At 36.5% G+C, this 116,770-nt stretch overlaps 2 protein-coding genes and 3 long non-coding RNA genes across 9 annotated transcripts; 3 read left to right on the forward strand and 2 right to left on the reverse strand.

Annotated features, from left to right (window-relative positions):
* Positions 1-1,748: 1,748 nt before the first annotated feature.
* LOC136237983 (uncharacterized) lies at positions 1,749-40,930 on the reverse strand. Its single transcript, XM_066028275.1, has 24 exons — positions 40,802-40,930; positions 37,618-37,789; positions 33,969-34,113; positions 29,982-30,067; positions 25,658-25,707; positions 20,177-20,331; positions 19,593-19,638; positions 19,449-19,499; positions 13,365-13,536; positions 13,066-13,231; positions 12,910-13,017; positions 12,625-12,661; positions 9,782-12,498; positions 8,769-8,899; positions 8,400-8,505; positions 8,186-8,290; positions 7,251-7,373; positions 7,079-7,195; positions 6,978-7,030; positions 6,834-6,923; positions 2,551-2,680; positions 2,465-2,495; positions 2,316-2,407; positions 1,749-1,963 (listed from the first exon to the last, which is right to left on the reverse strand). Exons 2-24 carry the CDS (start codon positions 37,710-37,712, stop codon positions 1,898-1,900), a joined length of 4,872 nt encoding a protein of 1,623 aa, XP_065884347.1. The 5' UTR covers positions 37,713-37,789; positions 40,802-40,930; the 3' UTR covers positions 1,749-1,897.
* A 105-nt stretch (positions 40,931-41,035) lies between these two features.
* Positions 41,036-48,794, forward strand: LOC136238368 (helix-loop-helix protein hlh-2-like). Of its 2 annotated transcripts, XM_066028806.1 has the most exons (15): positions 41,036-41,310; positions 41,675-41,711; positions 42,884-42,975; positions 43,403-43,535; positions 45,411-45,487; positions 45,663-45,837; positions 46,273-46,439; positions 46,591-46,711; positions 46,772-46,815; positions 46,959-47,030; positions 47,095-47,229; positions 47,286-47,367; positions 47,494-47,737; positions 47,795-47,882; positions 47,944-48,794. In XM_066028806.1, the coding sequence occupies exons 1-15, from the start codon at positions 41,266-41,268 to the stop codon at positions 48,496-48,498; spliced, it is 2,067 nt and encodes a 688-aa protein (XP_065884878.1). In that variant the 5' UTR covers positions 41,036-41,265; the 3' UTR covers positions 48,499-48,794. The 2 variants fall into 2 exon arrangements, with proteins under 2 accessions (XP_065884878.1, XP_065884879.1); XM_066028807.1 differs by lacking the exons at positions 41,036-41,310; positions 41,675-41,711; positions 42,884-42,975; positions 43,403-43,535 and adding an exon at positions 43,580-45,082.
* Positions 48,795-52,924: 4,130 nt separating this feature from the next.
* LOC136238708 (uncharacterized) lies at positions 52,925-69,944 on the forward strand. Of its 4 annotated transcripts, none has more exons than XR_010693178.1 (8): positions 52,925-53,022; positions 61,278-61,428; positions 64,362-64,652; positions 64,736-64,786; positions 68,054-68,107; positions 69,074-69,511; positions 69,574-69,676; positions 69,798-69,944. It is a non-coding gene; the product is annotated as an uncharacterized lncRNA (long non-coding RNA). The 4 variants fall into 4 exon arrangements; XR_010693177.1 differs by having other exon boundaries at positions 69,078-69,511; XR_010693175.1 differs by having other exon boundaries at positions 64,736-68,107.
* Positions 69,945-75,045: 5,101 nt separating this feature from the next.
* Positions 75,046-76,069, forward strand: LOC136239622 (uncharacterized). Its single transcript, XR_010693537.1, has 4 exons — positions 75,046-75,649; positions 75,706-75,736; positions 75,793-75,884; positions 76,040-76,069. It is a non-coding gene; the product is annotated as an uncharacterized lncRNA (long non-coding RNA).
* A 5,943-nt stretch (positions 76,070-82,012) lies between these two features.
* Positions 82,013-85,999, reverse strand: LOC136238976 (uncharacterized). Its single transcript, XR_010693304.1, has 3 exons — positions 85,898-85,999; positions 85,011-85,094; positions 82,013-82,129 (listed from the first exon to the last, which is right to left on the reverse strand). It is a non-coding gene; the product is annotated as an uncharacterized lncRNA (long non-coding RNA).
* Positions 86,000-116,770: the final 30,771 nt, after the last annotated feature.

Genomic DNA, 116,770 nt, shown 5'->3' on the forward strand with positions numbered 1-116,770 from the left:
TTTCTTAAGTATTTAGCCACAGGGAACATATAACATGTACATGTCACATGCAAACGTGAATCCAAAGACATAGAAAGAGACATGAGGTGATATTTTCCTGATGCAAGCATCACTTATCAGTGAAACACTGAGTTTCATCTCAGCATTTTGCTCTAGTAATATACCGTTCAAAATTTGTGACCGGTCCTGCAAAAATAGTGCATGTGGGCACAAACTATACCCCATCACATATACCAGGTCATATCCCAATACTGGAATAAAATTTTTGCATTCTGTAATTGTATTAATTAAATGCTTAAAAAGAGCTGAAATTTACATTTCTATAGCATGATGCCATAAAAGTTTTGTATGAGTCATGTAAGTTTGAAAAAGTAGCCAAATTATGTGTCCACATGACCTATTTTCGAAGGCCGAGTCACATTTGTTGAGCTACACTTTAAAACTTGATCAGTGCAAAAACAAAACCCACACTACGATCCACCCAGGAAGTAATAGTACTACGTCATTTAAGGATTAAAGACCAACCAAAGTTATGGTAAACTCACACCACATGTATGTAACTTCAAAATGCTTAATAATGAACAGGCTTAATATTAACGCTATACCATGTAGACAATTAATTACTGATGCTATATACTTTAACCTGTGTTTTAATACCACATTGCAAATTTCTCATAACTATCTTGTCATGTTTCAGTAGTAATAGTAGTAGTTTAATACCGACTTTTATGAAAGCCTACAAGAACCAGCTGGCTATATAATTATGCTTCTTTCTGTGATAATTAAAATGCCACCTTACATTGAAGGGGTGGGGACCATGTGGTGGGCATTATACAGAATTTTATTATTATAGAAAAGGAATAATATAATAGGTACTAGGCCTGTAATAGTCCTGATCCTAAGATTCTATACAACAGAAAAATAAAACTTAGGTATCATATTTAATGTTTCGGTAAAGTGTCGCATCTTGTCTTAAATAATGATAAAGTTGGTGCCGTAACAATTTTGGACATACTTGACTTGTTGCAATTTTACTAAAAATATAATTTGAGACTGCCATGTACTTTTAAATTCCGTTATTTACTTACCGACATTATTATTCACATGACTGAAAATGGTGCACATGTATTGTCTCCACCTACCATTCATAAACTAATGCCACATGCTCCACTGTCCAAATTTGTCGATAATTCTATTGACCTTAGCCTTAACCATGCAATGACTTTGGAACATTATTCATTATTAAGGGTTTCCAACTGCAGGAGATATTCTTGTGATGCAAAATGCTCCAGATTTAGAAAGATGTCTGTCAACATGCACACCAATTATGAATAATATGAAACCACATCAATGTCAAAGATTGGTACAACAATGTAATCCATTACATGGAAAATTGTAACTAAACTTGCTGGGTTGGACTTACTAGATGTAGATCATTTTTCCCATCTACTGGAGGCCCTATATACTGCAGTCAGGAATATGGTGATGGTTGAAAGGTAAGTGCTGGCAAGTGACATCTCCAACTCTACCATAACCACAACACCATCATGTAATTGTGGTCACCTGATTTCTCTAATCAAATGTTCATAATCCATTTTGTGTACAAAGGAAATAGTTCACAAGTGCACAGACACCATGTGATGCTTGTGGGAAAAAGAATATGGAAAAAGAGAAATGCTGATACAGTAGGTTCCACTCTGCAGCCATCTCACTACTAAACTATCACATGACAGAAATAACACAAACAATAAAGTATCACACAATTTAATCATCAGACGTTAACAAAGCAATTCATACATTAACACTACTTGCAAATAAGCAAAAAGAAATTGCAGAAATTATAATAAACAGTCACTTGTGATTTACAATAACATTTAATTGTAGTTGTTACATTTCATCATGTCCCAAGTTTTGGTGGGACAAAGTCAACTGATGTGTAGAACAACACGTAGCCAGCTGCAGTCTGTGTGAGAATATAAGATGATACCATAAAAATGATGTACACCTTCCGTGGGAAACAACATTATCATAAACAGGGAAAGTTCCGTATTTTTTTGCATTTTCAAAGCAAACCATGAAACTTTCCCCACTAAATTGAAATATTACCTGTTATTTACAATTTAAAGCTTAACCACGAAAGTTTTACTGCAAATAATCTTGGTAAGCTTTAACCACGAAATTTTTGTCCAGTGAAACTTTTCCCCGTTTACAATATAACACATCTATATACCTATCCATTTACAGTATAAAGATGCTATTAAATTGTAACTGAACTTGCTGGGTTGCACTACAAGGGGTTTAGTTAAAGTTCTTACTTGTAATTTGCTGTTGCCAATTTCATACACCTCTTGGTCATCAAACTTGTAAAACTTGTTTCTGTTGTATGGATGTCGACAGCAAGCAGTGTCTATACATAGAAAAACAAGGCTGTAACTTATTTACTGTTGTTAACCCAGTATCTTACAATGGCCTCCATGTAATGTCCCAGTGTGGTTCTAGAAAGAGAATGGGTTGATGTTAGTAACATTATATGTTTGTATCAGCACTTACAGTGATGGCATAGAGGTGATATTTCCTTGGCTGCTGGTCCCCTACTACATATGGTGACATGTTCAATTCATTGACCGGATAATGGACATATTTGGAGATCTTATCTCTCCACTGACCGTGATAGTAGAACCTTATAGAACAAGACAGTACATGACAAATGTGTGCATATCAATCCATAAAAAATGGAATTGTAACTATACTTGATATTGTATACTTGATATTGTATGTTTTACTGTGAGGTATCTAAATATGTATTGACAAAATGGTTTTCTATGTACAAACATTGCTGACAGATATGACAACTTGACACATTCATACTATTGTGGCTTGCTATATTAATACTAGTACTAGGGCTGAGCGATACTGCCATTTTAGTATCACGATCGATACTAAAGCCACTATTCACGATACTGAATAGTTCACGATACTTACAAATAAGTCAATCATAGCTGGTGCTACATAGCATATTGCTCGGGTAGTTGGAAAAGGCGGGTACGGTCGGACACTGACGCGGACACAGAAATTTTCAAAAAAGGACTTTTACATTTATGTAACAGTTATTTTTCATACCTAATGCTGTTTTTACAGCAGTCTTTGCTTCGAGACCCAGGCGTCGATCCTTTCATAGCGCTTATCCATTTATAAGCGCACTTGCGAAGGACTAGACCAGCACTCCACAGCATGCCAAAGACCATAATGGTGTTGTACACATGTTCTAAAGTCTAATACAGAGTTTTATAGTTGTAGAGATTAGCTTGTATGCCCCATGCAACTTAGCTTAGCAGGCCAAATCCACAATCTTACGCCTTTTAGTATAAGGCGCAGGCGCTTATACCGAGTGTTGAGGATTTCAAGGACCTGGCCTACGAGATTAAGTTGGGACATGCTAGATTAATCTCTGTGACTCTGAATTAGATTTCTAGAGCATGTATACAACACTATAATGGTCTTTAGAGTGCTAGTCTATCCTTCGCACGTGCGCTTATAAATGGATAAGCGCTATGAAAAGATCGACGTCTGGGTCTGGAGGCAAAGACTGCTGTAAAAACAGCGTTAGGTATGAAAAATAACTGTTACATAAATGTAAAAGTCCTTTTTGAAAATGTCTGTGTCCGTGTCCGCATCCAACCGTACCCGCCTTTTCCAACTACCCATATTGCTCAGCATTCCTGCAGGAAGTCCTTATAGGTGATAACAAACTAGCCACTATCATCCTTGTTTACAGTAACAGTTATTGTAACACATGCTTTGAGGTTGTTATGGTGTTCACACCTCTCTGCAGGGGAAACCAGATGGGTGGACTTTATCATTTACAAGGATTCTTAGCCTAGTACTGCATAGCAAATGGATTTTTAATGACAATAATGTACAGGCATGGTATCACGATAGTTAATAACAAAATATTGCGATATCGATACTTTCAAAATATCGCGATATATCGCTAAAACGGTAGTATCGCTCAGCCCTAACTAGTACAATTAATTTAAAAGTGAAGTAGGTTACAGCAATAAAAAGCAGTAAAACAAGAGATGATGGTAGCTATGTGGGAAAATCCCTACTTTGGCATTGGAACCACTTCATTCTTAAGTTAATAATTTTTTTTTTGTTAAACTTTTTGTTAAAGCGTAGCTATGAAATACATGTGTGGCTGTGACTGCTGTATTAGAGTATCTTGATCTCGCCACTCAGCTATGCAGTAGATCAAGCTAATGGGCATGTCACAATGTCTTGGTCTCCTACAGAGCTAGATCATTGTCGTGGTGCGTTCTGATCATTGAAGGGGAGTGGCAATTGTTTTAAAACCGCAGCTTAGCTACTACAGTCCATTAAGCACATCAAATAGTTTCATGGCATCTAAATATGCTCTTTCAAGGAAAGTGTCGATAGTGAAAATTAATGCCTTGGTATGGTTTCCATGAAGCAGAAGACAACCATTTAATTAAAGACAAAAGGAATGGCAAAGCACAGAAGCCAGACATTTGTCGAAACTACAAAAGGCACATCCCACCAGTGAGTTTGTTGCTGTGGCGTAAAATGGTGGCTGTGCACTGCTTCGTTTGGCCTCTAGCCTTGCGACTGTGGTCAGGCAGGCAGGCAGGCAGGCAGGCAGGCAGGCAGGCAGGCAGGCAGGCAGGCAGGCAGGCAGGCAGGCAGGCAGGCAGGCAGGCAGGCAGGCAGGCAGGCAGGCAGGCAGGCAGGCAGGCAGGCAGGCAGGCAGGCAGGCAGGCAGGCAGGCAGGCAGGCAGGCAGGCAGGCAGGCAGGCAGGCAGGCAGGCAGGCAGGCAGGCAGGCAGGCAGGCGAGTTATGGCAATTTCTTTAAAATTCAATATTCGGATGCCTGTGTTTTCTTGTTTTAATGCTGTAAATGATGCTGAATGGAATAAGACTATTCCGTAAGGTGATTTTCACTGCATATGATATTTCCATGATGGTTTTTAAACGCTGCTTTTTAGCGGCGCACGGCACTTTAGGAGGGAACCTACTAAACAGTACAACCACACTGTTTGATACCTATCACAATTGTGTAGAACAGATTGTTAGTGAACATGTTTTCATCTGATTATTCTGACTGACTGATTTAGAACACTGATGTGAAACAGTAAGATAAGAGAAGTTATACCACTATTGGTTCTTTGCAATTCGCCATGAAACAGCCACACATTGAGGTAGTTTAGTACGAGCATGTAGCAATTTTAAAGCTACGTGGAACTTTATAGTATGTAGCAACTTCAGCAAACTGCACTTCATGGTTTTCCCAATGATGTTAGTCAATGCTTATGTTCAGGTTTATCTGACATCACTGATTGTGTAGCCACACCATGCCCCAAAACAAATGAAACATGAATTTTGTAAACTTTATGATGACTTGTGTTCTCCATGTGATCGTAATTTTGCATCCATTGCAATGCAATGTATTCTGTATATTAAATAAAGAAAACTTTGCAGGCTTTAATAAGGTCAAAACCTTACTAAATCAGTGGTGATCTCTTCTAATGCTGACCTAAAGAAACCTTAATCTGTTTTAAAGTGGCTCATTTAATGTGATGTCAATAGATCAAGTAACAACTTTAATTGGCACATGTGACCAGCTGAGTGAAAACTGGCCATTTCTGCAAAATTCAACATTGCCATGGGTACAAACACACCTACCACATAAAAATATTATGCATGTTTTAATTGGTTCGGACAAAGCTCAAACCTAGTATACACCATTGGATTCACCTGTTCATGGAGAGTAAGTCTTTGTTTTGTGTTTGTACAGCAAAAGACACGTGAATTATGGGTGCTTATTTACAACACGGTTTACCATTGTCATTCCTAAAATGGTCTTCTTTGCACACATGGTGTAGTACAGGGAAAGCCCTATACCTTGCCAGTTCATGGCAAACAGATTGAGCTCGTCTCAGTCATGAGTTATGATCGATTTATTAAGCGCCTGTAATTTATACTGTTGCTGTACAAATCAAAATTCTTGCTGCTCAAAATGTCTAGTGCTATAACTCCAAGACCATTCATCATAAAAGGCTGAAACTTTGGCAGTCCACTGCTTTGTTACTATAAATAACAGAGATGCAATAAAATAGAATTTGTGAAAAATAGATTGGTTTTTGCTCAGCCGGTCACACATAGGGAATGTTATTACTACTAAATTGCTAAAACAGCCATACGTACCATGCTAAATAAGTAAGCATTGGTACTAGGGCTTGTCTAAAACTTCTTAAAGACTACCACTTCTTATTCCCTTATGTGACACTGCTATCGGATATGTAAGAAGCACTAAACTTCACATGTACTAGCTACCTCATGAAGACACTTAGAAATATCTACTGTTGTGGTAGTTTGTGACTAATCACATTAGAATTGAGAACAGCTAACAAAGATCACTTCCTGGTAACTAATATCAACCTTGTGAACAATTAATTAGATAAATTCTAATACTGACAGTTAAACATGATATGAGGTATATAGCAATAGATTATCCTCAGATTCTTGTGATGAAATCATATAACATGTGATATATGGAAACAGGATGTGTAGCAGCAGCTGCTATTCAGGCTTCCATGTAGGAGACACGTGCTAGAGTATCTGCAAGAAACACAACTCAGCCTAACCTAACCTTTAGTGTGTGTGTTTTGCTATTACCAAAACAAAATTGCAAATAGTTTGTGCTGCATGCATGCAAAGTTATGGTTTATTAAAGCAATAGTCTCTGTTGAATGTTCTGGTGAGGTTTATAAAAATAGCTACGTATACGAAATTATGAATTATACAGATATCCAACCTCTTCAGTACAATCACTAGTACTTGTGGTAGCTTCCACATTTCTATCTTCTTGACTGCATCACGTTTACACTTACAGTTAGGACACAACCTGTTGGTGAGTACTTCTCAAATGGAACAATGACAGTTATACAAATCCACTCACCACTTATCTGATCCTTCCATCCTTTCTGGTTTTGCAAACAGTTTAATACAATCCTAATTGTGATAGGGTAAAGGACAGATGCGAAACATAAATAGTTTTACCTCTACAGTGGGCCTGTTTCCACCTGCTGGAATGGGTACAGTGAGATACATGAACACTTCAAAAGTAACTGATTGTTTCTTGCATGTTAAGCAAGTGACAATACTGCGGAATTGTCCCTGATAAAACACATTAACAGATAAATAGAGAGAGAAGGTGAAGGAGAGTCACTACCTGAAACAGGTCAACAATGATGGAGTCATTTCTCTTCTGGTGATGGTCCCAAGCCCTCGCAGCAGCCACATGATGTGGTACACCAGTGTTGTCTTGATTCTGTGTGTAATTGTGAACCTTTACCTGTAATAGTAGCACATCAGTGAAACATCTGTACATATGCACTATAGCTATGTTAGGACCCACTTGACGTGGTTACTACAATGAGCTACATAGTCTTATTACTGAGGCCATACGAAATTTATATGTTAAAGAGTAACATAAAATATAATGATAAGCTGTTAATCTATATTAACACAAAAATTAAGAGTTTAAAGTTCGATTCATGATCCCTAATATACAGTACTATTGTACTGTATGGTAACACACACACACTCTAATAAGATCAAAAGTTTTGGTAGCAGCAGATCTCTTTTCATACGCTTTTACAAATCATCTACATAATATATAGCAGAAAACATACCTCAAAATTTCTTGGCTTTTAACCATTAGTTATATAGAGGTTCTACCGTAGGTCCTCGCATAATAATACATTCACCCCTTCAAATTTACTTACTTAACTGCACCACAATTGACACCCTGGCTACGTAATAATTTGCAAGTGGTCTATTTGGTTATCAAGGCAGCTAAAACACCCGATGGCTTGGATAACTGAATGAAGAATAAGAATGTGCTTAGGACGTGTGAAATCCATATCATTAAATATAAAACTAAAACAACACAAATGGTTTGCATGCGTGACTTGAAACACACAAGGGAAGTAACACACTAACAAGATTAGATAACAAGTTATGGTTTTACTTTCAGGTAGTTAGTAAGATGTATACTTTAACACATGTGGTTCAAGCAGTGTGAACAACAACACACAATATATCTTAGCATATTTTGTATCAATTATTAAGGAATAATCCTTATATGGTTAGTGATAAACTGACTCTGTTCAAGTCTTCATGTATCCCATCTGTCACAAAGGCAAGGAATTCTTGGGAATCTTGTTGCTCACTGGTGACGAATCGCGGAGCATACTTTGCTACCGTGTTCTGAAAGAGCACACACATGCAAACACATTAAACATACACACCTCACACATGTGCAAATATATACTTCTACTACAGATACACAATACATACAGCAAATTTTAGTTTGTACCTTAAAATCTCTAGGAGTAATAGATCGATACTGACCATACCAGGTAGCCCTGACTATCACATTAAACTCTTCTGCGATCTGGCCTCCTGTACCAATAGGGTTGCTCCTATAGCAAACAATAGAGAGCTAAATCCTTTCTACCTTCAGTTAGACAATATGGAAAATTAAATAATGGCTTTCACAACAATTTCTCTATGTACATAAAATAAATTTATCACATGAATACATGCATCTGTCATTAGGCCCAACAGATCACACAATGATCCCTTCACTTTTTATATAGCACAAGTCACTCACTACCAGGAATGGATCCCAGTATATTTAAAGTATACATTAACGGTACTCATGCACTTGGCCTCAGATACTTACTTGTTCAAATCATATCGATAATTGCCAGTCAAAAAGTGAACTGATAGAGGAACTGTACTACAGAGACACTGGATGATTGCATTCATGAAACAAGTGTTGCCAAAGTTCTTCATTCCAGTAAGACAACGACCCTAGAAAGAAGCCCACTTGATGTAATCACACAAAAGTGTCAATTATGTACATGACAATACATTAATCACAATGGTGCAATCAGCTTCTTGAAAAGTAATGAAAACCTAACTATGTACAGAAAAAAAGTGTAGAATGACAGTTAGTGCACCTTAAAGTCTCTTTTTCATTGTACCATGAAGATATCACATGCTCAATAAAATTTAAGAAACGATTCAGCACTAAGAATTTTAGGATTTCTTAGAAACAAAAAGGAAGCACTTAGCTTGCCTGGAGTTCATGCAAGATATCATCTCACCAGTATAGTTTGTTAATGTTATACAGGAAGAGTTAGACTGTTAAGAGTAACTCGATAGCTTATTGTGATCTGTATGTTAACATACGCAAATAATTACTAGCTGGAAATGTGATATCTAACAGTGTAATAATAGCTGTAACCATTGCTGGTATAAACACAAAGAAAAATGAGTCTGTTTATAGTTGCATAACTTAGCATACGTATATGTTAGTGTAACTGGATATTGCTATAGAATATAATTCAAACACTAGCTATATAAGTATACAATTACTAGAAGGTACATTATCACCAGTAGAGCAATGAAGATCCTAAAAGTAGATGTTGTAAAGCTATCTAGAAAGAAAACAAATTACTGAACTTGATGAGCCAAAACTATGAAAATATTTTTAGCACAATTTAGTGTATTGATAGTAAAAGGCATAAAAGCCAGTGTGCATCTAATGCAATGCAACGCAATCCTCTATTCAGTAATACTGATCGGCAGCTAAACATTATATGGCAAGGACAAATAGTGTAAGGAAGGTTACAGAGATTTGGCTGTAGTAATAGAGATATTAAAACTTCATTTCTGAAAAAATGAACCTACCATTGAGCCGCCATGAACAGGTTGCAAGTTCTCCATCTTTCTTTTCCACACATGAGGTGGGATTTGATTAACAGGAAGAGTATTACTGCCACCACGATTAGTTTGACTTGGTTGTGATTGTGGCTTTGTGCTTCGGTCAGGCACAACAACTGTACCACTGTTAGCTACAGGTTTAGCTGATGGACCAACAACTGGATTATGATCAGTAGTAGCCTGAGTAGGTGGAAGTTTTGTCTTAGACACACTAGCCAGTGGTTGTAAATGCCCACTAGTTGGTTTAGGTACATTTCCTGTAGCTAAAGAAGAAGGCTGTGGCACAGCATTTGCAGTTACTTGCTGTGGTGATTGATTTGATACTCCTTGTTTTGAAGTAGGTTGTGCAGGATTACCATGTGTCAACCAACTGCTGGGAGGATTCCAGTGAGTGGTCTTTGTGTTGTGGTCCTGATAATAAAAACGGCCTGTTGTCTGGTCAAACTTCTTCTCCCATCCAACAGGTAAGCCAGTCTCCACCTGCACTTGTCTGCTACTATTCTGGTTCCTCGTCTGCAACCATTGTGCCATCTGTTCGCTCATGTTTTGTTGTTGCTCTCTCAATTGTTTTTGCTGTAAAAATATTCTTTCTCTTTCCTTCTCAACTTCTTTCAAAGCAGCCAATTTATGTTGTTCTATGTTTTCTCTTTCTCTGATTAAATCACTCTGTTGTTGTTCTTGTTGTTGCTGAAGAGCCACTTTTTCTGCTATCAACTGTTGTTCTATGTCAGTAATTTCTTTTTCTTTCTGTTCCTGTAGTCTCTGTCTCTGTTGCATCATCGCCTGTTGCTCAAACTCTTTAGCAGCCAAGCTCTTCTCTCTTGCCTGCAGTAGATCCCTCAACTCCATTACCTGCTGTTCAGTGGCAGAATTTCTCGATATTATCATTTCCAGTTCTTCATGTCTTCTCCGTATTTCTTCCTTTTCTTTCTCTAGCAATATCCTCTCCTGTCTCTCCCTTTCTAGTGCAGCTTGTCTCTCTCTTTCTAGTGCAGCATGTCTCTCCCTTTCTAGTGCAGTTTGTCTCTCCCTTTCTAGTGCAGCTTGTCTCTCCCTTTCTAGTGCAGCTTGTCTTTCCCTTGCTAATGCAGCCTGCTGTTCTCTCTCCAATGCAGCATCTCTTTCTGCTTGTTGTTGTCTATGTCTCTTGTCATCACGTTGTACCACTACAGTCTGAAGAGAAGGGTGGTGTGATGATTGATGGCTCTTACTAATCTGAGAAGCATAGTGTGACTGTGTTTGATTAACTGGCTGTACTATTTGAGGATGGGCATTTACAGGTCCATGGGTCACTTGGGAAACAAGGACTGGCTCGGTACCTTGTAAGCTTTGTCCCGCATTACTAAAATGTGGAACATTTTGTTGTTGGTGGTGAACAGGATGACCAGGAATCTTAGAAACCATGTTGTTAGGATCAGACACAGGAACATGACCAGTGTTAGGAGGTGGTATATGAGCAACAGAGCCAGTACTGTGGAGTCCATTCTCAGGAAGGGGTACACTTATTGGTGGTGGAAGTGGTGGTTGTACTGGGGGATGGGCTGGCATCAAATTAGCATCCTCATAGGTAGGAGGTGTTGGAAGTGGACCATGAGCAACACGTGGATTATGACCCCAAGTAGATGCTTGATCCTGACGGACAACAGGTGTTGCACTTGGGGGAATAACCTGTGTACCTGGGAGAATAAACTGTACCTGTTGAGGAACATGCATAGGAACACCATTTTGTGATGGGTGTGTAGCTGGTGGAGGCTGTGACCCCAGTGAAGTCATGTCTTGCTGAGCGTATGGTAGTGGTGTAGTTGTGTCTTGCTGAGGGTGCATCTCTGGTGTGCTCAAGTGTTGTTGAGGATTTAACACTGGTACAGTGATGTGTTGAGGGTAGGATCCCATGTCCTGCTGAGAGTATGGCACTGCTATAGCCATGTTCTGTTGAGGGTATGACCCTGGTGTGGTCATGTCCTGCTGAGGGTCTGACATTGGTATGGTCATGTCCTGCTGAGGGTATGACAGTGGTGTGGCCATGTACTGCTGAGGGTCTGACATTGGTATGGTCATGTCCTGCTGAGGGTATGACAGTGGTGTGGCCATGTACTGCTGAGGGTATGACATTGGTGCAGCCATGTCCTGCTGATGGTATACTCCTGAAGGTGTCATGCTCTCCTGAGGAACAGCTGACATGTCTTGATTATGATACAACATTGGTGTAGTCATATTGGGATATTGTAATGGAGCAGTCATTGAAGCATCATTCATGGGATGCATTATAGCAGAATTCGCTGGTAGAATTCCATTAGGTACAACATTGTGATTCACTGAGGGAACTGAGCTAAAATTAGCATTAGGAACAACCTGGATATCAGACAACATGTTTGTCACAGAACTTTGAGAAGGCAATACACCAACTTGCGGAACCATCCTGTCAGTAAATGAAGCAGCACCATTATGGCTACTATTGCCAGGTAACACACTGGGTACAGTCGGACTTGACAGGTTGTGATTAGACTGTGATGAAGGCTCCACAGAGGTGAGGTTACCAGGCTGACTAAAGGTGCTAGTTGTACTATTAGCCTCAACATTGTCAGTCAACTGTAAAGGGTGTCCACTAGGAGTGGTCAGAAAATTACTAGCTTCATTAGTTGTTGATGAGTCAGCTTTTGGAAGTTCAGGGTAGTCTAGTGACACTGCAAAGATAAAACAGCATTCAATGGAATGAATCAAGTAAGCTACCAAGAAGGGTTAAAACAAGGCATGACAATAGAGGAATGTAGGAAAATTGTAAGCTTGAAAAGAATGGCAACACAGTTTACCTGGTTGTGTTGAATTATCCTGCTGTTGCTGAGAAACCTGTAATAGCAAGGAAACAAACAATATTTGTTAATGACAATGCTTAACAACACACTCACAAAGCAAACATACATAACGACAGCAGTTATACATTCTTAGCAGTTATGCATTTCTTAGAAATGTACAACAAATACATCACTAAACATCAAAAATTGAATTAGGCATCAAATTTAAACAAAACACATCATGACCGTGTGAATACATACATGTTAAATAACAAGCCTACATGGTATCATGTACACACTTACCTTCTTAGCAACTTTCCCTATACAGTAAGGAGAATAGGTTTGGTACCATCGTAGAAATCCACCATCCAATAATAGTGGCTCATGTGACAGTCCATTGGTAAGATCAAACTGGGAACATAACATAAAGTACAGAGAGTGATTTGTGAGAGAGCATACTTTATATATGGCATCCTTTAGTATCATAACTGGTAGTGATATTTGAGTAGCACAGTTGGCTGGTTTAGAATCAGCATCTACCAACACTATCTGTTTATCAACTCTGTCCTTCCATAATTGTTGCTGTTTGCTGTTCATCATCTTCAACAAGTTATCTGCACTTACACTGTAAAGAAAGAATTAACTGTCAAATAAATATCACGATAATGTGCATATATGATATAAGCATGAATTGGTGAAAAAATTTCCAGTGAGTTTGCAGCTTTGTATGTAATAAAAACACCTCTATTCCAGCTTACCCAGCAGTGATGGTTTCTTCAGGAATTTCAATCCATTGGGGAAACCGTTTGTAGTCAACGTAACAATTCTTTTGTTGAGAGTGAGGCCGGCAATCCAGCACAATCACACTATCAGGTTTTTGCTGTAGTTGTCCATACAAAATCACCACACTGATGGTAGATATTGTGACTCCTGACAGGTTAAGTATTTGTAGCAATAACACACAAGAAATTTATCAACCATACTGCACAATACAAAGTTACATAGCAACAAGCAAACATCACACAAATATTTGTATCAGTAGGTAAATGATACATACAAGATAGTTACATATTGAATGTATCATAATTACTACTACCCCATATGATGTTATTAATTGTTATCTGATATACCATGGTACAAGAAAAAACTAATTTGTTACTGAATGGAAGCTACAAATGTACATAGTAACCTAAAACAACATAGTTATTCTAGTAGTTACCTTACATATTTCACACACACACACACACACACTACACACACACACACTACACACACACACACCTCTATATTTCTTTAATATAGCAGACAGATATACTCCTCAGAAATCAGTAATGTGCAAACTTTTCATATTACTAACTGTTATATGCGTTCAGAGCTGTGCATTCAACGTATATCCAAGCCTACATGCATGAACGCTGTGGCAACCATATATATATATAGCCATTTCATTGGTGAGCTGTGCAATATATCACCCCCAATGCTCCTACTACGTTATATGCATCTGAAATAGATTGAAGGTGATGATACCCAAACCATGAGCATTAGTAAGCAAACAGGTATGTAAAGAATGTAGACATCTGTATATAACATGCCATCTCTGTTATTGCTACTGACACAGCAAGGGTGAAGCCTAATAATGATTGTGAAAGGATTCTAATGTCCCCCTGTACACTGAATGGCCACACACTTGAAGAAAATCTACTGTACTTTTTACTAGTACACTTGCATAGTTGCTTTTTCTTAGCATACATTACATTTGATCATAAATACACTACAAATATTTACAAATACACAACAGACATTACTTTCCAAGAAAATTGTTCTCCAACCAACAAGACATTACATAATAGACCACAACCAGGAAGCTTTTAAAATATAAATTTTATGGTTATGTATGTACACGTCTAATCAAACATTTCATTATTCATCATCATCATCATCATGATATAATACAGAGTGTACCACCAATTTAATTGGTTTCATTTGCTGTCACATAACAAACACAGGTGTACACCTGGAGTACCCCTACTTTGCTTATGTAATGTACTCTTGTTTCCAAGAATTTAAGTGTGTGTATTCTACCTAAAAACAATTACAGGTACAACAAAAGAAAACATCTAAATTAGAACACAACTTTTTCCGGTCTTGCACACGCTACATGAATTCATCCTTTATATTATAGAATACGTATAGATATTGAAACTGAAGATAATGCTGGAAGGACACACAAAGGATGATATCAGCTATCTTTAATAATGGCCTACGCATGTACTTGTACATGCATCTAATGCACAAATTCTTTCTCACATACTATTGTGTAGAAGTTATATTCCTCCTTGAGAAACTATAAAATTCACATAAGATATTTATGGAATTACGTGTCAGTCACCAAAGATTTCACATTGGTATGATGTGCAACATACAAGTGAGGTTTTCCTCAAGGAGACAGACCATTAACATGTGAACACTGCCTAGCAATGGTGAAACCATAAGTAAAAACATTACACTGAATTACCCATTTCCCAGACTTGATCACACAGTGCTATGTATGTATGTACGTACGTACGCATAGTTAGCTAGACTGGCTGTGATGATACATTATACCTCCTAATAATTATTGGTTGGTCTTCATGATAAAACCATCAATGCATTACAATAAGAATATTTAAATGACATTAGCTTCTCTAAGGATTAAAAGGAAGTGGAGGGGTGGGATTATCACTTATGGTATCAAACTATATGTAGGAGCTTAGGACTAAATATAGCTGATATTTCATGCCCATCCCATTTATAATGTTAACAATGGTGACACAATGCAAACTAGAATTCTAATTCTTTGTATATGTACATTGAAACTATATTTTAAAAATGAATATATTATATCTTCTGCATGATACTAAAGATAAACACTTTATTGTGATTTTGCATAATCTGCATGTCTATTGTTTATATTTTGGTGACAGATATAATCCCTCCAATGTTAATAAAATAACTGTGATATGCAATGAATTCTTTACAGCAAGTATTTCCTCATTTCTGATTATACTTATTTGGTATCTGTTTGTTAATTATCTATACTAAGATGTACACAATTTCATACCAGTCAGCATCCACTTTTTTCTAAAATTCCCAATGATAGTCAATCACCCAAACTGAATACCTTAAGCTATTTTACCATATTTGGGCCTGGATTTAAGAATTCAAAATTTGTGACAAGGTCTGACAAACCAGTCTAATGGCCTATCCGAGGAATATCGTACTCTCCAAGTAATGGTTGAAGCTAACTGTAAGTTTACCAGTTTTCATAACGCTTCACTTACTTGTCAGGACCATACCGGGGTAATCCATTGTACAAATAATTTTCCTTCTGAGGTTAAACATATCAGGAGAGCTCTGGCTAGGGTGGGGAAGGGTGGGACAGACAAAGAGTTACTTTCAAAACGGAAGAGGAAATGCATAGAGCAATGGTGGATACACGATGGGGAATTTGGGGCAAATGCCCCCTCCTTCCTCTGTGGAAGAGCCATACTTACTCAGTTCTTTTGATAAAAATACTATACACCCTGTCAAACCAAAATCAATTTATATAACTCATGAAAACTGCATATTACCACCATTTATTGTAAGTCACCTGAAACCAAAGTGTCATCCAACACCTTCGTACGTACTAAGCTTCTCTAAAATAATTATCGTATTACCTGTATTTAAGATTTTATAGCCTTTTCAACCGCCCTAATGACAAAAATCAACCTGCAAAGGAGTAATATTCCTGCTTAAAAAATACAGCGATTAACAAGAGAATCTGCTCTCCCCAACCACTTACAACTTAGCCTGTTTGTGCCCCTCCCCTTGCCAGCGGCTGGGTCCTCCCCTGTAGAGAAGGATTAGCCCAAACTTTGGGGTTTTTAAGGGCTCAAAACGAACTAATATAAGAAGAAATTTACAGTACAGGTCTTATTCAATGACATGAAGTTGTACAGCCAGATTCAGCCATCTCTTGGCTTGCCAGAGTTTCAAGACCAATTGTATGGCTCAGCACAGGGCTTGGAAAAGGCAGGCAACAAAAGCAGACCACTTAACTGCGGTTGATTTTGACAGTGAAGTTTAATACTGCATTCATGTAGCTATACGTCTGCGGTAAAAAAATAACAATTCCGTTGTATTGGGCAATAAGACCAATTCCAACAGACTTGGTCACACTGGTAACTATACCAGTACATGACATGTAAGTTTTCTTGTAATGTGCCTCCCTAGGTTGGCACAACTCTGTGAACTAATATATTAAGCTGAGAAGACCGTCAGGTACATTCTGCCAACAGTTTATGAACTCTTGATTATACCAAGTGCATATTAAAATGTTCAACTGTATGGACAGAACCAAGAGTGGCATTAGTTCTGTGGATCACATGCAACAACACTTCGTACTAAGATCATAAAGCTAAGCATAATATTTGTGTTATCAATAACAAATGGAGTTTTGGTTCTATATACTGCAATGACCCAATTAAGGTGCTAATTCTGTTGTACTTTAGAATTATGTGTATGCCTGTTTCAGGCCAAGAATATTGTACAGGAGGAGAGTTTGGCAGTAAGAAAGGTAAACAAATTTAATAAATTAATTGGTAGTGTTTAAGCATTCAATCTTTCCAATGTAAACCAATATACATATTCTGTATGATAACAAATCCACTAAAATTTTTCTTAAATAAATTCATTTAATGAATTTGTCAAAGCCTTCTATCTACTAAAGTTTCTCACCATAAACGTACAGAATATATGTGTAAGTAAGTGGTATTTAAATCTCTACATGGTGTGACTAATGAACTATTAGAACGCTTACAAACATCCAATAAATGGGTACACAGACGGGTTTAATTAGAGGGCACAGGTCATCTTTTAATGATCCTTACACCATAACTGACAAACAGATGTCAATAAAAGCTTCCTATGAGCTGAACATTGTATTTTAGAAAATGATTTAATGTTGCTGTTAATATTCAGTATTTGAGAAGAACACTAACAAATGTGACAAACAACCTCACCCAATCTTGTTTATGAGCAGACCAAAATAACAGATGTGTTGCTTAGTGTCGCGGAGGCTCCATGGTATTACAATGGAGTATTCACACCCATCAATTAATGTGAATAAATAATATGAACCTGATGCCAAGGTGTCAATAACAAAGACTTTCTTCTAATGGTGAGGCTTATTATTATTATTTACCAATAATTGCTCGGCAATACATGGCGGCCGTTTATCTGACTTCTGTCCTGAAACTTACGAACTGCCCAGACCATGTAAATCAATGTGTTTACTGGAGTTTAATTTAGTTGTACCATGACACAGGCACACTTTGCATTACTTCTATCCCCACACTGGCGTAACATAATAATTCCCTTCCACAATACCAGTAAGAGCTAATGAAATCACTTCACAGTCTACTAAACTGTGTACATGTGTACATTGGTAGGGTAGTCATGTTCCCATAGTCTTTTACAAATATGCATTGCAGATATTTTAAAACTTTGACAAGTTGAATAGAGAAAATGTGGTTGAAAATGAGGTCTCTAGACCCCACATAGCCTCGTGAAGCTCTGACTTATCCTGATGCAGTACAAAACAGCAAACTTTGCATTTGTAACACGTATCCTTTGAATGGTTTATGGGTACGCTTTATAATACACATGTACATTATTTTGTATTTATTGTTGCAAATTGAGCAGAAGTGCTAACTAGATAGTAATGGTTGAGGTCTATACAATCTTCAGGTTTATAGTTAGTGCCTACAGTTTGAGCTAATGCCCCAATACAGAAATTTAAGGTTAAACTTCAGATTCCTTACTAGCAGTTTTTCCTTGCAAAACCTTGCTTATCCTTATAAAAGTGATTTCACAAGTAGTTCAGTAAGGTTAATAGTGGGATGATTACATATTAGAGAAGCAACAATATATCGATATATAGCGTATCGTATTGCTTTAAGACAATATCGCTGTATCGATACAAAGTCAAACCGTATTGATATATCGTGTATCATGATATATCGACATATTGTGGCTACAATTCTTACAAGTACGTGTATAGTATGTTCACGTTGAGCTGAATCCTGAAAAACAGATAAAATTAAAAGTGGATTTTTTCTCAACAGAGTTAACATTTCAGCCAACCAGATGATTATTGGTAACAGCAAAGGTGTCAACAACAGAAACGTACGGTTTGGCACTATTACAAGTTCGGGAAAGGACTGCAATGGACACTGTACTTATATGGCTTCCCCATAGGAAATGTATTGTGAAAATTTTGATTGTCCGTAAATATTATGTCAAACATTTGAACAAAAAGATTTTGAAATCTTTGGTCAAGCAGTACTACAAATGAGCCAAATTTCAAGATCGTGTGTAATTGCATCCATGAGTAATTAAATGTTTTGAGGATTCAGCTCAACGTGAACATACTATAGTTTGTGCACAATCTACACAGACAGTTTCTGAAGTGGTTATAGTGTACATAAAATAGCAGTCATATAGGTACACTGTGTAGTACTAGCTCTGTTGGGAAGAAGAGTTTAAAGTATTCTTGATTAACTCTAAAATATCAGATACCATTATATTACAGTAATCTGACACCTTCTTTCCTTTTTAATAACAACACAGGACACAATTATTATATAACTGTGCATACATACATACATACATACATACATACACACATACATACATACATACATACATACATACATACATACATACATACATACATACATACATACATACATACATACACACACACACACATACATACAAACACACAACAGCATTGCTGCAGAAATGCTATTAAAAATTACCTGTTTTGGATTTTGAAAAGTCAAGTAGAGTTTGGTTGCCAAACCACCCAGCTAGTCAAATAGAGAAAGCAGGAAGACATCAAATAAATGTTAACCCACATGTGCACATACAGCACAACATTTAATTGGTAACATCACACATACCATTGTTAACTTTATTGTTGCCGGTAGATGGCACAAGTTTTTGATCCTATAAACACAGTGTGAATTATGAGTGAATGTCTCATTATCATTAACAGTATATTCAACACAGGACAGTGCATAACAAAACTGCAGAATTTGAGTAAGACCACATAAACTTAATTATTAGTTTCTCATCCCCGCCCACATGACCGTCTTCATGACTGTCTTCCTCACCACACCAATGACTTTTATACCATTAGAAGTTGAAACAGCTATAAACAACATTTAAAGTTAGTTACTAACTAGCAGAAAGCTGAGTCACGTGAGCTATCTAATTCAGCTATCTATCTAATTTTAAAAATTAAGTCCACCTGCCAGAATTGCTATTTTCAGTATTGGAGGATGAGAAGCTAATAATTGTGCCCTCAGTAGCAAATAAAATTATAAAAATGTACTGGAATAGCTAATGAAAGTTAGTCAAAAGACTTGTACATGAAGTCACAAATTTAGTTTATCCATGGTCCCCAAATTTAGATCTGCTAATGATAGGATACCATACGAATGTTGCCTTTTGTATTATTGTATTATTGTTCTATTATTCTCACCGAATTATTTTGGAAGATTTGCTCTGCTGCAAACTTTCTCTGCTCCACTGGGGTTGAAGGAGCATCAGGTATCTCAGGCAGTGAACTGTCACTGCACTCATCATCTTCACCATTCTTTGTGCTACTGGATGGATCCATGCGCTGCTTCTTACTCTCTAAAAATAAAGAATGTGTGCTGTTTGTGTCTAACACGTTAACAAGTGTTGTTATGATGCGATTCTTGCCTACTTAAAACGACACAGTACTTTTGTCCTATAAAAGCATGTTTGTAGTGTGCTCTTTAAGCACAACCCTTAAAGGCTAAATTACTACTACAGGGGTACTACTACAACACCATCATTCATTACCTCATTTGCACACTAGCAAATTTATATATGAGATAATAATAATAATAATATGATGTCATTGTTGATTCAATGGTGGAAGACAAACATGACACTGAATATGAAATTGAACAGCTTCTAATCCAGCTAACATTTGACGCCTGACACTCCTAACAAACTACATACCAGTAAACAAAGTTGGGTGAGGTCCCAAACTTCTGAATACCTCATATATTGTTATGTTACTTACAACAACAGAAATGGTGTGTAGGTACTGCAAAGTACTACTTGGTATTACTTGTCCTTGGTTGTGTCACGCCGAGCACATCAACGAATTCATATTTACAGTTTCAACTACAGACACATCCACAATATCTTTTTAGCATTGCATGTGAAACTGAAGAACTGATATTGTAACAGATACTTCTCAGAATTAAGGAAGTAAGCTGTACATAAGTAATTTTCAAGCAGCGTCAGTTTGCTTGGCCGATTAAAATGAAAACACAAAGTGCTTCCTACGTACAGTAATTGTATATTAATGGGTGACTTCCCGCAATGCCTACTACAATGTCAGACAATTTGACAGTGTGAACTAGTACACCTAATTGTCACTATAGAGATACTGCACACGCAAGCTGTAATATATTGAATTACTGTTTGAACATGTTATACTCCCTTGAAAAGATTTAAAAGTTATTAATCTTTCTTTGTGGCCTTTTGCTTTAAACTGACCGATAAGAGACCAATCTACAAAATTCTGTTACTCCTTGTGAAAGGATCACCAAGAAAGGAAGAAGGCATTAAGGCTTCAATACTTGTAACAAGAGCTTTGTACTGCAACACAAGCTGTCCCAACACATAATTCAGTGTAATACTATATTTGCATTATCGTTTGAACACACTCCGTTTTCTTGAAAGAGAGCAGGATTTCCCTTATATATATATAATATATATGTTTTCCCACACGACCCTACCTGTGAGACCTGTTGTAGCAACTGTTCTGACAAAACACAAAACATACATATCACTGGCTTAATATTTAAGAAAAGTGATGTCCTTCTGTAGTAATAATCTTGGACCTATTAACCTACTGAATATAGCCTACACTATGGAATTGAAATATAGATAAATAGTATATGTTGATGTATATGGCCACAATAATGAGGACCAACAAGGAGCTTCTATCATATCATTGTCTCTAGTAGGACCATAAAAACTGGAACTTTTCTGTAGAGGACAAAATTACTTCGCCACCTTGAATATGTATACATTTAAGACAGTCACCTTTGGCAAATACCTACAAAAACGACTTGTATTTATTCTATAAACACCAAGTAGTTTTCAAGTTACTTGCTCCACCAGGCATGCCAATTGTTACTGTTATGTAGTGTACATATGCAATACAACTAAACAAAAATTGTGTGAGTCATGTACGGCATGCATTGCTGAGCAGTACTGTATCATACACATTATATACACTAAATGATGATTTTATAATCTGAGGAATGCTTATCACACTGTATTTCTTCAATTATATCTATATGTACGTATGTAGTACTGCTGTATTTTCTTAAATCTTAGAAAGATACTTGCACGTGTAATGAAATTAACAGTTGGTGTTGTGTAGTTAAATAATTGGTTTTTTTGGAAATCAGTTTATTGGCCAAAATTTAGAAACATCGGTGATTTGGTATAGATGATTTTACTGCAGGGTAGCAACAGATTAATTTTACAAACCAAAAGAACATGTATAACATACTAGTGTCCATGTTTGTAACCCCATTTAGCTCGCCAACTGTAGTACTAATTGATGCAGCATATTATTATTTGTACGCTTTTAACATACGCACATGCATTTGTAAACAAATTGCAAGTGTACATATGGAGTGCATCCATATGATTAATCAGTTGAATACACAGTGAAGTTGAATTAAAATTGTCAGCTGATCATGACTGTGATTCAGGGCATTAAAGCTAGACTAAGAGCGGGCCTACAAATATCTGTTGTTTTCCACTGTTATTCATCTGATGCATCCATGTGCAAACTATTGATTTTGTAGAGTTTAAGTTCTAGCATATATGTAGTCAGTTCCAGTTCTCCTAGCTTGTACCTAGCCTCTATCACTCCAAGTAGCTACTTGACAATATTCAAAGTTACATTGGATTCTTGCTCACTCAAAGATGTGTTCCCATCTCCTTCAGTTCTACACTGCACTGTTCTTGCCCTTCTCCAGAGCTCTTATTCAGCTACATCTATGTGTGAACTATTGGCTTTGAAATTCCATCCTGCCAGCTGTAATTCTCTCAGGAGTTTATAAGTTCTAGCATATGCAGTTCCAGTCCCCCTCACTCCAAGCCTCTATATCAGTCACTTCCAGTAGGTAGGGACTTGTCAATTGTCTAAGTTCATTGGTTCCGGCTCACTCAAAGCTGCGTTCCTATCACCTCCACTTCTGGCCTATTGTTCTTACTCTTCTCAAAAGTTAATATTCCAGGGAAGGAGAGAAGGTAAAAGATATCAAGCCTCTACATGAGTTTGTGTTGTTTACAGTGTAGCAGTGTAGCATGGATGTTTTAAAATGGACATCACTACAGGCAGAGATGCCTCATTGTTGCTCTTCTACACCTACTAGAAGCACAGAAATTACTCACTTTGCATCACAGAGCATTGTTTAGAATAGTTCAACACCTGGAAGAGGTATTTCACTGTCTTTCCTCCTGGAGTCTATCCAGATTTTGTCTCTGAGTCCTCATTCATTTCCTTTGCTAGATGCATGAAGTTCAACTAAATGTCTCTTTGTCTTAAATAAAAACAACTGCACGCTGATTAAAAACAATTTATGTCACACGCGTCTGACATTGGCATAACAACGTGATATCATGTAATCGTATTTCCGTAAATTCACATTATCGAAATTATTGTAATTCAGTTGTGTTTTGGCCTCCTCACTAAACTTACTGAATTGAAAGGTTAGTTTCTAAAGTATCAGCATGAATTCCACCATATACACTATTTGGGGGTAGAGAGTAGGCTTGTAGAGTTCGAAGCTAATTACTGACGAAATGTGGGCATGGCACGTGTCAGAAAATGTGAAAGACCTCTATTCCATAGTGACGCTGTAGCAGTAGAAATCACGATGTAACTACCACCAAAGGGTGAGTATTATAATGTAAATCGATGGTGTACGGCAGACTAGGGCTGCAGTCGCCATTCCATGTAGTGTGAAGTAGCTGACCTGTTTATGAACCTGCACAACAATTCATCATCGCTGCACAACAAACGGAACATGCTAGAAATTTCTATTAATAAACTCATTGGTGCCAGCTGGATGGCGATTAGTATGCAGCAAATCTGGGGGCTACTGTCTGGGACCTAGCTGGACCACGGGCAGACAGACAGCATTTCAGCTTTATATAGTAGATTGGTAGAAATAATATTGAATGAATATTAACACTGGATTGGTTGTCAGTGTTGGCTATGACGCAAACTCATAAATCGGCCAATCAGATAATCAGCAAAATCTGTGTGCACCATTATTGAATAGTACCCATAAATCCTGAATCCTTCAAGCTTACTTATTTAGATATCTAAATAATTGAAGTGTCTAAGTGAACTGTGTATGTGATAGCTAGTAGAGTCTTTCGTATTGGGGGGTTGCTGAGTAGCAAAGAGAGTTGCTAGGAGCAAACCAGAGTTTCTAGTGCTATGAAGACAAACAGAGAGTCCAAGAACAATAGTACAAACGATTGAGTTGAATACCTCTTTGGATGGGATAATTGTGAGTTATTCATACTGTACATCACCCCTATTAAAATATTAACAGCAAACTCCTACAAAATTAATGGCCTAGGGCAACTATTTGAGGAAATGTTACACATAGGGTGAAGAAAGGCATTCAATTATAGAAGTTATCGTAATAACCTTTATGACAGCAAACAGATAAGACAAAACTCATTACCAATTTCTTTGAACAGAGCTTTGTAAGTTAAACTGTGGTAGCCCCCAATACACAATAATGATGTGGGCTACTATTCACGTCTACAAAGTGACATCAGCAAAAATAAATTATATGTAGGATAAGGCACACTGAAAACTTTGATGTGAAATGTAACGGCTGTTAAGGAAATGCAACCAAATGATACACACATCACACATTAGGGATGGGCGATATTGACAATTCTGCCATATGATTATTGTCATGAGCCATTATCACGATTATCACGATTAATGTCCACTTTACCGCTATAACAAAAAACACTAAAATATTCACAAATATTCAAGATGATGAATGATCACTCTTTTAAATTCCTCGACTATCATGATTATTACACGATAATTGCCAATTTCGATTATCACTAGTTGATGAAAATTAGACAATGTCGATTATTGTCAGCAAAATAATCACGATTACTGAATTCCCATCCCTACACACACACACACACACACACACACACACACACACACACACACACACACACACACACACACACACACACACACACACACACACACACACACACACACACACACACACACACACACACACACACACACACACACAACACACACACAAACACACACACACACTACAAACACACACACACACACTACAAACACACACACACACACTACAAACACACACACACACACTACAAACACACACACACACACTACAAACACACACACACACACTACAAACACACACACACACACACTACAAACACACACACACACTACACTACACACACGCTACACACACAACACTACACACACAACACTACACACACACACACACACACAGACACGCACACATACTACATACACACAAAAGCAAAACCTTCAGCTGCCATGCTAGCACGGTCATGCCTACCCAGTGAACCAGCACTGGGACACCTGTGTGCTATTCAGGTGCTAGGAGTCAGCGCAGGCAAATCCTTCTGGGGCAGGATTAGTAACCCACAGGTGAAGGTGTAGGCACCCTAAGTCCCACCTGGACCTTCATCCGCTGTGTGAGACATGGATAGTTAGCATTTGCTTCCTCAGTTAATAGTTAATACCAGGTGCCCCTTGATATTACACACACGCACGCACGCACGCGCACACACACATACACGCGCGCACGCACGCACACACTACACTACACACACAATTAATCACTTGTATCAGTATCATCCTTCTCAGCCTTGTTACCAGCAGCAGTTTGGTACCTAAAATATGACACAACATTCAATAACACCCACACCAACATCAAGTGTACACAGGATATACAACCATTACAGAAAACTTTCTAATACTGAGCAGTGTAATGTGTTTAAATTAAGGAACAGATCAGGTAACAAAATAAAACTCTAAAGAGTGCATGAGTGTCATTCCAAGAACACAAATTACTTCACAAGGACATGTGAAAGGTAGTCTACTAAAGACTATTTCATCAAATTAACAGAAATCAGTTGCACGTCAGCATGCATAAACCCAGTAAAATTCCATAACATAATGGATATGTACATAATTACCTTGAAACCTCTCTTAGCAAATTCATTGAAATAAGGATCAATAACAAATATTTCCTTGATATAGTATTAAATAAGGATGTAGAATTTGATCACAAACAGACAATTTCATCTCTCAAGATATAGTTACAACAAAACTAGGCCCAAACTTCTTGGCAGCTTACAAACAGAAAAAGCAGAAATCACATGTTCAGATAATTAAATGGCACCCTAATGTGTATGTTAGGGAATCAGGTGGTTTAGTTTTGTGCCATATCGAATGGTAAACATTGTAGATAGTTTGTTCTCTCATTTCATAGATGGTTAAAGTTTGTTTTACAACAACACATTTGGTTAACAGTTGTGTTAAATGATGAAAGAAAAAAAGAGGGTTACTGGCCACCCACACAATTAGACAAGTGAAATACTTCTATTCAGTGTTGCATCATAAATACACTGTTTCAGGCACATGCACATCTGATGTTTGCCATGCATCACATACCCACGCACGTACGCACACCACTCCATGGCATAGTACACCCATGCACTACTATAAATATTAAGCTACCATATAGCCAACCCAAACAAGTACAACATGCAGCATACCTATAAACCCACTAGGGTAATATGTCAAAGAAACATCAATACCATACAATCACTGACAATCATGCTATGTGCAGCTACATATATGCAAACATAAATGAAAGAGAAAACACTTTATCTCATATAGTATGTTTGCAAACAGCTTCAGCCACCCACAAGACACAAGTTAGAATGTCTTTTGGTTACAGATAAAAAACATTTGTTCCACGTAGTGATGTTAGGATGTGAACCCTACAATGGCTAAATTCTCTGCCCACTGCATCCACCAACTATACGTAAATCGATACGAGCTTGGCTGCATCAAGTACACTCGTAGGTAGGTATTCACCAAGTCAGTTACTGCGTATTTGTATGTGAAATTTCATGTAGAAGTACATACTACTGATAGCTAAAATCTTATACCCTGAGATTATACAGCCACCAAAAATTTATAAGTATTTAAGCTGTTCATCATGATTACATTTACACTGTGTATTCAAAACTTTGAATTTCATAATGTGCTGCCATAAGTCTATATTTTATTATACATGGTGCCTGGCTGGGTATGGTATAGTGGGAAAGCAATGATTGATATTTATCACAAAACCACTGGCTGTATCAAAACATACAGAATAAAAACACACACACCACAAAAGAGGCAATGAATACGTAACAATATATTCTCTTTCCAATGAATTATATAATCCCACCAATGTTTTAAATTTTCTCTTCCCTTATACAGGTATGCGCTTCCTCAGGTAGAAGAGTTTCTTCTTTCATTACAATAAACGTCATGTATCTTCAAAGAAGAAATCTGTGAACAGTCAAGCATATACAAAGATGGGATCAAAAAGGATAGAAACCATCGAGCTTTCTGCCTTCCAAGAACAGAGCAGAACTTCATTTTGCTTACTGGACAGTTTACCTTATTTTATACATCTTATACTCTTTCTGCTTGTAACACACGTACAACAAATCGTTTCCATTGTCTACAAAGTAAAATTGGGCCATAAACAGGTACTAGGATGTTGACTGTCCTAAGGACAGGGCTAGTGCCCACAGGAGGGCATCATACGTACGTACATACCACATGGATACTGGCGTGGGAACATCAAGAACCATGTGAAGGGGACCCTCAGTTACCATGCCATTGTTCTAACCACTTTGACCACTGCGCACTCACACGCAGACAACACAAAACACAAGTTTTCACTACTAACATTAACATCAATTACACTTCAAATGTACACTACATGTTACAGTAAAGCTTGAATGAACAGTAAAAATCAACCAAAGAAATTTCATGTACAATATTACAAAAAAGTACAAGGGTAGTGGTCCCTGTGGTTTGAAAGAAAATGCAAAATTTTAATGGCTTCACAAAACCTCAGAGCCACTCAACCATAGCAATCAACAACATCTTGAACATAAGAATAATATGAATAATACTATCAGTCACAAACACATAGCAAAGTGGTTGAATAACTATATAAAGTCAAGTATCCTAGGTGATGTGGATGTACCTTGGTGTTTTCATTGCTAAGCAAGAGTCTGAAAATCTCACACTAGTCAAATCATTGATTTTAGTAACCAAATTCATACAAGGACAATTACTAAGGTTAAGCAAACAGTTACCAAGAATAATATGTCTTCTTGGCTGATAATCAGCTGATCAAATCAAAGCAAGGAAATGAAGCTAGGTCACACACTGAGTGTGTTCCTACCATTGTAGTGACTACAGAAAATTGTTGAATAATTACACAGTGATATATCCCCCAAATAGACATGACTGAGATTGTGTCTTTAATTTTGGGGATTTTAAAACATACACTAATTAGACTAATGATAACAAACTTTGACCTGTTTGATCCATACTGGAACCTTTCTATAACAGACCAAGAATTTTTGGCGTATTAAGTGCTGCAGCAAAGCAGAAAATGTAGAGTTATATTTTTACTCCTGTTGAGTCTTGGGAGAGACCTTATTACATGGTGATTACTATGAAGTGTCCTGTACCTTTGTGTGTAAAGTGTAAAGGAATTCATCATGTGTGAATTTACTGTAGTGTGAATGAATATGTTTCCACGTGTACAGCACACATCCATACTACATAATACTGTACGTATGCCAGCCTTTTAACTGGGAGGCCTGTACATTACAGAGCTGTGCTGCAGATGAAACCTCAGGGAATAGCACCAGTCCTGTAATCATGTCTCTCCTGTTAGTAAGATTTGAAGTAGGTCCCAGTATTTATATACTACCATTGCTCAACATATGCTAACTCACCGTCGTTTAACTATTCCATTAATGTAGCTGGGTAGCTGAATTGGTACAAGAAAACATTTCTTGCTCAAGCAAGCAATTACAGCAGCAGCACCAACAGAGCATTGAACACGGAACTTTTCAAATAAAAGGCCAAAGACCTACCTATTGGAATAATGCTACCATCTCACCACACACATGCAAGACACACACTATACACACACTTCCATCAACCAATTGTAATTCCTTGCTGTAATGATTTGTGAAGTTTTGGTTTGAATTAATGACTATCTTTTGTCTCTTATTGCACCAAATTTAATTCTCACATGATTGTGTGTTGTGTTATGAGCGAATCCACAGAGCTTGTTGAGTCCCAATTATCGGCATGAGGTAGCTTTTATCAGCGTCCTAGCCTTAAGAGATTGACACATTATTGGCAGACCATGCAAATTTGAGTGCAACTCCCTGGTGCCTCATTAACTTTTTGTACGATTTTTATAAAATGTACAGTCCTTGGATAACTCTTGTTTCACAGAAGTATTAATTACTAAGTAACAAAAGCTGGCTCCTGAAATATATATATATTTTGCAAAACACACGTGTTGCTGTATTGTTAGTTTCAGCCCTGTGTTACCTGAATCGCTTACTTTTGTTACGAGGGGACCCATTATAGAATCAATCTCCATGTCCATGCCCTGAGTACCTCTGGACCCTTCCCCTTTGCAATACGCCACTCATTTGTAACTTCAAAATGGTTGGTACAACCGCCACTTTACTGAGCATGACGTGGCGAATCCGTTTAACTCTTGTGCGTTAAAGTATGCAGAAGTTACAGCCATTCATAAAAACCTCTGTATACTCTGTAGTCTTAAAATAAATGGCACCTGGTATAATTGGCAACTTGCACTATGTACGCTACAAAACAAACAATCCAGAAAAATTCAACCAACAGTAACTGAAGGTTATCATGTTACACATACAAATTTATTACATAAAAAGTTTATCAATTTATTAACCATGGCAACACACAATTTACAGGCTACCCTTGACAGCCACAATGTACTTAAATGGCTTCATAGCTCAATTCCTGCCAAATGGCAGTGACTTGGCACTTGGCGGGAATTTTCCATTAGGAAGAAATGGCTTACCTTGTTTCAAGACTATCCAGTAACTTTTCTGCAGCTTCAATGGCTTTGCCAGGCTTGCCTGGCCCTATCTGGCGGTCAAAGGTGGTCTACAGAAAACAAGATGAAATCACTGACAGTTGAGACTGGACTTTGTACATAGAGGCATCAAGGATACAATATTGTATAATGGGGAAAATCACGTAAAGAATTGTGGAAAAGTTTGAAGGGATATGTTGTAAAAGTGAAGCCCTCCATGTTTGTGGCAAATTTTTTTTGACAGAGTCACGATGGAGGCTACATACATAAGTCAGGTCACTCTATACATTGGAATGCTCATATTGGCTGACCATAGTGACCGGGCTTATCTTACTGCAAAAAATAACCCAGTACTTGATATAATGTCTCTTAAATGATCCATCAAATTGACAGAATAGCATGCAACATGGTCAGCCATCGGTACATAACAGCAAGTAGTTTACATACATACACAAGCATAATTGATAAAGTTAGACCATTTTTTATTTGGTTGGTCATTGTGGATTTCTGGGTGAAAAGAACAAGTGGCAAGCTGAGCTCTGGAACCTTCCAAGCGGAAGTCACTGCACACTTTGTAATGTTGTTTCTAACCCATCTTGAATTAATAATGGTACGCCATGAAGTCAGACTTTTACACCATACATAAACCAGAACATTCTCAATCTTGTTGTAATGTAGTCTATCTAGTGTCCAGGGTTCAACTAAGAGTAAAGTTAGCCTCTATCAGGGATTTTTCTAGAAAATAAATTCAGGGGGGGCAATCTGAGTTTTTCAGAAATTGAGGGGGGGCAGAACTTAAATTAAGCTAAATTTGTTTTATTGTAGCTAGCTAGCTATTGACTAAATTTTATGATTTCAAATCAATTTATCATTGTTTCATCATTGGGCTGATTGATGCAGAGTTCAGGGGAAAAAATCATTTTCAGGGGGGGGGGGGGGGGGGGGGGGGGGGGGCAAAAATGCCCTCTCTGCCCCCCCCCCCCCCTAGAAAAATCCCTGCTCTATACTGACAATATATACATTGCAAAAGACCAAACCAAGTTATTTCTGTCTACTTAGGTATATCACCTAAACAAACGCATTACTATTACTGGCAAAAACAGTCTCACCGGAACTATAAGGAACTAGATCAGTCTACTGCATGCAGTGTGTATGTAGCTTTGAAGTAGTTTATTGACTGTCTTGTTGTCATTTTGACCTTAAACACATCAACACACAGAAGCCAGGGAACCAACTCCCCAAGTGAGCCACTATAATCCATGCTCCACTAGTTAGACTATATTCTAATTGGAACCATGAAATTAATAGTATTTACATTCATTACAATGTGTATATAAATATTACCACTGTTAGCATACAATGTAGTTGAAAGAATTTAGACTAACAAACAACCAATTGTCTGATACAAGCTACAGGCTGGAGTACTGCCAGACGTTATAATAGGCATATGCTAGGACATACTTGAGTCCAAAACAGGAGTGTTGTGCTAACGAATGGTCTACAGTAACCATAGAAACTGTCTGGATAACAGAACAAAGGTAAAGACAATATAACCATACTTGATCTTTGCTTTTTGCATACATATTTGTGGCGACTGTCACAAAGGTGTCAATGCTAGTAAGGGGCAATTATTAAGGTTGGCATGCATGCATGACTATATTTTAAAGGCCATGACATCAGCAAAACAGTAATGCACGTACCTGCATGTACAATTGTACATACATAAAAAAACGTAAGTACTAAAAAAGCAGCACATGTTTAAATGTACATTGCACACACAAATGAGGTTCATAGCATGTAGTTTTAGAACTTCCATCGTGACATTAAAATGGATGGTGCCAAATAAAAGAATTAAAACTTGGTAAATCCATGCAGATTCTAAGAACAGGAGACTGTTATGGTTGCACAATTTCTACAACATATACATGCAATGGATTTGGTTTCAAGGCTACCCATACTAGTTATACAGTATATAATTTCTTGTCATCCACAGTCATGAATGCTTTGCTAATGCTCACCACTTAGAAAATCCAAAAATGAAATAAACATAATACACACATGCGCATGCACACATTACCCCTCCCTCACAAACACACACGCACACACACACACCTACACATCACACGCCAGCGTACACTATCTATTCTTTATTAAACTGATCACTCACAGCTCTCTTCTAGTAATACCACAACCTAACCAAGCCTTATACCTCAACACAACACCAACACAACACCAACACACACTATCATTACTCCAACACTAAACCTCAACACCTCAAACACAACATTGTTTACTGTAAAAAATAAAAATAAAATAATGAATAAACTATGTTAACAAAAAATATATAAAAATCCTCATGAAATTAGCTAACCTCTTTACTGGAATTAATTAAACTGAAATGAATTAATGAAGTAAACAGATAAATGATTGCCAATGAATTTTATTACCTCATAAAGAAGCCTCACGTGGCAGTTGTCCTATATACACACAGTTTTTATTGGACTAATTTAGTACTATAGGACAAATTGTGTTGGCATTGACAAAGTGAATGTATTTCAAAGGCTACAGATACGTACCTAGATGCAAGACACACTGTGCTAACTTAACTATTCGTATTACCTATTTTTCCTTAGTCACAATACTTTTAAAACATAGCTAAGGTGTACTTCATAACCTCATCATAGAGACCACCTCACTACGTATACACTGACTATGTCAAGCAGGTCCTAAGATGTACTTCATGACCTCATTATGAAGACCACCTCACTATAGTGACCATGTCAAGTAGGTCCCAAATACAGCTAAGGTGTAACCCAGTACTTCATAACGTAACTATATACCAGGAACATTACAGAGACTGAGGTTATTAAAAAAAACACAGCGGAACTCTTAAACACCCTCTGTGTAAAGGACAATGTACTTTTATCTCTCTACAAAGCTTCTGGAATCCCATACATATTTGCCAATACAATTCTATTTCTGAAAATGGACAATCTCTTTATTCTGGTGTCAAAGTGGCTGTTATATACAAAGAGGTTTTACTGTAACACCAAACCAACCAACCAACATTGGGAAACACTCTGAAACATATATACCAGTACTGCAAAAGTTAAAACAGTTGAAGACTCCAACAACTTCACTGAAACTTCTTACACGGTACATTAGGTAAGGTGCTGATGGAGGCTACTGTATAATGCATGTGATCTCATTGTCACATGAAGTTTTGGTGATTTCGTTGGCCTAATTACATCACGGTTTAAAGTATGGATGTGTACACTATATTCAAAACAGCCATGTACTGCAGAAGCCTATCTTCAAGGACACACCCAATAAAAGTAAATACACATAGCCTTGTAGGAACCTTGTTGTTCAGCAGCTGCCATACAACAGTGAAAAAATGAGTTGGTTTATATTTTAAGTGCCCTCTTTACACAGATGCACTACACAAAAGTAAAAAGCGCAGCAAAGCCTCTGGCAGCCTAGCGAAACACAGCTATTGCCTCCCAACAAACCAGCACTGGGATGAGGAACTCAAGGATTAGTATAGAGGAGAGAGAGAGAGAGAGAGAGAGAGAGAGAGAGAGAGAGAGAGAGAGAGAGAGAGAGAGAGAGAGAGAGAGAGAGAGAGAGAGAGAGAGAGAGAGAGAGAGAGAGAGAGAGAGAGAGAGAGAGAGAGAGAGAGAGAGAGAGAGAGAGAGAGAGAGAGAGAGATGGCAAAACACAAAAGTTCAACAACGACCCCAACTCCAAGGATAGCTGGGCATTTGCTTCCACACCAGGTCATCATTATACAGCTGGGTAGACTGGAGCAATGTGAGTCAAGTTTCTTGTTCAAGCAACTTGGCATAACCGTGCATAAAACATGGAACCTTTTGATTACTAGGCTGATGCTCTAGCCACACACACGCACGCACACACGCACCCACGCACGCACGCACACACACACACACACATTACAACAAACATACATACCTTTTTAGCCTTGTATGAAGGATCTTTCCAGATACTCTTTAGCACATAGTAATAACGCATGTAATAAACATAAGCCTTCTCCTCATCACCATTCAAATGAGCATCCTTGGCATTCACATACAACTTGTCTGCAATAGCAATAGACCTAAAACAATTCACAACATGTTGTAAACTAGTGATGTGCAATATATCGATTATATCGATTATCGTGATATATTAATTTTTATATTGTAATCGTGATAAAAAAATCAATATCGTTATATCGTGATATATGATGGTGTAGCAATTTCATCAGAAAATGATGTTCAAGACAGTATTATTTTCTTTATAACAGACTTACTTGCAGAGGAAAGTGCATGTTAGGGACTACTTTACATGGTTTATACTCAAATACTAGCAATTTATTACCATGACTTCATATAATTTGTATATCGTGATAATTTATCGTATCGTGATAAAAGAAGGGAGCAATAATCGTGATAGGTGATATACAAAATTTGCCATATCGCACAACATGTTGTAAACAGTGCAAAACACTACATTGCTTGTAAATTTTACCTAGAGTGATACTAAACAACTAAAGTGGAAGCTATTGAAACTATTGTATGGTACAAAGACAATGTACCCTGTGTTTAACCACATGTAGCCTTTGACACAAACACTCAAAGGTGTAGGCAAATGTGAGTTCCGGCAACAAGGGAGAAGCCTTTCTCAGACAACCAAAATTATCATCTGATAATGTACACACTAGTTACAAAGTGTGCACACACAAGACATAGTTAGGACTATGTGACCAGCCCTAATGGAAATAAGAGAACTAAGAAGTTAAGCAGTAAACATGAGGGAAGATTAAACAGTAATAAATGGAGACATGACATGTTTGCTGGTGTTAGATCCGGTTCTTGATAGCTGCTAAAAGACCACAACAAAACTATGAGAATGTTATCAGAGCTGCTTTGGCTACACTAAAACATAACAGTATAGAAGTTCCATTGATAAATAAATACCACATTAGCCTGGTCAGTGATAAAATTGTGAATCTCATTGCCAAGCATCCACACCATATAAAAAGATTTGCCACATCGTGCAATGTTACACAGAAATGTACAACGAGGATTAGATGAAGGTTAACTGGCTGACCCTAGGCCCAGTTTGATCGAGCGTTGTGAAATTTGGAAGCAACTGTCAGTCAAATGGACATCACGTGTGGGCTAGAAAAGAAGCACACCATGACTGGTTCTGGACAGAGTGGGCACTGATGTCTGTAGAGGTCACATACGCTGTTGATAGAGGCTATGGATACGGTGCCCGCAGATTGTACAGTCATGAGCCTAGCACAGGGGGCAAATTGATAGATGGGTTTGTTGCCTTTACCGTCATAGTCAACGAAAGCATGTAAAACAAACATTTCACAGTAAACATAGCAGTGTGTTTGCAAACCAAAAATGTACTACGGCATACGTGATTTAATTGGCAGGAATCATATTTGATAATTTCATTACATAACCATATTGGTGGACTGCTGAGTTGTTCAGTACGCAGCAATTATTTCCCTCAACAAATACATAAAAATGCAGTGAAACCTTTAAGGGGGTCTAAAACCAAAAGAGGTTTCATTGTGATAGGGGGGTCTGGCCATACAGGCCCCGTGCACTGTCAGGGAAACTGCAGAAATTCAAACTATAGACTACCTCAACTACATATATACCAATGGATTCTTTATTGCACCCAATCTTGAGGTTATTGTACTCAGACAAATAGAATTTCAAGTACATAGATAAGGGCAAAAATAAGTAGAGCATCAGCATAGTAGAAAGTTCTCGTATGCAAATATTATGAACTCTTGCTAGTAAAATTAATTGTAGTATTAATTTTGCATACCAATTGTGTGAACCTTATAACAGCCATTGTACATTATCATGAGACAATTGCCAGACATTCTTTCACAAAATTACATTATGTATGCCATAGTTCCACTGTGAATGTTTCCGTTAATAGGAACACTTAGAAGTATTGTACGATAATATGGTCCCTATAAATGACCACAATAACGGCAAGCACGCAACTCTGTATATAAAGTCATCAGCACAATTTGATTTCTTGTGATAATTGGCGTTAAGTTTATGAATAGTGTGAAGTCATTATCAACACAAACCCAACGCCCTTCTTAATCGGACATGGTCACTGCATTTATAATGGATACACTAATATGTCTTTACTGTATACTGTATGCGACAGTGGGAATGTGTACCTTTCTATACAATAAATTAAATAAAAATTTAAAACTGATTCGAAACCTTTGAAAACTCCCTGGTAAAACACTAGACACTCCTGTATAATTTGTGTGCTTTGCATTGGATATTCAAACTTACAATTACCACAAAGATAAATTATAACATCAACAACTTTATACCATGACTAATGCAAAGCTCTAAGTAATATAGTTCAACCATTTGGAATTCTAAACTAACCCTTCAAATACAGGACGTGAGAGCAGGATCGAATTATCACATTTAATAACCATGATTTATCATATAAATTTTTGAAAGGTTAAATTTTCAAAAAATCTAAATCAAAAAATTTTCTTTTCGTAATTTATCAGAAACAGCTAGCTAGAGGACCTATATTAGCTATAGCTTAGAAATGCATGACAATCAAAGAAAATACAGCTATAAATAAAGTTCGAGTGCTACTTTATCAGTTATATAGCTGGCTATAGCTAGGCACTGGACCACTGGAGCACAATGGAAGCTATATCACGAGTGACACCACGAGTCTTGAAGCCTAAGTGAGTGAAATGATACCAGAAGGGTTAACTACTCATGGATTAATCCGCAGGCCACTCTGTGGATTATGGCCATGCAAAGTCCACCAAATAGAATGGTACAAGCTATGAAGGAGGAAGAGGTAACTAGAGTTAACTACTCATGGATTAATCCGCAGGCCACTCTGTGGATTATGGCCATGCAAAGTCCACCAAATAGAATGGTACAAGCTATGAAGGAGGAAGAGGTAACTAGAGTTAACTACTCATGGATTAATCCGCAGGCCACTCTGTGGATTATGGCCATGCAAAGTCCACCAAATAGAATGGTACAAGCTATGAAGGAGGAAGAGGTAACTAGGTATGAAAGCCAGATGGGTCTTTATCAATATCTATGCTGAACAATCAAACCAGCAAATTCTACTACAGCTACATGATGAATACAACCATTGTTAACTCCGTGAATCCTTCTAGTTAATTATCAACATAGTATAAAGAGGAACTATTTCAAAAATATTCTTTCAAACTTACAATCAAACACTCTTTTTTGACCTTTCGAAAATTTCCTGTAAATATCAACAGGACTGCATGTACTAAAGCATACATGGTGGAGGAAACTTGTACTATATATAAACGTTCTAAAAATAGCTAGTTCCAAACTATTGCAGATAAAAGCCATTGAACAGTTTTCTACAGAAAACCAGTTAGTCAGCTTATAATCCAAGATATCCTTATCTATCTACACAAAAGGACTTAAGACAATTGAAACCACTACAAAATCATTAGCCATCAATAAACCACGCAAGCAGGATAGATAGAGGATACTGAAAACACCATGTTCCCCTTTAAATGATACGTGCAAACAGAAAATGTGGAATCACTCACCCCTTAACGCTCCTCAACTGATGCGAAACGTCTGATGCTAACTTGTTCAGGTCTTCTGTGCTCTTTGCCAAATGAAGCGGCTTAGGTTTCGGCATGGTACACTTCTCAACTGGAATTAATTGATTGTCTTTTCAAATTGTCTACGCAGCTAAAACCATGTCCAAAAAACTACCTGAAACAGAATACAATACAATACCAGAATATGTAAAACAGTTAGGTAACTAGCATATAACATATGAAGTGTAATCACACACAGAATATAAACAACACTTTATACACACTGGAAACAATTGAGATGTATGGTAACAATTAAGAATTGTTTAACGACCATAGCTGTATGCTAACATGCAAAAAAACCTGACTAAGTGCATGCTAAACATCAGCTAAATTAATTCTCTCTTCCTTCACGCCAAAATAAATTCCCGAGACCAGTTCTCTTTGAAAATAAAGTTGCCTTCACGTGATTCAACATTATGTTGTGGAAACATGTGTCCTACAACTGTAGCTCAGTATTTAATATTTGCGAACTCTTGTTTTCACCTTGACTTAAAATATGCACTCTTTTCTCCTCTACAAACTTTCTACTTTGAAAATAACCTGCTATGCATTACTAACTTGTACAAAAGCATATGTTAAAACCTCTCAAAATAATGGATGCTTTCCTTGTCGTTTCTTAGGTACTATTTACAGTAGCCACAGGAAACATAGTGTATGTATCGTGCATGCAAATTTGAATCCAAGGTTAGACATGGAAAGAGATGTGAGATCATTTTTGCCCAACGCATGCATCACTTCTTATCATTACAGTGGAATACTGAGTTCCATTTCAGCATTTCACTATAACAACTGTTTAACATTTGTTGATCCGTTCTATACTTTATAACTTAATCAGTGTGAAAACAAAACCCACACCAAGACAGTTTAACAGCCACCCAGGAAGTAATAGTACCAGGGTGCCATTTAAGGATTAAAGACCAACCAACATAACAAGATTATGAAGTAAACATTATCAACGATTCCTGTAGATCACCCTGGGTAACAACAACATGGTATTCTATTAAGCTACATCCAATAGTTCATGTTTACGCATATAGCAACCACACACATAAAATTATGCTACCAAACTGGTAGCTGGTGGCAACAACTGCCATTTACCAACTACGTATTAGTCACCAAAGAGTTAAGTTTCTTGTGGCAAAGAACAAACTGTCCACCAGGTAATACTTGTATGAAGAGAAGTAGCTACTGTGGGTTCAACTGGAAGTAGCGTTTTGCATCCTCCAACCCTAAATCACCTCAAACCTTTCCTTCAAGCAGACAGTAAAAGACATTATCAGATTTAAGGGTTGATTTATATACTTTCTTTGGTGCTAATACTGGTCCATGTTAATAGTAAATTGACAATGGTAGTTTACTAGTGACAATAGCAATGGCCTACTTGTATACAAACATGCTCAATGTTACTGCATACGTGTACAGTTACAGTCTAACATTACACAAACACCAATATACACTATTCTCACCATACACATGTGTACTATGTAGATGTACTACGTACGTATGTACGCACAAACGCATGCACACACACACACACGCAGTCCATTTGAACATTGCGTAATGTGTATTGCATTAATCATGCAATATGCAATACACAGTACACAATGGTCAAATGGACAGAAAAATTCACAGCAAACGCAACACACACACATCACAGTATGATAACATAATATTACAAAACTTAGGTGGGTCCATCTCATTTTATGCTATATCAAACAAAAGCCTTAACAAACAGATAATGGAAGATGATTAAAATGCCACCTCACACATAATCACATTTATACATGTAGTGTTGTTTCTGAACAGTATGTCATCAATTGATGTGCATGCCACCAGACAACTTTCCAAATCTGGAACATTGTGGATCAAACAGCGCCGTTTCTGTTGCAGGTGGAAACCCCTTTATTCAAAAAATTATGTACATGCTTAAGATCATGCATTACTCAAAATTACCATAAAATCAATTGTTACAGAAAACAGCCATACATGTATGCATATCCTTTAATTCTCTTTCCGTGTAGGTGACCAGATTTGTGAAATACGATGTTCCACACATATCCAATAGACTATATGCATGGTCTATTTACGAAACGAAAAACGATCGATTTGCGTTAACTAGCAGCGTGCCTGAGAATTTTTGACGGTGAACGACTATCACAAACCCGATACAAAAGTGCGGTTAGCAAATGTGGCTCGAGCTATAACTCGCCACTAACACTACAGACTCAGCTCCTCTTTCCAACTACTATGCTATACAGGTAGAGGAATCTATCACTGCAAAAGAAGTACCCATTAGTGGTCTATTTTCTAAGATTCACATTTTTCTACGTACATTAGATTGAAGTCACTCACCATCGTGACATGTTAAAATATCACGTGCTAATAGAATGTTTTCAGCAGTGCATATAGTCTATCATAATTTGGTACTACAAATCTATTGTGCTGCTGGTGCCCACTGTCAACCAAATTTCAAGTCGCATCTTAAAGTTATGATTTGTAAAAGCCAGTAGATTTGATGTGTATGGAAGAACCCTCCTTATGATGGCAATTTTTTCATGATAGTTTTATCTGCCTAGTTACCAAACTGTACTCTAGTTTGTAATGGTAGAATATATGGTTTTGTGAAAGAATTATAATAAAAGATAACTGTTACACCAAGCACTATATGAATGCAGTACATCCTGTTTGGAGAGGCATCATTTATCAATACAAGGGTGTTACGTGGCACAATTTTTTCAGATAAGAGGGTGTTACAGCTATGGCAATAGGAATATCTCACCAGCTGGCATTTTACAACATTTGTTATACTGTTGCTGGGCTATTTACAATGCAAGGATTCTTACTGAAGTACATTTAATTGGATTTCTGAGTGAACTAATGAAAATCTATTGTAAATGAAAGCTATTGGACACTAGTTACACAGAAACACATTTAATGAATTCCATAACGGGTTAGAGGGCATACAGAATTATTACCATGGCAGATTCAGTGGATACTCCAAATAATGCCCGCCATTAATTTTACGTACAACTTTCTACCAGAAAAGCGTCTTTAGCGAACGTTAAATGTTAACAATATAACATATATTATCACAATACTAAACAATACTGAATGAAAAGTAACATACCTACATCTGTAAAATACGTCAACTTTCCGCACGTGACCAGACTAAACACTAACACGTCAATATGGGATGCCAAGCATAAATTTGGTTAAATGGAATGCGCCAAGTTTGGCTTAATTGACTAAAGAATTCAATCAAAACAACCGCACGCGCTTGTTTACCGCTACATTGCGGTTTGACACATTCTTTTGTATGCAGAGACTGTGTTTCCGGTTTCTTCATGAGCGTGGGCTCGTTAATAAGCATTTGTATGTTTTCGACCGCTGCTATTGATATAAAATCAATATCTTCAACTTTCGTAGGCAGTATATAATTCCCTTGTGCCAGTCAGCCGATAGGCGTGATCTAAAAGTTCAAAACTCACGAGTCGTACGTTGAAAGCGGAAGTTCCTCGACTTTTGTATTTTAATACCCTGGGGATTAGCTTGGAGACGATCGAGTGATAGTTGCGTGTGTGTTGAAGTGAAATGAAATTTGGATCAATTGGTACTACATCGCCTAGCACCGGAGAAGTAAGAAGATTACTTGTTATTGTCTTATAATTGGTCTATATTAAATTTGTATTGATTCGAATGATGGCTTCTAGAAATGGTATCGCGTCTGGCGATTGATATTCTAGTACCATTTAAGAACAGTTCAACACGTATACACGGCTTGTTTAGTTTACCGCCCTCTTTGTAATTTGACCTCTGATGATTTTTTGTAGTTTGTGATAATGCGTTTTGTTAATCATATAAAACGTTTAATTGTTCAGACCTCCCGTCCAAAATTTACACCCTTTCTTTAGCCTGTGATGTCAACACTGTCTAAACAAGTGTTAATCAGTGTTAACAAGCTATTAATTCTTTGTAATGATGATTGTTTGATCATTTGTAGATAACAGCCGCAGGCATCCCAAATATGATATCTTCAAGTAAGAGAGTCTAGTGGAGTGTTTGTGTACCTGTACATGTACAAACATGAACATATGTATGTGTGTGGTGTGTATCGTGTAGTCAAATGGGTAGAGCATCAGATGGGTAGAGCTTCAGATTCATGAAAGATCGATGCCCAGTTATGCTGATGTTGTTTCCTTGAGCAAGGCACTTTACTCACATTGCTCTAATCTATCCAGCTGTATAATGGAAGCCTGGTGAACCATGGAAGCAGCCCAGTACCTGGGAAAGCAAATGTCCAACTGCCCTTGTCTCGCTAAGTAGTGTTGGGTAGAACTTCGGGTTCCGTGGCCTCTCTCTATGTGACTTGGACAGTCCTGTGGGTTACTAGGTGTACAAGACAAGTGTTTGAGTGGTGCACAGGCATCCCACGTTTATATAGCAATAGCTGCAAGAGTCCTTGCTTTGGCTTTGTATTCTGTGTGTAGTATGTGTTGTGTGACTGTGGTATGTAGTGTAGTGTAGAATAGTTTATGTTGTGTAGTATTTAGTCCATTTGATTGATATGTGGCCAGTACACATCAGCTAAAGGTTTTGCTATTTGCTTTGCTTTCATGAATACATTATGTGTGACTGTGTTTTTTAGTGTTACCAGCCACATTAACATGCCTGCAGTTTTTCAATTATTGGTTTAAATGATTTGTTTACAGTTTGTAGTTATTGGTTGAGTGTGTACTGTATCAACCTATTAGCTGTAAACCAGTGGTTGTTGTAGGGGAATGTGTTTGTGTATGTGAATGTGTGTGGTTGTTAGTATGTTGGCTAACAACATCGATATCAACCTATAATGTGTCCTAACATAGAGGTCACCCATGGAATACCGTTTAATGTCCCTATAATATAATGTAATAGTAGATCAGTGACAGAAGATTCCTCCATATATAGTAAAGTTTTTAGAGGTTTTCCCAATGCCTGTAGTTTCTATAGGATGGCAACTTCATAATTTGTTGCAGTAATTTTATTGCTTGTTGCAGAATGATCTCATTGTGTTTATTGTACCACCTTAGTCCCAGTCAGATCATACCACGACCACACACTCTAAACAATATCCCATAAACAGCTTGCGTACATCCTCAGTTCTTGTGTGTAGTTTGTGTGTGTGTGTGTGTTTGTGTGCATAAACCACTGTTTGTTTCTTTTTCCTCGATAGTGGCTGATGGTACGTGTCCACCAACAACATCCAGTTATACTGTGCTGTCAGGCATCAGGGCTAGAACGTCAGCAGATTCACAACCGGTTCAGGTAAAAATTCCTTGGCAACATTTTTTTTTCTCTGTGTGTGCTGTGATGTTAAGTGATTCACTTGTTCCCTTTAGCGTTCCTCACCCACATCTTTCACGATTTTGATAAACAGTCATTGTGGACGCTTTTATTAGCATAATTTTTCAGTTAGAAGTCTTGATGTATATTATTGTCACCTGAGGCTTATGTCTATAACGTTGCTATTTTCAGTAGCAAAAGTCGCTTTTATGTGGGATAAACTCACAACATGTTAGAACATCTTAGGCAGATCAGAGTTTTGAGTGGGGGATATAGTCCATAGTATTGTTCATAGTTCCTTTGATATCAAATGTGTTTGCTTTTGTTGAATGTAAAACAAGTGGATGAAGGGGGCATAAAATTGTCGCACTTCTTTAGTAACTCTCAGTTCTGCTATTTTTGGTTGTAGATGCATCGTACTGCTTCTGCCGAAGTGATGCGGTCAGTAAGTGTTGCTGACAAACGACGCCACTCAGGCACTTACTATGAACTGGACGGTGCTGAAGACAAGGCAGACTCCATATGTGGATCACCCACAAAGAGTGAGCAACAGTGATGTATTTGTAATGTTATCATATCTCAATAGTGCTATGGTATTGTTTCCTTAGGTCTCTCTATAGGAGACAGTGTATTAAGCATGCTATTATTATTTTTCTATGTAGTAGGTCTCCAGAATGCAGTGTTGTATATTCTAGTCTAGTGATTTCATGGATGAGAAACTTGTACGAGCATAAACCTAATACTGTTGTTAAGAATCTTAGCCATCTTCTGGAGAGTGTCATTATAGTTAGGTAGACTAATATTACAATGATTCTAAAGTCTGATTACTTATGGGATACAGTTTAACAATGGCTCTAACTGTCTCTTGTAACTAAGTTACATGTACAGAATTCATCAAAAGATTCATTTATCACAAATCATGTCTGGCAATCTTATGTCCTTTTTAATGATGTGGGCTAAGCTCTTTGCTAGTTTTTATTTTCACCCACCATCTCCACTGCGTGTTTTACTTTCCTTTTGCCGACCGCGTGCCAGGCATCCAACAGTTTTCGATGGTACTGTCTTAGTTATGCAAACAACTCTATGCTATTAGTTGTTGAAGCAGCCATGCTTGATGGTAACCAGTGACCACATGAAAGCCTTATGTCTTTTGTGACACACTATCAAAGGAAATTATCTTATGATCTATGGCCTCATCCTGTTTAGGTCAGAACCTCAACTCAAATAAGTTTTATGAATGGAGTGTGTTGTTTTTACCCCCAAGTTTCCTTGCTTACAGTGGAATGTAGCTCACTTTACTTATTTCATAATAATCTATAACATGTTTCATTTCGGTGGTTTTTATAACATATATGCTTACAACGGTTGTTAAGATGTCCCATTAGAATATAATTACAGCATACGTTTTACACTAGCTTATTACTTAATTGAGAAATGCCATCTTAACTTTACTAGACATATCTAACTTACTCAGTTTTTGCTGTCTTCCACCATATAAATCAGTCTGTAAGTTAAGGGTTTTATTGTGTCTACTTAGTAGCCTTATTATCAACATTCACAGAATCAAGAGTTTCGTGTGCCTCTTGTACAGTATAATGCTGACCACCCTGTTTATTTCTCAATGGTGTTGCTTGTTAAGTAATCCAATTACAAATAGAATATCTCACAGAGCACATTAGGGTGTATTGTCCTGTGCTTAACTCAATTTACAATGTATTAAACTCTAATTGGCTGACACATATTATTGAGTCTTGCAGAAATGATTTTAAGTGATGTCAACTAACAAATTGTAATAATGATTTGACAAAACTTCCTTAACTAAAATTATTATCACATGAAGCAGAGCAAACGTATGTTTGCTGTAGGTAAGATTCTACTCCAGGAATGTGACAGTGAAACCTTAGCAAATATGACACAGTACAATGGCTTCTTTACACAGTATAATGGCTTCTTTTCCCTGCCTATATATGCTGTAGTCTTGTCTAGGCTAGTCAGTATAGCCTTGTAAGCTTGTAGTGAGTGTTGTTGTGTAAAGTTTGTGAGAAGGTTTGCTCTATGAAGCTACTATCTACAATGGTGAATGAACCAAGTGAGTTCTATTGTACTAGTACCTTACAACCCTGCTAGCTATATGAAAGCATTCCTCTATCAGTCTGGCTATAAATTAGTTGAGATAACTGTTACGCATTCTTCACTATTGGTTTTTTAATTGCTGTCACAGAGACTATTGCTGTATGTTTGTTGTGGGTTGAAGAGAAATTCCCGCTAATATTGCAATGCTAGCTGCTTGTTAAGGTTTCTGGTTAACCTGGTGCACCTTATGTCAACTGTGTGGTCATGTAGTTCAAGTGTAGTGTACAACACATTAGCTATACATTGCTATGCACAGCTCTTTTATGGTGCTTTTCTTGATGTAGTGCGCAAGAGAAACTCCAGTGGCAGCGTTGGTGTACCTGGAACAAGTAGTCCAAGTGAAATTGCCACAGGCTTATCGGTAAGTTATCAGTTAAAGCTACCAAGTTTTGTAACATTGCAAAGTCTTTGCTTTTTGTCACTTAAAAGTTATTTGTTGTTTAGGCTCTTTTACTATTTGAGAAATTGAGTAGTATTTTGTAATGTTTGCAAAATCTGTGGTAATGTATTGGTACAATGTAATTGCTTCCTTACAGACACCTACTAGTCAAGCATACACATCACCGTCCATCGATCTTTTCCCACCGCCTTATCGTAGTCCTGGTCCAGCCAACACTGCAGTCCTGATTAGCCCATCTGCACAAGACACTAATCTTGTTCTCGGGGGAAATTCAACCATCCAATATGCTGATCCACAGTATCTGCCAATTGGTAAGTGTGCTACAGAGACAGAGAGACAGTCATAGAGAGAGAGTGCTGGTGCATTTTGGGGACCTACATATGTCATTAGTTCCATGTATGCGGAAAACCATATTCCTTGCAGACTTGGTCCTATTAGAGAGAAGCCAGTCAAACAGTCATACCACAAGAATGTTGTACTGTACAAACAGTACACAGCTAGATTACCAGCCAGCCTGTAGTTGACAGGTTTCTCTACTTAAAGATACTTGCTTTGGTTTCTGTATTGCCCACTGATAGTTGAAGATGCTGTGATTGTGGATTATAAAATATCTTTTTGATTAACAACCACTCTGATAATAGGATTAAAGTTGACTTTCAGTTTGTCTGAGTATGTGTGTTTTATACCAACATTACCTGTTATGTCATTGAAGAATAACTTCCATTATTGTTCTTGTTGTGTTTCAGGTGGTGATGGGACACCATACATTGTTAATCCTCAGACTATGATGGTAGCTCCAATGCATGCAGCTTATGCTAACTTCCCTCAACAAGCTGGTGCTCATTTCCAGCCACAGTCTCCAGTATATGCTCCACAGGTGATCCACCAAACGATGATGTTACATGATCCTATGGTGAGAAATTCATAGTAACCACACAATGATGTAGCTTGTAACAAAATTCATTACTTTCTACAAGAGGCCATAAAGATAATAGTTCACATTCTTTGTTTGTTTACATTTCATTTACGAGTAATTGAGTTTAATTGTGGATTATTCTTTGTAGTTATGCGTGCAGCAGCAGCAACCATCTGCCCCTGGAACTGTTCCACCATTGCTGGAGTGCTATGATCCTCCCCCGTTGTATCCTAACAAGCCAGTGATGTCTCAATCGTCTTCCACGCTAAGTAAGTCCAAGAGCCCAATGTAAGAACAGGTAACTGATTAGTATATATCTTTTTGTTTAGCTTTGTCTCACCAGCCTCCAACGCAAGTCTCTTCGCCACTTAATGTAAGAGGCCATAGATAGTTTAATGGAATTTTTTATAATTCATTGCATTTGTGAATACCATTAGTATTGTACTCCTACTTATGCTTGGGATTGTGTAGTTTCCTGGATTTGTCTGTGATAATGTGTGATTTCATATTTGACAGATGTACTCTCCAGACGTATGCCATTCTGTGGCAGATTCGTGGCAGAGACAGTCTTCAGAATCAAACCAGCAGGTATGAATATATTTCTAATACAACAGTCAGCACTTGACATAATGGTATGTGTTTGTTCTATTAGAGTATTGAGTTAGAAAATGCACTATCAATCTTACAAGATCATGTGAAGACACTGGAAGATGATATGAACCCTTTCCACTCAGAGCAGTCTGCAATTATTCCTTCCCCAGAAGACTATCTCCCTGATTCTCTACCAGTAAGTACTCTATTAAACATGGTCTTGCACATTGTTTTACTGTTCCATTGCTATAGCCCCCTCCTGCTACCATTAACCCAGAGCTGTATAGCAAAGCAGAAGGAGACCAGAATTCCTGCCAAATGAAAACACAAGATGGTACATAAGTGTTATTGTACTTACATCTTAACTAATACATAGTGAACACATGCTCACATAATTAAATGGCTTCATTGATAGGCCCAACATTGTGTTTATAATATTTGTGTTATGTCATATCCTCAGTTACCAGTGCCGCATCCTGCAGTGATCTTAGCAAAGGTGTACAGACTAATGGCAGTGGTACAACTACAGCTGCTGGCTCTCAGACAAGTCTCAAGATGACCAGACAAAGTAGTGCTGGTTCTACCAAACAAAGATCGGGAGATAAATCATCTCGCAAGGGAAAGGATAATCGATCAAAGCTGCACACTGAAACTAGAGTACAGAAAGAGGTAGAAAGACGCTCTTGTAACAATGCCAGAGAAAGGTGAGTTATCACTAATACACAAACCAGTTCAATATTAAGATGATATTGTGTCTACAGAATACGAGTGAGAGACATTAATGAAGCCTTTAAAGAGTTGGGAAGACTATGCACCACTCACCTACAAACTGATAAAGCCCAGACGAAGGTATACACATTATCTGGGTTGCATATGCAGTGTTGTTGATCTGAGTTTTTCATCTTTGTAGCTTTCCATCTTGCACCAAGCTGTGTCAGTTATCACCAATCTTGAGCACCAGGTGAGGGATCGAAATATAAACCCAAAGGCTTGCTTGAAACAATCAGAAGATGGAGAGGTAACTACCAGCGGTGGAGCTCTACAAGATGATCCTTCGTCCTCCAGCAATCTGACTCCTTCCATCAATCAATCAGATGCCTCACAGCAATTTTGTTATAGTCAACAGAAGTTGGAGCAACAAGCAAACAGTTCTATGGTCACAGCCGGTGATGCATCAACTTCCTCAAGCAATCTAAATTCTCTTGTCGTCTCGGTAATTGGCCAGGACAATGTCACACCTTTTCATTATAGCCAAGATCAACAAAACACAAGCGATAATGCATCATTAGCTGCTGAAAGACGTTCGTTATCTGTGTCATCGTGCGACAAGATACCTCGTAAACATGATAGTCTTATTAAGAAACAGTCTCACAATAGTGGGCAACTAAGCCCAACTCTGAAACACAAGGGAGTTAATCTAGAAGACTTTGCACTGCAAACATCCCCCTCACTAACAAACCAGTAATGTAGAACTTTTTTTTTTGTTTGTATGTTGTGTTTTTTTTTGGAGCTTTGTAATTATTTCAATTTTGCTATATATCTTATTATTTTTTGTATATATACTAAATACCTCAAGACAAATGGCTGACATTAACAAATTGACTGACATGGTTTATAACACATCTTTGTATTTAACTGACCGACCTGACACTTACTGACCTGTACAGCAGTATAATATAATATTAATTTGGTTGTTTATTTCTTTTTGCTGATGAAAATTAATCACTTGTGTAAAAGAAATTGTGTTTATTACTTGTAAAACATTGAGAGGGTTTTATTTAGGCAGGTGGCTGCATTAGGTTGGCAGATCTTATAATGGCCAACAAGCATGTGTATAGACCAGCAGACTTACTGTATACACTAACTCACTAGCTACGGTCTCTGCACATGTGCATGGTCATTAAACAGATTTCATAGATCCTTGTCTAACTTACAGTCAAGTAATATTCATAATTCTCCTGTACTCCATATTAAATAGAAACCAAAGTTATTGCTTGCGTGCAATCAAAAGGGAATTGCACAGAAGGAACAGATCATGCAGACATTATTCTGAACAAAACTATGAACACCATGCATGCATGTTGTAGCACTTCCTGTCAATAGCAACATACATATTCGCTTAAACTGTTAATAAGAGCACATATTTTAGTTAGCACCACATGCTCACATAAAACATTCACCTGTAACTTAAGAGTTTGACTATTGATGACGAAGGGTTCTACCACTGAAACATGACCGTGTTGTCCTGTTCTGCAAGTAGAATCTTGTAGAATCCTACAACTTAGCGTTACATAATATCACACAAGTTGTTTTTGTAAATTTATTTCTGTGTTCATACCAGCAATGTATAGTGTTACTACACTAATGAGTCATTATAATGACTTTATAAGGGTAGATGTAGATTGCAAGGAGTCTTGTTTCCTATCAGTATCATTCCATCTAGCTACCTCTGACCACAATCTCTAACAATACTGTTAGCTATCACAGAAATATTTGTGCTAATCAATGTATGCGTTGTTCCTATGTATGACTACAATGGAAGACACAGAATATTAAACCTTATACTGATATGTTCACCTAGAGTGATAAATCTTTGATGATGCATGATTGCTTCAATCCTCCAGCATCATACATAGCCATTCTTCAATCTTCACACACTTAGCTGCTAGCGTACTGATGTAGTTCTGGCAATCTCCTTGGTGTTCAGTGTATAGCTAACCTAATCTGATATGTCGATGATCACATGCAGTCTTAACTGACTGTACACTCAGCAACAATTTTAACTTCTTAGTTTGACAGCAGTTAGCTACGCGAACATCCGGTAGATGTCATACTTGATGTTAGGTGTTATTAACAAGGTCAGTATGTGTCATACTTGATGTTAATTGATGTTATACTGGTAGATGTCAATTGACGTTATACCGGTAGATGTCATACTTGATGTTACTTGATGTTATTACATTTGGGAAATTTAACGCATCACTGAACATCTAAGGATGTGAACTTTTGATACCATGGATTTAGCATGTATCAAGGAGCAACGGTATTGTTCCAATTGTTGTGAGTAAATCAAATCAAACCAAGCAGTTCACGTTACGCCTGAAACTTCAAATGAGAAATTTATACATTAACTTAACCAGTATATAGACCAGTTCCACCTTTTATGCCTCCTGATACCTACTAACTGGCTGACAAAGTACATGCACACATTATACCTACAATGGCTTTACCAATCATGATGTATATGGTGCACGTGGTAGCAAGATAGCTATTTAGTTACCAAAGGAATTTTCTGTGACTGATGAAAGTGTGTGTCTGTGTGTTGGGGTCAGTTTATCTGTAATAATGTTACTACTAACATATATAGCTATGCTCGTATTTCACTATACTAAGGGAATAATTATAGAACATGCCATAAGGCAATTGAGTATGCAGCTACACACATTATACATGCACACCCAACTTATGCTAAATAACAGTATGGGTATTAGCAAGAGTTAATGTCACTAGCAATAGTGCTATGCCATTCAGTAGCTTAATGTTAGATGTTAGAGGACCATATATGGTAATATAAATTATGGGATTACTTTCCCACTAGGGACCTTGAGAAAGCTATGCCTGCATACACAATCTTAACACTCAGAAAAAAAATACTGACCTTGGTGATCCTCCAGCAACATGTATAGTCTCCAGGTATGTGATAGCTTGGCCTGACCTTAAGCTTCCTTTGCAGTCAACCTAAGAGTATACTTCTCACCAGCTAAATGTATTACTGCTACGTACACACCATAAAAATAATTCTAGCAATCCAGGAGTGTACGTTTAATGATGTTATGTGTACAGATGTTCTGCATATGTTTCTCACATAAGAGATGTTTAGACAGTGTGTCCTTTGAATCAATAAGATCTGAAGTGTTGAGTTTTGTAAACATAAGTAACTTTGCAAAAGTCAGGACTGTAGTATCATACTTTTGTTTGTAATACTATCTACAGTTATCAATAGGACAAATATAAATGATATTTCCTGTTGACAAGTTTTATATTACCTCAAGTTACTCAAAGTTATACTGTATTGCATCTCTTATATTATAGACAAGAGATGCAATACTGTATAAGCAGAACGTTTGGTGTGAAATTGAAATTAGTAATTTGGCAACATTTACAGCATCACTAAAATTAATTAAAATCTCATCATATTTTAATATTTGTGTTTCTAATAATTCCTTTGCTTCACACAAAACAATCTTTCCAGAGTGTAGCTAGGCAACAAGGTATGCATCTCTACAAAAGCCATTTAGCTACACTACAATTTGCACCTGTCTATGCTAATATGTGACTGGATTTGACAAAACCAGGCTTCCACACACATCCAATTCTTTGACTTGAACCGCTTGTAACTTGACCACTCAGTATATTATTGACCTACTATCTTCACAAAAGTCTTTCACTGCATTGTGCAATATAACAGGACAAAATGTGAAAGTGATAGCATACTCCTACATTGAGTTATGGTCATTCAAAGTCGCAAATCTAGATGTGTGTGACTCACAGCATTATGGTACTTCTCAGGGTAACAAATATATACAACTATGTTTGCAAGGCTACATCTCCACCCAAGTATTATAGTGTTTCTAGCTTTGGGAGATTTCACTTTAACCAGAGCAATAGCCTATATATACAACTACAATGAAAGTGATATCTCCCTGAGGTCTCAGTAAGCAGCTTCCTCAATTTACCAGTAATCGAAATAAAGCAACTAATTAAACAGTGAACAAACCAAAACCGTTTTAACTATTATGCAATTAGCAAAGAATTTACACGTAGCTAGATACATGTGTAGCTGTAATATTATCTTCTACATGAGCAAAGTAACACTGATATATAATGTAACCATTGCAGCTGTATTACACAGGTTAGTACATACGTACATGCATTTATGTGTGCTCGGTGATAAAAATGTCCTAGACCAGGGAAAATAGCACAGTTTTTTAGAATGGTATATTTTTATTGTTACCAGAAGGCTTTTGCCAATACTGATGCTATATCTGGATACCAAATTAGTGGATGTGGGCTCCACTTAATTAGACATGCATTTTGTCAAATTAAGCTCTCGTAATGATAAACGCAACTTATTAAGCAAACACCAAATATTTTGCTCGTCAAAAATTCTTACACAGCATCAGTTACAAGCTATACTACAATACGTAATATGGTATGATATGATTGCATGTAGCCAATACTGAATCTGTAACATCGAACATTAGGTTAACTACAATGATAAACAACTGGGACAAGTTAAATAATAACACAGGCTAAACTTTTTACCCTTTTCACCCAGCTATTAGCTAAACAAAGTTGAAGAAGCAAACATGTATACACATAGTAAATAAACAATGTGTTTCCATGCATACAGAAATTTTTAAAGCATATAATCCATTTTTAAACTGCCTCAACAGGGGTCTCCACTGGACTGGATAACTGGACTCTAAACTATGTAGCTAAATTGATTAGCCATAGCTATGACCATCATTTCAGTTTATACAACACACTCTGTAATACATTATCTAGTACATTAAGGGCACATACAGCTAAATATGGAGGTCTATACAGTTAGCTAGCCAGACACTTTCTTACCCATGCACATGCTACCTAACTGATTCCGTAAAGCACAGACTGAAAACAATGTTCATGCGTATATTTACACTATGTACTGATTCCTGGGTAATATCCAATGAATATGCAGAAATGTTAAAATGGCTAGGTGATGCTGTTAAGTCATTTATGTAGTTAGCATAAATGGTGCAAAACTGTCTTATGTTTCTGTGGTCTGAAGAAAAAAACGAGTTCAGTAGCAATGATTGGATACAACTTCGTAACATTCCTTTTCTCACGTGAGATCAAGTACACTCACGTGATCTTGCGTCTTTTGTTCCGTTATCAGCTGCAATCACACAGTGATGTAAAGTGCTTCCTCAAGTAGTGATCAGTCGTAAGTCATTAAACTGTATTTAAGTAATCAATCGTGAAAGACGAGTCAACTGAGCCGCCCTTGATCACATGTAGATTAGTGGCCAATTACGCGCGGCGCCATTAGCAACGTGTCGGGTAAATAATCCAGGCAAGTTCTTTCATGCACCTACGTGCCGGGTCTTTATGGGGGATTCGACATTACTCCCTATTAGTGAGGACTCACTTCTTTGTAATGATATGGTATGGATGTCATGAGTAGCTATGATAATGATGCCGGATCATGGCTGGATTCTCTCTAATCCATGAAATCCCAATGAAAAAAGTACCTACCCTCCTGTGAAAAGTCAAGTTTTCATTGGGTGGCCCAATGAAATTGCATTTCCATTATATTTTCAATACGTAGGGGGAAATCCAGTAAAAATTGGCCAATTAAAACTCCATGAAAACTAGTGCATGTTCCGTACTCCTAATAAGGAATGTGAAAAACTTGCTGTAAATTTCCATGGGCAAGACATAACTGTTTGCTATGCACATTAGACTAGCTCAGCTAGCACATGCACATTTAATTCTCAAGCAGCAACCATAGAAGGACATTGTGTTGTCATATTTAACCACAAAAACCTTCTCAGAAGTTTCTGTACTTCACCAGTGTGGGTGCTTCCTTCAGTTTTCAAGACAGCTAACAACAGCACATTCTGAATTAACAGCTTGGTTGGTTTAATCAAAAGTATATACTCTTGGTTTAATGTAAACATTCAGTTTTTGTACTTTGATAGCTGCTCCAATAAAGCCTAGTTCTCTCCTTACTTGGTTTATGTATAAGGAAGAACAATTTTGGAATCTGCAACAAGCTAGCTATCACATTACTGTAAAATTTGCTGCACATTCAGTAAATTTTTGTGTGACATTTTCACATAAAACTATTTTCTCTTTTAATGGTGTATGCTCTTGAAGAATATGATAACCTCTGTATGCTGTGAATTCATGGCAATGTGAGAATTTTATTTGCAGGCAAAGCTATCACATTTACTTAAAGAACAATGGAACATGTTAGTATGAGCATCTAGATACTAGCCAAAGCATATTTTTTCATCTTTTTGTGTTGGCCTTCAGTTTAGTACACATAATAGATCTCAAGAACCGGATCTAACACCAGCAAACATGTCATGTCTCCATTTATTACTGTTTAATCTTCTCACTTGTTTACTGCTTAACTTTTTAGTTCTCTTATTTCCATTAGGGCTGGTCACATAGTCCTAACTTCCTGTGTCTTGTGTGTGCACACTTTGTAACTAGTGTGTACATTATCAGATGATAATTTGGTTGTCTGAGAAAGGTTGTTGCCGGAACTCACACTTGCCTACACCTTTGAGTGTTTGCATCAAAGACTATTTGTGGTTAAACACTCATACAAACTACAAACACTTTGGCTTGGAATGTTTCATATCACTCTGTGTAGGTCAAATGTATATGATAAAATTTTGCACTGTTTATAACATGTTGTCGTGTACTGTACGTCTGTTACGTAGATTGTGGACAAGTTGTATGTGATTGCAAAGGTTGTTTATTGAATGGTGATGAAGAGAAGGATTTCTTTTTTATTGTAGAGTGTGTGTGTGGTGTGGTGTGTGCGTGTGCATGTGTGTGTGTGCATGGGATATGTACATGTGCAAATGTGTGTGTATTTCTTGGTAGTTCGGTTTGCAGTTGTGTATTTTTTAGGAGCATTAAATTAGGTAAAAATCTATTTGAAACATTTCAAGTAAGGAACTAAATCCAGTGCATGCAGCAATTTTGTTTTACAGTTTGATTTAATTTGTTAAAAAAATTTGCAACCTTTTCAGTGCCAGTGCTGTTCTTACTAAGAAAAATATTGCCAAGGTTTTGAAGTACGTATCTTTATTATCACAAGGGCATGTAACACATTGCCATGCATATCATCTTAGTTGTTTTGCTTAAATCATAGCCAGATAAGTAGATAGTATATGTACTGTTATGTTGTAGGTATTTTAATATGTAGCTATTACTACTGTATAGCCTAAATATTTCAAGGGGGCAAAATATTTTGAGGTTGAGCAATGTTGCTAAATATAAAATTTTCGCTGATTTGCAAACACTCCCAAAATGTATTAGACTATTATGGAGGTTTTTCACTGATAACCCCCAAAACCACAAAACCAGCAAAACATTTCCCCCTCGAAATATTTAGGCTATTCCGTATATGTGCAAAAAGAGGTCTTGTAACCTTCCCAATAAGTACCTGCAACTCATAACTTGACTTGAGAATACGGCACCAGCTTGAAAGGTGGGCATGTTATACCCCTAATATACCACTATTCCTGGGTGTAATTTCAAGATGATAGGTTAGGAGTTATACTTAGAAATTTGGAAAGGCTAGAATGCCTCTTTACACAGATCCAGTCACATATAAAGTATTTGCTGGTTAACAGAGCAACATTAGTGATTTGAGTAGCTAGAATGGGTAATCAAGCTAAATGGCATAGATTTAATACTACACAAGTCCAGAGATGTCGCTTTCACATGGCAGCTTCCTTCACATGGAAGCCACATAATTATGTTGAAAACTATAGTGATTAGCAAATAGCTATACATAGCTTGAGTGTCTTTCCTTGTGGTACTTGGTATAGAAATCCAAAGTTTTAGCTTGCTGCAGCCATACTGATATGGTATGCTCCTTTGTGACAACCACAATTAAATGGTGAGGAATGTAATTTGGCAGATTTCGAAATATTGTAATTTCGTCAAATAAAAATCCTCTCTCAGTCATGATTTTAAAGCCCCATGGAAAGCTGGAACCTATGTACTCCAATTCTACAGTCTGCCATCATTGATATGTTGTGAAATAGCCAAATATAATTCCTACTGTTTAAACCACATTTATACATATACAATATACAAAATTGCTAAGCACAGAATATAGTTGTGTTGTTTTTGTCTTCACTTTGTTGTCCAGACAGTTTCTATGATTACTGTAGCCCCTTTGTTACTGCAACACTCCTGTTTTGGACACAAGTGTGTCCTAGCATACACCTACTATGACGTCTGGCAATATTCCAGCCTGTAGCTTGTATCAGACAATTGGAACTGTACAGTTGTTTGTTAGTCAAGTTATTTCAACTACATTGTATGCTAACAGTGGTAATATTTATACACACATTGTAATGGGTGTAAATACTACCAATTTCATAGTTCTAATTAGAATATAGTCTACCTAACTAGTGGAGCATGGATTATAGTGACTCACTTGCAATTGGGGTGTAGGTTCTCCGGCTTCTGTGTGTTGGTTTGTCTAAGATCAAACAAGAGAGTCAGTAGACAATGTCAAAGTAAACACACTCTGTGTGCAGTAGACCCTTGTGGTTTTAGTGAGACTGTCTTTTGCTAATGCTTTATAATTAGTATTTGATACAAACTTTTTGAACATTTTGTTTTGTGTATGCTTTGAAAATCTATTAGAACACAAAGCATGTTGTACATTTACAAATCTGCAATGCTTTTCCATCCCACGATCGAAAGTTTTTCATTTGGTAATACTCTGAGACCTGCTGACTAAACCAGCTAACTTGAAATCCCACATGTGACATGATTTTTGGGCAGAGTGACCTAACCACCTCATGACTATGTGTCAGAAAGTTTCCCCCAAACATGACTGATTTAGAGAAGGTTTCACTAATACTGTTACAATTCCCATTATACAATATTGTATCCTTGATATCTCTTATATAGTACCTTTATTTGAAGTCCAGTCTCAGCTGTCGGTGATTAAATTTTAACCACCTCTGACCATCAGATAAGGAGAGACAAGCCCAGTAAAGCCATTGAAAGTGTAGAAAGACAATGTGCCACGTCTCACTGCTATTTGGTGGGAACTGAGATAGGAAGACATTGAAATGCATTATGGTTGTCAAAGTAGCCTGTAAAGTGTGTGTTACTATGGTGACTAGATCGATGTGTAACATGATAACCTTCAACTATTGTTGGTTGAATTTTTCAGGATTGCTTGTTTTGTGTGTGTGCAAGCACTTGTGTGGTGTATGTGTGTGTGTGTGTGTGTGTGTGTGTGTGTGTGTGTGCTGTTTGTGTGTGTTGTTTGTGTGTACGTGTGTGCATGTGTGTGCTTGGTGTGTTTGTGTGGTCAGGGCACTGGCCTCACAATAAAGACTCTGGGTTCAATACTTGTTAAACCAGTTGCTGCTACTACATGCTGACATAGTTTCCTTGAGCAAGATACATTTTTACTAGTTCAATCTGCTTGGTTGCATTAATGGTTGCGTAGGGCAAAATGAAAGCTGGTTAGTTAAATGTTTGAACAATACTGAATAGGATATTATGTGATTATACTAACTGCAGGAGCTCATAAGTGCCTTATAAAGCACTTATGGGCTCCAGTACTAACTGGGACCTATTGGAGTCAAGTTTCCATACCTTAAGAAAAGTAGAAACATGATACAGGACTGCTAATATTCCCTGAGATTTTGCCTACATAGTTGCCTCTGTAATATCCAGGCATCCTAGTCAAAAGGTCAGTCATGTGTGTTGTGTATGCATGAGTGGTATGTTTGTGTGGTGTGTGTTCGTGTGTGTGTTTGTTTGTTTGTTTGTTTGTTTGTTTGTTTGAGTATGCATGTACATGATTGATGAGTACATAATTATGTATATGTAGTAATGTGCTTACTGTACATGTACAAATGACATATTCATCATATAGCATTGTCCGCACACTGATGAATTCCTTTACACACATTATGTACATACATTAGATGCACGAAACTTTTTACTGTAATTGCAACTAGAGTGAGGCCTCTCCAAGTTAAGGACTCAATCAGTAAAAAAAACTTTGATAAAGATTTCATCCTAGCTCACTGATTTAAAACTGCAGCAAAATAGGTTGGTCCTGTAGTGCCTGGTATAAAGATGTTCCACTGGAATCAAAATGAGTTAAAGTTTTTATCACTAATGCTACACATTAAAAATCTCCAGAATTAAAGCCAATTTTTATTCCAGTCATGAGTCATGTCTATTTGAGGGATATATCACTGTGTAATAATTCAACCATTTTATGTAGTCAATACAATGGTAGGAACATGCTCGTTGTGTGACCTAGCTTCATTTCCTTGCTTTGATTATTTGTATGGTTTAAGATCAGCTGATTATCAGCCAGGAAGACACAATATTCCCAACTGTTTGCTTAACCTTAGTAATTGTCCTAGCATGAATTTGGTTACTAAAATCAATGATTTGACTAGTGTGAGATTTTCAGACTAATGAAAACACCAAGGTACATCCACATCACCTAGCTTACTTGACTTTATATAGTTATTCAACCACTTTGCTATGTGTTTGTGACTTTGATAGTATTATTCATATTAATTCTTATGTTACAAGATGTTGCTGATTGCTATGGTTGAGTGGTTCTAAGGTTTTGTGAAGCTTGCATTTTCTTTTGGATCACAGGGACTGCAGCTTTTGTACTCTTTTGTAATGTGTACATGAAATTTCTTTGCTTGTTTCTTTATTGTCCATTCAAGCTACGTTTGTACATATACTGTAGCATGTAAGAAGTGTAAATGATAGTAATGTTAGTAGTAAAAACTTGTGTTTTGTATTGTCTTTGTGCGTGTATGTGCATGTGCGTGCGTGCGCGCGCGCGCGCGTGTGTGAGTGAGTGAGTGTGTGTGTGTGTGTGCGTTTGCGTGTGCGTGCAGTAGTCAAGTAGTTAGAGCAATGGTGTGTTAATCAAGAGTACCCAAGTTTGATGCTGCCGCTGAGAATTTATTTATGTACATAGCTCCAGTCTAGACATCTGTATTGATGGACACTCCATGTCTTGTGTGTATACACTGTTATTCATGTAGTATGGTACATGCCCAGCCACTGTGTGGACCTAAGGGAAGTACCTGTTTAGTGTACAAGTGGCCCAGTTGAGTAGACCGTGTAAATAGAATGTGTATAGTGTGCACATAGTGTGTATGTATTTTACTGACTGATGCTGTACAAGGTCATCCAATAAGTCACTATCCGGTAAGCATATTGAAACCCTGCTTTGTAGAAATGCTTTGGGAAACAGAAAGCTTATTCATTATGTGGTTTTCATCCTTTGTGATCTCTCTCTCTACGTATCTCTCTGTGCATGCTTGGCTGTTTGTGGATTTCTTCTTTGACTTTATTGTAATGGAAGAAGAAATTCTTCTTCTTGAGGAAGTCTATATAAAGGAAGATAAATTTAAACATTTGTGGGATTATATAATTCATTGGAAAGAGAATATATTGTTACGTATTCATTGCCTCTTTTGTGGTGTGTGTGTGTTTTTATTCTGTATATTTGACAATGTTTGCCACAGCCAGTAGTTTTGTGATAAATATCAGTCATTGTTTTCCCACTATACCATACCCAACCAGGCACCATGTATAATATAGACTGTCATGAATTTCAAAGTTTTGAAGTGCACACTGAAAATAAAATCATGGTGAACAGCTTTTTTGGTGAAAATCCAATCTCAAGTTGTATGATTATAGCTGTCAATACTGTACGTGTGTGCATATGAAATTTAATTTTACAACAAATTAGATAAAGTAATAGTAACTAACTTCGTGAATACCTACCTACATACATATACATACAAAATATTATGCATAATTGTTACAACCAAACTTGTATGGATTTACATAAGTGGATGCAGTGGGCAAAAAATGTAGCCATTGTTGAGTTTACATCTCCTAACATTGTTATGTGGAACTTTTAACTGTAACTAGAAGACATCATGCATGTGGGTGGTTGAAGCTGTATGAGCACAATTTATGAGATAAAAATATATTCATTTATGGCCTGTATCTATGTTGCATCATGTGAATGTCAGTGATTGTATGGTTTTAATGTTTCTTTCTAAGCTGGCTTGTAGGTATGCTTGTAAGTAGCTTACTGGTTTGGACTGGGTTTACAGTGTATATGTGTATATAGTGTGTGTAACTTATGTATTATGCCACATGGTGGTATGCATATGTGTGTTTGAGTGAGTGAGTGAGGGACTGATTGAGTGAGTGAGTGAGTGAGTGACTGATTGAGTGAGTAACTGACTGACTGACTGACTGACTGACTGACTGACTGACTGACTGACTGACTGACTGACTGACTGACTGACTGACTGACTGACTGACTGACTGACTGACTGACTGACTGACTGACTGACTGACTGACTGACTGACTGACTGACTGAGTGAGTGAGTGAGTGACTGATTGAGTGAGTGAGTAAGTGAGTGAGTGAGTGACTGATTGAGTGAGTGAGTGAGTGAGTGACTGATTGAGTGAGTGAGTGAGTGACTGATTGAGTGAGTGAGTGAGTGAGTGAGTGAGTGAGTGAGTGAGTGAGTGAGTGACTGACTGACTGACTGACTGACTGACTGACTGACTGACTGACTGACTGACTGACTGACTGACTGACTGACTGACTGACTGACTGATTGAGTGAGTGAGTGACTAAGTGAGAGACACAGAGAGAGAAAGAAAGAGAGTAGCCTCTATGTAATACACAGGTGTGCATATGTCTTTTTGAAATCTGTATTTATGATGCAACACTGCATAAACTATTTCACTTGTCTAATTGTGTGGGTGGCCAGTAACCCTCTTTTCTTATCAAATTCTTTGAATCAAATAACCAAATTTTACTTCAAAAAGTTTCACCTCTACAAGATTACAGTAGTAGTAGTGGACTGAAATTTCTTCATTAGTAATATAGAGGTTCAAGAAGAATTACACATACACAATAAAGAGGTGGCTTAAATTCTATCAAAGTTGTGATAGCTGTCCATGTTGCTATTTTGAGTGTATAGCTATAAGTATGTATAATTGAAATAGGAACAGGGATCAGATGGTTTAGTTTTGTGCCATGATGAACAGTAATAAACATTGTAGATAGTTTGATCACTCATTTCATAGATGGCTAAAGCTTGTTTTACAACAACACAATTGATTAACAGTTGTGTTAAATGATGCAAGAAAGAAAAAATAATTTTAAAAAGAAGAGAGGTTTCACTGTACTATTGTGCATATCCACTGAGTAATGGAATTTTACTGGGTATAATTATATGCATGCTTACATGTAACTGATGTCTATAAATTTGATGAAATAGTCTTTAGTTGGCTACCTTCCACGTGTCCCTGTGAAGTAATTTGTGTTCTTGGAATCACACTCACACAAACTGCACAATATTTATTTAGCAATTACTTGTTACTTGATCTGTTCCTTGATTTTGCAGTGAATAACACGTCACGCTGTCTCAGTACTAGAAAGTTTCCTGTAATGATTGTATATCCTGTGTACACATGATGTTGGTGTGGGAGTTGTTGAATGTTGTGTCAACCAAACTGCTGCTGGTAACAAAGCTGAGAAGGATGATACTGATACAAGTGAATAACATTTTGCATGTAGCGTGTGTGTGTGTTTGTGTGTCAAATTTCTCTGGTCTGCACTGCTCTTAAATGGGGACCTGGTGACATAATGTCAACACTAGGGAAGCAGCCCACCCAACTGTACATGCGTCATCAGGATGCCTAGCATTACTGCAAACACCAACTGTTCATATCTCACATTATGAGCAAAGGTCCAGGTGGGACTTCAAATGCCTGCACCTTCACCTGTGAGACATGGTACAGCCTCTTGTAGGTTACTAGTCCTGAGTAGCACTGGAGTAGTACACAGGTGTCCCAGTGCTGGTTTAATGGACATGTGTGACCATGCTAGTTTTGTGTCTGTAATGCTGTGTCATATTGTGCTGTGTCTGTTTTAAGGTGTGATTGTTTTAACCATGATATACTCTGGGTTTTGTATATAGTTCAAAAATAGCAGTGACAATCATTTTGGTTAGTTTCAGTGTTCTAGTGCTAGTCAGCTCTTAGTACATTATAGTGTAATAGCATATCCATCATGTAAAGTGAGGGAACGATTCCTACCCAACGACTTGTGAATCTCGGATTTTAGGGGGCAGTGAAAGTCACTGAAAAGTATTCTTTGCAAGACTTCGCCACTACTTAGAATAATAAATTCAATGATTTTAAGCTGCTACATACATTAGAATATTCCATATTGTATTTAAAACGAATTTTCTGTAAAAATCTTGACCACCAATATAATGGTATGTGAAATGGAAGCCCATGTTACACAGAGGACACGCCCCAAAATGACAAGCTGTCCATAGAATTATATTATGTAGTTGTTTGTACTTTATTGACAGCCTCCACATCTTGCACTGAAATTTTTGGCCTACATATACAATTTATTTTTGTTGGTAGTTAACCCAAATCATTATTTTGTATTGGGGGCTATCACAGGTCAGCTTACATTACTTTATAGGAAGAGTGTAACTGTTCAAAGGAACCGGTAATGAGTTTAATCATAACTGTTTATATTCATAAAAATTATTATGATAATTACACTACATACCATGCAGCACTTATCTTGTGGGAGTTTGCAGCTGCAATTCATAGTGAACATTTGATTGGTGATGTGTAATCCACAATCCCCAAAGAGGGGAAATGTTGCTCATTCCAATCCTATGCTGTTATTGTTCTTGGACTTGCTTTGTTACTCACCAACCCTTTGAATGCACACTGTGTTTACAATACTATCTAGCTAACACATAGAACATGCATAAGTGGGGTTAAAGGATTCAGGAGTTGTGGCTACAATTCAACAATTCTGTTTTCAGCTATCATACTGAGAACTGATATAATACTGCAGGTTGGTTATTGGTATTAACTCGAAAATGCTACTGGGCTATGCATAGAGAAAACAGTCTTTTTATATGGCACTTTGAAGCCTTGTATGCAGAGGGTTACCCTTTTCAAATGTATACATAATGAGGTTGTGAAAACAATTTTGTCCTCAACAGAAAAACGTCAATGTACTCTAATTTTTCATGCACCTCATGGGCCATATCAATAGGTGTACTGTTTGTCCATATTTTGATCCCATACTGTAGGTTAGTGACCCTATATTGACTTAATTAATGAGTTCTCACTATAATGCTTTATAGTCTAGGTTAATGTATACAAGATTCAGCACTAAAGAAATGCACCAGCATTTGTTAAATATTAAACCTGTAGTTGGTGAAATTGTACTGTTTGTTAATTGTTTGCTACAACAGAATCTTGCAGGTGGTGTCATGAGCCAGACATTAAAAGGAGAAACAGGAAAAAGGAAATACCCTGCTTTTGTTTTAAAATAATGGAGTGTGTTTAATCAATACCAATTTCCCAAGATAATGTACTATGTTGCAATAGCAGTACAAGGCACTCACTACAATTATTGAAACTTATGGGATATCTTAATGCCTCCTTCCTTTCCTGATGATGCTTTCAAAGATTAACATATTTAGCAAAATTTTGTACACTGACTGGTCACAATCAGCTCTCAAATTGCTCAGTTTACATCAAAAGATCCACAAAGATAGAACATTTTTAAAAGTTCAGATTTTTTGAGCAAGTATAAAGTGTGTCCAAATAGTAATCCAATATACTATCTCTGTAGTGATAATTAAGTGCACAATTTCACACTGTCAAACTGTCTGACATTCAGCAGGTGTTACGGGAAGTCACCCATTAGTATAAAATTTATAAAAAGGAAGCACTTCTTTTCTGTATTAACCAGCCAAGTAAATCGACACTGCTTCGAGATTACATATTATGTCCTTAATTCTGAGAAGTACACAGTATCAGTTCTTCAGCTTCAGTGTAATTATTGATAAAGATGATGTGAATGTGTTTGCAGATGAAACTCGGTAAATGTGAATTTTGGCAAGGACAAGTAGTACTTTGTGACACCTACTTATTGTTTCTCTTGTTGTGAGTAACAAGACACCATATAAGGTGTTTAGAAGGTTGAGACCTTGTTTACTGGTATGCAGTTTGCTAGGAGTGTCATGCAGGCGTCACAATGTTAGCTGGATTAGAAGCCATTTAAACTCATATTAGATATCATGTTTGTCCTCCACCATTAAATCAACATTGATATCATGTTTATGGTGTAGCCATAAAAAAATTGAGTAAAAATTCTGTGTTAAAAGTGGAATATAGTGTTTTAAGTAGTACGAGTTTAGCCTTTAAGAGTAGTAATTCAGGTGTTCTGTAATTTATAATTCATGATAGTTTTATCTGTCAAGCAGTCGAGGGTGCAAGGTCTGGTAAAAAGACTAATAGCTACAACCAACAAACTTTAAAGAGCATTAAACACTACAAACTTTGCTATTATATACCATGTAAAATTCAGTGGATAGTGTATTTGTTCATATATACATTTAATGTGTTAGAGAAGCAGAGCACATTTTTGTTTCCTTCTCTTTTAGAGAGCAAGAGGCAACGCTTGGATCCATCCAGAGAAACAGGTGCATCTTTGACAGTGACAGTTCCCTGCCTGATGCTCCTTTAACCCCAGTGGAGAAGAGAAGCAGAGTAAATCTCCCAGAATAATTCAGTGAGAATTGTGGAAGGAATAATAACTACTTAATGCAACAAACAATTACTTTAACACTAGATTTATTCTACACATACAGTCTTGTATTATATATGGTTTTACAAGACTGTAATTTTATGGGAATGACAACTGGCGCTGTCTACCAACAACAAAGTTAATAATGGTATGTATGATGTTACCAAGTGTTGTGTTGCATGTACACATGTGGGTTAGCGATGTCTTCCTGCTTTCCCTATTTGATTATAGCTGGGTGGTTTGGCAACCAATCTCTACTAGACGTTTCAGAATCCATAGCAGGTATTTTAGAATATCTAAGTGTACTGTTTTCTGTAGTATTTCTGTGCTTGAAAGTGCTGTATATGTCTGTCTGTCTGTATGTATGTAGTACATACTTACATGCACGTGTGCACAATCCTGAAATTGTGCCCTGTGTTGTTATTAAAAAGGAAAGAAGGTGTCAGATACTGCATATTTTTAATGCAGTGCTATCTGATATGCTGGAGCTAATTAAGTTAATCAAGCATATACTTTAAACCCTTCTTCCCAACAGAGCTGGTACTACACAGTGTACCTATATGACTGCTACTTTACGTACAATACAAAACTGTCTGTGTAGTTTGTGTGATCCAATGCTTCATGTACTTGTAAGAATTGAAACTAGCAAAAGCACTAGCTTCCATGTATTGTCAGAAATTTTTGAACTATGATGTTTTCACGAAAATGTGCAAAATGCAATTTTTTTTATTCACAAAATTCCAAAAATTAATCAATGGTGATATATGTAAATCCTGCGGAGCTGCTTTGTACCTTTGTATATAGGAAGAATATTTAAAGACCTCATTTACAACCTGGTTTGAGTATTATAATGTGTATTCATGTTTAGTTGTCAAAGTCTAAAAATGTTTACAGCACTCATTTGTAAGTTCCCATGAGAAAATAACTACCACACAAATGTACACATGTGCCTAGTGGGAGACTAGCAGACTGAAATAATTTCATTATCCTGTTGTACACCCACTGGTATTGTGGGAGGGAATTACAATGTTCCGCCAGCGTGTGGATAGATGAAAGGAAAAATAACAAAGTGTGTGTGTGTGTCGTTATTTAATTCACTTAATTTCCAGTTAACACATTCTGACATACATGGTAAGGGCAGTTTGTAAGTTTCGGAATAGAAGACCGTCATGTTTTGACAGAAATATTATTGGTAAATAATAATAGTAAGCCTCACCATAAACAGAAAGTCTTTGTTATCGACACCTTTGGCGTCAGAAGTTCATAATATTTATTCACGTTAATTGTTGGGTATGAATACACACTCCATTGTAGCACCATAGAACCATAATGATGAGTACAACAAGAGTCATATTTGTGAAGGGTACCTCCTAATGGAATTTATTTAAATAAAAATTTCAGTTCTGTGATTTGTTAAATTTGTCAATGTGTACATTTTTTTGTCATGCAATACACTTTGTAGGGATATCTATACATTCTTGGCTGAGTCTTATCACAGTGTAGTGTTCTCTTCAGCTATTTCTAGTTTGTATTATATATGCTATATATTACTGTTGACTGACTTGTAATATACTCAGCACAAGTAAGGCTTGGCCTGTACTTATATTTTGATACCACATGTAAAGATTATTAAAAGGTGACCTGTACCCTTCAATTGAGCTTGTCTGTGTAGTCATTTATTAGATGCTTATAAGTTTTCTATTGGTTCATTACTGAATGGTAAGAAAGTTTAAGGGAGAAAACCCTACGATGAATTCATTGCAAGAAATTGTTTCAAGAGAAGGTTTAACAAGTTCACAGAATATGTAGGACTATACTGGTTGCAGTTGTGGGTTGGTGAAACACTAAAATATCAGTAAATTTGCTACTTTTCATGCTGCAATATTCTCTGAGCATACACATCCAGAGCATATCAAAATTATGGCACCTTATTTTGGTCACTAGAACCAAAACTCCATCAGTTCTGATGGCCCAAATATTGGGCTTAGTTCGTCATTTTAAATATTGGCATAGTGTATCAGACTACCTGCTTTGATGACCTTAATATTTGCAGAGCTGTAACAATATTGTAGATATATTTATAAAGGTCATGTCCTGCACTGCCACAGACTTTAAAACTTACTCTTAGATCCAATATGGTGAAACAGTATTAAGTATTCCGTTTGGGCGGTGACTGCAACTACCATTATTGGGTTTTGATGAGAAAAATTATGGATGCTGGCTGATATGAAGTTGTACACATTCTATTCATTAACAAACAGATACCAGATGAAATATAATCAGAAATGAGGAAATGAGGAAGTATTTGATATGAGGAATTTCATGCAGTTAGCTTGTTAACATTATTGTAGGGATAATTGCTTATCCTGATTCTAAAGATTTGTAAATAATCACCTTCACAAATTATTACAGACCAGAAACACAACAGTGAATTTATACAAGTAGAAGGAAAAATTAGTTCAGTGATGTATGAATAATTTCTTCATGAACACCAACCAGGAGATGTAGTGTTGTGTTTACCATCACAGCTAATAACTCACTAACTAAGTGAACATACTGTTACATACGTACGTATATAGCACACTGCAGTCATCAACTGTTATACCATTCAGGATAATGCTTATGATTTATTGCGTGAGGGTATACATATGGTTTTACAGTTGTTCATTCATTGGTCTGTCTTCTTCACTTGTACATTTGTACTTCATACCAATATGAAATCTTTGGTTACCTCTTGTAATCCTTGAAGGGGTTCAAGGGGCTTCTGCAATTCAAGATTAGGTAACATTACTATGACTATAATACTTTCCATCCATCCAATACACATGTAAGAAAGAATTTGTGTATTGGTTGCACATATAAATACATGCATAGGCCCTTATTAGAATTTGCTGATATCATTTTTATATGTGTTCTTCTAAGTGATCTTAATTTTTATTATCTATTGCTACTTATTCTAAACTACAACGATGCTTGTACGTTGAATCCATGCAGTGTGTGGAGACCATGTGTGGGGTTGTTCTGCTTTTGCCATGTCATACTTGTAGTTTCTTATTTAGCCAGGATACTCTAGGGCTGCCAACAAACTCAAACACTCAGATTTCTGACCAGAGTGGATGACACCTGTAAAGTGGGGGCATGACTATTGAAACTATAAGAGCATGACCCTTCTAGTTTATGTCTGTTATGTGACAAAGAGTGAAATTAATTATGTATAACAAATTATCCCAATATTGTGCTATATCCCATTATAACATTGACGCCAGTATGATGAGTGTCTATAAGACATATAACTTCCTGGTTTGTGGCTCCCCACTGTGGCAATTATATAATGTCCTGTTGATGTTTCTTGGAAAATAAATAACCGTGACACATACCACTGTGCCAGAGTGGGGGTGGTTGTAACAGTGACAGGTGTATATATGCTTTCATCAGGGCAACTATATCTGCTATAGTTATTTGTAAATGTTTGTGGTCATGTGTATGTTACGAGAATGTAAGTGTATTATTCAAGTGTAGTAACAAAACTACTTTTCCATGACCATGCAGCCACTCAGTATACAGGGGAATATTAGGATCCTTTCACAATCATCATTATACACTGTAAGTTTCACCGTTGTGTTAGTAGCAATAACTGAAATGGCAGCAATAACATGTTATATACAGATGTCTATATATTTTACATTCCTGTTAGTTTGTTGATGCTCATGGTCTTGGCTTTGGTACATATCATATGTATATTAACTAGTAGAACTGCTAATAGTGATGTACTCTAATGAAAATACAGCCCATAGGTAAAATACGTTGCTATAGTAGCTGCAATATTTATTAATTTGGTTTTACAGCACAAGTGCTGAAGGGTCTGTAGGACACCTGGTCCTCCAGTCTGGTTAAAGATATTATATTAAATATGTTTGAAAAGTTGCAGGAAGGAGAAAAATTCATGACTGGACCTGAATCCTGCAACCATCTGATTTACACTCGAACGCTTATACAAGAGTCTGCCAGGCGGTCTGGACATTTTCTCCATATAATTATGTTAAGTGTACACATGTGAATATTTGCAATGGTTTGGTGAATAGTGTACACGTCACTTGTTCATGAGGCTAGCTAGTATTTGAAAAAGTGCAGTTGTATTTTACCAACTCAGTAGTGGCTATTTATTTGTAGCTTGCATCCTGTAATGAAATCAGCTTCATGGTATAACAAGAAATATTAGACAATGGCATTCAGAGAATGCTTTGATATTTGCAAAGTATGCAGGGTTTTATTCTGGTAAGAAACCTGTACACACCAGTAAGACACCTAGCCACAAATCATGACAAACAAATTGCATACTTTGTGGATTACTAGCAAAATTTCAGCCATTTTCTGCATAATTCCTTTGGGGTTGTTTATCCACTGAAGAATCCTAGTAATGCATGTCTTGTATACCAGTTAACTTGTAATTTAGATCTTGAAGAAATAGTAATTATGGCACTTTCAATATTAAACTGTCTTGTACGTATCATTTACCTACTGATACAAATACTTGTGTGATGTTTTCTGTTGCTATGTAACTTCGATTAGGCAGTATGGTTTGATGGATTTCCTAAAGCTGTGAGGAGTCACAAATCTCACAATATCTACCGTCAGTGTGGTGACTTTGTATGGATAACTACAGCAGAAACCTGACAGTGTGATCATGCTGTACCAGTCTTGCCCTCTCAGAAAAAAAAAAACTGTAACATTTACTACAAACAGTTTCCCCAGTGGATTGAAACTCCTGAAGAAATCATCACTTTTATTGCATACAAAACTGCTGACTCATCAAAATATTTCATCTATGCATGTTCATATTGACCATGTATAATAAATAGCTTGTTGAAAGTGGCAAACAAAAATTATGGAAGCACAGAGCTGATAAACAGATAGTGTTGGTATGAGATGCTAATTCTAGACCAGCCAACTGTGCTACTCATATATCACTACCAGTTATGTATAATGCTAAAGGATGCCATATATCAAGTATGTGTTATCTCACAAATCATTATCTGTACAAGTCAATATATTATATGTTATGTTCCCAGTTTTATCTTACCAATGAACTGTCACATGAACCACTATTATTGGATGGTGGATTTCTGAGATGGTATAAACCTATTCTCCATACTGTATAGGAAAGTGGAGAAGGTAAGTGTGTATGTGATACCACGCTGACTTGTTATTTAATGTGTATGTATTCATATATACACACTCATAATGTGTGGAGTGATTACAAAAGTATGTTTTTGTGTGTTTGGCTCCTTAATAGTTATAAATTATTTCTGGGACATCATGTGAGATCACGTGAACTACCAAGGATCCTGGAGTACTAGTATTATTTAAATTTGTTACTTAATTTAATTTTAATATTTTGTAATGTATTTGTTTACCTGTACATATCTAAGAAATGTATAACTGCTGTTGTTCTGTATGTTTGCTTCATGAATGTGTTGTTAAACATTCTCATTTGTTTGTTTCCTTAGTATCACAGGTTTGTTTCTCAGCAACAGCAAAATAATACAACACAACCAGGCAAATTACCTCTTTTATGTTGCCATTCTTATCAAGTTTTATAAACTTCCTGATAAGACATTCCTCCACTGTCATGCCTTGTTTAACCCTAGCTAGCTTAATGTACGTACTACTATAAATAAGGTTAACAGACAAGGAAGCATGGGGTATAGTTAGTATCAAATCCCAGTTATAGAACTGGAACCCACAATTGCTAATACTCAACACCATTGCACGTGCAAACGGTGATCCACGATCTCTACTCGTGGTAGAACGCTATTTGAAATAAATCCAGTCACAAAGATTGAAGCTGCCGCAAACATGCCAAGCAAAGTCACCCACCCGCCCTTAACCTTCAGTGCTGGTCATTGTAAAGTGTTAATAATAAATACTTTAGGTTTAAGGAAGAAAATCCATCCCTCCTGGAGGAAGACTGAGTGTGGCCCCGACTAGACATTGGGTGACCTGCAGTTCGAATCCTGGAGCTGGAGGGATTTTTTCCTTACTTTGGCCCCTTTTCTGTTACATCTTATCAGTCATTAAGTCAGTCACTATGTGAAGTCAATAAGTCTAAGTCCTTGAAATTAGGTTAGGTAATCCTAAGGCTGCAGCACATGTTACTGTCAGACCTTCAGTGCTGGTCACTGTAAAGTGTTAATACTAATTAACTAATCATTGGTATCCACCCTGACTCAGCCAATGCATAGATTGTTTCACATTTTGAGTAACCCGGGGTATGGCACAGTCAGACCACTTGATTTGACAAAGTACTGGCTATAAAAATAGAAATACAGCAGCAGTTAGCACCTAACTATATCCTGGGTTGCACCATTTAACCTCAAACTATGCATAGCTCTAATACATACCATATAGTGGAAGTGTATGTAGGTCAAACGGATGTAGTATGTAAAATGTACTATTGAGACTGGTATGTAAACCAAATTCAGTTTACCAGTCAAAGAAGTATTTATTGCAAACACTTTTAAACACTCATTTTACCTCTCTCTACTACAAAGTCTTTTAAAACTGCTAAACCAGCATCACTCATTATCGTTCTGATGTTCTGAAGCAATTACTAAAAGTTTTACTAACATTTCTATAGGCATTTAACAGATGAAACATTGCTGGAGGGTGTTATTTGTTATGAAATGCTACTACCAGTTAGCTAGACCGAAACTACAATTACAGAGTGAAACCACCCTTTTTATAAGTCTGGATCCTCCAAGGAATCCATCCTGAAAAGAGTCAAATGGAAACAATCTTTGTAGCGTAAAACTTTTGTAATTTAGTATGTTCATAGTGTGTACCATATTATATATAGGACACCTCAATAATCCAAAAGTATAAGTGTGCGTATTCATCTCCTATTCAGTAATATTGATGTCATTATAACAATTTATGGCCAGCATAAGGCTAGAGAGATGGGAATGACTGTAGAGTTTTAAAATTACATCATCAAAAATGTACCTGCAGTTGAGTCACCATGAACAGATTGTAAGTTCTCCGTTACTGATGGTATACTCCTGGATGGACCATGCATGCTCTTTTGTGGAACAGCTGACATGTCTTGATTATGATGCAACATTGGCGTAGTCATATTGGAGTATTGTAAGCAATCACTGAAGCATCATTCATGGGAGGTATAACATTGTGATTCACAGAAGGAACTGTTGAGGCTAATAATAGTACAACTGGCATCTTTAGTCTGCCTGGTAACCTCACCTCTGTGGAACCTTCATCACAATCTAATCACAACCTTTCAAGTCCAGTGTGTTACCTGGCAATAGTAGCCAATAACAATACTGCTTCACCTACTGACAGGGCAATACCATAAGTTGGTGTATTACCTTCTCAATGGTCTGTGACAAACATTTTGTCTGATATCCAGGTTTTTCCTATGCTTTTGGCCCATCAAGTTCCTCAACAGTTAATTGGTTTCTTTTTCTAGATGCTTTTACAGCGAGTTGTGTAGTATTTTTTCGAGATATTTTCATTATTCTAACACTACAGTCACATCTCTGTAACCTTTAACATTTGTTTTCTTTCTAGATATGTTTACAACTAGTACTGCCATGTACATTTTTGGTGTCTTCATTACTCAGATCCACTGGTAATAATATACATACTCACAGAAATTTTGTACTTGTACCACCAGTGTTTGAAGGATGTCCTAGAACCGTATCCAATTGCATAAAACACATACGAATATATAAGTTATAAGATTATGCAACTATATCGGGTTAACAACAAACACTCAGTTTGCTTTGTGTTAGTACTAACAATGGTTGCAGCTATTAACAATATCACATTACAATTCCTTGTTGGTTAGTAATTTGTTGCAAGTGTTCATGTAACACCATAGTAAACTATAGAGTTGCACCTAATAGCCCGTGTAACATAAGCAATAGATTTTTGTGCTAGTACATATCTTGTGTGTACTTCTGACAGATAGTTCCTTTAATTTCCGAGAAATTCTGCAATTCTAAGTATTACTCATTGTGATATCATCACGGCACAGTAATACTGCTTTTCATACTGCTTTTCATACTAGAGGAATAAAACAACATGATCAGTGCACCGTTAAAGTTCTTGTATATATACAGTTAACTTGATCATTATAGTGAACTAGTTATGTACATAGTAAGCACATAGACATTGGTACAAAGCAGTTAAGCTTTAAGAAGCTAATGTGTACCATTGTATTTACTACATTGTTATATTAAGACAGGTGTTGTTACTTATATACAATTAAATCAAGTGGACTCCTTCGAGGGTTATTGTCTTACTGGAATGTTAGTCTTGTTTCATGGATGCAATCGTCCAAAGATTGTCTCTGTAGTATAGCGGTATAGTCTTAACTGGTAATTTTTTGAACAAATAAGTAGTGACCTGACATGGAGTCAAACACAATTGTACTTACATGCAGAAGCTAAGCATTGTCCAAATGTAGTTGGCCTCATTCTTAATAATAACAATAATATCATGTTGCTGTGTGCTGTATTGTGCATATAAATTGTGGTGAGGGATCATTAAATGACATGTTGGATTAAATGACATATTAATATGTTTCTGTACATAGTGAAACAGTTGTGGAAGCCATTTTCTAATTTTCCATGGTGTCTAGTTGCTTAAATACATACGTATATTGTATGCTGTAGGAGCAACCCTATTGGCACAGAGGTTTAGATTCCAGAAGAGTTTAACGTAGTTGTCATGGCTACCTGATATGATCAGTATCAGTCTATTACTCTAAAAGACTTTAAGATATAAGGCAGTTTTGTACATAATTTGCTATCTCCCTTAGATACTGTGTGTATGTAGTAGAAGTATTTGTATATGTGTTTGGTATATATGTACGTACATTTGTATACGTATAGTTTTCTCTTTCAGAATACAGTAGTAAAGCATGCACCATGATTCATCACCAGTGAGCAACAAGTTCCAAGAATTCTACAGATGGGATACATGGAGACTTAGGATTAATCCTTGATAATTGATACAAAATGTACTAAGAGACTATGTGTCATTATTCACACTAGCTGTTTAAACCACATGTGTTGTAAGTATTCATTTACCTGAAACTAAAAGTATAGCATGATATACTAATCTTATTAGAGTGCGACTTCCCTCAGAGTCATGCATACTATTTTTGGTTTTACTATATTGCCGATATGGATTGCAAACATCCTATGCACATTCTTGTCTCTCTTTCAGTCATCCAAGTTCTGTATGTTTGTGCTGCCTGATAACCAAACCTTTTTTTTTCAAAGTTACTTTTGAAGTGTTCATGTATCTCACCATACCTGTTTCAACAGGTGGAACTGGTTCACTGGATGTTTATTTGTCCTTTATTCTCTAATACTTGGGATTGTATTAACCTGTGTGCAAAACCAGAAAAAGTGGAAGCATTGGATAACTAGTGGTGAGTGGATTTGTATAACTGTCATTGTTCCAATCGAAGAGTACAAAGCAAGCTAAACTGGTTGTTTCCAACCTGTAATTGCAAACATGTTGCAGTAATGTATATACACACCCTACCAAAGACACAAAGATTATTAAGTTTCTCCAGGAAACCATAGCAATTTTAAACCTTACATGCATTAGCACAAACTATTTGCAGTTTTGTTTTGTCGAGTTACAAAAGCACACACTTATTAAAGGTCATAGATCTAAGGTGTGTTACTTTCAGATATTCTGGATTCTCATCCATAGAAGCCCGAATAGTATATACAGTACTAACTGCTTTGCATCTTGTTTCCATATCACATTTTATATATGATTTCATCACTGAGCATAATTTATTACTACCTCAATATCATAGTTTACTGTCAGTATTGGAATTTATCTAATTAATTTTTTACAAGGTTGATTTATATATTGTACTATTAATTACCAGGAAGTGATCTTTGTTAGCTGCTCTCAACTCTAGTGTGCAAACTTTATTGCCTCTGTGATCTGCTTTACTACAATTTCTGCCATGAAACAGCCACAATGAATTTTGTATATACTTGCAATTAACTTAATGTAAGCATTTTTCTGTACGGTAGACCCAACCCTCGTTTATCTGTACCCTTGTTTATCCAAAATGGAAATGACTGCTCTATTAGAGTATTTTGAGTACAATTGTATGTTTTATTAAAGTATTTCAACAGAGCTCTATAAATAAGATACAGCAGCTGGTGTTTATCTCAACACTTTAAACATTGCTTGAGACACAGTGGGGTTCAGATAAGCAAGGATCAACCATATTAAGTAATTTTTAAATGCTATTTCCAGGTAATTGACTTCAGCAGAGAGCACTTTATGGTTTCCATATGATGTTAGTTAATGTTTTCAGTCAGGTTTATCTGACATCATTGATTGTACAGCCTTACTGTAAATATAAGGAAAGTGAAGGATTTTTCTATCCGATGACATAGTTATAATCTTTGCTACTTGTTGTCTGCAAGAATTAAGTTTAAAAGTTTAACCAAAGTACTAAATTATTATACTTGGCGTATTCACATTAATAGACAAACTATACGTAGCTACTCTTATATCTCATGTCCTTTTCATGACTCATTTTAAAGGTACTCAAGTAATCTTTTGGGGCTTTAAATGACACAGAATGTCATTACAACTGGTACTGGTAAGTTGGCTGAACAGCTATGCATGGTTGATCAGTCTCATTCTGTAAGTTTAGTAGCAATTTCAGGTATAAACTTTAGTTTGAGGTCTTCCTTTTTTTAATATTTCATGTCAGTGTTCTAAACAACTCAGTCAATAATCAGATGACAACGCACGCTCACTATTTTGACCAGCAATCTGTTGTACATATCTACACAAATGTGATGAGTAGGTATATATGGCAAGCCACAACAATGTGAGTGTGTCAAGTTGTCATATCTATCAGCTATGCTTGTACACTATAGTGAAGTCCACTCATGTATTTAGGTACCTCAAATTAAAACATACAATATCAGATCCAGTTGAAATTCCATCTTATATGGATTGACATGCACGTATGTACTGTCTTGTTCTGTAAGATTCTGCTATCATGGTTAACTGAGATTTCCAAATTTGTCCATTATCCGATCACAGCCAAGAAAATATCACCTCTATGCCATCAGTGTAAGTGGTAAATACAAGCTTATAATATTACTAACATCAACCCATTCTCTTTCTAGAATCACACTGGGACATTACATGGAGGCCATTGTAAGATACTGGATTAAACAACAGTAGATAAATTACAGTCTTGTTTTTCTGTGTAGACATTGCTTGCTGTCGACATCCGTACAACAGAAACAAGTTCTACAAGTTTGATTACCAAGAGGTGTATGAAATTGGCAGCGGTGAATTACAAGTAGGAACTTTGACTAAACCCCTTGTAGCGCAACCCAGCAAGTTTAGTTGCAGTTTTCCAATGACACCTTTATATGTTATATTGTAAGATATTATGTTTTCTACAAAATATTGTGTATCATTTTTGTGGAATCTTTTTCTCTTATTCTCACACAGACTGCAGCTGGCTATGTGTTGTTCTACACATCAGTTGACTGGTTCACCAAAAACTTGGGACATGATAAAATGTGACAACTACAATTAAATGCTATTGTAAATCACAAGTGACTGTGTAGTATAATTTCTGCTTAACTGCAGGCAGTATATAAGCGCAAATTGTTCTAAATATTGTGATACTTTGGGGCTTTCTGTCATGTGATAGTTTAGTAGTGAGATGGCTGCAGAATGAAACCCATCATGATTGTGCTGATGTCAGCCGGTATTTCTCATTATTTCTATGTTCTTTTACTCCACAAGCATCACATTTTGCTTGGGAACTTGTAGAACTATATCCTGCCTACATTAATTTAAGCACAGCACTTCATATACAACATCAAACACTGTACATACAGCATCAAACACTCAAGAACACCATAAATGTTCCCATTATCTGGTTGCTAGGCTTTTGTTTGTTTGCAATTGTTGTTAATGATACATTTATGAAACAAGATTGATTATGCATCAGCATCCTCTGCATGCTGAATGTGCTTTGTACACTGTACTAGCTAACTACTAGCTGTATCAACCAGTTCAGCTGCAGTGCAGTTGACACTTTTCCTATCCCCTGCTATAGATTCCCCTACTGACTACTGAGCTTAGTAACCCCTCTTTAGTAAAATACAATGTGCGGGCTTGAAAGTGTGCACAAGGCAAGCAACAAGTTATGTTTGTATTGGATTGTTTTCTTTTCCGTACTTGTTCTGCTTTTGCTATCACAGTTGTTTATGAGTTGCCAATAAACTAATGCTTGGATTACTGATAAACTGGGTCATGACTACTGGAACAAAGGGCATTGCCCAGGTGTATCACACCTGTATATTCTGTTTGTTATGTGACAGTAAGTAAAAGTCAATTAATTAAGTAGTGTGAATTATCCCTATAATTGTACTGATATATTTTACAACACTGACATATCCTTTGCTGCTTGGTATATATGATGAATAATTAAAACGTTGTAACCATAGAAATACGTATATGAAACCTTCTTAGAATATTTAAGTTATCATACCACTCTGTCATTGTAAGTAAGGATAAAATGGTGACAAGGTAGTGTAGTGTATGTACCGTCTGACAGTTTGTCAACTTGTTGTTTGCATACATTCATTGTGTATTTATGAGATTAATGTGTGCAGAGAATCATTCATGAAATGTACAGTGGTGTTTCCAGCCATTCAGTGCACTAGGGAACATTAGAATCTTTTAACGATCACTATTAGACTTCCGTCCTTGCTGCTGTAATAGCAGTAAATAACTGAGTTAATAGTGGTAGCACACATGGTTACATATTTTGAATACCTGTTTGCTTGTTGATGTTTACAGCCTGGGTATTATCAGCTTTCAGTCCTACATCACATGTAAATAAGCTGACAGGAGGAGCATTATAGGAGTGATATATGCAATAATATTACACAGATCACAGATGAAATGACTATAGCAATTGTCATGCATGTATAGCCTGTGCATGTGGTTTTGCATGTATGTACATTGTGCGTACACTTCTGAATGCCCGTTGCAGTTGAATGTGAGAAGTGTGGACATCACTAATTTCTGAACAGTGTATCATCATACAAATCCACCTATTTTTAAAAAAAGGAAGTGTATGCAGTTGTGTAATAATGAACTTAGTTTGAAATAAGTAGTGTAACTGGTAGAATACTTACCATATGGTACATAAGTTTAATTTACGATTTGCATTACAAGGTTTCCCTCTCTGAATTTTTACACTTGCTTACACAACAATATTGAAGCATTTCATCAAACATAACGCTTGATCATCTGATTTATCAAAATTTTCCCTCATCATTACACAGCATATGGCTTTAGACTACTAGGCACATTTGTAGCTTCCATCCTGTAGCAAAATTAGTTTTCCTTATACTGTAGCATATCAGATAACAAGAATATCATGTACTGCAGAACTTGATAAAAATTTCCCTTGTAATTTGTACCACGAGGCAGTAATAATTATAACATATTATAACTGTATCATTTACCTACTGGTAGTATCACTTGTGTGAAGTTTGTGTGTCACTACATAACTTTGTGTTGAGCAATATGGTTTGGTGAAATTCCTATTCTTATATCACTGCAAATACCTAACTTGTCAGGAGTCACGGTATCTACCACGATCAGTGTGATGACTTTGTATGAAGCAGAAAAGTGTGATCAAACTAGGCTGCAGACCTCACTCTCAAGAAAGAAATTGCCATGTTGACTACATGGTGGTTTCCCATGCAGTGGAATGAAATTCCTGAAGAAACCATCAGTGCAGGTTTGGTTAGAATGAAAGTGTTTCATTATACATATGTAACTGTAGATAATTTCATCTATGCATGCTCAATTAACCATGTATGTTAATTTATTTTTAACTGTAGTTTTCTTCATTGCAGTGTCTGTGCTGGTACATAACTTGTTGGAATTGGCGAACAGCAAACACCAGTAATTATGGAAGGACAGAGCTGCAGTAAACAAATATGTAGTATTGGTAGATGCCAGCTAACTGTGCTCCTCAAATATCACCGCCAGTTATGACACCAATTAAATGATGTGTACGTGTTATTTCACAAATCACTCTTTTTACAAGTCAATTTATGTGACCGGATTTATGAAAAAGGGCATTCACACACATCCAATTTACCAACTTTGACAATTTGTATGTAACTTCAGATTGGAAAAGGCTATTGACTAGAAATTTGGTTAGAAGTGAGCACCAATATAGGTCAGTAAATGAAAGGTTTACATGTTACTTGAACACCAAGCTATGGTCTCTCAAGTTCATGGAATTGGATGTGTGTGGAAGACCCCTTTTCACAAACCCGATCACATATTATAATATGTTATGTTCCCAGTTTGATCTTATCAATGAACTGCCACTATTATTGGGTGGTTCATGGCTTTCTACAATGGCACCAAACCTATTCTCCATACTGCATAGGGAAAGTTGCTAAGAAGGCATGTAAGTGTGTGTATATGGGATGCCACACAAGTTTGTTAATAACATGTATGGATGTATTCGTGTGTACACACTCGTGATGTGTATCATTCAAATTAGACCACCTTTTTTGTCTTACCATTCATGTCAAAGCTTGTGATATTCTCCATTATGCATGCTTCTTCTTCATACCTGATTTTAACCCTCTTTGATAGCTAGAGTGATACTATTGAATACTGTTTTATCTACCTACATACTAGGAGTGGTCAAGAATTACCAGCTTTCATTAGTTATCAAACACCTAGGCCAGTGACACTGCAAATAAGGTTGTGAGCACCTTTACAGTTGACTGACAATGTTGAGGCTAATAGTACAACTATAGCACCTATAGTCAGCCTGGTAATCTCACTTCTGTGGAGCCTCACAATCTTTCAGGTCCAACTGTACCCAGTGTGTTACCTGGGAATAGTAGCCATAATAGTGCTACTTTATTTAGCGACAAGGAAGCACCTCAAATCGTTGTGTTGCCTTCTCTGACAAACATGTTGACAAATGTGTGATATCCGGGTTGTTCCTAATGTTAATTTTAGCTCAGTTCCCTCTGTGAATCACAATGTTGTACTTAATTGAATCCTACCAGAAAATTCTGCTATGATGCATCAATGACTACTATCTTAACAGTATCCCAATATGACATACAGCACCAATGTTGTAGACATGTCATCCAGCCTTTCCTCAAGAGAGCATGGCTTCTTCAAGCATGTGCCTTCAGCAGGACTTGACCAAATCAGTGTAATACCCTCAGCAAGACATAACCTCTCCATTGTCATACCTTCAGCAGGACGTGGCTACACCAGTATTGTACTCTCAGCAAGGCATGACCACACTACCCAACATATATATGACCACATTCTCAATTTCTCAGCAACACTTGGGCACACTATATACACCCTCAGGGGTCACAGCTTCTTCACATGGGTGTGCTCCTATGCACGTTCCAAAGCATGTTCCTCACACAGGCAGAGGTTATTCCCACAGGTTATATATTCCTCCAGATATAGCAGCTGCTGTCCATCAAAATCAAGCTGCTGTTGGGGGTAATTACAATCCACGTTTTTGCTCATTGTCCACTTCCACACCTCATACTTACGAGGGTGGTTATGATACCATCGCATCCCCCAGTACATCCATCTCTTCCACGGTTAGTTCCACCACCGACAAGTGTACCCCTTCCTGAGAATGGACTCCACAATACTGTCCCTGTTTCTCATGTACCAGCTGCTAACACTGGACATGTTTCTGCATCTGATTGTAATAACATGGCTGCTCTCAGATTCTTTGTCACCCTGCTCATCATCAACAACAAATTGTGCCGCATTTTAGTAAGGTTTGCAAGTACTTGTTTCCCAAGTAACCCATGGACCTGTAAGTGCCCATCCTCAAATATTACAGCCAGTTATTAGACACAGTCATGAGCAATCAATCATCACATCATCCTACTCGTAATACAACATGACGACAAAAGACATAAGCAACAGCAGGCAGAAACAGATGCTACATTGGAGAGAGATCAGTACGTATATAGGCTACATTAACAAGGGTAAGACAAACCACACTAGAAAGGGAGAGACAGGTTGTACTAGAAAAGGAAAAACAAGCTGAGCTTGAAAGAAAGAAACTGAAGAGCTAGAGCAAAAAGGAAGAGTTATGGAAATGATATCAACAACTGAATAGTAGGTAATGGAGTTGAGGGAAGGAAAACACAGAACAAGCTGCTCTGAAAGAAGCCAGTTAAGAAGAAAAGAGAAACAATATTGTTACAGCAAAAGAATTTCAAAATAATGGCAACAGCAGAACATCAATGAACAGAAGGCACAATAGCTGCAGACAAGGAACCAGAATAATAGCAAAAATCAACTAGTGGAAACTGGCTTACCTGTGGGTGGGGGACCGGACAACAGGTTGTTTTTTATTATCAAAGTCAATACATGAAGCTCACTCACTGGGATCCTTATAGCAGTTGATGAATACTGTACAACCAAAACAAGGAGTATCTAGTCAGCCACCACAACAACTAACTGTAAATGATGTGTTGCAGCCTTCTTCTGTAACTACCTTCTTCTGTAGCTACAGGAAGTGTATCTAAATCAACTAGTGGGAATATACAACCACTGGCTAGTGTGTCTAAGACAAAACGTACTCAGACTACAACTGATCATAATCCAATTGTTGGTTCATCAGTTAAACCTGTAGCTAACAGTGGTACAGTTGTTGTGCCTGACGAAAGTACAAAGCCACAATCACAATCAATTCAAAACTAATCGTGTTGGTAGTAACACTCTGCCTATTAATCAAATTCCACCTCATGTGTACAAAAGAAAAAAAACAACTTACAGTTTGTTCATGGTGCTCAGTGGTATGTACAGTTATAAATTTACAAACTCTAATACAACAGTCAAATCTTTGTGTAAACCTCCCTCTTTTGTCCTACACATAATTAAAAGCATTAGCTACCCATCAGTATTTCAGTACATTGTACTGCATGCACACTTGCATGGTTTTATGTTATTTAGGAGTGTATCTTATACTATCAACACCCTGAGTATACCGAAGTTTACTAATTATGCTATAAAAATTGTTTTCTTTCCAGTTAGCTTGACAAAAACTGCTGTAGTTTTACACTTTTGGATCTTCTCCAATGGTGATCATCTACATACTTCTAGTAATTGTGTACTTATATAGATAGAGATTCAAGGATGCTCTACAGCAATATCCAATTACATAAAACACTTGAGTGATGCTAAATTCTATGGTTATGCAACTATATAGGGTTAAAAGTGCACCTTAATTACTCTCATTTTTCCTTTGCAGCAATAGTTACAGCTATTATTACACTGTTATATATCACATTTCCACCTATTAACCATTTGCACGTGTTCACATACATATCACAAGAAGCTATAGAGTTACACTTAACAGTCTAGTTCTTCCTGTATATCATTAACAAACTATGCGGATGAGATAATACATATTTTGCAAAACTCCAGGGAAAGTCCTTCCTTTTTGTTTCTAAGAAATCCTGAAAGTATTGGTGCTGACTCATTGATATCTTCATGCTACAGTGATACATACCTCTTTTAATAAGGGCAATAGAGTGACAAGTTTAATACATGCATCTTAAAATATTTTGTGCCTATTTAGTTGACTTGACCATTATAATAGAATATTGCTACATTAGTACATAGTGAGATTACATGATACTTATATACAATTAAACCAAGTGGGCTTCTTTTTATGTTGTTGTCTTACTGGAATGAAGAACTTTGGCAACACTTGTTTCATGAATGTGATCATCCGGTGTCTCTATAGTACAGTACCTCTGTCAGTTCACTTCTTGACTGGCAATTATCGATATGATTTGAACAAGTAAGTATCTGGGGCCAAGTACATGAGAACTATACTTTATAATCATTTTCAAATACACTGGGACCCATTCCTCTGAGTCATGCTTCTGTGTGTTGCGCTGTGTGTTCAAGTGAAGGGATCATGAGTGACTTGTTTGGGCCTAATGACATTGTTACATGACAGATACGTATATTCTTGTAATCAGTAAATTAGTTTCTATTCATATAGTGAAAGGTGATGGAAGCCATTATCTAATAAAATGTCTACACATTATGATGACTTGATGTTGATATCACACTGTATTAGTGTGTGTAAGTCATTCTAAGGTTTGAGCACTTTATTGTTTGTTGTAGTAGCAACCCTATTAGATACAAAGGGTCAGATTGCAAAAGAATTCACCCAGTATGGTCAGTATCAATCTATATTTTACTCCTAGATACTTTAAGGTACAAACCAGTATAATTTATAGCTGTATATAAATCATTGTGCGTCTCTCAGGTACCATGTGTGTATAGTAAAAGTATGTACTTGCACATGTGTGTGGTATGTATGTATGTTTAATGTGTTCACATGTGTCTGCACTCTTTCAGAACACAGTAGTAAAATTTGCATTATGATTCGTCACCAGTGAATTTGTAGCTTTTTGTGACAAATGGAGACTTGAACAGAATCAGTTCATCACTAATAACTATACAAGATTAAGTAATCCTTGCTGGTAAGTGACACAAAGTATATACTAAGAGATTGTACATCATTGTTTACACCATATATCATCACTACCTGAAAGTAAAAGCATAATTTGTTATCTAATCTTATTAGTGCATGACTTCCCTTGTGTAATTCAAGTCACGCATGCAAGCCATACGTGCTGTTTTGGTTTTAACATATTTTATTATTCCACATAATTATAGACTAATACATGCATTGTTGACATGTGTTTTATTTATCACAGCTCTGATGTTTGTGCTGCCCTGATCACTAAATTAACTACTTTTTGATAATATTGAAAACCTTGTTTTGTGAATTACTATATACAACCACAGTGTCAATTTTGGTACAATTAATGGTTATGTAGGATAATCTTTTTAAAAAGGTAAGTTGCAAAGTAACTGTAAAACTTTTGACTCAACACTCAGCAGAAATAGCTTTCATAATAAAGACATACTTTGGTCATAACACTGAGGTCTAGTGTTACACATACAAAGAAGAAAGTTGTCACTGTATAGATCTACATAATAGGAAAACAACATATATATATATATATATATATATATACCCACATACATCAATGTACTTCAATTCATATTATGGATGTATGTACTCATATAGACATAGTATATTCCACTGATGTGTTATTATTACAGGTGAAGGTTCATAACTACACAAAGGGTTAAGAAACACACATCATGTAGCTGTCATGAGAGCTTGGGATACTACCACAAGAAAGAAATGACCTCATAATTGTTAACCAGGTATTGACTCTCCTGCTCCTTCTCTCTCTGCTTATTTGTTAATGTGTTTTATCAAGGATAATTCCATGGTATACTTATTTCAGCAGGTGCACATGGAAACATGTCCACTGTAGAGGTAAAACTGTTTCTACTCTTATACATCTCGCCATTACTCTTTATTATAGGATTGTGCTGGATTATATGTGAAATCAGAAAATTGGATAAGTAGTGAGTGGATTATTTGTATTGTTCCAGTTGAGGAGTACTCAACAGCAAGTTATGTCCTAACTGTAAGTACAAAGGTGATGCTGCTGTCAAGAAGATGGAAATATTGAAGTTAACCACTAGTACTAGTGACTGTAGTGAAGAGGTTATAATCCACAAAGCTACATATTATAAGAAGATTATTTTAACATTATAAGATGTTTGGAAAAACTATATTGAGAGTCCAGACCTAACCTTTGGGAATTTTGTTACTTAATTGTGAAAATTGAAATCTGCTATGGCTTGCTCAAGTATTTGACCTGAGGTGTGTTTCTTTCAGATACTCTGGCCTCATCATACTTGGAAGCCAAATAACAGCTGCTATGCTCCTGTTTCCGTTGTGATGTTTGGTTAGAAATCTGAGCATAATCCATTACTACACACATGCCTCAATATTCCATTTATCTATCTAATCATTGATGTACGTATGTACATATATATTATTCTACTAGTTATGATGATGCTTTGTTTGCTGCCTCACTGCTAATTTGCTAGTCACAAACTTCTGATAATCATCACTTAGTCAATCTGCATGCAACAGTAGAAAATACCTTACAGAGTTGTCTTCAGAAGGTAGCACATTCAAAGTTTCTTCTTACATACATTGGAAATGTCACTTAAGGAGTAAGCAGTCACGGTCTTTAAAAGAAATACAATTAAGGCTTAGCTAGCTCCATTGTTAATACTTGTTGAACTTAGTGGGTTGCAGCTTAAATGGCTTATATAGTTAAAGTTTGTTGCTGCCGATTTCATACATCTCTTGCATTGGTTATCAAACTCATAGAATTTGTTTCTGTGCATGGATGACAATAAGCAGTGTATACATCAAGGATGTAGATACGTAACTTATCTACTGTATTTTAAGCCAGTATCTTACCATGTAATGTCCCAGTGTGGTTCTAACAGACTTCGAGCAACATTATAAGGAGATGTTATCTCTCCACTGACCATGATAGCAAACCTTATAGAACAAGATAGCACATGATAAATATGTGTACATGTCAATGCATAAAAGGTGATATTGTATGTTATAATTTGATCATGAGGTACCTAAAATGCTTGAGTAGATTTCACAAGGTGTTCTTAATATCCTACATCAGGTGGCCTGCATGCACTACTGCTTTATGGTATGTATTAGAGCTATGCATAGTTTGGGGATAAATGGGGCAGATATTGCTAGATGCTACGTAGGTGCTAAATGCACCTGCATTTTTCCTAGTGAGGAAGTTAGCTGCTGTATTTCTATTGCTATAGCCAGTATGTACTTAGTCAAATCAAGCAGCCTGGCTATGCCATGCCCTGGGTGCCTAAAATGTGAAGTGTATTTATACAAAGTGTGCTAGCATGCATAATTGCATTGGTCGATGCCAGTGATTAGTCAAGGGCGGGTAGGTGAGTGGCTGTTTTTGGCATGTTTGTGGCAGCTTCAATCTTTACGACTGAATTCAGTATGAGCAATTCCAAATAACACCCCTTCTGCCATGAGTATAGACTGTGTGATCTCTGTTTGCATGTGCAATGATGTTGAGTATTAACAATTGTGGGTTCCAGTTCTATTAACTGGGATCCAACACCAACTATACCCGAGGCTTCCTTGTCTGTTAATCTTATTTACAGTGGTAAATTGTTATATATGTATGCACAAACATTGCTGACAGATATGACAACTGGAAACATTTGTATTATTGTGGCTTGCTGTTTATCACATTTACATTCAACAGATATATTGTCAGTTATATACCAAATTTTCATGTGGCTACTTACTGAGTCAGTGGTGATGATGAGAGATAAAAGACTGTAACTAAATTTGATGCCACCATGTTCTCTGTAACTAATGAAAAATTTAACAGAACAAGACTAGTCAACTGTCCATAGTTGTGGATGTATGGCAATGTGAGAATTTTATTGCAGACAAACCTATCAAATTTGTTTAAAGAACAATGGAACATGTTACTGTATTATGATTCAATATAGACATCTAGTTACTAGCCAAAGCATAATTAATACTTTCCCATCTATTTGTTTGGCCTTCAGTTTAGTACACATAATAGATCTCAAGAACCGGGTCTAACACCAGCAAACATGTCATGTCTCCATTTGTTACTGTTTATAATCTTCCCTCATGTTTACTGCTTAACTTCTTAGTTCCCTTATTTCCATTAGGGCTGGTTACATAGTCCTAACTTCCTGTGTCTTGTGTGTGCACACTTTGTAACTAGTGTGTACATTATTGGATGATAATTTGGTTGTCTGAGAAAAGTTGTTGCCGGAACTCACACTTGCCTACACCTTTGACTGTTTGCGTCAAAGACTATTTGTGGTTAAACACTCATACAAACTACAAACACTTTGGCTTAGAATGTTTCATATCACTCTGTGTAGGTCAAATATATGACGTTTTGTACTGTTTAACATGTTGTTGTGTACTTTAGGGCTCAAACGAATATTCTATTATTCGAATATTCGAATACCATTTCTGGTATTCGAATATTCATTTCAAAGGAAATATATAACATCAGTGGTAGAGTACATGGAAATTCTTGATCCTACATAAGCATATCTATGACATAAGTGATCGAATCATGTTGATTCTGAATTGTATTGAAGAGACATCTTGTACAGCCGCAGGATTATTGATATCTCATCCTTATCAATGCTGAAAAAGAATATTCGAATATTCGGTAGTTGTGAATAAAGAATATTCGAATAGTAAAAACCACTATTTGTTTGAGCCCTAGCTGTACTTTGCATCTGTTAGATTGTGGATGAGTTGTATGTGAATGCAAAGGGTGATGAGCCACTATAATTATTTGTTGAAGAATGTTGCATGTCTGGAAAATATAAAGCAAATTATGCATGCATAGCTGCACTTCTCAGCACAATCAAGCCTCGGGTGGTGGTATTGTTGGAAGAAAGAATTTAATATAAATTGGTTTATTAAATGGAATGATTATTCTTTAGGTAGAGCATATGGGCTTTAGTGCATTGATGCGTGCACTTGCGTACATGTCCTTGTGTATACACAGAGCTATACGTACGTACATAATCATGCTTTTATATTACTGCAGGAGATGATGCCTTTTGCTTTCAACTAGCTATGTCATTAATCCAGCCTGTGTGTGTAGTGTGTGTGTGTGTGTGTGTGTGTGTGTGTGTGTGTGTGTGTGTGTGTGTGTGTGTGTGTGTGTGTGTGTATGTGTGTGTGTGTGTGTGTGTGTGTGTGTGTGTGTGTGTGTGTGTGTGTGTGTGTGTGTGTGTGTGTGTGTGTGTGGGTGTGTGGTGTGTGTGTGTGTGTGTGTGTGTGTGTGTGTGTGTGTGTGTGTGTGTGTGTGTGTGTGTGTGTGTGTGTGTGTGTGTGTGTGTGTGTGCATACATGCGCACACATGGGTATGCCTATTTTGATTATGTGAAAAATTAATGTGTGTGTGTGTGTTGGTAGTTCAGTTTGTGGTTGCATGTTTTGTAGGAGCATAAAAATGTATATGAAACATTTCAAGTACGTAAGAAATTAAATCCAGTGCATGTATCTGGCTTTACAGTTTGATTTAATTTTGCAACCTTTTTAGTACTGGTGCTTTTCTTACTAAGAAACTGCATTAAAAATATTGTCAAGGTTTTGAAGTTTCTTTATTATCACAAGGGCATAAAACACATTGCCATACATATCATCTTTAGTGTTTTGCTTAACGTAGGGGTTATTTGTCCGGTTCTGTACGTAATAAAAAAAACTTAGAAAAAAAGGTTGGTAAAACAAAGAAAAAATGCTAAATTTCCTGGGCAGTGTAAAAAGTGTGGTATCAATGTACCACAGCTAGCTCCCTAGGTCCCTTACTTTTCTATCTTATAAATGTAATTTCAATAAGAAACCTGTATGTAAGAAGACCGGGTGAAGAAGAAACCAAAACTGAACCCAACCTAACGCTAACCTTAAGTTAAGCATAATGATGTATTTCACTGTCTGTATGAAGGTAAGGCCTGGCTTTGCTTGTTTCAACCCTAGCTTGCCTCGAACTCACCAAAAACTTCCTTCATACAACTAGTGTGTTTGATACTTGAGTTATGATGAGTGAGAGCTGGACGAATAGCCTGTATAAGTCAGCATCTGGAACTGGACAAATAGCCAAGACATTCGCTTAAATCATAGCCAGATAAGTAGATAGCATATAGGTACTGTTGTGTTGCAGGTATCTTAGTATGTAGCTATTACTATAAATATTATGTGTGAAGGGGTGTCTTGTAACCTTTTCCAATTGCATGTACCTGGCAACTCTGCCAACTCATAACTTTACTTGAGAATATGGTACCGGCTTGAGAGTTGGACACGTTATACCCCTAATATACTACTATTCCTAGGTGTAATTTCTAGGTGATATGTTAAATATAAGAGGAGTTATGATTAGTCAAATTTAGAAAGGCTAGAATACCCTGTTATGCAGATCTGGTCATACATATATAAAGTGTTTTGCTGGTTAATAGAACAGCAATTTGAGTAACTAGAATGGGTAATCAGGCTAAATGGCATAGATTTAATGCTACATGAGTCCAGAGATGTCATTTCACATGGTTTCCTTGTGGTCCTAGCATATAAATCCAGCTTGCTGCAGCCATACCTACTGTATATAGAGATGTGGTATGGCACCTTTGTGACAACCATGGTTTAAATAGTGAGGAATGTAATTTGACAGATTTTTGAAAATTTGTTATTCACCAAAAATAAAAATCTTCTCCCAATGTTGTCATCCCATGCACGGCAAACTGGGAACCTACATACTCCATTTTAACAGTCTGCCATCATTGTTATGTCGTGAGATCACCAAATACAATTCTCACTGATTAAACCGTATTTGATATAAAAGCACGGAATATGATTGTGTTGTTTTTGCCTTCACTTTGTTGTTCAGACAGTTACTATGGTTACTGTAGACCCTTGTTATTGCAACACTCCTATTTTGGACAAAAGTGTGTCCTAGCATACGCCTACTATAATGTCTGGCAGTATTCCAGCCAGTGACTTGTATCAAACAATTGGAACTATACAGTTGTTTGCTATAGTCTAAGTTATTTCAACTACATTGTATGCTAACAGTGGTAATATTTATACACACATTGTAATTGATGTAAATACTATTAATTTCATAGTTCCAATTAGAATGTAGTCTACCTAACCAGTGGAGCATGGATTATAGTGACTAACTTGCAATTGGGGAGGTTCTCTGGCTTCTGTGTGTTCTTTTGTCTAAGATCAAAGTTACAACAAGAGAGTCAGTAGATAATTTCAAAAGAAAACACACTCTGTGTGCAGTAGACTGCCTTATAGTTCCAGTGAGACTGTTTTTACTAATGCTTTAACTAGTACTATTGCAGTACAATATCGTATCCTTGAAGTCTATCATACAGTACAGCAGTACTGTATATCAGGGATCATGCCAAAATATCACCCTAACCAGTCTCACAATATTTAGTACCTTCATGGCGCCTTGGCAGTATTGGTTAGTCCAAAAGTGCTTTCAGTATGACCTGAAATGCTTCCAAAAAAGTTGCTACAAAAATTTTAATTAGTGGAATTTTCCACTGTCTGTCTGTCTGACTGACTTACTAATGTCTTCAAACAAGCATAACTTGATAATGGCTAAGGAAATGTTTTTCACTGTTTGACACTGCTTCAGCCTGACTGGTGCCTTTTGGCATACTGCAGTATGTACAATGCATGTTTCATTATAGATAATAAACGGCCGAATTACCTATGTCCTCCTTTGTGTCCCATTTATCTTTGCTGATGGCACAAGGTGTCAATTTGTGGTAACGCCACATGATGGCTTCCCTACATTTGATGGGAATCGTCCAAGTTTTCTGTTGTGACTATAGGTTGATTGCAGAGGTCCTTCTCCTAATGTTCTTCATTTGCAACACTGTGTAATGAGCTAAACGTAACTGAAAACGAAGTGTAATGGCCACTTCGCTAAGTCAGTAATTGATAGTTTGGGCACGCATTCAGATGAAAGCTATATGCCTGACACCATTCCTTCCATTCTAATGTGGTATGCATGAGTTTACCAGTAAAAATAAACAAACAAACAAGTACAAGGAAAAACTAAGAATTTTAGGTTCTATTAGGGATCATAGAAAAAAGTAGTGAAACAAGGGAGCTCGAGGTTGCCTATATACTAGTGGACATTCAATCCATAATTCATGACTGAATCAGAGATTAAATGTCCACTAATACTTCTGCAGGTGTAGGCGACCTCCCTTGTTTCACCACTTTTTTCTATGATCCCTAATTTTTCCTTTTTACTATAGTACCTTTCCAGTCTCAACTGTCAGCAGTGATTTCATTTTGTTTACCATAGACCACCTTCAACCATCAGATAAGGTGAGACTAGCCCAAGGCAGTAAAGCCATTGAAGGCACAGAAAAGTTATTGAAGCAATTAAGCCATTTCTTCTATTCAGGTTAATAAAAATTCTCAACATGTGCTAAGTCACTGCTTTTTGGTGGGAACTGAGTTAGAAAGACTTTGAAGTGCATTATGGTTGTCAGTGTAGCCTGTAAAATGTGTGTTGCCATGGTGACTGTTTTGTGATAAATTTGTATGTGTAACCTGATAATCTTCAACTATTGTTAGCTGGATTGCTCATTTTGTGTGTGTGCAAGCACTTGTGTGGTCTACGTATGTATGTGCGGATGATGCATATGTGTAGACACACACATGTACGTATGTATGTGCGGATGATGCATATGTGTAGACACACACATGTACATATATGGATACAGGAAACTTTATACTGTAATTGCAATTAGAGTGAAGCCTCTCCACATTAATGACTCAAAAAATCTTGATAAAGACTTTCATCTTCGACTAATCCCACACTTTTCTGATTTAAAACTGCAGCAAAACAGGTTGGTCCTAAAGTGACTGTTATTGAAAGGTTCCACTGTGAATCAAAATAGGTTAGATTCATCAATAATGCTACACAGTACTTGTTGAATCTCCCAATTTTTATGGGCAAAATCCAACGTCTCACTGAGTCATGTCTATCTGGGGGATATAGTATTACTGTGTAATTATTCAACTTAGTCAATACAACGGTAGGAACACACTCATGTGTGACCTAGTTTCGTTTCCTCTGATTATGAGCCAGGAAGACACATTATTCCCAACTCTTGGTAACTGTTTGCTGCTTAACCTTAGTACGTAATTGTCCTTGCATGAATTTGGTTAGATTTAACTAGCAAGAGATTTTCAGATTTGTGTTTAGCAATGAAAACACCAAGATACATCTACATCACCTAGGATACTTATAGTTATTCAACTACATTGTTATGTGTTTGTGACTTTAGTAGTACATGCGTATTACTCATGTTGTTCTTATGTTATTATTATGTTGTTGATGGTTGAGTGGCTCTGAGGTTTTGTGAAGCTGTTAAAAGTTCAAATTTTCTTTTGGACCACAGGGACTGCAGCTTTTACATTCTTGTGTACATGAAATTTCTTTATTCAGGCTACGTATGTACATATGTAAGAAGTGTAATTGTGTGTGTGTGTGTGTGTGTGTGTGTGTGTGTGTGTGTGTGTGAGTGAGTGAGTGAGTGAGTGAGTGAGTGAGTGAGTGAGTGAGTGAGTGGGTGAGTGAGTGTGCAGTAGTCAAGTAGTTAGAGTAGTGCATGGTGTAGAATTGAGAGGCCCCTAGTTTGAAGTTTAGTTGCCAGTGCAGGTGAGAATTTATTTATGTATGTATGTAGCTCCTGTCTAGACATCTGTAATGGACACTTGATAATAATCCTGGAAAACCAGTGCCAATTGTCCATGTTTTGTGTGTGCACACCATTATTCATACATGCCGATACAAGTGGCCCAGATGAGTAGACTGTGAGAATAGAGTGTGCGCATTTATAGTATGTATGTATGTATGTATGTTACTAACAGATGCTGTACAAGGTAAATAGAATATTGAAACCCTGCTTTGTAGTAATGCTTTGGAAGACAGAAAGCTTAGTCATTATGTGGCTTTCATCCTTCTCTATGTATCTCTGTGTGTGCTTCGCTGTTCGTGGATTTCTTCTTTGAATACACATGATCTTTGTTGTAATGGAAAAAAACTCTTCTGCCTGAGGAAGTCTATATAAAGGAAGAGAAATTTAAAGATCAGTGGGATTATATAATTCATTGGAAAGAGAGTATATTGTTACATATTTATTGCCTCATTTGTGGTGTGTGTGTGTGTGTTTCTATTCTGTATGTTTTGTCACAGCCAGTGGATTTGTGATCTGTCCATTCTTACTGTAACTTATGTGCATAACTCTTGTAGAGGTAAAGTTTGGATCCCAGCAATAACCAATACCATGTTTATTAAGGAAGGACTTGATTCAGAGAATTTGCTGGAAGAGGTTTCACTGTACTATTATGCATATCCACTGAGCTATGGAATTTTCCTTGGTACAAGCATGCTTACGTGTAACTCATGTCTATCAACTGATTTGATGGAATAGTCTTTAGTAGGCTACCTTCCACATGTCCTTATGAAGTAATTTGTGTTCTTGGAATCACATTCACACAGACTGCATAATATTTATTCACTAATTATTTGTTACTTGTTTTCTGCTTGTTAATTTTGCACTGAGTAATGCAATAAATGCGTCACTCTGCTCTGTACTAGAAAGTTTTCTATAATGATTGTCTACCCTGTGTGCACATGTTGGTATGGGGGTTATTGAATGGCGTGTCATAGTTAGGTACACACAAATGAATAACTTTGTGTGTGTGTAGTGTGTGCGTATGTGCGTGTGTGTGTGCGCGTGCGTGCGTGTGTGTGTGTGCGTGCGTGCGTGCGTGCGTGCGTGCGTGCATGCATGCGTGCGTGCGTGTGTGTGTATTTGTGTGTGTGTATGTGTGTGTGTGTGTGTGTGTGTGTGTGTGTGTGTGTGTGTGTGTGTGTGTGTGTGTGTGTGTGTGTGTGTGTGTGTGTGTGTGTGTGTGTGTGGTGTGCGTGTGTGTGTGTGTGTGGTGTGTGTGTGTGTATTTGTGTGTGTGTATATTTTTATGGGTGTATATTTGTGTGTGCACTGTAAAAATTTAGTAGTGAATTGCTCTGCCACAATACTCACTACTTTTAAGTAGTGACGTTCACTACTTTTTGTAGTGAACGTCACTACTTTTTGCAGTGAACGTCACTACTTGGTGGTCAATGTAGTGACGTTCACTACAAAATTAGTAGTGAACGTCACTACACAAAAATAGTGAGTATTGTGGCAGACATTAGTAGTGACGTTCACTACATTTAGTAGTGACGTTCACTAGTTTGTTTTTACTGTGTGTGTGTATCAGATTTCTCTAGTCTATCCAGCTGTTAAATGGGGACCTGGTGACATGATGTAAACACTAGGGAAGCATCCCACCCAACTGTATATGTGTCATCAAGCATTACTTGGGAAGCAAAAGCTCATGTTCCACATAATGAGCACTAAAAGGCCCATACAAGTAGGACTTCAAGTGACATGTTATAGCCTCTTGTGGGTTACTATAGTCATGGCCCAGAAGCATTTGCTGCTGCTTGCACTGACTCATATCACTTAGGTGTCGCAGTGCTGTTTTACTAGGCATGCGTGACCATGCATGCTATCTTTTTGTGTCTGTATATAGTTTAGTGTCATGTCATGTCTAGAATTATAATACATAGTTGTGTGTATTTTCTTGACAGCCTTCACATTTTGAATCAAATTTTTTAGCCTATATATCCAATTTATTTTTGTTGGTAACCCACATCATTATTTTGGCTACCAGGGGTCAGCTTACATAACTGTGTAACTGTTCAAAGGAACCGGTAATGAGTTTAATCATATCTGTTTATATTCATTAAATATTATTATAATAACTACTGCATTTTTTCACTGCAAACCAGCACTTATTTTGTAGGAGAATTTGCAGCTGCAATTCATAGTGACCATTGGTGGTCATATGTGAATAATCAACAATCCCTAATGAGGGGCAATATTTTTGCTGTAATGTTTTTGGACTTTGTGTTGCACTTCATGCATAGTACCAACAAATTGCTTTGTTACTCACCAACCCTTTGAAGGCACATTGTGTTTACAATACTATCTAGTTAACACATATGTGTAGAACATACATTTAGGTACTTAGATAATTAGTATATGGGCTTGAAGTGCAGGAACTGTGGCTACAATTCAACAATTATACTTTTTTTTGTTTTTTTAGGTTTTTGTCTCTAAGTTTTATTTTTATTCACGTGACTACTGTGACTCTAGGCACAGCCTTTTTATTAATTCTATATCCGGTCATCTGTAAGTATTTTGTACCAATTGTTAATTTCAGTTTTCAGCTAACATACTATAGAACTGATACAATTATACATTAACTTGAAAGTGCTCTACAAAACTACTGGGCTGTGCATAAGGTATACAGCCTCTTTATATGACACTTTAAAGCCCTATACGCAGAGAGTTATCCTTATCAAATGTACACGTAATCAAGTTATGATATGAAGACAATCATGTCTTCAACAGAAAAACTTCAACATGCCCTAATTTTTATGGCCCTACTAAAAACATCCATATCATTCTCATGCAGAGGCTCCTTAATAATTAAGGTCATGGCCATATTTAGTTAGGATTAATAGGTGTACTGTATGGCCACAGTTTGATCCTGTACTGTAGGTTACCCTATATTGACTTAATTAGTAAGTTTTCACTACGTTATAGTTAGAGACCTACCACGAGGATCTTCATGATTGTAAAATTCACAGGATTTTTAAAGCCGCGAAGATCTGAGTGGGCAGTCTCTAACTGACTTAGACAATGATGGGGGTGCATTTATATTTGTATATAGACTGATTGATTGTGTATGGGTTGAGTAAAACGTCATCATATCTTGCACAAATTGTATAATAGTGTATGTATAGGTATATAATTGTCTAGATCCAGCACTAATAAAAATGCACCAGCTCTTGTTACTGAAATATTAAACCTGTGGCCAGTTAAATTGTATGGTTTGTCAATCGGTTGCTACAACAGAATCTTGCAAGTGGTGTCATGAGTTAGACATTAAAGGATAAATAGGAAATACAATGGTGGATCCAGGATGGGGCATTTGGGGCAAATCCCCCCCTTCAAGAAATTGCATACAAGATCGAGATACTCTAATAGAGCAGTCAATTACTCTAATAAAGCAGTCACAATGTTCATGAGGCAGTGCAGCTTACTTATGAAGCTATAAATAGGATTTTATTTTACATAACATACGTGATGTAATATATTTGGTAAAAGGATAACTAGCTATTATTGTTGTGACCTTTTTTTTTTTTTTTGCTCTTCAACTTTTTTTCAGCAAGGTGCCCCCCCTCTTTCCAGACTCTAGATCCGTCCCTGAAATACCCTGCTTTTGTTAAAAGATGTAATGTGTTCAATCAATACTGCAATTACCCAAGATAACGTACTACATGTTGCAATTGTTTGCATCCTGTCAACTATTGAAACTTATGGGATATCTTAATACATTCTGACGATCCTTTCAAGATTGCACATTAATCATAATCGGTTCTCAAATCACTCAGTTTATAAAATCCACAAAGATGGGATAAATGTAACATTATTTTTTAAAAGCTCAGAGTTTTTTGAAGAAGTATTATAGTTTGTCCAAACAGTTATCCAGCTTGTGTATATCTCTATAGTGATAATTAAGTGTACAAGTTCACACTGTCAAGTTGTCTGACATTGTAGCCGTCATCATGGGAAGTCACCCATTAGTATAATATTACTGTACACAGGAAACACTTCATATGTTCTACTTTAATCAGCCAAGCAAACTGACACAGCTTGAAAATTACATATGTACAGCTTACTGACTCCTTAATTTTGAGAAGTAGCTATCTGTTACAGTATCAGTTTTTCAATTTCATATAAAGATGATGTGAATGTGTCTGTAGTTGAAACTCAGTAAATGCGAATTTTGTCAGGACACAATCAAGCACTTTGTGGCACCTACATACTATTTCTCTTGTTGTGAGTAACAAGGCACCATATGAGGTGTTTAGAAGTTTGAGACCTCACCCAACCTTGTTTACTGGTATGTAGTTTGTTAGGAATTTCATGCAAGGCATCAAATGTTGGCTGGATTAGAAGCCTTTTATAACTCATATTAGGTATCATGTTTGTCCTCCACCATTAAATCAACAATGACATCATATTTGTGGTGTAACCATAAAAAATGAATAAAAAATCTGTGTTAAAGGTAGTATATATGATTATAGTTTAGCTTTTAAGAGTAGTAATTCAAGTGTTCTATAATTTATAATTCACAACAGCTTCATCTGTCAATTAGTAGTAGGATGCAAGGTCTGGTATAAAAACACTAATAAAGCCAACAAACTTTTTAAAGTGCATTAAAAACTACAAACTTTGCTATATACTGTATCAAATTCAGTGGGTAGTGTATTCGTTCATGAGCATTTAATGTGTTAGAGAAGCAGAGTACATTTTTGTTTCCTTTTCTTTTAGAGAACAAGAAGCAACATATGGATCCATCCAGAGAAGATGATGTGTGCATGTTAGAACAGTGACAGTTCCCTGCCTGATGCTCTTATAATTTGGTGAGAATGAGGGAGAAATAATAACTGCTTGTACAACAAACAATTTTTTAACAACTGTAACTTTATTATTCACATATGTACAGTCCTGTATTATTACTATGGCTTTACAAAACTGCCATTTACAGCGGTGACAACTGGTGTTGTCTACCAGTAACAATAAAGTTAACAATGGTATGTATGATGTTATCAAGTGTTGTGCTGTATGTGCACATGTGGGTTAGCATTTATTTGATGTCTTCCTGCGTTCTCTATTTGATTTCCTGGGTAATTTAGCAACCAAAAATCTTCTAGACTTTTCAAAATCCAAAACAGGTATTTTAGAATATCTACGTATTGCTTTCTGTAGTATTTCTGTAGCAATATTTGAAGGTGCTGTGTATGTCCATCTGTCTGTTTGTGTGTACGTACGTATGTACGTACGTACATACATACATACATACATACATACATACATACGTACATACGTACATACATACATACATACTTACGTACATACATTCATACATATACATAAATACATGCATACAAACAGACAGACACACAAACAGACAGATGTACGTACGTACGTACGTACGTACGTATGTATGTATGTATGTATGTATGTATGTATGTATGTATGTATGTACGTACGTACGTATGTACGAACAACATACATATGTATGTATCTATGTATATGTACTTACATGCATACATACACAGGTAATTGTGTCCTGTGTTGTTATTAAAAAGGAAAGAAGGTGACAGGTTACTGCCTGCTTATAATACAATGGTATCTGATATGTTAGAGGTAATTAAGAATACATTAAACTCTTCTTCACAACAGAGCTGGTACTACACAGTGTACCTATATGACTGCCACTTTACGTCTGTCCATGTAGTTTGTGTGGTTCAATACTTCATGTATTTGTAAGAATTGAAACTAACAAAGGCACTAACTTCCAGATATTGGCAGAAAATTTTGAGTTGTCAAGTTTTTACAAAAGTGTTTAAAAAGCAATTTTCATGTTTTTTTTATTCCAAAAAAAACAATTAATGGTGATACATATAACCTTACAATTATATTTTCACAAATCTTCCTGAGGAGCTGCTTTACACTTCTGCAGGAAGAACTGAGTCTCTATATAAAAGAATCCACAGAGTTATTTGGGGTTTAAAGTCCTCATTTACAACCAGGTTTGAGTATAATATACATTCATTTTTAGTTATCAAAATCTAAAAATGTTTACAGCACTTAATCGTAAGTTTCTATAACTACCATACAAATGTACACATGTGCATAGTGGGAGACTAGCAGACTGTGAAATGATTTCATTATCCTGTTGTACATCCACTGGTATTGTGGGAGGGGATTACAATGTTTCACCAGCGTGTGGATAGATCAAAGGAAGAATAACAAAGTGTGCGTGTGTTGTTATTTAATTGACTTAATCTCCAGTTAACACATTCTGACTTACATGGTAAGGGCAGTTCGTAAGTTTCGGGATAGAAGACCGTACATGTCATGTTTTGATAGAGGTATTATTGGCAAATAATAATAGCAAGCCTCACCATATAAACAGAAAGTCTAACACCTTTGGCATCAGAAATTCATAATATTTATCCACATTAATTGATGGTTATGATACCATAGAACCATAATGATGAGTACAACAAGAGTCATGTTTGTGAAGACAATAGCACATACCTCCTAATGGAATTTACTATTGGTTTTATTTAAACAAAAATTTTAATTATCAAATTTATTTTCTACTTTTTAGAGTCAGTTCTGTGATTTGTTAAATTTGCCAATGTGCACATGCAATACACTTTGTAGGTATAGCTACACATTCATATCACAGTGTAGTGTTCTCTTCAGCCACTTTTGACTTGTACTATGCTATATTACTATTGATTGACTTGGAATATACTCAGCATTGATTTGCACTTGATACCACATGTGGGGATTATTAAAAGGTGACATGTGCCTTCCAATTGAGCTTGTCTGTGTAGTCATTTATTGGATGTTTATAAGTTTTCTATTGGTTCATTACTGTATGGTAAGAAAGTTTAATGAAGAAAACTCTATGATAAATTCATTGCAAGAAATTGTCCCATTAATAAGTTCACAGAATATGTAGGGTTGTACTGGAGGTAGTTGTGGGTTGCTACCAAATCAGTAATTTGTTCACCTTTCATATTGCCAAACTCTGCAATATTCTTGGCTTTTCTTGCACACACATATCCAGAAATTATAGCACCTGGTTTTAGTTACTTAGAACCAAAACTCCATCAGTTCTGATGGCCCAAATATTGGGCTAAGTTCATCATTTTAAATATTGGCAGGATATATCAGACTTGGTGAATGCCTTCTTTTGGTAACCTAGTTTGTTTTAATGTACACAGAGCTGTAAAACATTATAGATGCATTTATAAAGAAAAGATTCACAATTCAGTATGTCCTGCACTGCCACAGATTTAGATTCTTAAATCTTAGATCCAATAAGGTGAAATAGTATTAAGTATTCCATTAGAGTGGTGACTGACAATGATGATTGGGTTTTGATAATTATGGATGTTGGTTGGTATTAATTGTGTACGTTTTATTCTGGGTAATTAACAAACTATAATCAGAAACGAGGAAGTATTTGATATGGTAGTTATAGCTTGTAGACATTATTGTAGGAATAGTTGAGTATTTGTTTTTTAATCACAATAGTGAATTTATAAAGATGTTCTATTAGTTAGATGTAGAGGATATTTATTGCATCACTATATTACTGACTGTTATGCCAGCAAGTGAATTGCTTTTTTATCAATGAAGTGTTTAGTAGCTAAATCACGACAGTATAGTTTTAGCACATCTGGGATAGAACAATTGTATAACACAATTGATGAATAGCTATTGACCATTATTTTTCTACAAAAACAAGAATTAATAGTTTGCATTTTGTCACCATTGTTTACTGTTACATTTAGAGTGGATTGTCACATGTGATGTATGAATGATTTCACCTTGAACATCAAATGACAACCATCAGGAGATGTAGTGTTATATTTGCCATCACAGCTATTAACTTGCTAATGAGCATACATACATATGACTGCCCAGGTCCAGTCATGGATTTTTTTCTCCTTTCTCCACTTTTTCTTCAAACATACTTTCTGTAACAACTTTAAACAGGCTGTAGGACCAGATGTCCTACAGACCTTTAGCACTTGTGCTGTATAAATCCTAAATAAAAATAAATAAATAACACACTGTGGTCATGATCTGTTATGCCATTCTTATGCTTTATTGCATGGAGACATAATGGTTTTACAGTTGCTGGGTATGGCACATCTAAATTGGTCTGTCTTCTTGAGGAAAAGCTCACTTGTACATTTGCACTTCATGCTGATGTGAAATCTTTGGTGACTGATATGCACCCATAAGTGCAGTCCTTGAAGGCATTGAAGGAGCTTCTTCTACAATTTTTATAAGTTTACATGTAGCAATAACTACTACTATACTTCCCGTCTATCTAATACACCTGTAAGATTGTAATGGTTGCACATACAAGTACATGCGTAGGCCCTTATTAATATCTGATAGCTATCACCTATCTGTGAAAATGATCTTAATTTTCAATATCTATTGCTATGTATTCTAAACTACAGCAATACTTGTATGTTGAATCCATACAGTGTGTGGAAGACCATGCTTGCTCTGCTTTTGCTATGTCGTTGCTTTATGTAAGGGTGCATGCCATCAAACTCAAACACTTAGATTACTGACCAGAGTGGATGACACTTATGAAGGACCATGACTGTTAGAACTAAGAGTGTCACATACAACTAGTTATGTGACAAAGGGTGAAATTAATTATGTAGATTCATTACCCCAATATTTTGATAAAGCCCATTACAATTCTGATAAAAAAATTATTAGGCATGTAACCATAAAAATTTCCTGAATAGTGTGGTTTTTGGCTCCCCACTGTGGTAATTGTATAATGTCTTTTTGATTGGAGAATAATTTTCTTGGAAAATATAAACTGCCATCACTATGTCATAGTGAGAGGGGATGGTTGTATACATAACAGTGACAAGTTATATCTTCCTCCCACAAGGGTGACTATATATATGTGTATATATCTCATATATCTCAGCTAGCTATTTGTAAATGTTTATAGTCGTGTATATATTATGAGAGCAGAGAATTATTCAAGTGTAGTAACAAAAGTACTTTTCCATGGCCATGCAGCCACACTCAGTGTATACAGGGGAATATTAGAATCCTTTCAGAATCATGGCTTCACCCTTGCTGTGTTAGTAGCAATAACTGGCTTTGCAGTAATAGCATACTACATACAGATGTCTACATATTCTGCATGCCTGTTTGTTTGCTGATGTTTATGGTCTAGGCTTTAATATATATCACATGCATAACATACGTACAAACTAGTATAATTGTTGGCAGTGATACACTCAAATGAAACTTGCATAGCATACAGGTAACATACGTAGCTACAGTAGTTGCTATAGCATTTGTACATTTAATCTCTGTTTTGTATATATGTTGATGTGAATGTTTGCAGTAATAGCATACTACATACAGATGTCTATATATTCTGCATGCCTGTTTGTTTGTTGATGCTCATGGTCTAGGCTTTAATATATATCACATGCATAACATACGTACAAACTAGTATAATTGTTGGCAGTGATACACTCAAATGAAACTTGCATAGCATACAGGTAACATACGTAGCTATAGTAGTTGTTATAGCATTTGTGCATTTAATCTCTGTTTTGTATATATGTTGATGTGAATGTTTGCAATAGTTTGGTGAATAGTTTACTTGTCACTTGTTCATGAGGAGTGTGTCACTTAATAACTAAGTTTATCATACAAAGCTACCTATTTTGCTTTAACTGGAAAAATGTAGTTGTGTTTTACCAACTCGGTGGTGAAATATGTAACTATTACCTGTAGCCAATAAGTTGTGGCTTCTGTGCACATTTGTAGCTTCCATTCTGTAATAAAGTCAGTTGCACGGTGAACATGCATGGTATAGCTACCTGAGAACTTAATAAAGAACACTGATTTTAACTTAGACCTTGAAGCAGCATGGCACTTTCAATACATAACTGTCTTGTACATATTATTTACCTATTGGTAATAATACTGGTGTAATGTTTTTTTTGTTGCTATGTAACTTTGCATTGCGCAGTATGGTTTGATGGGTTTCTTACATTTCATTCTTGTAAATACTTAGCCTGTCAGGGGTCACGATATCTACCGTCAGTGTGGCGATTTTGTATGGATAACTACAGCAGAAACCTGATAGTGTGATCATGCTGCATATACTGGCCTTGTTCTCAGAAAAAAGAGCTTTTTCAGTTTGACTACAAACTGCAGTTCACCAGTGGATTGAAATCCCTGAAGAAACCATCAATGCTGGGTACGTTGGAATGAATGTGCTTTTATTACATACGGGCAAACTATTAACTCACTAAAAGTATTTTCATCTATGCATGCTCATATTATCCATGTATATTACCATCTTTAACTTTTAAATGGTTTGTTGAAAGTGGTGAACAACAAACAGTAGTAATTATGGAAGGACAGAGCTGATAAACAGATAGGCTGATTCTAAACCAGCTAACTGTGCTACTCAAATATCATCACCAGTTATGACACTAAAGGATGTCATATAAAAAGTATGTGTTGTCTCACAAATTATTGACTGTACAAGTCAATATATTATAAGTATATGTCACGTTGCCAGTTTGATCTTACCAATGAACTGTCACATGAATGCACTATTATTGGATGCATGGTGAAAAGTGGCTAAGAAGGTAAGTGTGCACGTGATACCATGCAGGCTTGTTATTTAACATGTATGTATCCATGTGTGATGTCACACCATTTAAATTCAATACATAATTTAATTACTGTTCACATAAGAAATGTGTAACTGTTGTGTTTGCTTTGTGAATGTGTTGTTAAACATTTTCCTTAACAAGTATTTGTTTCCTTGGTATCACAGGTTTCTCAGCAACAGTAGGATAATACAACACAACCAGGTAAACTACCTCTTTTGTGTGACCATTCTTGTCAAGCTTACAACAGTTTTTTCCTAATAAGACATTCCTCTATTGTCATTCCTTGTTTTAACCCTTCTTGGTAGCTTACTTGATACGCACTGTTTTTTCCTTGCAGTTTCACTAACGGACTACCCTGAACTTCCATGACAACTAATGAAGCTAGTAATTTTCTGACCACTCCTAGTGGACACTCTTTACAGTTGGATGAAGATGTTGAGGCTAATAGTACAGCTAGCACCTTTAGTCAGCCTGGTAACCTCACATCTGTGGAGCCTTCTGTTCATCAAGTCTAATCACAACCTTTCAGGTCCAGTGTGTTACCTGGCAATAGTAGCCATAACATTGCTGCTTCACTTACTGACAAGTTGGTGTATTGCTTTCTCAAGTTCTGTGACAAATATGTTGTCTGATATCCACTAATGCTAATTTTAGCCCAGTTCCCTCTGTGAATCATAATGTTGGAATTCTACTACCGAATTCTGCTATGATACATCCCAATACTTCAATGGCTGCTCCCTTACAATACCCCAATATCATAATCAAGACATGTTGGCTGTTGCACGAGAGAGCATACATGGTCTATCCAGGAGTATACCATCAGGAACAGAAAGATGGAGAACTTACAACCTGTCCATGGTGACTCAATGACTGGTACATTTTTGATGCCGTAATTTTGAAACTCTAATACTACAGTCATTCCCATCTCTGTAGCCTTTGTCCTGGCCATAAAGTGTTATCATGTTGAGGTTCATATATAGTACACACTATGAACATATGTACTAAGTTACAAAAGTTGTATGCTGAAAATATTGTACCGTTTGAAGGCGGATCCCTCAGTGGATCCAGATATTTTAAAAGGGTGTTTCCACTCTGTAATTGCAGTTTAATTTCAGTCTGGCTACCTATTGGTAACATTTCATAACAAATGACACTCTCCAGCATTATTTTACTGTTAAATCATACCATTAGGAATTCTAGTGAAACCATTAGAAGCAATCATATTTGGTCATAATTGCATGCTTCAAAACATTAGAATAATAATGATTTTATTGCATATGAAGATGCTGGGGGTATATAGCAGTTTCAAGCAGTTTTGCAGTAGAATGAATATTTTGTCAGTAAAGTGTTTGCAATTAATATTTCTTTGACTGGTAAACTTAATGCATATATTAATTAATTGTACCTCTTTAGTTTTGTAAGTGTGTTTGATCTGTGTATATATTTAGAGACTAAGTACAGTTTGTTTTGTAGTTAATGTTTTGTTCTCTCTTGTTGTATATTTGTTTATTGTTTTTGTTTTTGTAATTTTGCTCTGTGATGAAAGAATACCTTTGCATGAAGATAAATAAAATCAGAAAAACATGTCAGCAGCACATCAAGTAATGTTAAGACTCTTCCAAAAATGGAGGTTTCATGGAACCCTTTAAACCCGATGGATCCGGCCATGCTTTTGGCCCATCAAGTTCTTCGCAAGGTATCTTTCTAAATTCTATCACAAAAAGTCTTGTAGTATACTTTATTGGGATCTTCACTGTTCTGATACTGCAGTCACATCTCTGTAACCTTAACAGCAGTCACTTGTTTTCTTCCTATAATGTTTACAACTAGTACTGCAGTTTACATTTTTGGGATCTTTATTGCTCAGATCCACTGGTGATAATGTACATACTCACAGAAATTTTATACGTACTTGTATTGCCAGTGTTTGAAGGATGTCCTAGAACAATATCCAATTGCATAAAACACGTGCAAATGCATAAGTTATACTACGTTTTAAGGTTATGCAACTATATAGGGTTAAAAACACTCTTTCATTAGTCTCACTTTTCTTTGTAACAATGCTTGTAGCTATTATTAGCAATATCACATTACTATATTCCTTGTTGGTTAGCAATTTGTTGCAATTGTTCATGTATAACCATAATAAACTATAGAATTACACCTAACAACCTGTGTAATATAATCCAACGATTGTTTTGTGCTGGCATGCATCCATTCCTGCATGGGCTTCTGGCAGGTAGTTCCTTCTTGTTTCTCAAGAAATCATGCAATTCTAAGTATTTACTTATTGCTCAATCATGTGATATCATTGTGAAACAGTGATAGCTACTATTTTCATACTAGAGAAATAAAATGACATGACCAGTGCACCGTTAAAGTTCTTGTATCCCATTAACTTGACCATACACTATGGTGGACTAGTTATTTGCATAGTAAGTACATTGATACATAGATTGCACGATTGTGTTTACTGCATTGTAATATTCAGACTAGTGTTGTTACTTATGTACGATTAAGCCAAGTGGCATGGACTCCCTTCTAGGGTTGTTGTCTTACTGGAATGAAGAACTTTGGTGGTATGTAACTCTACCTTGTTTCATGAACGCAATCATCCAGAAACTGTCTCTGTAGTACATACAGTACCTCTATCAGCTTACTCCTTAACTGGTAAGTATTGATATGATTTGAACAATGAGCAGAGATGGGACCAAATAAATGAATAATTGTACTTAAGCATACACATCAATGTGTCCAAAAGTACTTGGTCCAATCCCTAATAATACTCATTGCTGTGGGCTACGTATATTGTGTATATAAATTTTAGTGAGGGATTATTACATGACCTGTTGGATCAAATGACATTGCTATGGGACAGATGAATCAGCTAAGTTTCTATACATAGTGAAAACGTTATGGAAGCCATTATTTAGTTTTCCATGGTGTCTAGCTGCTTACGTGACTATAGAGGTTACTACATGTATTAGTATCAAACGTTTACCACTATTATATTGTTTGCTGTAGGAGCAACCCTATATTGGCATAGGGGGTCAGATCACAGATGAGTTTAATGTGATTGTCATGTTTACCTGGCATAGTCAGTATCAAATTTATCACTCCAAAGACTTTATGATATAGTTTGTAGCTAGGTACTATGTGTAGTAGAAGTATTTGCACATGTGTGGATAATTGATACAAAATGTGCTAAGACATTGTGTGTCATTGCAGAGTTTAAACCACATGCATTAAAGTATTCATTTACCTAACTACTTGAAAGTAAAAGTATAAGAATACTAATCTTATTAGTGTGTGACTTCCCTTGTGTGTGTTTCAAGTCATATGTACAAGCCTTGCATGCTATTTTTTGTTTTTAAATAGGTTTTCTATGGATGCAAATATCCTATGTACATTCTTTTCCTTCTTTCAGTTCTGATGTTTGTGCTATATACCTTTTTCCTTTCTTTGGCCCTTTTCTGTTTCATCTTATGGTTAGCTACTGTAGTTTAAGTAGCTAATCATTTAAAGTCTCCGATTCTTGTTAGGTTAGGTAATCCAAAGGCTGCAACACATGTTGCTGTCAGACCTTCAGTGCTGAGTGTTAATACAATAATACAGTACGATACAATACCTGATAACCAAATTGACTGCTTCTTTGAAAACCTTGTTTGCAAATTTTTACAGTCATGCACTATTGTCAAATTATGTACATACATAGGGTGCAAAATGACTTACATCTTATAAGTTGCATTATTATGCCATATGTCATGTTATATCACCAGAAGAGAAATGACTTCATAATTGTTGAACTGTTTTAGGTAGTGACTCTCCTTCACCTTCTCTCTCTGCTTCATATTCAACACAAATATTATTGAGTTTCCATCAAATAATTGAGGAAGCCATAGCGATTTAAAATCTTGCATGCATCAACACAAACTATTTGCAGTTTCTAAATGTCAAGTTAACAAAAACCACACACTTTCTAAAGGTTATAGATCTGAAGTGTGTCACTTTCAGATACTCTGGTCTTTCCAGTGCCTTGTCCATAGAAGCCTGAATAGTTTGTGGCTAATACACATCCTGTTTCCATAGTAAAGTATCATAATCTATTACTACGTACCTCAATATCATGTTTAACTGTCACTATTGGAATTTTGTTTGCAAGGTTGATCTATATATTGTGCTATCATTAGTTACCAGGAAGGGATCTTTGTTAGCTGTTCTCAACTCTAATGTGCAAACTTTTATGATCTTCTTGATTTGTGCACCAGTAGAAATTTCTAAGTGCTTTACCTAGTTTGTCTTTGTGGGTAGTTAGTACATGCATAGTGGTTAGTACTCCTTGCATAGCACAGCATTGAAAATGTTACATATGGAATAAGCAGTCACTGCCTTCAGAAAGTAGACAAGGCTGAGCACTATTACCTAAACAAGTATCTTTACTACAATCTCTGCCATCCATATATTATACTTGACTAACTTTAATGTAAGCCCTGAGATAGACAGTTTGTACAGCTCTCTGAAAGCTGTAAAGTAGACCCTTAGTTAGCTATCAAACCCTCATTTATCTGTACACTTCAAAATTGAAAACGACTGTTCTATTAGAGTATTTGGTGTACAGGTGTATGTTCTATTAGAGTATTTCAACAGAGCTCTCTATATAAATGTATGGTCCTCAGTTATCCAATCAATTCACCTATCTGAACACTTTAACCATTGCTGTCTGCAAAAAGTTTAAAAGTTTAACCAAAGTACTAACTTGGTTGTCACATTCATTAACAAACTGTTTCTATATACAAAGCTATACTCATTTACATTCTGTAAATTTAGTGACAATTTCAGGTATAAGCTTTATTTGAGGTATTAATATTTCAGTATTTTAAACCACTCAATTAGTAATCAGATGACAGCACATGCCCACCATTTTAGACCAGCAATCTGCAAATGGGATGAGTAGGTTATATGGCAAGCCACAACAATGTGAGTGTTTCAAGTTGTCATATCTGTCAGCAATGTTTGTGCATAGAAGACCATGTGAAGCCCACTCATACATTTCAGGTACCTCAAATTAGAACATGCAATATCAGGTCCAGTTGAAATTCCATCTTATATGGATTGGCATGCATGCATACATGTACTGTCTTGTTCTGTAAGATTCATCTACAGTGGTCAAGATTTCCAAATTTGTCCATTATCTGATCAATGATAGTAAGTGACTAAAAGCCAAGAAAATTCTCTTTCTAGAATCACACTGGGACATTACTTGGAGGCCATTGTAAGATACATTACAGTGTTGTTTTTTTTATGTAGACACTCTTGCTGTTGAGATTCGTACATTATGTATAGCAGAAACAAGTTCTACAAGTTTGACGTATTAAATTCATTTCAATGAATCACAAGTAAGGACTTTGACTAAACTCCTTGTAGTGCAACCCAGCAAGTTCAGTTGCAATTCTCCAATGGCATCTTAGTACTACGAAAATATGTTTTGCGCAAAATACTGCGTATCATTTAGTGATACCATCTTCTCTTATTCTCACACAGACCACAGCTGTTTATGTGTTGTTCTACACATCAGTTGACTTTGTTCCACCAAAGCTTGGGACATGATAAAATGTGACAACTACAATTAAATTTATTGTAAATCACAAATGCTGTACAGTTTAATATTATGTGCTCACCTGCAATCAGTCTAAGTGCCAATTGTTGCTTATTATGTACTAAATTTTGTGATACTTTTGGGCTTTCTGCCATGTGATAGTTCATTGGTGAGATGGCTGCAGAATGGAACTAATCATGATTCTGCTGATGTCAGTATTTCTCATCGTTTATTTATTTATTTTATTTGTTTCTATGTTCTTTTACTCCACAAACATCACATTTTGTTTGTGAACTTGTAGAACTATATCCTGCCTACATTAATTTAAGTATGGCACAACATATGCAACATCAAACACTAGAACACCATCAATAAAAGTTCTCATTATCTGTTTGCTAGGCTTTTGTTTGTTTGTTTGCAATTGTTATTTTAATGGTATGGTATGAAACAAGATTGGTTTTCTAAGCTTTGCATCATTATGTTAGGGCATGCTGAATGTGTTTGATATTTACTGTACTAGAACTAGTTGTATGTACCAGTTCAGTTCAGTTAATACTTTTCCTATCCCCTACTATAGATGCCCTTTTCTAGATCCAGCTCTGGAGCCATACAATTGCAATTAGTCTGAACCATTGATGTAGCTTTGGCCAATGAGGAGAAGACTGGATCCCTCTGTACAACTCAGTGAAATTGAATTTTCAGCCCTTAGTAAACCACAATATAGCTTGGCCTCTACGTGTTCTTCTTATATAAAAAACTAACCCTTTGCCCACCCTACCACACCTCCCACCCACCATCCTGATAGGAACGTCCTGATACTTGAGATGCTATCCAACCAGGGACCTGTGAGAAGGCTAAGCTTGTTAATATTGGGAGTCAGAAACATATATGCAATTAAAACTGTGAAGTCCCAAACCCAGTGGTGACTTGATCCCAACCAACATTCATTCAAGGCATGTGCCAAAGTAGCTACAACAGTCTAACAAAAATCTACATAAATGGCAAACTTGTCTGTTGATAGGTTTCTCGATACTTATAGGAACAGGTAATAAGTCGGACTTTGTCACAAATTTGAAATTCTTGTATTCAGGACCAAATATGGTAAAATAACATTATAGGTGTTCAGTTTGGGTGGTTGATTGCCTATCATTGAGAATTTGATAATTTAAAGAGAAAATTATGGATGCTGGCTGGTATGAAATTGTGTACTGATAATTAATAACAGATGCCAGATAAATTGTAATTGAAAACAAGGAAGAATTTGAATTTAATATACTTTATGCAGTTTATATTATAAACTAACATCATTGCCATGATGCTTTTATGTCTGTCGCCAAAATTATTATTATATAATCACCTGCAATGTATATGCAGTAGGACCAAAATCACAATAGAGAGTTTATAAAAATTATAATAAGATGCAGATAATGTTGCTGGGAATAAGTCACCACTAGGTCTGGGCTGCATCCTTCACAGTTTTAGATACATGTTTCTGACTCCCTGTATTTACAGGCCTAGCCTTCTCACAGGTCCCTAGTAGGATAGCATTTAATATATTTAAAATATTTTTATTACTACTATTGCTTTTCCATGCCAGTGAGTGAATTATTAAATTTTTGTTTTCAATAATGTAGAACATTAGAACGTCTTGATGTTTTTTTCTATTTCTATGTACATATACAAAGAATTAAAATTACTGTTTGCATTTTGTGATAGCCGTTAGCTGCTATTGCAGGAGTGGGTTAGGCAAGAAACATCAGCTATATGTACCTATAAGTTGAAGGCTTTCAGGTATTTAATTCACTACAAAAATATATCCAAATATTTTGATAATTAAAATGTACCTATATATCTTGCACCATCCCCAGAATATTTAATTTATAGTATAGCTCCTCAAAGGATTAAAGGAAGTGGCTGGGGTATAATTGGCTGTAGCTATCTGTTTATACACGCAAATGATTTCATCATAAAAATCAAATGATGACCATCAGGAGATGTGTATAATTAATCATAGTTAGCAACTAACTATAGCTATGCAAAATCATGTGTGTGTAGCTATGCAAAATCATCGCATGTGGTTGGATCTGTTATATCATTCAGTATAATGCTTTTACTTGTTGTGTGAGAGTACATGCATATGGTTTCCAGGGGCGTATGCAGGAATTTTGAAAGGGGGTTTCCACTACATGCATTATACAGCTAAGTGACTGTTATATTAGAGTAGTTTATGTTACCTGACTGCGTGCTTTATTAGAATATCTTGATCTTTTCACCAAAATCATAATCAAAACAATGCTATAAGTGTTGCTATCATGTTAGAAACTATTGATAAAATTTAACAATGCGTCCTGTGCATTGTAGATTCCAGATTCTGGAAACATGAAGTTTCAATTCTTAATATCTTAAGTAGCATGTAAAATCCAAAGGGGTTTCCTGAAACCCCTGGAAACCCTCTCGGTATGCCCCTGGTTTCACAGTTGCCAGGCAGTGCATGTTTGATCAGTCTTCTAAAGGAAGGCTCATATTTGCACTTCATACCAATGTGAAATATTTGTTGACTGACATGTACCTCTTAGCACATTCCTTAAGTAGTTGAAGTAGCTTCTTACGTAAAATTTATGATATTTGTATAAGGAAGAATAACAACATACTGTTACACTTCTCAACCATTCAATACACACAGTAGTACGTATGTGAGAGGAATATTTGCAGTTATAATTACATGTCTATGTCCTTATTTAAGAAAGCTGATATCACCTTCTTGTATATCCTTTTCATTTTCAATTTCCAGTGTTACATTCTAAAATACAATGTGCTGGCTTGAATGAATAATCCATGCAGTGTACACAAGGAAGGCAACAAGTTATGTTTGCATTTGGATTGTTTTCTTTTCCATACTTGTTCTGCTTTTGCTATCACAGTTGTTTATGAGTTGCCAATAAACTAAAATGCTTGTATTACTGATAAGCTGCGGCATGACTACTGGAACAAACAGTATTTCACAGGTGTATCACACCTGTATATTCTGTTTGTTATGTGACAGTAAGTAAAAGTCAATTAAGTAGTGTGAATTATCTCAATATACTAATAATTATATTATACAACACTGACACCCTAGATTATGATAATCAATAAAAAAAGTTGTAACCATAGAAATATATGAAATCTTCTTAAATTAATAATGTCTTGTTGGTTGGAGAATAATTTCTTGGAATACTTAAGTTATACTCAGCCACTTCTGTCATAGTAAGTAGGGAGGCTTATAAACGATGATACTTCCTACAAGGACAGCTGTCAACTTGTTATTAGTAAACATGTATCCATTGTGTATTATTTATGAAATCAATGTACACTGTATGTAGAGATGAAATCGTTTACCAAAGCTACAGTGGTGTTTCCAGCTATTCAGTGTACTGAGGGATGTTAGAACCTTTTAACAATCACCATTATAGGCTCCGGAATATCAAAATAGTTTTTTCAAACATTTTATAATATGAATCTTCTTATAATATGTAGCATTGGTAGATACCGTGACTCCTGACAAGTTAGGTATTTGCAGTGATATAAGAATAGGAATTTCACCAAACCATATTGCTCAACACAAAGTTATGTAGTGACACACAAACTTCACACAAGTGATACTACCAGTAGGTAAATGATACAGTTATAATATGTCACAATTATTACTGCCTCGTGGTACAAATTACAAGGGAAATTTTTATCAAGTTCTGCAGTACATGATATTCTTGTTATCTGATATGCTACAGTATAAGGAAAACTAATTTTGCTACAGGATGGAAGCTACAAATGTGCCTAGTAGCCTAAAGCCATATGCTGTGTAATGATGAAGCGTTTTGTTTGATGAAATGCTTCAATATTGTTGTATAAGCAAATGTAAAATCTTGAGAGGGAAAACTCAACAAATTGTATTGCAAATTGTCAATTAAACTTATGCACCATATGGCAAGTATTCTACCAGTTACACTACTTATTTCAAACTAAGTCCATTATTACACAACTATATACACTTCTTTTAGCAATTCTCCAGTTTAGCTATAGGTAGATCTTATAGGTACTAAATGACGCACTGTTCAGAAATCAGTGATGTGCACACTTCTCACATTCAAATGTTGTAGGCATTCAGAAGTGCATACGTATATGCAAAACCACAGAGGCTACATGCGTGACACTTGGTAACTACCTGAAAGTAAAAGTATAACTTGTTATCTAATCTTATTAGTGTGCGACTTCCCTTGTGTGGTTCAAGTCACGCATGCAAGCCATACGTGCTGTTTTGGTTTTAACATATTTTATTATTCCACATTATTATAGACCTATACATGCATTGTTGTTCACATGTAGTTTACTTATCACAGCGGGGCAGACATTGCTAGATGCTAGGTGCTAAATGCACCTGCCCTAGTGTAGGAAGTTAGCTGCTGTATTTCTATTGCTATAACTAGTACTTAGTCACATCAAGCAGCCTGACTGCACCATGCCTTGGGTGCCCAAAATGTGAAATAATGTATTTATACCAATTGTGCTAGCACGCATGATTGCGTTGGTTGAGTGAGGATGAATGCCAGTGAGTGATTAGCCAAGGGCGGGAGGGTGGGTGACTGTTTTTGGCATGTTTGTGGCAGCTTCAATCTTTATGAATGAATTCAGTATGAGCAATTCCAAATAGCGACCCTTCCATGAGTAGAGATTACGTGATCGCCATTTGCATGTGCAATGGTTAGGGACCCGCCAATTATGCTCATAATTTTACCTATTATGCTATGCTGCACTGCTCAAAAATTCACCTATTATGCTTAAATTAATGCTCAATATTTACCTATTATGCTCGATTATGCTCAATGTTCATGCCTTAGTTCATATGCTTTGCTACTATTTTAACACTGTATAGAAAGAAAAAAATGAGTGGCTGGAACACAAATAATAAATTCTTGCTGCATGCCTGCATATAAGAGAAAAGATCGATATACTCTAATAGAACAGTCAGTTTGATGATTGTTCTATTAGAGTTACTGACTGCTCTATTAGAATATATCGATTGTATTTTGCAATTGTCCTTTTTCCAGCAAGAATTTACACTATCGTACAAATATTTAACCTATTATGCTGGCATTATGCTCAGTGCTTTTAGGTACCTATTATGCTCAAAATTATGCCAGCATAATCGGCGGGTCCCTAGCAATGGTGTTGAGTATTAACAATTAAAAAGGGGGGTTCCACTTTGGAATTGCAACTTCAGCATAGTTGTATATAAGTTGAAGACAAAAAAAAAAAAAAAAGGTCATCACCTGCTGACAATAGCTACCCCTCACCATAGATGCCCTCACCAACTACATTTCCTTATTTATAACTGTATACATAGCTTGCTACGCTGCTCCTCAAAAGACTACTGTGACTGCTCTATTAGAGTATCTCGATTTGACTGCCCTATTAGAGTATCTCACGTAAGAGAGGCTCTTTCAAAAGGGGGTTTCCATGGAACCCTTTGAACCCCCCCTGGATCCGCCCCTGGAGTGGTAATGATGTGAGATAAAAGACTGTAACTAAATTTGATGCCACCATGTTCTCTACACAAACTGTAACCAATGAAACTAGTCAACTGTCCGTAGTTGTACCAGCTACTTGGTGGTAATGACTCTCTCTTATACAACCATTAAAACTGTCGCTTGAAGTCTGGCATCACTTTTACAAATTCAATGAAAAGATTAAGTTTCCCATCAATAAAGCAGGAGAATGCGATGATCTACTGATGTTAGTAAGATAAGATCATCACAACTTGTTGATCTCAAGTATACTGAAAGTCAATAAGGATTTCAATTCATTAAATTAATTGCAATGGATTGGTTTTGTACATTTAAGGTAAGGCTACATTTAAGGTAAGGCTACATTTAAGTAATGGATGAACCTGAACATAAACATTGGCTAACATCATTTGGAAAATCATAAAATGTTTTATGCTGAAATTGCAATTGCTACTTTCTTAAATTCTCAAAAGGACACTAAACTTAATTGCAAGTATATATGCATTAACTTAGTGTAACTGTTTCATACACAGTAAAAACAAACTAGTGAAGATCACTACTAAATGTAGTGAAGGTTGCTACCAATGTCTGCCACAATACTTACTTTTTTGGTCACTACAAAAGTCGTCAACGTCACTACTTAAAAATAGTGAGTATTGTGGTACTAAATGTGGCAGAATTTAGTAGTGAAATTCACTACTAATTTTTTACGGTGTGGCAGAGGCTCTATAGGTAAACCAGCTCCTTGCAATTCTCCAACGGAATCTTTATACTAGATATCTGATAATATGTATCCCACAAAAATGTACATCATTTCTGTGGTATCATCTTCTCCTGTTCTCACACAGACTGCAGCTGGCTATGTGTTGTTCTACACATCAGTTGACTTTGTTCCACCAAAACTTGAAATGTAACATCTACAATTAAATGTTATAGCAGATCACAAGCGGCTGTAGCTTAATTTCTGCATGTTTACCTGCAAACAATAAAAAAGTGCAAATCATTGTTTTAATGTGTAATGTGATGCTATACTTTGTGTGTTTTATTTTGGGGTGAGACTTTTTGTCATGTTATAGTTCAAATTAATGAGAGGCTTGCAGAATGGAATTTGCAGCTGAATGTTTCCATAATTTTACCTCAAAACATCACATGTTGTTTGTGCACTTGTAAAATATTTCCTGCCTACAATAAAGGGGATTATGGAACATTTATTAGACAAGATCAGTGACCCACACATTACTAGTAGTGCATGGTACTGTGATAGAGAGTCTGAGATGTCACTTGCCAGTACCACATGCCTCAGAAGAATTCAAGCATCATCCATATTCCTGACTGCTTCACTGTAGTATATAGTACCTGCCTAAAATGGAAAAATGATCTCAATGTGTATAATGGATTGTTTTGGCATGAAATGTCTTCAGCAGTTTTATGTGTGCATAATGCAATGACGTGTTTCTTTCATTGTTGTGATAGCATCTTATGTGATTGCGTGATATAGTTTGTTAAGAATAGACTAGTGCATATAAGGCCAAATCAAACTGATGATTCCCATTTCCATCCTCTTTACTGGAAGTGTCACAGAATTCTCATTATATGACTACTTTTGTCATAGGGATTTGCAAATCTTCACAAAACTTTCATTGTTGTATTAGTAATAGTGTTTTTTCAAGGTTTTCAGCTATACTACCTGCACAAATCACACAAATTATTTTTATCACACAAATCATTTTTGTAAAATGTTTGAAGTGGGAATCAAAGGATTTGGTCTGTTAAGGTTGTGCTGAACTTGTGCATGCTCCTGAAATTTTATAAACAGAATTGGCTGCATATTGAACATTTTAAGCCATCACTTTTTCAATATTAATATTGTTTTGTGTCTTCTTTACAGGTAAAAGAACTATAGCTAAACCTCTTCGAAGTGTAACTTTCTATATGCAGAAATGGATTGTCAATGTTGCATTTGATTTTGATACTATTCATACAGTAATTCAAGGATCAATGTTTTTAGCCATTCAGCCAATAATGTCCATATAACACATCACCACTTTGCTGTACAGTGACTCTTCTGTCATAAACATAGTCGATTTAACTGTTGGCATATGCCGGTATACCAACATGACTGATTTGGCTCCACCTCTATTAACAAAACCACAATCCAAGTTAACTAACTACAGTGGAACTCGGTACCGGATTCTCGGTTAACTGAACTATGAGAAATGAATACTCTATTAGAGTGGTGACTGTTCTATTACAGTAGTTGAACAATCCTGATATTTTTACCAATGTTCTTTATGTTGCTATTTATACACAATCTCAAAGATACAGGCTTTTTAGGCTTATGGACCATCTCTGGTCCCGATAACTGAGGTTCCACTGTATGTACCAAAAGCAGTGGAAGTTATGACATGACCAACAAGTACATCAGTGCATGTTATCGATATCCTGCAATATTTAATTTGCAACACTTTTCATAACCAATTTATATACGTATGTGGAGCCTGCTGATATGCTAGGATAGAAGCATTTATTCATAGTCATTCTAGCATTAAAATGTTTTTACTAATATAACAACTGTATGACTGTATGCTACGAGAACAGCAAATAGCTACACGCTTATTGCCATACCCCATACCTCATAAAAAGTCAATATTGTTCAGTATATATAACCACGCATGTTCTATTCTGTCCAGGTTTGTACAGTAGTTTTTCTGAGGTAATGCTAAAATGATTGTTCTATAAGTGCTATAGGGGACCACCCCACTACATTGAAGCCTTGGGGACCACTTAATGCTCAGAGTCCATAAGTCTAAAGCTGTGTACAGATCACCTTAATACAAGGTATTTAATACTTTTCAAATAATATTATTTTAATGTATGCATTTTGACTAATCTGTCACATGTTAGAGTTAACTATTTTCAGAATTAGCTCAGAAAAATGGTGTTCAGATAATTGAGGTTACACTGGATATACAAGGTTCTACTGAACAATATTTGTTATGCATTTTAGGGGCCAGCCTGCTATTATGCTTATTTTTCTGCCTATTAAATATAC

This window comes from Dysidea avara, chromosome 11 (assembly GCF_963678975.1).
Source record: "Dysidea avara chromosome 11, odDysAvar1.4, whole genome shotgun sequence".
Lineage (NCBI taxonomy): Eukaryota > Metazoa > Porifera > Demospongiae > Dictyoceratida > Dysideidae > Dysidea > Dysidea avara.

Coding starts and splice junctions, on each gene's coding strand:
- LOC136237983 (XM_066028275.1), bottom strand. CDS start 37,712: ATGCCGAAACCTAAGCCGCTTCATTTGGCAAAGAGCACAGAAGACCTG. Junction 8,900..9,781: donor CTGTTCATGGCGGCTCAATG/GTAGGTTCATTT, acceptor GCTTCTTTCTAG/GGTCGTTGTCTTACTGGAAT. Junction 7,031..7,078: donor GAAACAGGCCCACTGTAGAG/GTAAAACTATTT, acceptor TATCACAATTAG/GATTGTATTAAACTGTTTGC.
- LOC136238368 (XM_066028806.1), top strand. CDS start 41,266: ATGAAATTTGGATCAATTGGTACTACATCGCCTAGCACCGGAGAA. Junction 43,536..45,410: donor ATGTGGATCACCCACAAAGA/GTGAGCAACAGT, acceptor TTCTTGATGTAG/TGCGCAAGAGAAACTCCAGT. Junction 46,816..46,958: donor AAGTCTCTTCGCCACTTAAT/GTAAGAGGCCAT, acceptor CATATTTGACAG/ATGTACTCTCCAGACGTATG.